At 41.5% G+C, this 144,179-nt stretch overlaps 4 protein-coding genes, 1 long non-coding RNA gene and 1 pseudogene across 6 annotated transcripts; 1 reads left to right on the top strand and 5 right to left on the bottom strand.

The window, feature by feature from the left end:
* Positions 1 to 3,491: 3,491 nt before the first annotated feature.
* Positions 3,492 to 20,990, bottom strand: LOC139377352 (WW domain binding protein VOPP1-like; annotated as a pseudogene).
* Positions 20,991 to 21,370: 380 nt separating this feature from the next.
* Positions 21,371 to 32,082, bottom strand: LOC139376111 (biliverdin reductase A-like). 2 transcript variants are annotated; one of them, XM_071118306.1, is made up of 7 exons: positions 31,938 to 32,082; positions 31,007 to 31,131; positions 30,586 to 30,705; positions 27,972 to 28,069; positions 26,834 to 26,941; positions 25,678 to 25,846; positions 21,371 to 25,483 (listed from the first exon to the last, which is right to left on the bottom strand). In XM_071118306.1, exons 2-7 carry the CDS (start codon positions 31,123 to 31,125, stop codon positions 25,210 to 25,212), a joined length of 888 nt encoding a protein of 295 aa, XP_070974407.1. In that variant the 5' UTR covers positions 31,126 to 31,131; positions 31,938 to 32,082; the 3' UTR covers positions 21,371 to 25,209. The 2 variants fall into 2 exon arrangements, with proteins under 2 accessions (XP_070974407.1, XP_070974408.1); XM_071118307.1 differs by having other exon boundaries at positions 31,934 to 32,023.
* Positions 32,083 to 49,288: 17,206 nt separating this feature from the next.
* On the bottom strand, positions 49,289 to 62,254 carry LOC139376110 (serine/threonine-protein kinase 17A-like). Its single transcript, XM_071118303.1, has 7 exons — positions 61,836 to 62,254; positions 53,167 to 53,379; positions 51,035 to 51,179; positions 50,713 to 50,839; positions 50,546 to 50,594; positions 50,265 to 50,438; positions 49,289 to 50,064 (listed from the first exon to the last, which is right to left on the bottom strand). The coding sequence occupies exons 1-7, from the start codon at positions 61,997 to 61,999 to the stop codon at positions 49,755 to 49,757; spliced, it is 1,182 nt and encodes a 393-aa protein (XP_070974404.1). The 5' UTR covers positions 62,000 to 62,254; the 3' UTR covers positions 49,289 to 49,754.
* A 736-nt stretch (positions 62,255 to 62,990) lies between these two features.
* Positions 62,991 to 91,943, top strand: LOC139377351 (uncharacterized). The gene is made up of 3 exons (XR_011627998.1): positions 62,991 to 63,126; positions 91,551 to 91,687; positions 91,841 to 91,943. It is a non-coding gene; the product is annotated as an uncharacterized lncRNA (long non-coding RNA).
* On the bottom strand, positions 64,980 to 110,348 carry LOC139377350 (E3 ubiquitin-protein ligase HECW1-like). The gene is made up of 28 exons (XM_071120376.1): positions 110,214 to 110,348; positions 106,501 to 106,834; positions 105,784 to 105,891; positions 104,109 to 104,203; positions 101,814 to 101,889; positions 100,956 to 101,125; positions 98,555 to 98,697; positions 98,151 to 98,251; positions 96,092 to 97,435; positions 95,897 to 95,998; positions 95,611 to 95,761; positions 92,908 to 93,032; positions 92,581 to 92,723; positions 92,185 to 92,370; positions 91,825 to 91,959; positions 91,558 to 91,663; positions 91,305 to 91,401; positions 82,969 to 83,052; positions 82,773 to 82,876; positions 82,499 to 82,613; positions 82,210 to 82,323; positions 81,877 to 82,029; positions 79,564 to 79,662; positions 78,227 to 78,356; positions 69,897 to 70,043; positions 69,522 to 69,636; positions 66,547 to 66,745; positions 64,980 to 66,372 (listed from the first exon to the last, which is right to left on the bottom strand). The coding sequence occupies exons 1-28, from the start codon at positions 110,241 to 110,243 to the stop codon at positions 66,261 to 66,263; spliced, it is 4,818 nt and encodes a 1,605-aa protein (XP_070976477.1). The 5' UTR covers positions 110,244 to 110,348; the 3' UTR covers positions 64,980 to 66,260.
* Positions 110,349 to 127,371: 17,023 nt separating this feature from the next.
* On the bottom strand, positions 127,372 to 129,323 carry LOC139377349 (C-C chemokine receptor type 3-like). Its single transcript, XM_071120374.1, has 2 exons — positions 129,231 to 129,323; positions 127,372 to 128,967 (listed from the first exon to the last, which is right to left on the bottom strand). The coding sequence occupies exon 2, from the start codon at positions 128,947 to 128,949 to the stop codon at positions 127,867 to 127,869; it is 1,083 nt and encodes a 360-aa protein (XP_070976475.1). The 5' UTR covers positions 128,950 to 128,967; positions 129,231 to 129,323; the 3' UTR covers positions 127,372 to 127,866.
* Between the last annotated feature and the right edge of the window lie 14,856 nt (positions 129,324 to 144,179).

Raw genomic sequence — 144,179 nt, 5'->3', positions numbered from 1 at the left:
GTTTTCATTCACACTTTTCAACCAACAACTGTCCCATTGTATAGAGGTTTGTGAGACTAGGCAATTCCAATCATACTGGAAAGCAAGCATACTGTTATCCCTTTCCCCAATACAGCAGGATTTGTAAAGTTCCATCCAAGCTATTTTCAGTTGTGATTTTGTGCCATTATTCAATTATCTTGCTCTTTCTCATTGAGTTCTGTTTTTTCACTAACCAATTCAGTAACCTGGGTAATATTATACGTACTAGATGATGCATGAATGAACACAGCTTTCACAGTGCACTGCCAGATATGTCCAAAGGCATGAGTAAATACTATTTTTATACTCTAAACGGTATTATAAACTGGGTGGTTAGAGCCCTGAATGCTGATTGGCTGACAGCCATGGTATATCAAACCATATACCACGGGTATGACAAAACATATATTTTTGTACTGCTTTATTTATGTTGATATCGCGTTTTATAATAGCGATAAGGCACATCTGGGGTTTGATACATGGCCAATATACCACGGCTAAGGTCTGTATCCAGGCACTCTGCGTTGCGTCGTGTTAAAGAACAGCCCTTAACCGTGGTATATTGGCCATATACCACACTCCCTCTGGCCTTTTCTTAATTATACAGTAGCAGTACTTTATAAAGAAAAATTATAGCTTACTCAGGAAACAGAACTAGATTGAACCAGTGGATCTAGATTCAAGGTTGACTCAGTCAGTCTCCTACAACAAAAATGTGTGCAGCTGACTGGGGAAACAGTTCTAGAGCTAATTTTGAAAGTGGATGAGTGAAAGCATGTAGAGCAGGTACACACGACTGCATACACGCACGCACGCACACACGCAAGCTGTATGGACTACTGAGCTTGATTGTGTTGTAGATGCAACAGTGTCTTATTCCTTTGATACAGATGGTTCCTACTGTGAACAAATATTTGGAATCAGAAGATTACATTCAGGGTGCTGGGTAAATGGCATGTAATCGCATCATTAAGCTATTGGTGGCATTATGCAAATAGCTGCAGGGGTTAGGGAGTAATCCTCGTGAGTCACTGACTGCTGCTGCTGCAAATGTAGAGCTGTTTACTAGGAAATCTATCTCTAGAAAGTCAGCCTGCCTGCAGTTGTAATGTCTGTACGGCTCACTAGTTCTGCATTCAGAGAACTGTTCTCTGTAATGAGTGTGGCTTACAGTTATTTCATGTTCTGTATTTACAGTGCATTCGGAAGGTATTCAAATCCCTTGACTTTTTCCACATATTACGTTACAGCCTTATTCTAAAATTGATTAAAATGCCTCCCTCAATCTACACACAATACCTTTACCCCATATTGACAAAGCAATACCAGGTTTTTAGAATTGTTCTGCAAATGTATTAAAAACCTGATATCACATTTACATTTAGTCAGACCCTTTATTCAGTACTTTGTTGATGCACTTTGGGCAGCGATTACAGCCTCGAGTCTTCTTGGGTATGATGCTACAAGTTTTGCACAACTGTATTTGGGGAGTTTCTTCCATTCTTCTCTGCAGATCCTCTCAAGCTCTGTCAGGTTGGATGGGGAGCCCCTCTGCACAGCTATTTTCAGGTCTCTCCAGAGATGTTAAATTGGGTTCAAGGCCGGGCTCTACAATAATGGCCTGATTGATGGAATACTGCAGAGATGGTTGTCCTTCTGGAAGGTTATCAAATCTCCACAGAGGGCCTCTGGAGCTCTGTCAGAGTGACCATCAGGTTCTTGGTCACCTCCCTGACCAAGGCCCTTCTCCCCCGATTACTCCGTTTGGCCGGGCAGCCAGCTCTAGGAAGAGTCTTGGTGGTTCCAAACTTCTTCCATTTAAGAATGATGGAGGCCTCTGTGTTCTTGGGGACATTCAATGCTGCAGAAATGTTTTGGTACCCTTCTCCAGATCTGAACCTTGACACAATCTTGTTTCAGAGCTCTACGGACAATTCCTTTGACCTCGTGGCTTGTTTTTTTTCTCTGACTTGCACTGTCAACTGTGGGAGCTTATATAGACATATAGATAATCATGTCCAATCAATTGAATTTACCACAGGTTGACTCCAAGTTGTAGAAACATCTCATTGCTCAATGGAAACAGGATGCACCTGAGCTCAATTTCGAGTCTCATAGCAAAGGGTCTGAATACGTATTTAAATAATATATACATTTGCTAACATTTGTAAAAACCTGTTTTCATTATGGGGTATTGTGTGTAGATTGATGAGGGGAAAACAGTTATTTCAGCCATTTTAGAATAAGGCTGTAACGTAACAAAATGGGGAAAAAGTCAAGGGGTCTGAATACCTTCCGAATGCACTGTACCTGTTGTGTGAAGGATATGTACAAAACACCCATTTGCAGGATTTAATGTGGCACACTCAGAAAATGGGTGAAGATCAAAACGGATCCAATCCATTGGAAATGAATGAGAACTAATATGATATAGAAAATCAATGGTTTGTGTTGTACAGCCCAGCAGCTTGCCTCCAGAGCACATACTGCAACACAGCTGGCTGCATGTTGAACATCATACTGACATCTAGTGGTTTAAAGTCTTCCATGATGTATCAGTATTCCTGTTGAATGGGAAAAGGGAGCACTGGAAGGTTGTGGTAAGAGATATTACATTGGGATTCTGGGCAAAGAGCATTGTAGCAACCTTAACTTGTAATATTTGGAAGGAACACAATTTACTTCCAGACTAATCACTTTATTAGGCAAGCTGGTGATATATTGAAACAATGACCACACTATACCTGAATTCATTAGCAAATTGCATAAAATATAGAGGAAAGTCATGCACCAAAATGAATTAAGAGACAAAGCTAAACTGATTTGCCATGACTATAGTATGTCCACAGCATTACAGGCTTCTGATCTACAGTAAACGTGTGCCTCAACTAGAGATACTAAATGCTCCAACCGCAGTGATATTAAACACATACCAGACAGTGGGCGATAATACAGTATCCTGAGTGGGTGATCTGAGTGAGTTGTGCTCAGATAGATGCTGCTCTTCCAGCTGACACAGTGTTGTTGACAGAGCACCTCTCTTTCTGAATCTATGTCTGTTTTTATCCTGTTGGGTCTCTTCGAGAGGTGACGTCAAAACAAACACTTTGACACCGATTCATTGTGATACAGACTGAAGCTGCTTTCAGGGCTGGTTTCTCAGACACAGATTAAGCCTAGTCCCGGACTAAAAAGCTATTTAAATGCATGCTTTTTGGTCCAGGGCCAGCGTTAATCTGTGTCCGGGAAAGCGTCCCTTAATGAGATGTTTTTAATGTAGAGATGCTATTCCATTTCTAGTAGTCCACAATATCAGACTCGCTTTTTACTCATGAGTCAAAACGTAGGATAGTGACCCTTCCTTATTGATGTGCAGAGAACTCTCGCTCGCTCTGCTGCCAGTTGTGGCGGCGTTGGGAACTCTGAAGGGTTTGAAATAATTTCATTAATTCCAATGTCTTTCCTCCAGGTTACCTCTTCTCTGATGCCTGCAGCACCTGTTCATAGGGTGGAGGAGGGAGGTTGCAGTAAGCAGGAGGGGTTGGGTGTGGGTAGGGTGCTGCCAAGTGGGAGGGGTAGGGATGGGGAAGGTAGGGGTGAGGATCATCCCTCCTGGGTCCCCATAGTTCTGCATGCTGGCCTGCTGCAGTCCTGGAGGACAAAGAGAGATAAATTAATGAAAACTCACGTAGTTCACCATCTACGCACAGTATTTTGTTTCGTAAGGTTGACGTAAATAATGTGGCCAGCAATACAGGGCATTTCACAAAAATACCACTGTTGTCCAGACTTGTCTGCTACACTGCCTGACTGCTACAGTGAAAGCTGAACTGAGTGACATTTGGTGTGAGAGAGGTCCGAATCTGAGCACGTGTTAAAGGCATAAATATGAATAAGCAGCATTTCTCAGCTCAGTTCCATTTGGTCCACTCAGTGACAGATTTTGGTGCAGCACTGAACTAGAATGTATCACATTTTAAAACTCAACACAGAAAACACATGGAATAATAGCACTATTATATTTTACTCTTCTTCCCTCCAGAGCCAAAACATGAAATATGAATACCCATATTTCCAGATCAATGAGTGGAGGGGCGTGTGTGTGTGTGTGTGTGTGTGTGTGTGTGTGTGTGTGTGTGTGTGTGTGTGTGTGTGTGTGTCAAAATAGCAAGAATGTGTTCAGAGTGACATCAGCCAGAATGGATCCAAGAAGCCGACCCAGTGTTAGTTCCACATTGCACCCTATTCCCTTCGTAGTGCACTACTTTTGGCCCAAACCCTATTTGTAGTGGACTATATAGGAACCAGTGTGCCATTTTGGATCCAGAATCAGAAAAAGAGAGTCAATCACTGTACTGAGATCCGAGACTGGTCCTTTCTGACCAGATTATTATAGTAAGTTGAGAAAAGTTCATTTGTACTCTGCTATGTATAAATGACTGCGCTGAGTCTGGAATAGTGGGAGATGAAAGGAGAAAAGGAAATAACTTGATGGGGGGTGGGATAAAATAGAGAAGATCTGGAGAGAGGCTGTGGTAGTGGGGTATTGAGTAAGAAAAGAAAAGTGAGAGGAGTGAGTGGGAGGAGAAAGAGTGGGAGAGGGAATAGAAGAGGAGGAAGTGCATATGGGACTCACCTGGAGCTGTCATTGGGTGTCTGGTGAATGCCACATTAAAGGTGTCTTCAGGAAGGGGGGAGGGGTACATGCATCTGCGGATGAAGAACCCCGCCCCACAGCAGAACAACACACCCATCATCATCAGCAGCAGCCTGCAAACAAAGACAGCAAAAACGTACATAATACACGCTACTTAACCATCAATTCATGGCTTTACATAGTCAGACTAAGAGATAAAAGAAAGATGGCATGAAAGGAATAAGGAGCTTCAAGATGTTCTGACTGAGGAAATTAAACTTGAGTCTTCTGTGATATCAGTGGTAGTTGTTGATAGAATTCATGGGCTCAATTTACTGGACTGAAAGAGTTCATCCTTGACAGAAATTTCTACTACACTAGTATAGGAATACCTTAATAGCCCAATATGGATATTAATTGGATTGTCTCTGAATGTTTGAAAAGGCTGAGGGACCTTGCTTTGTCTTTTCTGTCTGCAAAAATACCTTTCATAAGCTTTGTTTAAACCTGGTGCTAATGTAGCACATGGGGATGTGTGAAACTTATTGTGTCCCCACTTGCACCAGTGAATAGCTAGTTTTTCGTGTGGCACCAACTGGTAAGAAGATGCTTCAAGAGGGCGGTCACGTGCTAGCAAGGCAAAGGTCCTGAGTTCTTGTCAGGCATGGGCCGAATCGGAAGGAAGTGATACTCACTAAGCAAGCAGCGTGACGTCGTTTACAGTGGTGCCGTGACCCAGATTAACAGTTGCGCTCAGATCAATGATGGGATCGCTGTTGAGTAAGTTTAAGTGGTGAATGGAGCATATGGGGATGTGTGATGCCCCACCACCACATATGGGTGCCCCACCACCACAGAAAGCACTGAGCTAAGCTGAATCACCTGCAATTTGGAGCTACCTTACTCAAGAAAGCAAAAAAATAGAAAATTATTAAATCAATGTTTGTTTGTTTTTTACATTGTTTGCAAACTGATATGTGACACGTATTAATACCAAAATAACATGCAAAACAGGGGGGCCACTGCATAAGACAATGGTGCCACCTGTCAATGATTTTTTTAAATGGTCTCACTGTCAAGATCTGTCTACACTTGTGAGATATCCAGACCAAATGCGTGCCTAACTACCTCCGGAGGTGGTCAGGGAGATCAGATCACAATGCATATTTTTTTGTATTTTTTTGTCTACACCTGTCCAAATTTTTTTGGGCACAATCAGATTGTGGACAAGATCAGGACAAAGGACACATGTTAGCACCAGGTATAAATGGGGCCATTGTCTTATTGAATCTGATTTAAGATGGGGGCTAGGTGAAGGATTCATTCTAAATTATAAACTGGGTGGTTCGAGCCCTGAATGCTGATTGTCTGACAGCCGTGGTATATTTAAGGAATAAGGCATGAGGGGGTGTGGTATATGGCCAATATACCACGGCTAAGGGCTGTTCGTGTTGTGCATAAGGAGTGCCTGGCTACAGCCCAACCACAATTGTTATTATCAACTTGTTACCAACGTAATTAGAGCAGTTAAAATAAATATTTTGTCTTACCCCTGGTATAAGGCTGTCAGCCAATCAGCATTCAAGGCACGAATCACCAAGTTTATAACAGAAGTTATACCACAGGTATGACAAAAAATATATATTTTTACTGCTCTAATTACGTTGGTAACCAGTTCATAATAGCAATAAGGCACCTCGGGGGTTTATGGTATATGGCCAATATACCATGGCTAAGAGCTGTATCCAGTTGAGTCGTGCGTAAGAACAGCCCTTAGCCGTGGTATATTGGCTATATACCACCCCCACGCCTTATTGTTTAAATATAGTATAGGGACCTTTCTTTCAAACTGGTGTACTGAACTGATGAACAAACTAGTCAAGACCAATGTTCCCTCCTGAAGGACTGCTGCGCTGAAGAAATATCAAAATGGAGTATAATTGTATTGGCCGAGGTAGCCCACGAGCGGTCCTTCAATCACCCAGTTCAGATCAGTGCGTACAGCAGCGCGTGTGCGTGCACATGTTGATATTCTTTGCGAGTTATTAGATAAGTATAGGTAAGTATAGGTCAGCAACAGGGAGATACTTCTTCACACAAGAGCACAAAATCTGTAGGCTACATTTCAAGTTGTCTTTGAAAAGTCAGTCAGATAAAAAACGTATGTCTTAAAGGGGCAGTGTCGTATTTTGAGACAGGCTTGAATATGCAAATAGCCAGCCTACATTGTAATAATCATACATTTTGTTTTGTAAAGTGGTTTCTTGGTCATACAACACAATACAAAGCAATTTACAGTCACCTATTTGGCCCATGGTGTTAAAGACCAAGTAAAAAATCATTAATTGATGTCAAGCCCTTCATAATGTAAAAACGCTTTTAAAAGTCTCATGCAATGTAGGCCTGTACTGAACACCACATATAGGTTACTGTAGGCTATATCATAGAAATCAAAAGCTATTTCCATGTGAACATTTTATGAGATTTGCTCCATTGGTTTTGTTGGTAGGTCTACTTTATGCTCAAATAGCCACAATAGCCTATTGGCAACCATCTAAAACTGTAAGGGTACAGCCTTAGTGTTGACTGTAAACACGTGCCAGGAGTTGCACAAAAATCTCATAATGTTCAAGTTTCCGCTTACAAGACATAAAATATGCTCAGTTCCCCCCAAAATTTGAGGGAGCACTGGTCAAGAGGAACTTCTATGCTGAAGTATGACAAATAATTTTAGACCCAAGCCACCCCCTGTACCCGGACTTTGAACTACTCCCCTCTGGGCACAGGTATTGGGCACCCCTCAGCAGGAAAAACAGAACTAGACAATCATTTGTGCCAGGTGTGATATCCCTCCTAAATAGCTCGGGCTAATGTTCCTACCGACCCAGTAAGGCCAGCAGGCTACTCTCTTTTTATTGGTATGTAACTGTTATGAAAGTTGTATTGTCAATTTGATGTGTTATTTAAACGCCACTTTAAACGTGTACATGACACTGCAACAAAATATCCCCATGGGGACAATTAAGTCAGTAAAGTAAAGAAACCCACACACACCACAGGAGGCTAGTGGCAACTTAATTGGGGAGGATGGGCTCATAGTAATGGCTGGAACGGAGTGAATGGAATGTTATTGAACACATCAAACACATGGCTTCCATGTGTTTGAAACCATTCCATTTACTTCATTCCAGCCATTATGAGAAGTCCTCCCATCAGCAGCCTCCTGTGGTACACACACACACACACACAAGAGAGAGCAGTTTCTGACTGAATTGCATATTAGGATCATGTCATAACAATTAAGCATTTCACTGTGAGCCAGTGTAGCTATTTTAAGCTACAGCAAGAAGCCCTCGCATGAGGGGCATGTTCTAAGTAGAAACAAAAGAGTTCCCAAAGGACCACAAACTCTATGAACAAACTAATGTCTTATGCATAAATGCACACAAGTACATGCAGGGAGCAGGTTGATGCGAGAGAGAGTGAAAAATACAGAGCGAGACAGAAAGAAGATTGAGAAAAAGAGAGAGAGGAGGGAGGAGAGAAGTAAGACTGGCAGGCTATTATTGAGGGAACTCACCAAAAGTACCATAGTCTCTGGATGGAGAGGGCTCGGACACAGCACCGTGTCCCAGAACAGTCCTCATACGATCGGCATCTAAGTCCTCATACGATCGGCATCTACAATATATATATATACACACACACACACACACACACACACACACACACACACACACACACACACACACACACACACACACACACACACACACACACACACACACACACACACACACACACACACACACACACACAGAGGAAAAGGTTATTCCAATCACCAGCATCTAGAATACTGACTAAGAGAAGGCTTTTGTGCAAACAGTATAGTCTTCCAACATCCCTATCAAAACACATTAACAAATGGCAGTTCTCATAAGCACAGTACAATTTACAATACTGCCAGGAAAGTCTGAGAAAAATACCAAGTGGCCCAGTAAAATAGACACGTCAAGCAGATGAAAACTGCTCTGCGGTCTAAGATGAATATTGAGTAAACTATTGAGGGTACACTGAGTTTAGTTCCACGTCCATTCATTTCAGTTTGTCTCGAGTCCCTGAGCTGAAATTGGATCGCTATCTGAACCCCCTGCAGATCAATTGTCAGCATCTGTATAGAGGAAATCTAATGATGAATTGTTCTCTGTGACTTGACTACTGTGTGTGCGACACACACACACACACACACACACATACCCTCGCCCAGATACAAAAAGTTTTCTACGTCAAATATTGGAACTTTTAGGTAGCCATTTTTTTTATTTATTTTTTTAAAATTAACAATTAATCATACTTAGTCAAAATTATTATTATAGGATAATATGTTTGATACAGTGTGATGTTTTTTTGATGGGGTGGGGCTGATTGTGTCAGGCAGAGATGTGATTTGGCAGTTCCAGTCTTCAGATCTGCCCTGCACAGAGAGCAGCAGTGTCTGATGTTTTTCAAGGGCGTATAGCAGCTTCAGTTTTAAACATGGAGGAGAGATTATTTATGGAATCATTACAGATTTCAGAGAAATGTTCATCATCCACTGAGCTGCACAGAACGTTAAATCCTCTGGCTAAATAGACAGCAAACCACTTCCATGACAAATCCTCCTCAACATTTAAAATGCTCCCTCTCCTACTGTCAGTATTTTGTACTGTATTTCAACACCAGCCGTACTAGAAGGGTGAGAGCTAATTTACCAGCTTTCAGCATTAAAGTGATACTTCAGGATTTTGGCAATGAGACCTTTTATTTACTTCCCCAGATTCAGATTAATTTATAATTCACTGTATCACAATTCCAGTGTGTCTGAAGTTTACATATCATGGCTTCAGAAACTCTGGTAGACTAATTGAAATAATTTGAGTCAATTGGAGGTGAACCTGTGGATGTATTTGAAGGCCTAACTTCAAACTCAGTGCCTCAGTGCAATAGTACGCAAGTTTAAACACCATGGGACCAAGCAGCCGTCATAATGCTCAGGAAGGAGACGCGTTCTGTCTCCTAGAGATGAACGTACTTTGGTGCGAAAAATGCAAATCAATCCCAGAATAACAGCAAAGGACCTGGTGAATATGTTGCAGGAAACAGGTACAAAAGTATCTATATCCACAGTAAAACAGGTCTTATATCAACATAACCTGAAAGGCCGCTCAGCAAGGAAGAAGCCAATGCTCCAAAACCGCCATAAAAAATCCAGACTACGGTTTGCAACTGCACATGGGGACTAAGATCGTACTTTTTGGAGAAATGTCCTCTGGTCTGATGAAACAAAAATAGAACTGTTTGACCATAATGACCATCGTTATGTTTGGAGGAAAAAGGGGGAGGCTTGCAAGCCTAAGAACACCATCCCAACCGTGAAGCACGGGGGTGGCAGCATCATGTTGTGGGTGTGCTTTGCTGCAGGAGGGACTGGTGCACTTCACAAAATAGATGGCTTCATGAGGTAGGAAAATTATGTGGATATATTGAAGCAGCATCTCAAGACATCAGTCAGGAAGTTAAAGCTTGGTCGCAAATGGGTCTTCCAAATGGACAATGCCCCCAAGCACACTTCCAAAGTTGTGCCAAAATAGCTTAAGGACAACAACGTCAAGGTATTGGAGTGGCCATCACAATGCCCTGACCTCAATCCTATAGAAAATTTGTGGGCAGAACTGAAAAAGCGTGTGCGAGCAAGGAGGCCTACAAATCTGACTCAGTTACACCAGCTCTGTCAGGAGGAATGGGCCAAAATTTACCCAACTTATTGTGGGAGGCTTGTGGAAGGCTATCCGAAACGTTTGACGTTACACAATTTATAGGCAATGCTACCAAATACTAATTGAGTGTATGTAAACTTCTGACCCACTGGGAATGTGATGAAAGAAATAAAAGCTGAAATAAATCATTCTCTCTACTATTATTCTGACATTTCACATTCTTAAAATAAAGTGGTGATCCTAACTGACCTAAGACAGGGAATTATTACTCGGATTAAATGTCAGGAATTGTGAAAAACTGAGTTTAAATGTATTTGGCTAAGGTGTATGTAAACTTCCGACTTCAACTGTATCTAAGAAAGTAATAATAAGTGTATGTTGTGTAGTAAGCTGTTAGTAGCCCATGTGCCTCACCCTAATCATTTCGTCTATTTTCACCAATTCAGTATTGTAAACATATCGTTCGTGGCCACACGTGTCAAATTAAAAGCTTCTTTAACGCATCAAATAGTGTTATATGATGTGTATCTTTTTTGACACATAAAAGACCCAAACGGCGTTTCATGTGCCTCACCCTAATAATTATATTTTCACCTCTTAATTCTATTCTCACCCTAATAATTTTATTTTCACCTACTGTTTTAACTTGGTGGTGCACATGTAGCCTATAACCTGTTTTAGAGAAATGTAATCATTGAGCTTTCCTTGTCTGTTTATATGCCCCTTTTATTTATCCTACGGTTCTAGCTTGTTGTACAAGGAGTGTACTGTAAGAACTGCCCATGTTCTGAATTCTGTCACTGTACATTTCAAAAGTGCTGCTGTTGGGACAGCTTTATGTAGGCCCTCACAGTTTGTGGGCACCGTTCGTCACCGTAATAGTGCAATTAATGTATTGTTTAGTCTTGTGTAGTGACTTTGCTGGCATGCATCCCACATTTTGTTTTTTTCCCCCCACTAAGATTTACACGCTAAAATCACCACTGCACTAGTGCAATGACGAAGTTTATAGGTATCTGCTAGCATTCTAGCAGATACTCTTAACTTCCTTCATACTGGTATGGTAGAAAAATGACAAGATTATGTTATAATACTGTTTATGCATCAAATAAGGTTTGATGAGTACTCTCATCTGTGTCTGTGGGACTGGGGTTGGGCTTGGGCCTTGGCGACTGGGCCTTGGCGCTAGCAATTGATTTATGATGCCTTGGTGATAGAACCTACAGCCTGCATTCCATAGAATGAGTTGGTGTTTGTATACTGTGAGGTACCAGGGAGGAGATGTCTCTGGTGTGGGCGGCTGATAGGAGGAACCTTGTCTTAGGGGTCAAACCCTCGTTTCTATACAATTTGAACAGTCCTCACAGTAAATGTTATCTGGCTGGGGGATACTCTTTCTCACATACAAATCCTAACCTTTATGATTCATACAAACTTTTCCAGACATCTGTTGTTTGTCACGTATTCAGGAGTATGTGTCTTAACTATGAAATAGTGTGGCTCGGTTCTGCTCGTTGAGTTCTCGCATCACATTTCAGAGTGTGGAATCCACCCGCTTCATTGCAATAATGAATCGATATTAAATAAAGATGACAAGAAATTACAAAGTCTCGCTCCTTTGAATCAGAAATATTCCACGGCACTGGACACAGAGACATAAAAATTGTATCCACTAGTTCTTCTGACTCTGGGGAAGTAGATAAAGGACATCATTGTCAAAATCCCGAAGTATAACCAGAGACTCTGGGTTCACGACCAGGCTCTGTCGCAGCCGACCGCAACTGGGAGGTCCGTGGGGTGACGCACAATTGGCCTAGCGTCGTCCGGGTTAGGCCGGTAGGGATATCCTTGTCTCATCGCGCACCAGCAACTCCTGTGGCGGGCCGGGCGCAGTGCGCGCTAACCAAGGTTGCCAGGTGCATGGTGTTTCCTCCGACATATTGGTGCGGCTGGCTTCCTGGTTGGATGCGCGCTGTGTTAAGAAGCAGTGTGGCTTGGTTGGGTTGTGTTTCGGAGGACGCATGACTTTCGACCTTCGTCTCTCCCGAGCCCGTACGGGAGTTGTAGCGATGAGACAAGATAGTAACTACTAATAATTGGATACCACGAAATTGGGGAGAAAAAGAAAAATCCAGAAGTATCCTCTGAAGGCCATCCATTACACAAGTCATTAGCAGCACATCGCTAGGGGCCCGATTTCAATTGAGGAAAGTATGCATTTCTTATGCACTTTTCAGTAATCGGTATTCAGACTTACCTTATTAAGGTGTGTAACAGGCTTTGCAGGCGTGGTTCCCTTACGCGCTGAATAAATGTAATTTAACTGCTGAAAACTCTCCCACTTGCTGGCAACAGATTTTTTCACGCCGTTTTCATTCAACAGGGTTTTCAGTACATTTATGTTAAGCCATCCCTTTAAATACGGTGTACATTCATTTTGTTGACAGACTAGAATGCATTAAGATAATAGGTTCAGAAAATAGGGAACGATGAAAGAAAGCCATCTAAATAAATACATATTCGTCTCCGTATCGACACCAACTGGTAGATTTAAAAATATTCAGATCTTGTAGATTATTTATGCAAATTTTAGGGTTAGGAAAGTATGTATGAATCATAAAAAAATGCTGGTTTGGAGAGACTTTAGCAATGAAATATATTGATGAATAAAAAATACAGTGGTTTGAGTCATTCTGAAAATTGCCACATTGGTAATGTTGGAAGATTAGTGCATATAGAATTAAAATAGGGAGAATAGTGTACAATAGTAGGCTATACTCACCTCTATTGCCTATGCTAACCATGGAACTGTGTGATGACACAGCTAAGTATTGCGACATGCTTTGGGTTCAAACTGTACAGTTTGGTCTGCACTCTGCTCCATAACGATTGAATTAGCCTACATGCAGTGGCGATTTTAGCATGTTTTTATTTATTTAATTTTATTTAACCAGGTAGGCTAGTTGAGAACAAGTTCTCATTTGCAACTGCGAACTGGCCAAGATAAAGCAAAGCAGTTCGACACATACAACAACACAGAGTTACACATGGAATAAACAAACATACAATCAATAATACAGTACAATCATCTATATACAGCATGTGCAAATGAGGTAGGATAAGGGAGGTAAAGGCAATAAATAGGCCATGGTGGCAAAGTAATTACAATATAGCAATTAAACACTGGAATGGTAGAATGTGCAGAAGATGTACAGTGGGGCAAAAAAGTATTTAGTAAGCCACCAATTGTGCAAGTTCTCCCACTTAAAAATATGAGAGAGGCCTGTCATTTTCATCATAGGTACACTTCAACTATGACAGACAAAATTAGAAAAAAAATCCAGAAAATCACATTGTAGGATTTTTTATGAATTTATTTGCAAATTATGGTGGAAAATGAGTATTTGGTCACCTACAAACAAGCAAGATTTCTGGCTCTCACAGACCTGTAACAACTTCTTTAAGAGGCTCCTTTGTCCTCCACTCGTTACCTGTATTAATGGCACCTGTTTGAACTTGTTATCAGTACAAAAGACACCTGCCCACAACCTCAAACAGTCACACTCCAAACTCCACTATGGCCAAGACCAAAGAGCTGTCAAAGGACACCAGAAACAAAATTGTAGACCTGCACCAGGCTGGGAAGACTGAATCTGCAATAGGTAAGCAGCTTGGTTTGAAGAAATCAACTGTGGGAGCAATTATTAGGAAATGGAAGACATACAAGACCACTGATAATCTCCCTCGATCTGGGGCTCCACGCAAGATCTCACCCCGTGGGGTCAAAATGATCACAAGAACGGTGAGCAAAAATCCCAGAACCACACGGGGGGACCTAGTGAATGACCTGCAGAGAGCTGGGACCAAAGTAACAAAGCCTACCATCAGTAACACACTACGCCGCCAGGGACTCAAATCCTGCAGTGCCAGATGTGTCCCCCTGCTTAAGCCAGTACATGTCCAGGCCCGTCTGAAGTTTGCTAGAGAGCATTTGGATGATCCAGAAGAAGATTGGGAGAATGTCATATGGTCAGATGAAACCAAAATAGAACTTTTTGGTAAAAACTCAACTCGTCGTGTTTGGAGGACAAAGAATGCTGAGTTGCATCCAAAGAACACCATACCTACTGTGAAGCATGGGGGTGGAAACATCATGCTTTGGGGCTGTTTTTCTGCAAAGGGACCAGGACGACTGATCCGTGTAAAGGAAAGAATGAATGGGACCATGTATCGTGAGATTTTGAGTGAAAACCTCCTTCCATCAGCAAGGGCATTGAAGATGAAACGTGGCTGGGTCTTTTAACATGACAATGATCCCAAACACACCGCCCGTGCAACGAAGGAGTGGCTTCGTAAGAAGCATTTCAAGGTCCTGGAGTGGCCTAGCCAGTCTCCAGATCTCAACCCCATAGAAAATCTTTGGAGGGAGTTGAAAGTCCGTGTTGCCCAGCAAAAGCCCCAAAACATCACTGCTCTAGAGGAGATCTGCATGGAGGAATGGGCCAAAATACCAGCAACAGTGTGTGAAAACCTTGTGAAGACTTACAGAAAACGTTTGACCTCTGTCATTGCCAACAAAGGGTATAACAAAGTATTGAGATCAACTTTTGTTATTGACCAAATACTTATTTTCCACCATAATTTGCAAATAAATTCATTAAAAATCCTACAATGTGATTTTCTGGATTTTTTTTCTCATTTTGTCTGTCATAGTTGAAGTGTACCTATGATGAAAATTACATATTTTTAAGTGGGAGAACTTGCACAATTGGTGGCTGACTAAATACTTTTTTGCCCCACTGTATGTGCAAGTAGAGATACTGGGGTGCAAAGGAGCAAGATAAATAAATACAGTATGGGGATGAGGTAGATTGGATGGGCTAATTTACAGATGAGCTATGTGCAGGTGCAGAGATCTGTGAGCTGCTCTGACAGCTGGTGTTTAAAGCTAGTGAGGGAGGTAAGAGTCTCCAGCTTTAGTGATTTTTGCAGTTCGTTTCAGTCATTGGCAGCAGAGAACTGGAAGGTGAGGCAAAAGGAAGAATTGGCTTTGGGGGTGACCAGTGAGATATACCTGCTGGAGCACGTGGGGCAAAAAAAACTAAAATGTGGGATACATGCCAGCAAAGTCACTACACAACGTGGGGCAAAAAAAAAGTAAAATGTGGGATACATGCCAGCAAAGCCACTACACAACACAACACTAAACTATACATTAATTGCACTACAATGGTGACAAATGGTACCCACAAACTGTTAGGGCCTACATAAAGCTGTCCCAACAGCAGAGTCCCAACACCTTACTACTGCTACACCTGGCTATTAGCGGAGCCTTATCTGGCAGGGCTACAGTTCATTCAGCCTCATTTACTGCCTTTTAAAAAAACATAGCTGACATTGCTGACTTGCTTAAACAAATGTGGTTTCTACTGACAAATGAGATGTACAAACTATTGCATAAGGGGACGACAAGCAGATAAGGGGCCATCCGTAATTTCGATGAAGACATTAATGAGCGAGTTAGGACGGACGTAGTCTATTTAACTATTTGTTCAGCACTTTTGAAATGTACAGCAACATAATTCAGAACATGGGCTGTTCTTACAGTGTTCTCCCTGTATACCAAGTCAGAACCATAGGATAAATTAAAGGGGCATATACTGTAAGACAATGAAAGCTCTTACAATATTCGATGATTACATTTCTCAAAAACAGGTTATAGGCTACATGTGCACCACCAAGTCATAACAGTAGGAGAAATTAAGAGGTGAAAATATACCAAATTATTAGGGTGAGGCACATTGGCTAATTACAGCTTACTACACAACATACACTTAGTATTACTTTCTTTGCTACAGTGTGCATATCTCCCTGGCATATTACATAATTTATGCATCAGCATACAAGACATTTTTGGACTCACCTTGTTGTGCTGTGCTCACTTGAACAGGAAGGTGTCGCGGCGGTCCTTCGTGGGCAAATTTTGTCATCAAACTTTGTCATCAAAGTCTGGCATTCTCTGGATTTATGGTGCTTTCAAGACAACTGGGAACTCGAGAAAAAAAAAGTTGAATCATGATGATGTCAGTGATCTTCAGGTTGTAGCTCTAAAAAGAAGCCTCAGTTCCAAATTTACAATTCCGAGTTGGATGAAAGTTCAAAAAGTATTTTCCCAGTCGTAGCTAATTTCCCGAGTTCTCAGTTGTCTTGAACTCACTAAAGTCCGATTTTGGAGTTCCGAGTTAACAGTTGTTTTGAGCACGGCACAAATGATGATTCATTGACAGCATGGCCAATGCTGAATGTTTATAATTTTAAACTAGGAAAAGAGACCCTTAATCTTAGACTTGGGACTACACAGCCACTCCACTGAATAGCAGGTTAATGGTTGTTTTGCAATGCTTGCAGTTAGCCACTGATTCCTTCCAAACCACTCATTGTTGAATTTGCAATTTCCAACTTGTGTAATATTTATGTCCAATATCCGATGAGCACCGATTTTATCTATAATTTCTCTTCATTATTTCTCTTCATATGATTAGGATTAAAAAGGATTTGCCAGTAGATTGTTGACTTGATTCATGATGGTGACTGTTAGCTAAGATTTTGAAAGTATGATGTTGACATGATCAGACCAAGCAAAAAAAGAAATGTCCCTTTTTCAGGACCCTGTCTTTCAAAGATAATTCGTAAAAATCCAAATAACTAAACCCCCCCCACAAAATGAAATTCTACAAATGTAGGGCTCTAAATAGGCTCTGGATCACCACTGCATACGTCTTTTTTTCTAAAACAGATCTAAAACAAGTGTAATTTATATTTACAATTCCCTTATCCAAACTAATTACTCATTTATCTAGCTCCTTTCAATAGTTCTTATCAAGTTGTGAATTACAGTGCATGGAGAATACTGTTATTTCTATCAAAAGAAATTAAGGAGATGTTTTTTCCACTTGGAACCAGTAGGTTCTTTCGACCTTATTCATGGTTTACTCTCGGGTAAAAGTGGTGGAATTATGAGGGAATTAAGTCAAGGTCAGATTACAGCGTAATTATAAACACACCACCACACCTTAATTTCTTAGATCTCCACCAGAACTAATAGCAGAGCTATTAGAGCATGCTATTCCCATGATTAAGTTCAGAATACGCAAAGAGAGAAAAGTGCATAAAAATGGAATGACGTTCCATTTACACTCGTGTCGGATGGGCATAGAGCTGAGCCAGCAGTCTCTTAATAGTGCACTATAATTCCACACAGTCTGCCTGCACTATACTCTATTTCAGTAGATCTGTGTGTGCACTTTTTTTTTTACAGAGGCAATGCAATCCAAATCTCCCAGTCAATGCAGTAAAGATCTCCTTTCTCTACCACCATAACTTCAACTCCTACTGATGTATCACCACTGTAATGCGTTTCCAAAAGCATAGTGGCCAGCTTAGTGGCCAACATGTCTTTATAATTTCAAAGACTTGGTCTGAAGACTAATGCTTAGCCCGTTAGTTCAATGATTTAGATCGAAATCAAAGATCTTCAATGAGGTGATTTCTCAACCCAGTGGATGCTGTGTGGGATTTGATGATTGGATTGGGAAAAGTTACAGCTTATTCTTTCTTTCCCCTCGCCGCTTCGACGGCATCCTATATGAATGACAGCCAAAATCAATCAGTCATAGGCCGGTATTAACTCATTAGAACTTTTCCAATCTGGCGATCTCGCTGTATTCATCCACATCCAGGGACCACTTTCTTTAATCAAACACAACCCGGTCTTTAAACAAGCCAGAGGGAATCAATAGACTGCACTCTTTAAGTTCACAAACAGTTCAATCAGCAGCATACCACCCTGCATCCCACTGCTGGCTTGCTTCTGAAGCTAAGCAGCCTTGGTCCTGGTCAGTCTCTGGATGGGAGACCAGATACTGCTGGAGGTGCTGTTGGAGGGCCAGTAGGAGACACACTTTCCTCTGGTCTAAAAAAAAATATCCCAATTCTCAAGGCAGTGATTGGGGACATTCCCCTGTGTAGGGTGCTGTCTTTCAGATGGGATGTTAAATGGGTGTCCTGATTCTCTGTGGTCACTGAAGATCCCATGACACTTATAGTAAGAGTAGGGGTGTTAACCCTGGTCTCCTGGCTAAATTCCCAGTCTGGCCTTCATACCATCATAGTCACCTAATCATCCCCAGCTTACAATTGGCTCATTCATCTCCTCTCCCCTGTAACTATTCCCCAGGTCGTTGCTGTAAATGAGAATGTGTTCTCAGTCAACTTACCTGGTTAAATGAAGATGTGTTGTAAAATATGAATGTCTTAACAATAAATATAATGTATGCTACAATTAAATGTTGTCTGTGTCCAGGTAATTTAGTTACCCATGTGTGTGTACAGTATACTTACATTAAATGGACGGGGTAGCCTCCTTCAAAATACCAGCAGTAGTTCTTGGAAGCTGTGCACTGTCAATGACAAGAAGAAAACTAGTCATTGATTTATATTTGCTGGTATGAGATCAGAGGGCAAGTCAGAGGGAAAATTAAGTGTTCGGCATTTAAGTAGGAAACTTGTAAACCATGTGAATACCTTGTAGTTTTATTTCTCTGTGATGTGCCAGATGTGACCAAACAGAACTTGGTTGGCTTTTCATTGACAAGTAAGTGATACAAAAATCACTTACTGTAAGCAAAGTTTATATTTGATGAACCAAACTTCTATTTCATGCAATGCTCTATGTTCAGACGCCAACTCAAGATGATTGTGAACCGGTGACTGCAAAGTCCAGACCAGACCAGAACCCACTATGCACACATACAGTTCAATGCCACCTCTGTCAGACTAGGCCCAGCACCTAATGTATAACAAGCCTCTAAAATGAGATACTAGAGAAAAATAGTCTGTGGGCTCTCACTATTATCTGCCCTCACTAGACATAATCACACTATTCCCCAGTGTTATTTTCTATGGCTCTGGCTTCTATGATGATGAGACATCCATTTTTGTTTGATGTCCATCCATCACCATGTAAGGTATGTGTGAGCTGTGAGGTGAGCCGGCTAGCCTTGGCCTTTATTGGATGGGAGTAATTGTGAGAAACACTCCAGCCTAGATCTGCCAGGTGGATGTTTGTGTCCACGGTCAATTGCAGCATGTCCCTTCCATTTACACTCATGGCAAGGGGACAAAGCAGCCCCTGAGCAGGACTGGAGTCTGCTTTTGGTCATCAGCAGAGGAGCTGGGCTCACGAACAATACCACAAAGAGCTGTTTGTCACTGCTTCAGTTCTGTCACAATTAACAACGATTAGAAGAGGACGAGATGCCTGTGTGTATGTGTGCGTGCAAATGAGTGAACTGCAGGTGTGTGTGAGTGCATGTGTCTGTTTGTATGTGCAGTCAGCTTTGTAAAATGGTATTGTGTGATCTATTTATTTGATGTTATTGGATGGACCCAAATGGTCTAGAGGCAAGACAAGGCCAAACTAATTGTGGTACATATGATATGATCCAGGCTGATGTAAATATGAGTCCAGTAAGACTTCAATGAATGGTGAGTTTTTCTAAATATTGTTTCATTTCAAGAATATAGATTTTAATACATTATGTACAGAATATAATTCAATATACCACGGATTTATGTGACCGTACATAATTGCCTAGCGTTCATAGGCCTAAATAGTTCTCAATAGCCCACAACTTCTGCAGCAGCAGGGCGCATTGTTTTGTTGACTTTCAATAAACCCCAAGGCTATAATATTTCAGAGAACAACGAGACAGTTCTGAAGATCGTCATACCCAGGCCGAAACCTTTTAACGGAAACAAAAAGAGGACAACAATGATTCACTTTAACATTGAATTGAATTTCTGACTAAAAATATCAGACTCACCTCATCCACTAACCAAAACAGAAGTATGATTCCACACAGAACTGGCATCATTCACGAAATGTCAACTCCGCTCACGGACAGTAGCCTCCACCTAAATACCGTGATAGTCCAAAATGAATCAGACATGTTTAGAAATCATTTGTCGCCACATAGTGCGTTTGGTGAGCCACCGGCCATGACTCCGATGTTTGGTCGACTGTCGGTGACATTGGTCAATACGGTTTCAGTCCATCAAGCAATCGGAGTTGGTCTCTTCTTCACAGTTGAGTTTGTCATTATCTTTTGCATTAAATTGTATCGAACGTAGCCTATTATTTTCACACACATAAAGATGATAAGGCGACACACCCCCACAGTAACTCTAAGAACACTGCAATCAAAGACGCAGAAGCACTGCTTGAAAGCAATCGCAAACCATTGAACATGTTGAGCTTTTTTTTTAACCCAGGACAGGCTATGAGTCCACACTGTCACAACTTCAGTGTCACAACATTTAGATCACACAAATCATATGCAGTACAGGCAATGCAATACAGGTTTTGTCATTTGTAAAAATAATGAGTATTTCATAAATGTATTTATTTTTCGCTTAATGATCTTATTGGTGTGGATTTACCCTGTTTCAGGAGTAACCCAGTGTTCTCTCTGATCAGCATCAGCTCTACTCTGTGAGGCTATCAACAGAAGCAGATGGTACAGGCAGGAGCAACACTCATGTCCATCGACTGGTAACCATAGCCTGCAGATCAGACCAGTATTATGATCCTGGGCCAGGATGCAACAGCTAGCTAGCTACCTGTTTGCTTGTGAAATTTTTATATAATATATAATATATATATATATATATTATATATAATATATATTATATATAATATATATTTTATATATAAATTATATATATAAATTATATATATAATATATATATTATATATATTATATATATATATATATATATATTTCTCATGCAGGATTCTGCAACGCTTATTATTGATGGTTGCCTGCTTCTTTCATCGAGAATATAACGGCAGAATCAAACAGGAAGATGATCAATCAAGCACACATTATATGGCCTATTAATATGGGAATCTGCAAATTATCAATTTTATTGAAAATTATACACAGTTACAATACACACATTATTAAAACATTCAGGCATTATAATTCAATATAATAGTACAATTCTCCCTCAAACTGTTAAATGTAATTCTCTACATATAAATTGCTAATAACACTAGTGACACCCAGTTAAAGTGGCCAAACTGCACTCACTGGGTAGTGAATACTTGTGTAACATGGTAGACATATACAGTGGGCTCCAAAATTACTGGCACCCCTGACTGGCAATGCACAAACAATACTTAAACAAATATAAACGATATAATTATAGAAAAACTCAAAATACCAACATGTGAGAAATACTGTACTTTTATTAATGTTTCAATGGAACCAACCAAAATAATTTATCAATGTCCTCCAAATCAAGGTTTCACAATTAATGGCACCCTTAAAGATTATTGTAAATAACATCTACCAAAATTTAACCACAAATTAAATTCCACTTATTTAAGTTTATCTAAGCCCTAAGGAACGATATTGAGCCAAAACATCACTTCCTGTTTCACTAGGGTATACAAATTAGGTAACACACATGCAATATCCCACTGTCATCCAACACCATGAAGAAAACAAAAGAACAAGCAGTTCAAAAGAGACAGATGGTCGTAGACCTTCATAAATCTGGTAATGGCTACAAGAAGATCCACAAGCGATTGAATATACCACTGAGCACTGTCAGGGCAATTATTAGAACATTCAAAAGATATGGAACAGTTGAAAACCTCACGGGTAGAGGACGCAAATGCATTTTGCCCCTCAGGATGGTGAGAGAAGCAACAAAATCCCCAAGAATCACTGTGAAAGAATTGCAGGCCTTGGTGGAGTCTTGGGGTCACCAGGTTTCAAAGAGCACCATCAGACGCCACCTCCACATCCACAGGCTCTTTGGAAGGGTTGCCAGGAGAAAGCCCATTCTGATCCCAAGACACAGACGCAAGTGCTTGGGGTTTGCCAAACGTCATTTAAATTATGACTGGAATAAGGTCTGCTCTGGTCAGATGAGACCAAAATTGAAAGTTTTGGTCAGATACAGCATTGGCATGTTTGGCGTCAAAACAGAGATGCATACAAGGAGAGGCACCTCATACCCATGGTAAAATATGTAGGTGGGTCAGTGATGTTTTGGGGCTGTTTTAATTCCAGAGGTCCAGGGGCACTGGTTAAGATCGATGGCATAATGAATTCTACCAAGTATCAGGCAATTTTGGCTGACAATCTGGTTGCCTCTGCCAGAAGGCTGGGACTTGGCCGTAGGTGGACTTTCCAACAAGACAATGACCGGAAACATACCTCAACATCCACACAGAAATGGTTCTGTGACAACAAAATCAATGTTCTGCCATGGCCATCTCAGTCGCCGGACATCAATCCAATCGGAAACCTGTGGGCTGAGTGGAAGAGGGCAGTTGATAAGCGCAAACCCAAGAATGTGAAGGATCTTGAAAGGATCTGCATAGAGGAATGGTCCAAAATCACTCCAAATGTGTTCCTTAACCTTGTCAAACATTACAGGAAAAGACTCCATGCTGTTATCCTTGCCAGAGGTGGTTGCACTAAGTACTAAATGAGGAGTGCCAATAATTATGAAACCTTGATTTTGGTTAAATGTATTTTGTATTAAACAATTGAATGATGTTGGTTAGTTCCATTGAAACAATAATGTACAGTATTTCTCACATGTTGGTATTTTGAGTTTATCTATATAATTATATTGTTTATATTTTTTTAAGTATTGTTTGTGCATTGCCAGTCAGGGGTGCCAGTAATTTGGAGACCACTGTACATCATTAGATGGGACTGGCATGAATGGATAACAATGGGAGAGGGAACTGAGCAGGCCAAGGCACAAATTCAGTCTGTCAGCATCCTAGAATTAAGTAGAATACTTATTATATTGTATGGTGAACAGCTAATTTTGAGATCCTTGAAATACTGGTTTGAAACAAAGAAAAAGGAAAGGAAGCGTATTGCACAAACTACAACTAAGGAAACAAGCTAGTGAATGATTTAGTGCTAAAACCAGGGAAGCGGTGTGAAGTCATGATGCGGTCCAAAAGTTCCATCCCACCTGAACAGGCTGAAATTCCAGACATTACAAAAACATCTAAATCAAGTTAACTGCAATGCCCCTTTAATCAAACACTGAAATATGTCCTCCGATTGATTTTTGAACTTGTACTGTTGAAAAGCAATATCCCATGTATAAATACAATAAAGTACACAAACTAAAGACTAGAAAGAGCAAAATAGTGTTTTTTAGACAACTGCAAACGTCAAGGAGTAGGGCAATCAAAGAGTCAGTCTGGTGGGAATCCGTGATTTCATCTGCCTCCCCCTTGCTTGAGGAACAATAGAGGAGAAAGAGAACAAAAGAGGAAAGGCCCACCCCCCCACTTGTGCTATGTCAGGACTTGCCAGGACCACCTATTGAGATATGCCTTTTGTTAAGTAAATCAGGTGTTAAATTAGGTAAAAAGGAGTCTGGATTGCTACTTTAAAACAACTAAACAGATGTGTCAATTGCAGTCCACTGACAATGTTGCAGTTGCAGTGTAAATAACACACTTTCACTTGCCAAAGCTATCCGAGATACCATTTAACTGAGGTATCATACAAACACCTATTGTACGGTGTTAATGATTTGAACATGTAGGCCGTCATTGTAAATAAGAATTTGTTCTTAACTGACATGCCTAGGTTAAAGGTTAAATAAAAAAAATACAAATAAATCCATCAATCAGTATGTCACTGTTTTGCCTTACACTTCTGTCTGCACAATAGCTATACAACATGTCAATATTAAAATGTCATATGAGATAAGTAAAGCACACCAGCCAATGATAAAGCACCATGAGCTGTGATCAACCACAGGAATGTTACAGTACATTCAACTGTAATGTAGATTAACTTCAATAAGTAACAATGCAAACATCAAACTATATATCAACTGACCTTCCATCAATGTTAAGATGTGGTCTGTAGTAACAGCCTAACCCTAAAATAATAAGCCGACATGTCTTAGGCTAAGTTTACACAGGCAGCCAATTTATCTCCCTCACCAACTTTAAGCGTCAGCTGTCAGAGCAGTTTACCGATCGCTGCAGATGAACTACTACCAATTGGAGAGAAATAAGGGGTGAAAAACACACAAAAAAAGTATAATTCTGAAAAAGATCTGATGTGAAAAGATCTGATGTGATTGGTCAAACATTTCCTGGCTACCCAAACTCCTTGCTCAGGTCAAATTCTACAGTACGCCACACACACGGACGTTAGCTTCTTTTCCGCAATGAGTCAGGATCGGAGTACCTCCCCAGCCAGAACACACGTGGGTAAAGTGGCATTTTGAAAATGTGTCATTGGCTAGAGATGATCCAATCGCTTATTACTTTGTTTTGTACAACACCCCTCATTTTGACGTCACTACAAACGACTTCAATGACGGCAGTCTCAGACTGAAGTATATAGAGCAGTGGACGAATTCAGTTTGAGTCGTCAGGCTAGATCAAAAGAAAAATTGGGCTGCTGTGTAAATGCAGCCTCTGAAACACATAAAATACCTTAACATTTCAAAGATGCGCTGAGCGTATGTCTACAGTACAGCATGTTACAGTAGCTTTACTGTAGAAGGCTTATGGATGGATCTTGTACGCTTGGAAATCCACCAGTAGGTTAAGCGTTGCAAAATTCTGGAAAACCTGGAAATTTTGGGAAAGTTACTGTAATTTCACAACCCTTGGTAGGCTGCTGGGGCCCCTCGGTAGACTGCTGGGGCCCCTCGGTAGGCTGCTAGTTTCTAGGTGTCCTGGGCTGACCCCTGCAGGCTCAGCTGCTGGATGCGGTCGGCCAGCTCTAGACAGTGGAGGACCCTGCGGCGCTCTGCATGGAGCTGGTCACGGGGAACCTGGCCCAGCAGCTTCTGACTGAAGAGCACCAAGTCCTGCATAAAGATACCCACCGGCTCCCTGGTGGCTGGGGGCAGCTGGGTGATGGTGCATGAGTCAAAGCGGAAGTTGATGTCTTTGGCCCTAGACAGGCCGGGAGCCCACTCCTCAATCCACGTGAGAGGCCTGTAATAAATCCATAATAGAATAGATAGAGGGGTATAGTTAACCCAACGTTTCAGCGTGGACTACCAGTATTTCTAGATGTAATAAAGGCAATTACGTTTTGTACTGGCAGAATAGCTAAGTTTGAGATGAAAGGTGAAAGGACTTATCTGATTTGTTTATTTGATTAATCCAATGGAGTACAGAGTACATACTTCTGCTCTTTGGTTATGAGTTGAGCGGTCATCTTCATGTACTTGTTCTGCTGGTCTTCCTCCATGCTGGCAGCGGTGACAGACAGCTCTCCAAACAGATCGACCAGCCAGGTGAGCCGGGCGATGCCACTGAAAGCTGGAAAACCAAAGCCCGGCTTCAGAGGACCTCCTATTGTGAGACACACAGGAAAACTACAGTCAGAAGTAGTTGTAATGGGACATGTAATCCAATGGCTCATGTTAATCATCCTCTGCTCACATTATGCCCTTTGTATTGATTTTGTATTTCATCACATTCCGACAGTACATAAACTGGTGTGGTGCTGTTTCAGTATATGTCACCATTATGCATAAAATGAATGAACCATTGAAGTGAATCTCCCAACAGATGTTACATTTAGTTTTGCACTTGCTGCCTCCTACAGTCGAACTACGAAAACTGCCCTGACTCAAATTTAAGAGAAACTACTCCCTCTTACTCCTCCATTCTCTCCACTAAGCTCCGACTTCCATTCTTGGTCAACAGGCAGCTGCTATAAAATACTGTCTGTCATCTGAGGTTATGTGAAGCGTGTGGAGTTGATAACTATGATTTATTATTCAATCATGGGTGCTTTAGGAGAAGTCCATTCATATGCATTCACTTGCCTCTTCCCCAGCTGCGAGGCTCTGATGAAATAGGACAGAGCTAGTCAACATCCCAAATAGCACCCTATTCCCTATGTAGCGCACTACTAATGACAAAAGTAGCGCACTATGTAGGAAATACAGTACCATTTGACACACCTCTGGATTTCATCAACAACACCCTTCTGTATTTCACACCAGAGACCAGCCTGCCTGCCTCACTCCACAGGCAGGCTCTCTTTCACATCAAACCCAACACGTGTACTGTGGAGAATGAAAACACAACATTTCACAAGTCGCTTTGATGGGAGCCTTCATTACATCAAAAGCTCTGGAATTAAATATTCATCCCAAAGCCTGTTACCTGGATGATGCACATCAATTTGATACATGCTATGCAGTTAAGTTTCTGTAGCAAATATTGTATTTGAGGTGATGTCTGTATCAGTAGTGCTGGGGCCTTCGTGTATCACGGTTGTGTTTTCACCTGGGATTTGTGCTATATTCTCAATTCCAGTCTCCGTCTCACCTGTGAAGTGAAGGAATCCCTCCTCCAGCCTTTTCCCTGCTACGTCCTTCTTCAGCTGCTTGAAGTCGGCTGTCAGGAGTTCTATGTGCTCCTCATGCAGCACCACTCCTAGGAACATAGAAGACATAGAACTTTAAATACGTAGGTGATCAGTAGTTATTAAGATACACAGATCAGGGTTTCCATTAGCCTGTAATAGCCTGGCTTTTGGCCACCCCAAAAAATATGAAAAGCCCAAAAATAAAAACTGGTACCGGCCAATTGTCAGGGAGAAAAGAAAAAAAAATTGAATTGTAAAATAATGCTTTTTATACTATGCATTGATAAAAAAAATACCAGTCGATGTAAATACATTTAACCAGTCATGCTTATTGGTAAATGGTTATCGCAGACAGCATACAGATACAGAGCCTAGTTTAAGCAGAAAATCTGTCAGACAGCACAAGAGCTGCTGCTACAGCTCCTGCTTCTGCTGGAGTGAAATGTGCTTTTATAAGCCCAATCATTGTGCAACAATAATACATTGAAATTGCATGTTAAAAACAGTTTTGATGGTTGTGATTAAAAAGAGCTACTATTTTTATTTCTCAACTGGTAATTGAAGCGCGCCTCACATTCGTCATTCATCTGCAACGGTAGGCAGGCTTCAGCACGTCACACTTTACAATGTGAGCTGGTGGTAGTATGCATTTTGAAAACTTAATTGTGTGAAACCTGAATGTTTTACTTCATATTATGAGGCATGTCTTACCTTTCTTCAAAGTAGCCTAGCCAAAATCAAATTTCAATGCCATTGAAACCATTATGTTCTATTGGCTTTTAAATCAACTTTCTTTCATTGTCCATTGAGTTGCATGTACAGTGTAAAAATGAATTACCATAATCTAAATGTGATTTCTGTCATTCTGAGCACCGTGTGTAGACGCCCTAATCTTGTTACACACCCAATGCATATGGGGCCGTTAAATTCCTCAAATGTCCTGTCAATTAAAATGCTGCCGGTCAAATGTCCGGCGTCACATTTTCCAAACGGAAACCCTGACACAGATACACGTCTACTACATCATCATGACCATGTCATCAAGACTTCACCATGTCTTCTCTATAAAATATCTTCCAATGATTCTGTCCAACTCACCTTTTTCCTGAGCCAGGTCCCAGAGTTCCACAGCAGTCTTGTGTGTCATGGCCATTGGATATTCCACACAGACATGCTTCCCAGCTTCCAGAAACATCCTATGGTCCGTTAAGACATGCAACATAGTATAGGAGAAATGTTTTTTACTGTATCCAAGAAGGGTGTCCAAGAGACAGCGCTTGAACAGAACATGAATTCCATTTCAAGGACTGTCCTGTACTAGGGAGTCGCACAACTCAAATGTAACTTTGTAAACCAAACTGACCAGCAAGGGCTCCCGAGTGGCGCAGCGGTCTAAGGCGCTGCATCTCAGTGCTAGATGCGTTACTACAGACCTGGTTCGATTCCAGGCTGTATCACAACCAGCCCGTGATTGGGAGTCCCATAGGGCGGCACACAATCGGCCCAGCATCGTCTGGGTTAAGCCGTCATTGTAAATAAGAATTTGTTCTTAACTGACTTGCCTAGTAAATAAAGTTGAAATAAAAAATATATATAAAAAATAAGAGCCCAATGTTTCAACAACCCATCGTGTTCAGAGTTGGGAAAACTTCACACTTGACCGCTCTTAAAACTTCTTGTAACTTTCTCAAAATGTTCCTTCAAATTAAATTGACAAAAAATAAGACAATGAAGTATCCTCTATGAAAAAGCTGTTCTCAATAACATTTCATTACTTTTTTCCCTTTACAGTATGAAGGGCAGTACCTGCTGTTCCATTTAGACAATTAGCCTGGAACTGTCTACCAGTGAAACATGATGGCCATGTTCTAAACACCCTCATTAACCAGCCTAAAATAACTCTCCATTCTTTAATAGCCCATCTCTGCCTCTCTGTACACTCTGTACATTTAGCAGTGAGAGGGAGAGTAAAAACCATAATTTCAGTGCGTTTTCGCTACAGTTCGCAGTCATAAAGAGAGCCATTAGAGAGCTGTAGCCTTGGTGGTCCTCTCCAGGGTTTGAGTGGTGTACATCAAAACAGCTACACTGAAATGTTTCTTACGGAAGAAATATGAAATGCATTTGCAGCATAAGCATGGTAGCAATTAAAAGGGTTTTTGAAAAATTAAAGGAGAGTCGCACACTCTAGGAGCTCAGATGCAATAATTTAATAACCAACGTTTCGACAGACAAGCTGTTTTCATTAGGGTATAATGAAAAACACTGCGGGGTGACTAGTTTATATAGTGTCAAAGGACACACACAGGTGTCTAATCATGGCCAGGCGTGGCCTGATATCATTGGTTAATTCTCATATATTAAAATAGCATTCAAAAAACATAAATTAATAGCATACGATCACAGATACAATAAGCCTACAAACATTTACAATAGCAAAATCACAAGAATGGCTTCAGATCAAAGTCTACGTTGAGACCGAAGGGAGCAAGGGTCTTTAAGTTAAAGATCCAGGCAGCCTCTCGTTTTAACAATAATTTGTCGAGGTCACCCCCTCTCCTATAGAGGGTGACATGTTTAATGCCAATATAACGTAGGGACAAAATCGAGTGGTTTGCTCCCCAAAAAGTTGGCTTCAATTGGGTAAGTCGAGTTTTTGCATGGTGCTATGATGCTCCGAGATTCGTACTTTTAATTCTCACTTTGTTTTACCCACATAATTTTTTACCACAAGGACAAGTTAGAAGATAAATAACTGCCTTAGTGGAGCACGTGATAACACCTTTGATTGGGATCTGTTTTTTCTGTTTGGGGGTGTTTGAAGGATCTATATTTATAAGTGCCATTGCATTGAGCACAGCACTGGTAGTTTCCATCCAGTAGGGGCGCAAATAGACGTTGTGAAGGGATATCTTGGGGTGGTAAATCAGAGTTTACCAGTTGATCTCTGAGATTTCTGCCCCGCAAGAATATGACCAGGGGAGGGTCCGAAAACACATTACCGATACTGTCATCGGATCTTAGAATGTGGCAATGTTTAATCTGACCATTTTTGTACCCCCTCTCCTTGAATTTTTGATTGATTGTTTTTTGCAAATTCTTTTGATTCGAAAGAATTGACTGTTTTTCAAGGGAAGTGGGTGACAAAAATGAAAAGGGAACAGTTTGAAAATGATGGTAAAATTATTAGACTAAAGGTCCTAATTGAATCCAAACATTACACTATTGATTTTATGTGGATTTTACATGTAATACAACATTGAATTTACTGTGTCAAAATATGTCTCAATGTTGTATAATATATAGCTTATATACTAGAGCTGTTAAATCTAATCTAATTTTATTGGTCACATACACATATTTAGCTGATGTTATTGCGGGTGTAGTGAAATGCTTGTGTTCCTAGCTCCAACAGTTTGTCTGAGGGTTTAGTAAATGGGCCAGGTTCAATTAATAGTTAATTAACGTACAGTTTTTACACCGAGATGGAGCCTCAGTGGACTAAGAAAGGAAACAGTGTAATGAGGATTGATACAGACAATATACGTGTTCGGGTGCTGACTCCTAGTGGTGATTTGCAACATGGTGAAAATATAGCTCTTGTGTAAGAGCATTTCAGATAGAAACAAAACGGACAAAGGGATAGCTAGACAACTACCACAGAGGACTATAATAGAGATATGGGGTGATTGAGAGAGAGAAAGCGTTTTACCTGATGTTTTCCTCATGGGCAGCGTTTTCGGTGCACACGAAAGCCACCTTTATGTCGTCCCGGCTTAGGGCATCTTCAACAGTGATTTGTTTCACTCCCTGCTGCTCCTCCAGAATCCTCCTATGGGAAGACAGCACCAGAGTCATATTCACTACGGGGAAAATGCTTTGAAATAGTCACAGGGTTTGCTACAGTATGCACGACCCAGCTGCTGACTGTGACGACAGTGACTATATATCTATTTCATATGTGATCTGCACATATAATAAATAAGCACTAAAATCAAGGTATTTTTTCAGTGTGTGAATTTTACCATTGTTTTTTAACACCCGTTGTTCCTGCCAAAACCAGCACATTGACCTAGACACACTGCTGTGCACAGTGTGTCCAAAAAACAATGAGATGAGTCTTGGTGCCTCACCTGGATATGAAACCTTTGACACTGAGCTTCTCAGCTGCGCTGGAGGGCAGAGGGGCTAGCATGTCCCTGACCCTCACAAAGCCTGCCGTCCCAATGCCAACCACCACTGAACCAAACATGTCTGACTGCAAAGAGACAGAGTCAGAGCTTATCAACTGTGCACTCTGCATAAAGACCCAAGACCAGTTTTGGACAGAGATTCTCAGGAACACAGCAATGTTTTTCTGTATAGTTTTGCTAGTTAAAAAATATGGCAACTAACATCAATGGAGAATTTGACAATTCAAAATATTTATATCAATTAACTAAATAAATCTGTATTAAAACTGTTGGATCTGTCTGAATTTACAGAAGTGAAACATGGTTGTTGGGAAGGAAATGGTTAGAAAGAAAACACCATGTTTCACTTCTGTAAATTCAGACAGATCCAACAGTTTTAATACAGATTTATTTAGTTAATTCATATAAATATTTTGAATCGTTAAATTCTCCATTGATGTTAGTTGCCATATTTTTTAACTAGCAAAACTATACAGAAAAACATTGCTGTGTTCCTGAGAATCTCTGTCCAGAACTTGTCTTGGGTCTTTACGCAGAGTGCACAGTTGATAAGCTCTTCACTTCCTATCAGTCAGAAAATGGTGCAGTGTCAGAAGTGCACTAGCTATTATGGCTGGGATGCACTGTGGGTGCTGATCATTACAAATACACATAAAATGAACCCTCAGGTCTCCAATGCCTTACACAAAGTAACTTGAAACTAGACCAATGACCAGGAAATTCATAATTGACATAATAATGATAAGTATATGATCTAACATGACATCAACAATATTGCATTGCAGGTAACAATGCTGTCCTCGTTGAATGAGTAGCTAGTTCCGTACTGAATTGAAACTGGTTTACATTCAAGCTTGATTTCCTTACCTACCCTTTTCTGAATTGCCTTTGAAGACCCTTGTCTCGTTGAAGTGAATAAAATGCTTATGTTAAACAAAGTAATCGACTCTCTTGCCCGTGTGATATAACTTTCATAACCGGCTCACGTGTTTTTCTTTTGACTGCTTGCGTGTGACGTCCATAGAACGCGGTGATTGGTGAATCAACTCTACTCACGTGATGGACATCTCGTCGGAAGTTATGTGGTTAGATATTTGTTGTTGTTATAAAACAAATACAGAACTGCTATGACACTAGGTAATGATGATATTTTCGTTTCTTTACATATATTTTTCACGAATGTTTATATGTATGTGTTTCTGTTCAAGCTAAATTTGTGATGGCTTATGCAACAATATATGGCGACTCCCATGGCACACGAATGTTCTCAGTCTAAGGGTGTTATCACATGGTCCCTTACAGACAATTTTTGTGAACTCGGTGCGGTTGGTTTATTTTTTTTTCAGTGTGAACACTAAAGGAACTCAGACCCCGAAACGAGCCTAAATTGAGAACATCACGAGAGGTTGTCTGAGTTCGGTTGGCATGAATTCCGCGGTCCGGTTCCCTTTTTTAGGACACTGTGAACACAAAACTCCCCAGGTTCTTTTGTCATTATTCTCGCACTACACTGCTGCAACAACATTAACCCCTGCCATAGCCCCTCACATTAGTGCCACAAAATTCAGATTTTAGTCCAGATTATTTGTTTGCAATATTTGATCTATAGGCTAAGAGAGCTTCATTAACTGTTAATTCGATTGTGGGGTTTGAATAGTGTGAGAAGACGACAACATGTTTGGTAAGAATCATAACATATGGTACAAAATATATACTAGCTCTTAAAGGGGCAGTAGCCTAAATTGGGTGTACAATTGTCAATTACAGCATGATTTAATCTGCAGTTATTCTGTTACCAATAATATTTACATGTTAATAGTATCTTCTGATTACAATTATGTCTCACTTTTTAAATAAATGCAATATATTAGCTTCCAAAATGTAGTAGGTATAAGGTATATCTAGCTGTCCGATAACACAGTCTGATGGAATGGCTTGTCCTGCACTTTGTAAAAACCCACAGTACATTGATTGAATGTTGGGAAAAGATCTTGGTTCCTTTCTAAACATATCAATGTAAAATGCAAGGAGGACTCGGACCACAGAATAGGTGAAGTGCATAGGCAAAAGAGTTTCAGTCCTTGTTCAAAGGTAAGGGCGGTGTGAATACAAAGAGAACTGAGAACTTTTCCTTTTTTTTTCTACCCCAGAGTTCACTTGAAATGGGACTGTGTGAAAACACCCTAAATGTCTATGGTTTATATACGGTCTATGGTTAAGACTCCTTTAGTCCTGACCTAGATGAAGGTCTGAACTCTATTTTAAAAGTACTGAATTTCTTATTCATTTAAGTTAGTTGTAATAGTCTTCGAACAAAATGCTTACACCGGACTACAAGAAAGCTTTGCTTGAACGAATCTCCTAAACTGTCTGCTACGGTACTGTCCTTGGTTGCGCTTATCCTCGACGATTGTAATTGCACTTTAAATACACCAGATGGCGATGTTGCCACAAGAATCCCAAGGTTTTGACCCTGAAATTAATATGGAGATCATTTTTATAAATACATTTTAAATCTGTACATGTGAGTTCTTCAATGGGGTTTCAGTGTTATATTGTGTTTGAAGTGGTATGTCTTGGTCTTTGCTGGTGTTCTCTGGGTCTGATACAGTCAACACGGTGGATTCGGGCCTATTCTGACTCAAGGGACTCGGCATCGACTCCGACTCGGGGGACTTCATACAGGCCGAGCTCTTCCTGAGTCCAGCGGAATCATATTAAGCTACTCGGGTTCTGGCTAATGGTACTCGAGCCGAGTACACTTCAGCATACCTGGCCCAATTTAACTTTTTCAGAAGTAGGCCATATGAGGTATTTATTCGTCAGATGATGGAGAATAAAGAAAAAAATGAATTAATGTAATAATTTCACCTAAAATTTGCTGGGTCATTTGCAAGCTAAAATTTGGCCCATTAGGCTATTAGATGGAGAAGGACTGTAGAGAATCTATGCTATAAATTCATTAGATTTTACTACATATTATTTGGGGAACTCCACTCACACTAATTCTATTAATTTCAGTTCTTCGGACAATCCTGGCTTAATATCATGGCATTAAGAATTTTTAGGCATATACAGTGCCTTGCGAAAGTATTCGGCCCCCTTGAACTTTGCGACCTTTTGCCACATTTCAGGCTTGTAGGATCATTTGAATTACCGCTCAAACGTCCTTTTGTGTTTTATGCCTAAATAAAGCCCTGATTATAATACAACCATTTGGATCAGTTATGGGTTTATTCTCAACAGTTTACAAAGTCCAGAAAATTACATTAGGCCACTTATATGGTGTATTTTGTCAGGATGTTTCAGCGTTTACCGATAGGCCTACTATAGAAAAATAGGCTATAGCCTATGACACTGAGATGTGCTGTCTGTCGTGGATCATGTATTCCAAGTCGTCCTAATATTCACATGGCCACCAGTACAGTGCCTTGCGAAAGTATTCGGCCCCCTTGAACTTTGCGACCTTTTGCCACATTTCAGGCTTCAAACATAAAGATATAAAACTGTATTTTTTTGTGAAGAATCAACAACAAGTTGGACACAATCATGAAGTGGAACGACATTTATTGGATATTTCAAACTTTTTTAACAAATCAAAAACTGAAAAATTGGGCGTGCAAAATGATTCAGCCCCCTTAAGTTAATACTTTGTAGCGCCACCTTTTGCTGCGATTATAGCTGTAAGTCGCTTGGGGTATGTTTGGCGTGAAAGCAACACAGCTCATCCCTCTGAACACACCATCCCCACTGTCAAACATGGTGGTGGCAGCATCATGGTTTGGGCCTGCTTTTCTTCAGCAGGGACAGGGAAGATGGTTAAAATTGATGGGAAGATGGATGGAGCCAAATACAGGACCATTCTGGAAGAAAACCTGATGGAGTCTGCAAAAGACCTGAGACTGGGACGGAGATTTGTCTTCCAACAAGACAATGATCTAAAACATAAAGCAAAATCTACAATGGAATGGTTCAAAAATAAACATATCCAGGTGTTAGAATGGCCAAGTCAAAGTCCAGACCTGAATCCAATCGAGAATCTGTGGAAAGAACTGAAAACTGCTGTTCACAAATGCTCTCCATCCAACCTCACTGAGCTCGAGCTGTTTTGCAAGGAGGAATGGGAAAAAATGTCAGTCTCTCGATGTGCAAAACTGATAGAGACATACCCCAAGCGACTTACAGCTGTAATCGCAGCAAAAGGTGGCGCTACAAAGTATTACCTTAAGGGGGCTGAATAATTTTGCACGCCCAATTTTTCAGTTTTTGATTTGTTAAAAAAGTTTGAAATATCCAATAAATGTCGTTCTACTTCATGATTGTGTCCCACTTGTTGTTGATTCTTCACAAAACAACACAGTTTTATATCTTTATGTTTGAAGCCTGAAATGTGGCAAAAGGTCGCAAAGTTCAAGGGGGCCGAATACTTTCGCAAGGCACTGTACTGGTGGCCATGTGAATATTAGGACGACTTGGAATACATGATCCACGACAGACAGCACATCTCAGTGTCATAGGCTATAGCCTATTTTTCTATAGTAGGCCTATCGGTAAACGCTGAAACATCCTGACAAAATACACCATATAAGTGGCCTAATGTAATTTTCTGGACTTTGTAAACTGTTGAGAATAAACCCATAACTGATCCAAATGGTTGTATTATAATCAGGGCTTTATTTAGGCATAAAACACAAAAGGACGTTCGAGCGGTAATTCAAATGATCCTACATCACTGCAGTTTACAGCCCAGACAATATTTGTGTAGTAATAATAATAAATTACTCATTGCACTGTGTTGTTGTAGCCTAGGAGGTTGTAGCCTAGGAGGTATAATATATATTTTCTAAAAACGTAGGCCTATCAATAGTGGCGCGTGCACAGCGCAGCCTGGAGGAACGCAAAGACCTAGCCTATATCTTCCATTTGATAATCTGCTATTTAGGCTGAAGGAGTGATGCAGCCTACAACCATGCATGTTGAATTATTGCAGTAGACTATTAAACTGTTACAAATGTAGTCTATAGCCTGTTAAAATAGCTAGATAAATAACGACCATAACAGTCAATAGAAAAAATCATGGCGCTCGTCATGATTTTGGGTTTGATTCTCGGAGCCACAAACTGAAAATGAACCCATGCATACTGCCGCTTTAGATAAAAACGTCTGCTTAATGTCACATTAATTATTTTTGCACACCTCATATTTGTGAGACATCGAACATTTTCCTGTAGCTATGGACTGCCTTCCCATTCTGAGGAGACGGAAGAAAATAAAACGGCGTATCTAAACCCGGTAAATTATACATTTTATCACCAACTGTGTAACTTTGTCATAGTGTTTATTTGTCATGACCCAAAACAAAGTTTAATTCAAGATTGAGACCTAACATCACCAAGATGCTACTATTTCCTATCTGTTTTACAAATCTGTGATTGTAATTTTCAACATACCAAATAGCAGCTTGCTGAAGTATCCTTAATAGGAAGCTAGCATTCCCTCTAAAGCAGGTATTCCCAAACTGGCAATGCCGCCAGGGGTAAGCCAAATACAAACGTGATTCACATAAAAAAAATATTAAAAATTATTCACATTTTCAAACAGTACAATTACATTTTCCAACGGGGCTATACATTTGGGTGAGTTTTTCTCGCCTGAGTAGCCTTGTTTCACTGCCAAAAATAAAATTAAACCATCCAGTGTTCATCGAAATAACAACACAATGTCAAATACAGGTAGCCTAGTCAAATAATTTACCTCCAATCACATTAATCGTTACTCTTGCGCAGACATTTAGAAACGAAACATGACATTTTGAAAAATAAGCCACAGGTTTTTTTGAGTGAGAATAAATACGTCTTTCGAGTAGTAAGACATGTATAAAAGCAACAGGTACCATTAATAAGAAGGGGCTAGAAGCGTCTTATATGGTGAGCTACAGAGTAGCTAGGACAGGCAAGCCCCATACTATTGTGGAGCACTTAATTCTTCCTGCTGCCACGGATATGGCTCGGACAATGCTGGGGGAAAAGGCCCAAAAAACTATACAGACAACGTCTCCATCAAACAACACTGTTTCCCGAAGCATCAGTGACATGGCAGGAGATGTTTTGAAACAATTACTGCTTTGCATACAAGCCAGTGAATTATATACGTTACAGTTGGATGAATCAACAGATGTGGAGGGCCTGGCAAGGCTCATGGTATATGTCTGTTACGTTTATGGTGGGTCAATTAAAGAAGACATCCTCTTCTGGAAACCAGGACAACATGAGAGATTATGTTTTAAGTACTGAACAGCTTTGTGACATCAAATGGACTGGTTGTAAAAATGTGTTGGTATCTGTACTGATGGCGCAAAAGCTATGACAAGGAGACATAGTGGAGTGGTAATTTGTGAGCAAGCAGTTGCTCCCGACGCCACTTGGGTACACTGCAGCATCCACTGAGAGGCTCTTGCTGCCAAGGGAATGCCTGACAGCTTGAAAGACGTTTGCAGTGAAAATAGTTAACTTTGTTAAAGCAAGGCCCCTGAACTCTCTTGTATTTCCTGCATTATGCAATGATATGGGCAGCGACCATATAACGCTTTTACAACACACAGAAGTATGCTGGTTATCAAGGGGCAAAGTATTGACACATTATTTTAAATTGAGAGATGACCTTAAAGTTTCTTTACTGACCATTATTTTCACTTGTCTGACCGTTTGCACGATGACGAGTTTCTCACACGACTGGCCTATCTGAGTGATGTTTTTTCTCACCTGAATGATCTGAATCTAGGATTACAGGGACTCCGCAACTATATTCAATGTGCGGGACAAAATTGAGGCTATGATCAAGAAGTTGGAGCTCTTTTCTGTCTGCATTAACAAGGACAACACACAGGTCTTTCCATCATTGTATGATTTTTTGTGTGCAATGAACTCAGGCTTACGAACAATGTCAAATGTGATATGGCGAAGCACCTGAGTGAGCTGGGGGCGCAATTACGCAGGTACTTTCCCGAAACGGACGACACAAGCAACTGGATTCGTTATCCTTTCATGCCCTGCCTCCAGTCCACTTACCGATATCTGAACAAGAGAGTCTAATTGAAATTGCAACAAGCATTTCTGTGAAAATGTAATTTAATCAGAAGCCACTACCAGATTTCTGGATAGGGCTGCGCTCAGTTTCTTGCCTTGGCAAATCGCACTGTTAAGACTAGAGATGCACGATATATCGGCGAACATATCGGAATCGGCCGATATTAGCTAAAAATGCCAACATTGGTATCGGCCCGATGTCTAGTTTAATGCCGATGTGAAAAACCGATGTCAAAGCTGACATGCATACCTATATAACGTAGGTGCGTGACGTAATTACGTAATGTTACGAATTGCGCTATTGTTCAGATGTTGCCCTACCGGAGTTACACAGTAGTGGCGTCACTGCTATTAGCTTCATGACATACTATGGAATGCCGTTTGGGTCTTTGCGTGTCAAATAATGTTATTTGACGTGCATCTTTTTTGACAGTAACACTGTGATGCGTTAAATAAGCTTTTAATTGGACACATCAAATAACACAGTTCTATTATAGAATGCTGTGTGTTTTGAATTTGCATGTGCAAGCCAAGCGCCATCACTACTATCAGTAGCCCTGTCAAAGCTGTACAAAAAAGTCTGCAAACACCAGCCACGAACCATGTGTTTACAATACCACGTTGGTAATAAAGCATTATTTGATCGACCGCAACTTCTGGGGTACCCAGCTAGAACCATTACAACCAGCCTAAAAACAATGACCAGTAGAAACTGCAGTCATTTTCACTACTCTTAGCAATGATTTAGGAATCCTTGTAAGTATTAGCTAGTTAGGAACTTGTTCGCCTATTGAAATTGAACTTCAGTTTATGAAAATAGATAGCTAGCCAGCTACTTAACCCTGTGCCCAAAGCTAAAGTTATAAGCAACCACCTAGCTTCATCTGGCTAGTGAGACTTGACCTGACTGGGTTAGGTGCTGTGAAGCTAGCCACTAGAAGGATTAGGCACAATAGTGGAATTTGCGGTTTGCCTTCAAAATAAAAGTAGATCTTTGAAAGTGATGCAGAAGGTTACAATTGGTGGAATCATGCCATATTTAGACTAGATAATGTTTAACAAGGTTGGAATGTGAAGCAATTAAATGGAGTATGTCTACTCAGTGACACCCACAGAACACAACTGTGAAGAGTTTACACAAATATTAGCGTTGTAGCTCTTATCGCAGGACTGTGACTGTGTGAAATCACCTCCCCAGTCAGCCTATTGTGTGTATTGACATTCATATTGCACAGTACAGCTTTACCTAAGGATTGGGGATTAATGAAATGGGGTAACAGTCTACTCAATATCCAATATGTTTTTTCCCAACGTCCTCCTCAGAGTTATCAGACTCCAAAACATCCACACAGTATTGTTTTTCCTCTGGAATGGTGTTCAATACACATAGGTTGACAATAAATGTGGCTCAATTCAGTTGTTTCAAAGTCCCGCAATAAGAGCTACGATGCTAATGTTTTCTGGGTGTCACTGAGTAGACTCATACCCCATGTCATTGATCCACAATCTATAGGTAAGGCTGTACAGTGACATAAGTATGCCCCCAATGCAATTCTAAAGTATAATACATCCAGTGTGATTTCAACAGAATTTTGTCAAATTAACAAATTATTGTCTTTTGTTGAATTTACATAACATTCCAACCTCGTTTAGCATGATCTATTCAATTATGGCATAATTCTACTATTTGTATTAATTTGCATCACTGTCAATGACATACCTCTATTTTGAAGGCTAACCGCAAAGTCTACTTGTGGCTAATCCTTATTGTGGCTAGCTTCACATAGATGGGTCCGGCCACACTTAAAAGAACTGTCTTATAAATTAGGGTTATTTTAGATGATGACACCTAGCTATATAGTTAGCTAGCTAACGATAGCTACTGAAACAGATTATGTCATTGTGCTATGTTTTTGGGGAAGAACATTATTTGCATCCATGAGCTAGCTAGCTTTTTTTATGACCAGCACTGTGTGCGTGAGACAACTTTACCAGCATCATAGCATACATATCGACGAATCGTTGTGACATATGAAATACGAGTGATAGTGTAATCAATGTCTAATAACTACGTAAAAAATGTATTAAGGCGTTGAATTATTATGCGACGTGCAGTCATATTCAGGTCCTGATTGGTCAACAAGCTTATTTGACACGTCAAATAGTGTTATTTGACGTATATCTTTTTGACATACAAAGACCCAAACGGCGTTCCATAGAATTCCTGATTGAGAATGAAATGAACAACAAAACAGCACAGCAAGTAAGTGAAAGAAATATGTTTTCATTATATTTTACTGGTAATGGGGACATATGTAAATAACAACAAAATAACTTTTTGGTCAGTGTGTGTGTGTTTCCAACCTTTATTTAACTAGGCAAGTCAGTTAAGAACAAATTCTTATTTACAATGTCGGCCAAACCTGGACGGCGTCCTATGGGACTCCAATCATGTCCGGATGTGACACTGGATTCGAACCAGGGACTGTAGTGATGCCTCTTGTACTGAGATGCAGTGCCTTTAGACCACTGTGTCCATGTGTGTTAACTATTTAACTAGAATGCTTAAAAGGATGCAAACATTTTAAATATTGGTTATCGGTATCGGGTTTTTTGGCAAGGAAAATATCGGATATCGGTATTTGCCAAAAATGTTATATCGGTACATCACTAGTTAAGACACTGATGCCCTTTGCAACCATGTACCTATGTGAGAGTGGATTCTCGACCCTCACTAGCATGAAACCTAAATACCGGCACAGACTGTGTGTGAAAAATGATTTAAGACCGACTCTCTCCAATAAAACCCAACATTGCAGACTTATGTGCATCCTTTCAAGCACACCCTTCTCATTAACCTGTGGTGAGTTATTCACCATTTTTGATGAAAAAATACGGTTTTATATGTATGATGGCTGAACAAAGAGCAAAATTATCGGTTAGTATTATCTTATTATTTGTGCCCTGGTCCTATAAGAGCTCTTTGTCACTTCCCACGAGCCGGGTTGTGACAAAAACTGACACTCATTCTTATGATTAATACATTTATCGTATAGTGTGTGTGTGGCAGGCTTACAATGATTGAAAGTGCACTGACCCTGTTGCTAGAGCGGGTACGCAGCTGGAGGTTGAATGTTTGAAGGGGTACGGGACTATAAAAAGTTTAGGAACCACTGCTCTAAAGGAACAAGAAATACACAATCCAGCAGTGGTGGCTGCTGCTCGAGCCGAACTCGCTGCCTGTCTTTCCAGCGGTCGTTGTGAAAATCAGTCAGGTGGTTAACAGTCGAGGCCAGCTGGAGAAAATACCAAAAAGTTGTAGCTATTGTAGTTCATCGCAGTCGCTAATTACTTTGACATTGCAGCTAGCTTCATTTTGTCCATTATTAACGTCAGCTAACGTTAATGTTAGCTATCTATCTTAGCTAACTGTTAGAGCACAGGTGGCTAGCTAAGTCAATACGGTTAGGTTCTAGCCTATGTGATATTAGTTAACGAATTGAGCTAGCTAGTGTTTTTGTTTGTAAAACATCGGTAGTCTAGCTATGAATAGGCAAGAAAGCACCCGGTTAACATAGCTAGCTAACATTATCTAGCTAGCTAGGTCCAGTGTCACTGGCAGTGAGACACAAAGGACTCACGTGAGCCTAATGCCCCGTGTACACTAGCACACGGTGCCGCACGGTGAAACACCGCTTCCTATTCATTTTCAATGGAAGGAAAGTGACGAGAAGCTTAGAGGGTGGGGACCTTTGGGCGGCGCGAACGTGGCGTGGGAGGCGGTGAAAAAGTACGACATATCCCAACTTTATGCAAATCACCAGTGGCGACTGCTGGGCGATGACCAATCATATCGAGTGGTTCCCATGATGAATTTGATGCTATGTGACCCAAGGCTGGAGACTTTCTTCAGCAAAGATGGCTGACAAAAATACTAGGATGGTAGCAAATGTACACTACTGTTCAAAAGTTTGGGGCACTTAGAAATGTCCCTGTTTTTGAAAGAAAAGCACATTCTTTGTCCATTAAAATAACATGAAATGTATCAAAAATACAGTGTAGACATTGATAATGTATTAAATGACTACTGTAGTTGGAAACTACTGATTTTTAATGGATAATCTACATAGGTGTACAGAGGCACATTATCATCAACCATCACTCCTGTGTTCCAATGGCATGTTGTGTTAGCTAATCAAAGTTTATCATTTTAAAAGGATAATTGATCATTAGAAAACCCTTATGTTAGCACAGCTGAAAACTGTATTTCTGATTAAAGAAGCAATAAAACTGGCCTTCTTTAGACTAGTTGAGTATCTGGAGCATCAGCATTTTCGATTACAGGCTCATAATGGCTAGAAACAAAGAACTTTCTTCTGAAACTCATCAGTCTATTCTTGTTCTGAGAAGTGAAGGCTATTCCATGCGAGAAATTGCCAAGAAACTGAAGATATCGTACAGCGCTGTGTACTACTCCCTTCACAGAACAGCGCAAACTGGCTCTAACCAGATAAGAAAGAGGAGTGGGAGTCTCGGGTGCACAACTGAGCAAGAGGGCAAGTACTTTAGAGTGTCTAGTTTGAGAAACAGACGGCTCACAAATCCTCAACTGGCAGCTTCATTAAATAGCACCTGCAAAACACCAGTCTCAACGTCAACAGTGAAGAGGCGACTCCGGGATGCTGGCCTTCTAGGCAGAGTTCCTCTGTCCAGTGTCTGTGTTCTTTTTTCATCTTAGTCTTTTCTTTTTATTGGCCAGTCTCTCTTCACTGTTGACGTTAAGACTGATAAAAAACTGATTAAGAAAACACCAGTCAATCAATCAATTTATAAAGACCTTCTTACATCAGCTGATGTCACAAAGTGCTGTACAGAAACCCAGGCTAAAACCCCAAACAGCAAGCAATGCAGGTATAGAAGCACGGTGGCTAGGAATAACTCCTGAGAAAGGCAAGAACCTAGGAAGAAACCTAGAGAGGAACCAGGCTATGAGTGGTTGCCAGTCCTCTTCTGGCTGTGCAGGGTGGAGATTATAACAGAACATGGCCAAGATGTTCAAATATTCATAGATGACCAGCAGGGTCAGATAATAATAATCACAGTGATTATAGAGGGTGCAACAGGAGTGAACAGGTCTGCACCTCAGGAGTAAATGTCAGCTGGCTTTTCATAGCCGATCAATCAGAGTATCTCTTCTGCACCTGCTGTCTCCAGAGAGTTGAAAACAGCAGATCTGGGACAAAGTAGCACATCCAGTGAACAGGTCCGGGTTCCATAGCCGCAGTGAGAACAGTTGAAACTGGAGCAGCAGCACGACCAGGTGGACTGGGGACAGAAAGGATTCATCAGGCCAGGTAGTCCTGAGGCATGGTCCTAGTGCTCAGGTCCTCTGAAAGAGAGAGAGTTAGAGAGAGCATACTTAAATTCACACAGGACAGCCGACAGGAGAAATACTCCAGATTGAACAGACTGACCCTAGCCCCCCGTCACAAACTATTGCAGCATAAATACTGGAGGCTGAGACAGGAGGGGTCAGGAGATACTGTGGCCCTGTCTGATGATTCCCTCGGATAGGGCCAAACAGGCAGGATATAAACCCACCCACTTTGCCAAAGCACAGCCCCCACACCACAAGAGGGATATCTTCAACCACCAACCTACTATCCTGAGACAAGCCCGAGTATAGCCCATGAAGATCTCCCCCACGGCACAAACCCGAGGGAGGGGCGCTAACTGAAGTTTATTTAGTGCTTTATCCGGGTAGCCGGAAAGTAGAGCATTACAGTAGTCTAATCTAGAAGTGACAAAAGCATGGATACATGTTTCTGCACCATTTTTTGGACAGAAAGTTTCTGATTTTTGCAATGTTACATAGATGGAAAAAAGCTGTCCTTAAAAGTCTTGATATGTTCTTCAAAAGAGAGATCAGGGTCCAGAGTAACGCCAAGGTCCTTCACAGTTTTATTTGAGACTACTGTACAACCAAGATTAATTGTCAGATTCAATAGAAGATCTCTTTGTTTCTTGGGACCAAGAACTAGCATCTCTGTTTTGTCTGAGTTTAAAAGTAGAACATCTACTTCCTTCTGTCTGAAACACAGGCTTCCAGGGAGGGCTATTTTGGGACTTCACCATGTTTCATTGAAATGTACAACTGTGTCGTCCGCATAGCAGTGAAAGTGAACATTATGTTTCCGAATGACATCACCGAGAGGTAAAAATTATAGGGAAAACAATAGCCATCCTAAAACGAAGCCTTGAGGATCACCAACATTTATCAGACAAACTGATATCTTTCCGACAGATAAGATCTAAACCAGGCCAGATCTTGTCCGTGTAGACCAATTTGGGTTTCCAATCTCTCCAAAAGAATGTGGTGATCGATGGTATCAAAAGCAGTACTAAGGTCTAGGAGCACGAGGACAGATGCAGAGCCTTGGTCTGACGCCATTAAAAGGTCATTTACCACCTTCACAAGTGCAGTCTCAGTGCTATGATGGGGTCTAAAACCAGACTGAAGCGTTTCGTATACATTGTTTGTCTCCAGGAAGGCAGTGAGGTGCTGCACAACAGCTTTTTCATTTTTTTTTGAGAGGAATGGGAGATTCATTATAGGCTGATAGTTTTTAAATTATTTTCTGGGTCAAGGTTTGGCTTTTTCAAGAGAGGCTTTATTACTGCCACTTTTAGTGAGTTTGGTACACATTCGGTGGAAATGGAGCCGTTTATTATGTTCAACATAGGAGGTCCAATCATAGGAAGCAGCTCTTTCAGTAGTTTAGTTGGAATAGGTTCCAGTATGCAGCTTGAAGGTTTAGAGGCCATGACTATTTTCATCAATGTGTCAAGAGATATAGTATTAAAAAACTTGAGTGTCTCCCTTGATCCTAGGCCCTGGCAGTGTTGTGCAGACTCGGGACAACTGAGCTTTGGAGAAATACGCAGATTTAAAAAGGAGTCCGTAATTTGCTTTCTAATGATCATGATCTTTTCCTCAAAGAAGTTCATGAGTTTATCACTGCTGAAGTGAAAGCCATCCTCTCTTGGGGAATGCTGCTTTTTAGTTAGCTTTGCGACCGTATCAAAAATACATTTAGGATTGTTCGTATTTTCCTCAATTAAGTTGGAAAAATAGGATGGCCGAGCAGCAGTGAGGGCTCATCGATACACCTGTATTTGTATCGAAGAACTATTTGGCCTGCCGGCCAAACCCTCCCCTAACCCGGACGACGCTGGGCCAATTGTGCGCCGCCCCATGTGTCTCCCGGTCACGGCCGGCTGCGACAGAGCCTGGAAGGCATGCATCAAGGACCCCACACACCCCAGCCACCGGCTGTTCTCTCCCTAACCTTCGGGCAGATCAGAGCATGAGGTCCAACAGGCTCAGAGACCATTTCTATCTACAGCAGGGATGGGCAACTTTGATGGAGGCGGGGCCAAAAAATCTCAACTCATGAGGGGCCGCAGTTGCTTGCGAGTCTTGGTACCCACACACCCCCAATTTCCAACAATTCTACACACAAGGAAAAGTATGTGAACCCTTTGGAAATATCTGAATTTCTGCATAAATTTGATCTGATATTCATCTAGGTCACAATAGACAAACAGTCTGCTTAAACTAATAACACAAATTATGCATTTTCATGTATTTATTGAACACACTGTGTAAACATTCACAGTGCAGGGTGGAAACAGTATGTGAACCCTTGGATTTAATAACTGGTTGACCCTCCTTTGGCAGCAATAACCTCAACCAAATGTTTTCTGACAGTCAGGAGGAATTTTGGACCATTCCTCTTTACAAAGCTGTTTCATTTCAGCTATATTCTTGGGATGACTGGTGTGAATTGCTCTATTGAGGTCATGCCACAGCATCTCAATCGAGTTGAGATCAGGACTATCTGGGCCATTCCAGAAGGTGTATTTTCTTCTGCTGAAGCCATTCTGTTGTTGATTTACTTCTGTGTTTTGGGTTGTTGTCCTGTTGCATCCCCCAACTTCTGTTGAGCTTCAATTGGCAGGCAGCCTTACATTCTCCTGCAAAATGTTTTGATAACCATGGGAATTAATTTTTCTGTCGATGATACAGTAGCAAGCTGTCCAGGCCCTGAGGCAGCAAAGCATCCCCAAACCATGTTGCTCCCTCCACCATACTTTACAGTAGGGATGAGGTTTTGATGTTGGTGTGCTATGCCTTTTTTTTCTCCACACATGATGTGTGTTCCTTCCAAACAACTAAACTGTAGTTTCATCTGTCCACAGAATTTTTAGCCAGTATCGCTGTGGAACATCCAGGTGCACTTTTGCAAACTTCAGACTGTTTTTTTTGGACAGCAGTGGCTTCTTCTTTCTTGGTATCCTCCCATGAACACCATTCTTGTTTAGTGTTTTACGTATTGTAGGCTCGTCAACAGAGATGTTAGCATGTTCCAGAGATTTCTGTAAGTCTTTAGCTGACACTCTAGGATTCTTCTTAACCTCTTTGAGTATTCTGCGCTGTACTCTTGCAGTCATCTTTGCAGGACGGCCACTCCTAGGGAGAGTAGCAAGAGTACTGAACTTTTCCTTCATTTATAGACAATTTGTCTACCATGGACTGATGAACAACAAGGCTTTTAGAGAAACTTTTGTAATCGTTTTCAGTCAACAATTCTTAATCTTAGGTCTCCTGACATCTCTTTTGTTCGAGGCATGGTTCATCTCAGGCAATGCTTCTTGTGAATAGCAAATTTAAATTTTGTGAGGCAAGGCAGCTCTAACCAACATCTCCAATTTAATCTCATTGATTGAACTCTAGGTAAGCTGACTCCAATTAGCTTTTGGAGAAGTCATTAGCTAGGGGTTCACATACTTTCTCCAACCTACTCTGTGAATGTTTAAATGATGTATTCAATATAGACAATTTGTGTGTTATTAGTTTAAGCACACTGTCTATTGTTGTGACTTAGATGAAGATCAGATCACATTTGAGGACTAATTTATGAAGAAATCCAGGTAATTCCAAAGGGTTCACATACTTTTTCTTGCCACTGTACATAAGAGAAAAACTGCTGATGCACAACCAAATTTCACCTGGTGTATTCTAACTCGCAACAGTAAATTGAGACCCCATCCCTGATCTACAGCCATCCAACTGCTGAACACTTGAACTGAACTGACCACCTCCTCTGCACACAACTGCTGCTACCAGACTCTTATTATACTGCTCAATTTATACTTGCCCCCCATCCCCAATACACATGTAAATATTGTACTATAAATTGTGCCTTCCTGTATTATACTTATGCGAAAGAAATACTGTATTATTCTATTTCCATTGACTTCACGTTCGTATTCTTATTTTTGTACTATTTCTTATTGTTGAAAAGGAACCTGCAAGTAAGCCTTTAGTTGGACGATGTATACCATGTGTATCCTGTACATATAATTAATAAAACTAGAAAGTGAAACTAGTTCATCCAAAGTAAAATGACATGTTGGTTTTCTAAGTAGTCTATGGACAACGTATGACAGCAATCCATGCTTTGGATTCCATCTGGGATTCATGTCCAAATCATGAATAAAGTATCTAAAAAATGATTTTGAAACTATAAATGATTTGGACATGAAATGGTAATAGGCACCATTGACTTGCATTGGATTTGTGCCAAACAAAAAAGTTAATGTTTTAAAACAGTGTATAGGTAAACAAAACCAAAGCATGGATTGCTGTCCATAAACATCTTACAGGAAACCAACATGTAATTTGTGTGAACTATCCCTTTAACAAAGTATATGATGAAGATGACAAACGTTAACAGAAGCTAAATAAATATTATTTCATGACTTGATTCAAATTCTGAATGTGGTCTCCTTTTGATGCACAGATCCTGATAAAATGTGGGATGATTCAGTTCAAAGAATTGGGGTCTGGCCTTTTGGCAAAAATAAAGTTTATGGAAAGCAACTAATCCATTGTATATCTGTCATTGAACAGTCTACTCCCCAGGGTCTTCTTGTCACTGGTACAGAGTGTGTGCTACTCAGAGCAACAATCATTAGGGTCTCACCAAGCAAACTCCAGCAGATGGCCATCTACACCACCTTGTTGACTGGTGCTGGATGATACATTACCTTCTGCAAATTAAGTATCACTTAGGTCTTGTCATGTTTATCTTCATATCATGACCTTAGAAAGAGGCAACATAACATGGATCATAATACAAATGTGTTAAATCAAGACAAGATGTCCTCACCTTAGACTTCAAAAGGAATGACCTAATACTCATACATTGTATTTCTGCCTACACTCATTTTATTTTCTAGAGATCTTCTCCAGGTTGGACTACCACCGTCCTAGCCCTGGAGCAGCTGGAAGCCAACCAGACAGCCATGGACATTCTGGGAGCACCACCCCGAAGGTCCACAACATCCACCTGTCTGAACCGGCACAACTATGTGGAACGTTACTGCTCATTCCTCCTACATGGGAGCCAACTAGCAGCATAACTGTTTGCTATCAAAATTCTAGTGGCAATATTATTCTATCGAAAGACAGGAAATTGATTGATACATAGAATGTAAGTCCACACTGACCTTCAAAGTACATGAAGGTCGTTTGACCTAATGCATACAGTACCTTTGTCTTCTCCCTGGCAGCGCTAGGCAGAATTTAACAGGCAGTGCTGTAGAGGGTCAGCTTAGACCACACCACTGTCAGATAAGACAGGACTTGACACAGCCAAACTGGTCTTCCTGATCTGCTCACCAGAACTAGTGCAATGAAGGTATAACTGCTGCACTCGTCCGTCTCCTCATGTCAGTCGCAGACTTGTAGCCATAGCACTTTGACATGCATTCTTTCAGGACACCATTGGACCTCATTTTGACAACGGCATACACAAGATGCTTTCCGGTTTAAAATCACCACAGAAATAGCATTGCTTTGACCAATGTTTATTGATGCTTTGTACATCCTCAAGACATTTACATACATTGTACAAGGAAATAAGTGCCATTTATGCATTACATGTCATGCACATTCATTATAAACAGTGCTGTCCTGAGCAATATGTACATGCCTTAGGAGAATGAAGGTACTGTAAAGAGCAAATTAACAATGTAATTGCTTAGTACAAAGCCATCATATCTTTATAGCCGGCACTTGGAAAAAATAATTGAGTCATTGGTTCCAGTTGTACTATACACAATCTGTGCGACCAGAAAATGTCTCCCATAGTGTTCTATTGCACTGATGTATGATTGATTAATTAGGACATTACTATTTATTCACAGTGAAAATGAAATATAAGACATGGAAATAATCAGTGATATAGATTAATTGAAGTTATGAACAATTGTACTCATGAAAGCTGAACGTACTGCATGAATATTAGGAAAAGAATGGTAAACAAGCAGAACATGAACGACATTGACCGAATGTGAAAGAATGGCAAACAAAACGTCAGTAGTTCATTAAAATTGTTTTAAAATTAATAAAAATGTGATGCAGACAGAGACATAGTTTGGCTTGTGAGTGGAGACTGTGGTGTGTGGTAAACAATTTACAATCAATCAGTAAAGATCCCATCTACAGTTGGAGTGCTTATAGGCCTACCCTTCTATCAGAAGATGGTCTTCTGTAGGGAGCAGCGTGGCTCCTCGAACGTGAACCGCTTAGAGACAGCCTTCGCATCCGGAAACAGAGTCTCTGGGTTGGGCACCGTTGGCCGGCACGGACCTATGGTGTAGGCTGCTACTACCATCAGCTCCTCTACCACAGGACCTTCCTCCTCTGAGGATAATGAGGAAGGGGGGACAGGCTTGGCGTGTTCCCGTTGGCAGATCTCACTGGTGATATTCTCTTCAGTCTTCTTCTGGGCTTGCTCCTGGAGCCAATGATGCCTCAGGCACTCTTCAGCAGTGGCACGAGACCTTTAGACAGGATAGAGAGGGATGGCTCAGTATCCTACATTGTTTTCTGTTACATTTTCAATAAAATCAAGAGTATGAAATTCACTGTTATGCTTTTATCAAGGTCTTCAATTGAGGTGGAACATCTACCTAGGAACTACCAAAATCGCTAAAACAAATAATTTGTGAATAATAACAATATTGGTTTGGGATAATCTCACTTGGGCTCTTTGATGAGGAGTGACTGGATGAAGTGGATGGCTGAGAGGTCCTGGAGTTCATTCTCTGTGTAGTCAATGTTGATCTGGGAGATGTTGAGGAAAGTCTCCTGCTTGTCTTCTCCAAGAAATGGTGAAGTCCCCGTCAACATCATGTAGGCCAACACCCCTATGCTCCTTGGTTCGCAAGACATAGCATACCAAATTATGTTGCCATTGAAAGAAATGGAACCTCTGTCATCACTAAGTCACAAACATATAGGTTGAGATTTTACTAATCTTACCACATGTCAGTTGCTGTGCTGATTGGTTCATAATTTAGAATCTCTGGGGCTGCAAACAAGAGAAACAGTGAATATTTTTGCTAAAGTAAGACGTGATCATCCAAGTTGTTTTTGAGTCAATGTAAGTAAGTTCAATAAAAATACAATCAAAAGTGGTTATCACTCACCGACATACTCTGGTGTGCCCATGATCTCCCTGAGCTCCTGGTTCTGACACAGCCTTCTGGAAAGGCCAAAGTCCACTATCTTTATATCCCCCAGAGGACTGGCACTGGTCAGCAGGATATTCTGAGGCTGAGAGGGACAAGACCATTCAATGGGACAGTGGATGAGGATCATTGAATCGTTCAGCGTTTCCTCTGTTCATTCTGTCATGATGTTATGGAGAACCATTTAATCTGACCTTTCTTTCCAAAATGTTTAAACATAATGCTAAAATGGAGAACAAAAATCAGTCAGATGTCACAAATACAGCCTCATACTATGCACCTTGAGGTCCAGGTGGACAATGTTGTTCCTGTGTAGGAAGGCCACACCCTCCAGGATCTGTCTCATTAACCATTTGACCTCCTCCTGGGTGAAGGCCTCGTCTCTCTCGGCAACACACTGGTTAAAGATCTCCCCTCCCGCCGCACTTTGGACACAGACACACAGCCGAGTGAGAGTGGTTTATTGGAATGATGGAAAATGTCCCTGAGGACACTGTAGTGGAAAAGACGAACAGGATACTAACAGTCTCTCTATATAATCAACACCTATGCGGCGATCCATAATTCAAACTGAAGAATAGAGTTCATTCAACAATATGGTCTAAGTAAAATAAAACACTCAAAAGTGTTTCTGAAATTAATGAGGTACAAATTTCAAATTTAGACAAAACAGTGTCCTTAGCTGTCCTCTTTGCCCCTGTTTATAGACAATGTGAGAGGATGACCAGTATTTGGTCTCCAACTCCAGTGAGACAAACAGCTCAGCCAATGACCTGATTCTCACTCTGGTATCCCAGTTCAAAGCGGTTCAATTTCTCATTTGTTTACTAGTTTCAAGGACAGAAAAAGAGCCTAAACGGAATTCAAATTGAGGGTGGAGTATGAGCAGTGAGGTAGGTGTGTGTGCACACGAGCATGTGGGTGTATAGAGGTCAGTGCATGCACACAAGCGTGACTGTGTGTATTGCGGTTGATGCGTGTTCGCAGAGAGGCGTGTGTTTTTCCTCTGGTCCAGGCAGCCAAGGTGATGAACTCCCTATTGCACAGCAGCCACCCTCCAGCTCCTCATGTGTCATCTGACAGAACTAAAGAGATCCCACTCCGCTCTGGGTCACTCCCTCCCTCTGCCTGAACAGAGCTCTGCTATCCCCCTATCCCAACCTGCCCACTTCCTCATTTGTCTGACTGCTATGCCCCCAGAATATCTACAAAAACAACCAAGTGTCATTTGCAAATGACACCTCTAGCCCCATTCAGATCATAGGTAATTATCAATACCAAACAAAAACAGCAGTTCCGCTCCATTTCCTACCAAAGTGGAGAATGCTCCATTATTTATTGTAATGTAGAAGTCTCTGACCAAGCCAAATAGTATGAGATCTCAACTCACAATTACCCTTTCTCAGAGCATTTGTTTTGTTTTTCTCATGCGGACAGACCACTCAATAGGGCAGAGAGCCAAGCTTTCACTCACTGGGCACCTTCAAAAGGAGAAGATTAAAACATGAATACAACAAACAAAATGTAATCTGGTCAGAACTATAAATACCTCAGAGTGAGTACTGCCATTGACCTACTCAGTTGACAATCATCTGAAGCACAGAAAACACATACAGCAGCCCCAAAACAACTCACAGTACACTCATCCTGATATTTATCCTATTGAACCACAATTCCATGTCTCTGATGGCATTCAATTCTCATAGTATTTCAAATATCTCCTCTTAGATTTGTGCATTCATTGATTGGACTGGTCATGAATTAGTAATTGGAGTGCCACCATGGGCCAGTGAACAGATACGGCACCATTGAACGTGCACTTTCAATTCGATAGGGAAGTTTAAGGCAAGGTTCCCTGTTAATATGGAGAATAAAAATAAATAAAAGTTACAAAACAATAACCCTTCAAACTATTCAATGTCTGGAATGCCTTCAACACAATGTTGTCATAAGTCTTATAGAAACAACTAGTCACTCTAGTGCAAAGTTAGTAGATGAGCAGCTGGTCCCAATGGTAGTAAGAAGCAGCAGGGTTCTGACATCCCTCTAGCCTGCTCTACTCTAGTCAGCGAAGCATGACAGACGCTACAGCGGGGTTTAGTGTTAGCTGGATTACCCTCCTACTCAGGCAGAGGGAGACCGGTGGTCTTTCCAACTCACTGCACAGTTTTTCCAACTGACTCGCCGATTCCCTGCAGTGGGGATTGTGGTATTCATCGTTAGGAACGCGAGTGACGACTTTCTGCAAGCTGCTCTTCTTAGCAGAGCAAAGCTGGAGATCGGAACTAGAGCTTGACGTCGCTAGTGAGCTTGAAGATGTCATGCTGGCAGGTGCGCACACACACAGACTGTGTCTGTGAATAGGTGTTCATGTAGGTGTACACACAAACAGCTGTTTGTAGTAATACTTACTACTCGAGCACCAGGACCATCTCTGTCAGGGTCTCGTAGACTTGGTGCAGGTTGATAATTCTGTGGCTAGTGTTGGTGAGCTCCAGCACAGCGATCTCATGGAGCACCTCCACTCTGCAGTCCTGACCCTTCCTTCGCTTCTTCAGGAACTTGGCTGCATACTCTGTCCCTGTGCTCTTCTCCATGCACATTTTCACTATGGCAAACTTTCCCCTGGAGACAGATGGGGAACTTAACGTTAAAAATATTGAAGTACCGGCCTTAATGATGAGCAAACTTCCCCCTACGATATAAGGATAAAAAATAAAAAAAACAGGACTACAGTGTGACTAAATAGTAATGAATATGTTTGAGAAAGCCAACTACAGTGATACGATAGTGATTGCTGATGGTGATTACGCATCTTGGTGGATAATCAAGATAGTAATTTACATCACACTGCTTTGTCCTCCCTTTACTAGAATCCTTAAACCTGAATGCAGGTAGACGTAGAGGGAAAATAAATAATTGGGAAATGGGCAATAGGATGAAACGGCCATCAATTGTTGTCATGGTCACTGAATATGCCTTCTCCCTGCATTTTCATATTCATTAAAAATCATTAGTAAAAAAGACGACCTTCAAGCTCACCCAACCATTGATTTTAAAATGACCCACTTTTAAATGACCCAGTGTCCAGACAGAGAGCCATGCTGTGTTAATCAATGACCTCATACAGTATTATTGGCTGGCTAGCGGTCATGTTTTGGCTCTGGGCTTGATGTTCCATTGACTACCTCTACCCTCACATGCAGTGAGATTCAGCAAACTATGCCTTCATACATAGACCTACACATTAGGGCTCCCGAGTGATGCAGCGGTCTAGGGCACTGTTCTAAGTGCTAGAAGCATCACAACAGACCCTGGTTCGATTCAAGGCTGTATCACAACCGGCCATGATTGGAAGTCCAATATCGCAGCGCACAATTGGACCAGCGTTGTCCGGGTTTAGCTGGGGTAGGCAATCATTGTAAACAAGAATTTGTTCTTAACTGACTTGCCTCGTTACATATAACATGTCAAGGACTGTAACAGACAAGGAAGTCACCATCAACCATGCCCAATACTATAACCTCAAAACATAATAATATGGTAGCAGGTTCAGAGTAGTGCCATGCATGCCTCAATCCCTTAATCCAGTTATTCAAAGCGGAGTGTCTTTAGCCTTTAACCCAGGCCGACGTTGTTAACCCTTGCTGCTGTTGATAAACCCATTCATGTCTTTAGTAGGGAACAGGTGTCTCCATTAAATCTGGTTGTGCGTGTGTGTTTGGCGAGGGGGATTGCCTAAGTCAGGGGAGGCATAGCTTTGTGAATCTCAAAAGTTCCAGTGCAGTCAAAAACTTGATTTTCCTGTTAGGACACACAAACCCAGCGCTCAGTGCCGTTTAATACGAGCATGGCCTTATTTCTATGACAGCATATTGGATGCCTGTCATTCATATTACATTCACCCAGCTCAATGTAACATTGATAGGTTTAGGCTACTACGTGATACACACATTTTTCCTATACACATCACGAGGTTGGTACAACCTAGCCTATGAATGAATGTTTACAACGTAGGTGCACAGGTAGAGAGAACATTTGAGTAATCAAGTTGACAGACATTGACACATTCAATATCGTCTTGCACAGTCTTGCCTGCATCTAGATGATCTGGGGTGTAATCATTAGTCCAACAGTTGCAAAACAAGAGTTTCTATTGGTCAAATTCAGGTATGTTTGTTCATCTCAGTTTCAGAAATGTTTTAACAGAATCTGCGGAATGAATACACACATGATCACATTCAAACACAGTTCACTTTCATAGCAGCCTTTGATCGGTCTCCTCTTCACTTCAGCGGTCTAAAGCAAAACTTTCATATCATAACTGGTAACAGCTACACACAGCCTACATCAGTCAACATAGCTACTAGAACTAACGCATTAGGAAACCCAGTGGCAATAAATTAATAAAAGCTTACCTTGACTTGGCACACACACAGAGATCTCATCTCCATTTTTGAAGAAATTAATCTGATCAACTATTGTCTGAGTCAACTACTCACCACATTTTATGCACTTCATTGTTAGCTAGCTGTAGCTTATGCTTCAGTAATAGCTTCATTCTCTAATCATTTGATTGAGTGGACAACATCAGTTCATGCTGCAAGAGCTCTGATAGGTTGGAGGATGTCCTCCGGAAGTTGTCATAATTATTGTGTAAGTCTATGGAAGGGGGTGAGAATCACGAGCCTCCTAGGTTTTGTATTGAAGTCAATGTACCCAGAGGACAGAAACTAGTTTTCCTCCGGCTACACCGTGGTGTTATCCCAGAGAGTGCTGTTGAGGCTACTGTAGACCATTGCAAAAATGTGTTTTAATTTATTATTTGGTGAAGTGAATATATTTAGTATAAATGTATCTAAAAAGGATAACTAACATTTCACTATTAAAATATTTCTGAAAGTCACTGAGGGTCCTCCCCTGAGGAGCCTCCACTTACACAGCCCTTCAGAAAGGATTAAAACTTTTTCAAATGTGTTACAGCCGGAATTAAAAATGGATTTGATTGTTGGTCACTGGCCCCCCCACACACACACAAAATACCCCATAATGTCAAATTGTAATTAAGTTGACATTTTTACAAATTAATAAATGAAAAAGCTGAATGTCTTGAGTCAATATGTATTCAACCCCTTTGTTATGGCAAGCCTAAATAAGTTTAGTAAAAATATGCTTAACAAGTCACATAATATGTTTCATGACCTCACTTGGTGTGCAATAGTGTTTAACATAATTTATGAATGACCACCTCATCTCGGTACCCCACACATACAGATAATTGTAACATTGTATAACATGTAGTGTACAATAACATTGTACACTAGGGCCTAATGAACTGTAACTCAGTAAAATCTTTGAAATTGTTGGCATGTTATGTTTATTTTGGGATTTCAAATAGAATACAAATAGGCATGTTGGTCACAGATGCCTTAAAAAAGGTATGGTCATGGATCAGAAAACCAGTTAGTATTTGGTGTGACCACCATTTGCCTCATGTAGTGCGACATCTCCTTCACAGAGTTGACCAGGCTGTTGATTGAGGACTGTGGACCCACTCCTTTCAAGACACAACAATGGGCCTCAGGGTCTCGTCACAGTATCTGCATTCTCTGCATTCAAATTGCCATCGATAAAATGCAATTGTGTTCATTGTCTGTTGCTTAGGCCTGCCCATACCACACTGCCACCATGGGGCACTTTGTTCAGAAAACCACCCACACGTCTGCCATCTGCCCGGTACAGTTGAAACTGGGATTCATCCGTGAAGAGCACAATTCTCCAGCGTGCCAGTGGCCATTGAAGTTTGCCCACTTTAGTCGGTTACGACTGGTGAGGGCGATGAGCACGCAGATGAGATTCCCTGAGACGGTTTCTGACAGTTTGTGCAGAAATTCTTCGGTTGTGCAAATCCAGTCTCATCAGCTTTCCTAGCGGCTGGTCTCAGATGATCCCGCAGGTAAAGTCAGATGTGGAGATCCTGGCCTGGCGTGGTTACATGTGGTTGCGAGGCCGGTTGGACGTACTGCCAAATTCTCTAAAAACAATGTTGGAGGCGGCTTATGGTAGAGACATTAACATAAAATGATCTGGCAACAGCTCGTGGACATTCCTGCAGTCAGCATGCCAACTGCACACTCCCTCAAAACTGTTTGCTTGACTGTCACTGAATACGGGTTCGAGTCGCGGTCGGGGCTATCCCCCAAATTTGCTAGTAAAAGCAGTGCATCAGAGTGACCCCAAACTCCCGGCCCTAGTCATGTCTGTTTTATTTATAATTTATGAAAATTAAATTGCTGCTAGCTATTACCTAATAGACAACTTTGATCTAAATGATCACAGAAGAGCTCGAATTATAAAAGTCACCAGTGTGTCTGCCCAACATCTCCAGGTAAAAAAGGTATAACCATGCAGCCTCAGGAGGTCTGGCTCCAACTACATCTCAGACAGTTTAGCAGGGAAATGTGAGAGACTTGTTTTCAATGAGAGAGATTAGTCAAATTGGTGGTAGATCTATATTATATGTGTGCTATTTCTATGCTTCACATTTAAGTTTTGTTTGTCTTTTACTTTTGTACACCTTCAAATACACTACATGACCAAAAGTATGTGAACTGTTGCCACAAAGTTGGAAGCACAGAATCGTCTAGAATGTTATTGTATGCTGTAGCGTTTAGATTTCCCTTCACTGGAACTAAGGGGCCTAGCCCGAACCATGAAAAACTGCCCCAGACCATTATTCCCCCTCCACCAAAACTTTACAGTTGGCACTACGCATTTGGACAGGTCACGTTCTCCTGGCATCCGCCAAACCCAGATTCGTCTGCCAGAATTCCAGATGGTGAAAAGTTATTCAACACTCCAGAGAGCACTTTTCCACTGCTCCATAGTCCAATGGCAGCGAGCTTTACACCACTCCAGCCAATGCTTAGTATTGCGCATGGTGATCTTTGGCTTGTGTGTGGCTGCTTGGCCATGTAAACCCATTTCATGAAGCTCCCGGCAAACAGTTATTGTGCTGACACTGCTTCCAGAGGTAGTTTGGAACTCTGTAGTGAGTGTTGCAACCGAGGACAGAAGATTTTTTACGCGCTTCAGCACTCGGTGGTCCCATTCTGTGAGCTTGTGTGGCCTACCACTTCGCGGCTGAGCCGGTTGTTACTCCTAGACGTTTCCACTTCACAATAACATCACTAACAGTTGACCGGGGCAGCTTTAGCAGGGCAGACATTTGTTGAAAAGGTGACATCCTATGATGGTGCCACGTTAAAGTCACTCAGTAAGGCCATTCTACTGCCAATGTCTGTCTATGGAGATTGCATGGCTGTGTGCTCGATTGTATACACCTGTCAGCAACGGGTGTGGCTGAAATAGCCAAATCCACTAATTTGAAGGGGTGTCCACATACTTTGGCTTGTGTGTAGCTGAAAATACTATATTTTTGGTTATGGAAAAGATATGTCACAGCAGTTTAGATGATATAATAATTCTCCACACTATACTTACTTTTTTTGTCACAAACTGAAATTAGGCATACTATTAGAATTTTTGCAACCACGAAATGGCAGACCAATTTTCTGCATAGTGCACATAAGGAAATTCATTTACAGTAGTATTGGACTTGGCCAACTAGTTTACAACTGAACAAGTTACACATGGGTTGGGTTGCAAAGGGTCAGACATTTTCTGGACATTTTCCATGGGAAGTTAAGTCTGGGAATTTTGCTGAAATTCATCAAAAACGTTAGCTTATAATAGTGAACCATTTTTGTGGGATATGCAAGGCAAGTCTAGGTTTTGTGGCATATTTTGGTTAAACTATCCCCAATTCAATGGAATTGCAACACTGCATGCACAGTGCATTCTTCCACCACAGCTGATTCTCAAGATCTTGCACACTAATGAGATGCTATGGAGCCCACACTACTACACTGTCTGAGCCAAGAACAACATGCTTTCTGGTAAGTTTTAATTACAATACTGGGTGGGGTGAATATGACATGGAGGATTTTTTGTTAACTAGTAAATAGTACATATAGCTTACAGCAGTGTGTTTAAATAATTTAACTTGTTAACAATTTCTTCTAGTTAGTTTTTGCTACCATGTGGGGTTTAGCTTGCTTGAGCCTGCTAACTGAGGAGTGTTAATTCACCTGTTTCCATACATGTTTCATTTAAACAATGCATCTTACAAAGTAGTTGTTTAATCGAACTGCTTAACTATTTTTTCTGTACATGGAATTGTATTTTTTACATTTATTTTCATCTAATTGTTACAGGAAAATGCCACGGGCACTATCTGATCTATGGAGACATTTCACTGCAACTAATGTAGAAGGAAAAGCTGTGAACATGTGCAAAATCATGTGAAGAATGCAACAAAGATGCAGTCATCTGGCCAAGTGCATAAAGTTCCCTCAGCGCGCACAACCTCTGACATAAGTCCCTCTACTTCTATTCGAGGTGACAATTATGATGAAAAGACACCTTATCAATAGCAACAGCTCATGGTCCTCCTGGAATCAGAAGTTTTTTTGACTCAATGGAGGAACGTAGTCAGAGAAATGCTGATGAATGTCTTGCTCGAGCTGTGTATGCAACTGGTTCACCTCTGATGCCCACAGGCAATGTGTATTGGAAGAGATTACTGAATGTTCTTCGCCCAGCATATACCCCTCCAACCAGACATGCTTTATCTATTCATTTGCTGGATGCAGAGTTCAAGTGAAGCTCAAGCAAATCATTGAGAAAGCAGACTGTATTGCAATAATCTCTGATGGGTGGTCGAATGTTCGTGGGCAAGGAATAATTAACTACATCTTCACCCCTAAACCAGTATTCTACAAGAGCACAGACACAAGGGACAATAGACACTGGTCTCTACATTGCAAATGTGCTAAAGGCAGTCATCAATGACCTTGCACCACATTAGGTATTTGCCCTGGTGACAGACAATGCTGCAAACATGATGGCTGCTTGGTCTAAAGTGGAGAAGTCCTACCCTCACAACACACTCATTGTCTGTGCTGCTCATGCATTGAACCTGCTCCTCAAGGACATCATGGCACTGAAAACAATGGATACACTCTTCAAGAGAGCCAAGGAAATGGTTAGGTATGTGAAGGGTCATCAAGTTATAGCAGCAAGCTACCTCTCCAAGCAAAGTGAGAAGAATAAGAGCACCACATTGAAGCTGCCCAGCAACACCCATTGGGGTGGTGTTGTCATCATGTTTGACAGTCTCCTGGAAGGGAAGGAGTCTCTCCAAGAAATGGCCATATCACAGTCTGCCGATATGGAAAGCCCCATTAAGATGATCCTCCTGGGTGATGTATTTTGGGAGAGTGGTAAGCAGCCCATAACTCCTGAAACCTATAGCAGTAGCCATTGCACAGATTGAGGGTGACAATGCCATCCTGTCTGATGTTCAGACTCTTCTTGCAGATGTAAGAGAAGAAATCCGTACTGCTCTGCCCACTTCACTGTTGCTCCATGCAGAGGAAACTGCAGTTCTGAAATCAAAAAACGTGAAGACTTATGCCTGAAGCCCATACACACCGCAGCGTACATGTGGGACACCAACTATGCTGGCAAGAGCATCCTGTCTGGTGCAGAGATCAACAAGGCCTATGGTGTCATCACTACCATGTCTCACCACCTTGGCCTGGATGAGGGCAAGGTTCTTGGCAGTCTGGCGAAGTACACTTCCAAGCAAGTGCTTTGGGATGGAGATACAATATGGCAGTCGTGCCAACATATCTCATCAGCCACCTGGTGGAAGGGACTTTGTGGATCTGAGGCTCTTTCCAATGTTGCCTCCATCATCCTCCAAATCCCACCAACATCAGCCGCCTCAGAGCGCAACTGGTCCTTGTTTGGGAACACACACACCAAAGCACGCAACAGGCTGACCAATAGAAAGGTTGAAAAATTGGTGGCCATCCGGGCAAATTTGAGGCTTTTTGAGACTGACAACAAGCCATCCTCAACTAGGTTGGAAAGTGACAGCGAAGATGAGGCCTCAGAGTCTGATGTTCAAGATGTGGACATTGAGGAGGTCCAGGGACAAGACATGGAAGCCTGAGAGGAAGACAACCAAAGCTTTAGTTTCTAGACTATCATTTTACAGATGTATGTTGAAAACATTTTTGGGAGATGCGATGGATCATTCAATATTCCCTTTTGTTGTTCAGTGAAATCATCCCATGTGAAGAGTCAACTAATTTAATTAAAAGTTCAATTCGTAACTAGTTATTTTTTTCTATTGTAAGGATTTCATCATTTGCAATTATGTATACTTATAAGGTAAAATGTTTCTGTCTCCATATGATATGGTAAATATATCCAATGCAAAAAACATCTATATTTAAAATGGTATTAATATTAACTCCCATATATTCCCATTAATTCCCACGGAAACTCTCCACCTCTGAATATTCCCCAAAATGTGCAACCCTACACATGGGCAAATATTGTGCTACTATACCTTGTCTCAGACATCCAGATAAAACAATAAACAAATGATAAATACATAACAGTACACCTATCTATGAGTGCCCATGGTTTTGGTATAGGTTAGATGAAAGGCTTTTGTCCATACGTTTGCATAGACAAATCTCCTGTGCCACTACATACAGCTTGCTTCAGTTCTCTTAATGTTTTGTATGTGAAAGGCTAGACTCACTTGCCAGTCTTGCACTCACAGCTGGGGAAAGGGACTGGTCATTGGGTATCTACTGTATCTTTAATGCAAATATAATTTGCCATCCTGACGGTTTTCATTTGAAACCAGGGATTACAGATGAGAATTTGGTTTGCCATCTGGTGCAATGTCAAATGCATATTAAAAAACAAAATGCACATCCTTGATAAATAAATGAAAACATATTCATACATCCAATGGATGGGGCCTGAGGTTACCACACTGAACATTGATTGAAAATGACAACCAAGCACTATGATCTACAAAGTATCCCACGTTGGAACATGAGCATTTATACACCCAGGTAGATAATTGCTATTTTTTGTTGGACTACTGTATGTTTTTAAAGGTCCAACCGGTTAACCTACAATGTTCAACTCACCTGCCTAGCTCTTTGCCAGGTATAACGTTGTATAGTTCCTTAAATGACTCGGTCCTGATTGGGGTTTTGATGTTGTCCAGAAGAAGCGCAGTGGCTCCCCGGTTCGTCTCGGTCTGACTGCGGCATCTTGTGTCGGTGAGCCCTGGACTGGGTGGTGGAATCATTATTGGTTCACTTGTTGAATATTCTTTCAGGAAAACACGCGTTGTTGAGAATACCACAAAAGTACCTTTCTTTTGCGTATTGGAGAAGCTTCCAAGTAAGGGCACTAGAATGTTTTATTCTCGTCAACCACTATGTGTCTAATGAGATTCCTGAACGTTATCCGCAGTTGTGATGCAGTCAGGCATAGACAGTTGTTTGACCGGCTGCTCTGATAACGCTCCTCGCAAAAGTCAATTTAGCTCAGTGACAGATATATCGCACCCATCAACTTAGATAGACACCGCATCATTGTATCTGTCCTATTAAGACTTCAGTGAGAGCATGGGCAGCGCTCTCCATTTTAAAGTAGTCAATTTTCTTCTTCTTCCACTTATATGAGTTGGCAAACAAACTGAAAGGGTCCATACTGCCACCTACAGGGTGGTGTTTAAACAGGTATAAAGCCACGGATGGCAATTTACTGCCACCTGCAGTTGGAATGTTTACTCACAAGTATAATTAATTAGCTGATCCCTCCTGATGACCCGGATGGAATCATGTGATCCTTCCTCAAACTATAGGAAGTTCCACCCAAGTGACTACTTGAAAATTGTGAAAGTGCTCAATGCTGCTTCCCGTGGTAAATCAAGCTTCTGGGCACTAGAGTCCTCTATCTATCTCTATGATTTCACCAGACCGCACTTCGGTAATGTTGAAGAGTTAAAGGGGCAATCCTTTTAAAAGCTTAATACTGTTTTGGTAAAACAAAAAAAGCATATATATATATTCTTCAAGAATCAATAGGTGCATATTAATTTATAAGTCCAACAATGTATGTAGCAACAAAGTACCACAGTATACCCATAAAACCTAGCGGTCAAACAAGGAAATGGTTCCAATTGTTTTCCACCTTTCATTTTTTCCCATAGCGGATTTTAGAAACACTTAAAGGGCTGCGTTTCATGTAAACTTACCCTGGCGTGACGTTTTGATAACCATGTAAATCTCTCCAGGACAAGGTGACTTTTACCAATATATTTTCCTGCATTTACCCCCCAAAAATGAAATGCTAATTAGCTACTAATGAGTAGTTCATAAAGAACTACAAATGCCTTGATCTGGACGAGACTGCTGAATTGAAGCAAAGGTAAGAATCTCTGGATTAACTATCTAATGTTAGTTAAATCTAGTAATGAATAAATTTGCAATTCTGTTAACTGTCTTGTGCAAGTTTTAAATTGACACATTACCTGTTAGCAAAGGTGTCAGCTAGATATGAAGTGCAGGGATTTGTAGTCGTGCATGTCTACATTGATGCTAATTCGCATTTTTGAATCTGAGAGTGAATAGAGCTAAATATATTGATAAGTCACCTTGCCCGAGAGATACTTATATGGTTATCAAAACGTCAGGCCAGAGTAAACAGCATTTTCGGTTCTTAAATTCAACAACTAAATATTATAAATATTATATTATATTATAAAATCTATTACTGTTTTTTTCTTTAAGACTATCATTTGTTTGCGAACATGATAGCTGTACTTTTAGTTTATGGTTTATGAATCTTGTTTGCCATTAGCCAATCCAGTGTTTCTCAATGAGTTCAAAGCTTGTGAATGCATCCAACTCGTATTTACTACTTCACAACTGGAAATTACCACCTTCCCACTCATAAAACTAGTAGAAGAAAGGTGCTTTATGAAGTGATTGTTTATTGACATTCGTTAACAGTACTATGCTCGACTTGAAAGTGCAGCCTGAGAATTACTGCATGTGAGCTCATCAGACAGGAAATAGTGGGGATTGACAGTGAAACATGTAGACCTGTGAGAGGGTTTCTGAGAACTAAAGAATGGTCATAAAACGTTCACTAGCAGCAAGCAATCTCTTTAAGGAAAAATATAATGTAAGATTTTCAAAATAAGCAACAGATTGTTTGAAAATCAAATTGCTTGTTCTTCGCCACAGGAAATGTGCATGGCATTAGACACATTTTCAACAGTAATTTAAAACAATCAGATTTATATTGTACGTACTGAACAAAAACAGTGTAGACAATACATTTAAAAAATACATGAATGACACCAATCTTGTACTACATATGACATTTTATAATTTCAAAATGCTTTGACAATATTACATTTCCTTTATAAACTTGATCTTACAGCCTTCCAATTTCCTAATAGCAACTATAAATGCACTCACTGTACATTTCAAAATCTTAATTGTCCAAGGAAAGTGAAAAGATTTGAACAATAACATAGGTCATGTAAGTACAGTAGTAGTGTTCAATATCAGTTTCTGGTGTCTCTCTTCTAATATCAAACTACAATAACAATGAACATGAAGATAGCACATACACAATTATTCAATTGGTCTGCAATCAACTCAGTTATAGGCCTACTTATGCCTGACAGTGGCATTTTGTCATATACAGTGTTTATGTTAAGGCATGGCATTTGCAGACCACAACAGCTGTCCTATCCTATAATGATAAAGTCGCTATAGGTTATGTGCATTAAATGACAACATGAGTGTAAATTAATAAAACAACCATGTCTGTCCTAAATGGATGTGGCATGGTAACCTAGAACTGACAAAAGACACACCAACATGACTTTAGTTTTAAGTCCATTACATTTTCATGTCACAGCATGTATGACTGTGGCCAAGGTTTGACATACAGGCATAGACTGAAACAAAATCTAACTCTGCTATAACACAAGTGCGGTAACAAGTCAACAGCATTGTAATCTACTGTTGTTTTTTTTGTTCAGCCAGAACTATAGTGTATAATAATTGCAAGTAGTGTTACATTTAAAAACATTAAAAAATATAATAGATTTTTGTTCAAATAGTGGCATACATATATTTTAAGGTGAATTTACTGTGTCAACTCCTCAGTAGTGCAACAAATATTCAGGAAGAATAAGATCCAGTACAATCTAAACAAAATAACTGCAATTTTACTTTAATTGTTCTCTCTTGGTTTGCCTCAGTGTTTGAATATGCATTTACACAATGCAATATGTCCAGTTGTGTGTTCCATGCTTGAAAAAAATAAAATAAAAACCTGGCAAAATATTTAAACACTTCCTTCCAAAATAATCTGTCTACCATGTACAATGAAACGCAACAATCTTGTGACAATGAAACATTCATAATATCCTGACTCAAGTGTGTTAAAACAAGAGATGACACACCTCATGTAAACATCAAATGCTTCTCAAGGTCAAGAGGGGGAAAATAAGTGTTGTTTTCACATGGAGCACATCGGGAAAAAATTCTAATCAGATGTTGTTTAAGGGGGTTTCTTCACCTCGCTTCACTCTAATTACCTAATAGTAAAACTGGTTTGTGTTCGTTTCCCAATCAACTTCAAGGTTTACATCAATTACACACGTGTTTTTAGCGATAAAACCTGGTTTTGATTTCATTTAAAGTATAACAACTTCAATATCATTAGAATCCTCAAACAGTCGGTTTGCAATTGTGGTAGGATCTTGCAACACTATTGAATCTCTCCTGATACATCACAATGTTCACAAAATCTTGGTAAAAACTTAGGGCAATTAAGAACTTGAGAGATGTTGATGACCCAGTACTTTGCTGATGTCCTATCCTGGGATAATCCCAGTGGCAGCAGTATTTGAAGTGGAATTGCCAAAGTTAGAACACAACGTCATGAGATAATGTTGGTTGTAGTGGTTCACGTGACAGTATTTGAGGCATTTCCCTCCCTCTGATAATGCAAGTTGAGGCATTTCTTCTAGTGATAATGTTGGTTGTGGTTGGTGATGTGACGATGTTTGCTGAGGCTGTTGGTGCAAGGTGCACTGTGAGAGAGGGACTAGACTATTCATTGGCGTGTGTGATGTGTTGAGTCAAGGCCCTGAGTGCTGTTATAGGCTGAGCAAATAAGAGCTATTGCACACAGCTTGGTGCCTTTATGCAAACAAAGGTACATTGTAACATGTGAGTAATGCATGTGGTGGTGCTTGGCTTTTCCTTTTGCTTGTATACTGTACATAAGATTGTTAAAAAAGAGAAATGTACAGTCCTCTGGCTGTTGTATTGAAATGTACAGTATAAAGGGAGTGTTGTGTAGAGTTCACAGTCCTGAGGCACAGGATCCTATTTAAGTTCTTGATTGCTTCGCAAATGGCACCCTATTCCCTTCACAATGCAGTACTTTTGACCAGAGCTCTATGGTCCCGGGTCAAAGGTAATGCACTATATAGGGAATAAGGTGCAAATTGGGACGCACAACTTCTCTCTCCTTCACTCAAGGCCAAAAGTGCTGGTTTCCTCCACAGCAATCAGCAGTTTCTCATAGAGCATGGTGTAGGAGGGGTATGGTGGGAGATCCAGCCGGTTGAAGCATGTGTGTGCCCTGGAAGATATAGACCATGCATCAGAGCAGACAACCAATTTAACAGAATAGAGTTTTCTTACAAATACTATGCAGGGGTTTGGAGGATAACAGCATAAGACCTGTAATAGCAGGATGCAATGGTAGAAATGATTGTCTAGGTCCACTCTACTTTGGGTAGAGAGCTTATATTACCTTGGAAGAGCAGTAATCTTGCCCCACTTCTCGATACAGAAGCGTCGCAGGCCGTTACTGCCCCGTAGAGCAGTGAAGCCCTCGTAGGGAACACTGGAGGTGCCAGTCACAAACTGCAGCAGACGCAGCCTCTGCTCATTGTTGAAGCGCTCCACGGCCCCCCAGAACCACCGGATCACTATGTGGCTGTCATGGTAGCCTGCGATGCAGAAGGACAACAGGGCATGCCAAAGACTGGGTACAGGGGTTGGTAGCTTGGTCCCATATCAGATGTGATGTGCGGTAGCCAACTCCTTTATTGTTGACATGCCGTAGAGTTGGCTACAGCACATACAGTACAGAAACCAGGCAACAGGGATGATGGTTCAACAAGAGACTGTGGCGTCCCTTAGAAAGAAAAAAAAAAAAAACATGTCAAATATGGCTGGGAATTGCCAGGGACCTCACAATACAATCTAATCATGATACTTAGGTGCCGAAACAATATTTAAATAAAACATCTCCCTCTTTCCTTCAATTTTCCCTATCTTTGGTTATGTTACCCTGGCCATTGCTTTTGCAGCCTTTTTTCCAATTGCAAATTTTGGCACATTCATTCCAGCAACATAGCTACAACCAATGATTATTGGCTATTGAAAGGCTTTGAAGCCACCGGTTGATCATACTGGCTATTGCCACAGGAAGTAGGGGAGCTGAGGGTTAACAATAAAAATATAATATACAAATAAGTAAAAACAATTGTGCACTAGGCCTTTACTACTCCCCGTAGGAGCAGAGAGAAATACTTGTCAGCAGAGCGGGGAAAAAATACCTCCCCATCTAACAATTGAATGTGCCTTTTACATCACATGGGCAGTGGCGGATTGGCCGTCGGGAGCCCCGGGACATTTCCCAGTGGCCTGAGGGTCGTTTTGGCCTGCCGTGAATAGTCAACTTGACCAGCGACAATATAGCAAGCAGGAATGAGTTGACTGAGAATCCACGCATCAGGCGTGACTCTCACTCTCTCGCTGCAGTGTCCCTGCGCCAAAAATTACACCGGGTCTCTCTGCGACGCACATAGCAACCGTCTACATGCTTCTCTACGGATAGCATTTTAGACAAGTCGCACGGTGAAATGGACGGTCAGAAAAGGAAAGGTGGAGCAGAGAGGGAGAGAATAAAAAAGAGAAAGGCCCTTGCCACAGATGCTGCAAAATAAGCGACATGTTCACCAGTAAGCGACCAGACCAGGTCAGTCAAACACATTAGCTAAAACTGACACACACACACACTACACTCAGCATGGCTAACTAAATAGCCTAACTAATAACAGTGACACAACGGCCGGTAGGCTAAACAGTTTGCACGTCTTACATCTTCGTGGAGGAATTATATCATAGCAATGAGGGCAACATAGCGATCATAATGTCATTGAAGACGAGCCCATTGCTAATGCAGACATGGATTACAAAATCAAGATCCACAATGTGGTACTGGACACTGTTGAAGAAAGTGCAGATGTCTCCTGCATGAATCCTGAAGCATTTTCCTGAGATCAGAGAAAAGGGCCTTCCAAAGACAGCCATCAAGGACCTCAGCAAATTCTTATTGGAATTTGATGAACATGCCACTGTTGCGGCATTGCAGGCTGAACTGATCAGCCTTGCACAACAGTGGGGAAGACTGAAACAGTCAGCATTGGAGGAGTACAACACCAGGGCCACCTCCACCAGTGATGAATCAGGGGAAGGCTTTGAGGATCCTGATGAAAGTGTGGAGTTGGTGAGCAGAATTTGTTCCACATGTAAAAACTGCCCGATATGCTGCTATCTTCTCCTGTCTCAGTACAATCTGCTCATGGATGTGTATCACATAATCTGGTTTGGGCTACAAGTTCCGCCTCACCCTATCCATCACTCAGGTGGCTAGTGAGAGGACCTTCTCCACCCTGAAATTTGTGAAGAACTGCCTAAGAACCTCCCTCACCCAAGAAAACCTTGACGCGTTCCTTTTGATGGCAACAGAGAAGGGGATTCTTATGGGACTTGACAAAGATGTCCTCATTGACAAGATGGCAGTGAGTTATTGCGCCGCCTACTGGTTTACTAGTGATATTACTTACTGGTTACTCTGAAGTAGCTATGCTATGACTCTTCCTTATTAACAGGCTGACAAGGGTGAAAGAAAATTTGCTGTGAGTTAAAGCTTTTGTACAGAGGCATGTTTTTTTGGACTTTTGTATAATACTTGCAGTTATGTAACCAATGTTAAATTTCATTGACTCGGTGTATAGACGTTTATTTTTGTGCTGTTTGCTTTATGGACACCAGTGAGTGAACATTGTAATCTACATTTTCTTGTAGAGAAATGCTTTTTCGACTGTTGTATTATAATGACTTACATTGTTGTAGCTTATGTTCAAGTTCAGTGAAGGTGTGTGTGTAAAGTTTTGATATGCTTGAATATAAAGATAATCACTTGAGCTAACTCTGTGTATCTCATCCTCTTTTTAAAAAGTGTAGGCTCATTGTTTTGTGTGTCTAGCCTTGTACATTTGAATGTGAATGTATGATTGGTGTATTTTTGAGGGTGCTCCAATAGCCATAGCATACCTTGAAAACTCAGTGTTCAGATAGGCTACATGTTGGTCAGTCCCAAATGTTTGTATTTTCTAATGTGGATAACTTCTTTCCAGATGAACATAGTGGCCAAATGTATAACTAGTTTGGTACCCGTTACATCAACAAATAGGGTTAGCCTACAAAATGAGCGGTCTGGTGGTTTGTGTGAACAGGGTTGCCTGGGATGGAGTCAAATTCCCGGCCTGAATTATTGTTTCAGTCCGCCCCTGCACATGGGTGCCATGGTAGTGGATACATTGCCTTTAAAAACATGTTCGTACACACGTTAACCGTAGTCCTAGACTAAAACACATGTTTGTAGATTCTCCATTAGGTAATGTTCAGTAATGTGCTCCGTTGAAGTCTGCTCACCTCCTCTATACTCTGTGTTGTTCCTCCAGTCATTGAGGTCTATCTCAGCTGTCCCAGCGATGACCAGCTCCAACTCTCTGGCATCAAACACTGACACCAGCCGGGAATCCACCACCTTGAGAAATATATCCGAAACATAGAACATTAAAAACGATGTAGGAGTGTACATATTTAGACACATTGCTCCTGTCATTCACTTGGTGACTTCATTTGATAGTCATGTTCTATTGCATTCTAAGAAACTTGAAGAAATCATATTTGAAGTGCAAAGTGAAAGCCCTCTGAAAGCATAGGCAGGCTGGAAAAAAACAAATTAGACATTGGGGAAAATCATGCCATGGCCATTGACTGTTGCCCTGAGAGTGTTTACTGTACCTCATAGAAGCCTCTGACCAGTGCCTCTGTCTGCTTGACCACTCCTCTCTCCACCCTCCATTTCACCATGCGGTCAATGTACTCCTTCTTATTCTTCTCTGTCACATTAATGTTGGCCCCTCCAGACTTCAGCTCTCTCTCTGTTACCTACCCGCAAATAGAGCAATATCCATGTTACAATACAGACATACCTTACAATGTGAAAGTACACTACATGACCAAATGTATGTGGACACCTGCTTGTCGAACATCTCATTCCAAAATCATAGACATTACTATGGAGTTGGTCCCCCCTTTGCTGCTATAACAGCCTCCACTCTTCTGGGAAGGCTTTCCACCAGACTTTGATAAACTTGGATTTTTCAGTTGAAATACAGTTGAAGTCGGAAGTTTACATACACTTCGGTTGGAGTCATTAAATCTCGTTTTTCAACCACTCCACAAATTTCTTGTGAACAAACTATAGTTGTGGCAAGTCGGTTAGGACATCTACTTGGTGCATGACACAAGTAATTTTTCCGACAATTGTTTACAGACAGATTATTTCACTCTATCACAATTCCAGTGGGTCAGAAGTTGACATACTAAGTTGACTGTGCCTTTAAACAGCTTGGAAAATTCCAGAAAATTATGTCATGGCTTTAGAAGCTTCTGATAAGCTAAATGACGTCATTTGAGTCAATTGGAGGTGTACCTGTGTATGTATTTCAAGGCCTACCTTCAAACTCAGTGCCTCTTTGCTTGACGTAAAAAGAAATCAGAAAATAAAAAGAAATCAGCCAAGGCCTCAGAAGAAAAAGATTGTAGACCTCCACAATTCTGGTTCATACTTGGAAGCAATTTCCAAATGCCTGAAGGTACCATGTACTATTGTACAAACAATAGTACGCAACTATAAACACCATGGGACCACGCAGCCGTCATGCCGCTCAGGAAGGAGACGCGTTCTGTCTCCTAGAGATGAATGTACTTTGGTGCGAAAAGTGCAAATCAATCCCAGAACAACAGCAAAGGACCTTGTGAAGATTCTGCCGGAAACTGGTACAAAAGTATCTATATCCACAGTAAAACGAGTCCTATATTGACATAACCTGAAAGGCCGCTCAGCAAGGAAGAAGCCACTGCTCCAAACCGCCATAAAAAACCCAGACTACAGTTTGCAACTGCACATGGGGACAAAGATTGTACTTTTTTAAGAAATGTCCTCTGGTCCGATGACACAAAAATAGAACTGTTTGGCCATAATGACCATCGTTATGTTTGGAGGAAAAAGGGGGAGGCTTGCAAGCCTAAGAACACCATCCCAACTGTGAAGCACGGGGGTGGCAGCATCATGTTGTGGGGGTGCTTTGCTGCAGGAGGGTGCAGGAGTGGTGCACTCCACAAAATATATGGCATCATGAGGCAGGAAAATTATGGATATATTGAAGCAACATCTCAAGACATCAGTCAGGAAGTTAAAGCTTGGTCGCAAATGGGTCTTCCAAATGGACAATGACCCCAAGTATACTTCCAAAGTTGTAGCAAAATGCCTTAAAGAGAACAACGTCAAGGTATTGGAGTGGCCATCACAAAGCCCTGACCTCAACCCTATAGAAAATGTGTGGGCAGAACTGAAAAAGCGTGTGTGAGCAAGGAGACCTACAAACCGGACTCCGTTACACCAGCTTTGTCAGGAGGAATGGGCCCAACTTATTCACCCAACTTCACCCAACTTATTGTGGGAAGCTTGTAGAAGGCTAACCAAAACGTTTTCCCCAAGTTAAACAATTTAAAGGCAATGCTACCAAATACTAATTGAATGTACGTAAACTTCTGACACACTGGGAATGTGATGAAAGAAATAAAAGCTGAAATAAATCACTCTCTCTAATATTATGCTGACATTTCACATTCTTAAAATAAAGTGGTGATCTGAACTGACCTAAAACAGGGAATATTTACTGGGATTAAATGTCAGGAATTGTGAAACTGAGTTTAAATGTATTTGGCTAAGGTATATGTAAACTTCCGACTTCAACTGTATACAGGATGCAACCTTCCACAGCATAACCTTCACTCCAGATCAAAACTCCAAACGTACAGCCTAATTTTGGACAGACCAGATACAACTTCAGTTAGCACTGAGGCGTGAAGTGAAATGTGTCGAATCCTTTGAGCCCAACACATGGCAGGAGTCTCACAGACTATCCTTCCTAAATCCAGAGGTCTTGAAGCACCCTCCTGCTTTTCAGGACCATCCACCGGCATTTTCTACAAGAAATCTGCCTCCAGAAATAAAGCTTCTCCTAAGTGAGTGTGACTCCTACTCCCACTGCCTGCTGCACTGCTGCTTGGATTCCACCTGGCGATCTGTTCACTTTCTGCCCTGGCTTGTCTCCCCCTGTCTTGTACAGGTACACCCACCACACTCCCCCCTCTCTCCCTGGCCTGTCTCCCCCTGTCTGGTACAGGTACCCCCACCACACTCCCCCTCTCTCCCGAGCTTTCGCTCGCCTCAGCACACAGGCACTGTTTGGGCGAGTAACTCTGAACTTACAATGACTAGCCCCGAGTAATTTTGCATTTTGCTATGTGCCTCATGACTCCTGCATGCTTTGTTGACTATGAACTTTCTTGTTTACCCTACCATGGGACAGAGTGTTTGTTCCAACACTCGGGACTCTGACTCTCTATTGGTTACATAGACTTTTGGCCCCCCATCCTATTCTAACCACCTCTCTCCGGCTATTTGTTACCAGATTAAATTGCTGTATAATATGATCCTGTTGCCATCTAATGCTCATTCAAATGTCATAAATCAACACTGCAGAGCTCTCCCTGTCTTATGCTGTGCCTTGATTGTATTACTGTTGATGATATATGGAAAAGTGCATGTACAGCCAGGCCCATCTACTGTTGCTAGCCCCAATTCTGACTTGTGCTTTGATATCTGTTTCACTGATATCTGCTTTCGTAAAAGCCTGGATTTTCTGCACGTTAACACTAGAAGCTTATTACCTAAAATGGATCAATTGAAAGTAGAGGTCGACAGATTAATCGGAATGGCCGATTTTAATTAGGGCCGATTTTCAAGTTTTCATAACAATCGGAAATCGGTATTTTTGGGCGCTGATTTTAAAAAAAATCTTTAAAAATAATCTATTCCTTTATTTAACTAGGCAAATCAGTTAAGAACACATTCTTATTTTCAATGACGGCCTAGGAACGGTGGGTTAACTGCCTCGTTCAGGGGCAGAACGACAGATTTTCACCTTGTCAGCTCGGGGGATTCAATCTTGCAACCTTACAGTTAACTAGTCCAACGCAATAACGACCTGCCTCTCTTTCGTTGCACTCCACAAGGAGACTGACTACCTGTTACGCAAATGCAGTAAGCCAAGGTAAGTTGATAGTTAGCATTAAACTTATCTTATAAAAAACAATAAAACATAATCACTAGTTAACTACATATGGTTGATGATATTACTAGATATTATCTAGCGTGTCCTGCGTTGCATATAATGTGACTGAGCATACAAGTATCTGACTGAGTGGTGGTAGGCAGAAGCAGGCGCGTAAACATTCATTCAAACAGCACTTTCGTGAGTTTTGCCAGCAGCTCTTCATTGTGCATTGCGCTGTTTATGACTTCAAGCCTATCGACTCCCGAGATGAGGCTGGTGTAACCGAAATAAAATGGCTAGCTAGTTAGCGTGCGCTAATAGCGTTTCAAACGTCACTCGCTCTGAGCCTTCTAGTAGTTGTTCCCCTTGATCTGCATGGGTAACGCTGCTTCGATGGTGGCTGTTGTCGTTGTGTTGCTGGTTCGAGCCCAGGGAGGAGCGAGGAGAGGGACGGAAACTACACTGTTACACTGGCAATACTAAAGTGCCTATAAGAACATCCAATAGTCAAAGGTTAATGAAATACAAATGGTATAGAGGAAAATATTCCTATAATAACTACAACCTAAAACTTCTTACCTGGGAATATTGAAGACTCATGTTAAAAGGAACCACCAGCTTTCATATGTTCTCATGTTCTGAGCAACGAACTGAAAAGTTAGCTTTCTTACATATCACATATTGCACTTTTACTTTCTTTTCCAACAGTTTGTTTTTTTGCATTATTTAAACCAAATTGAACATGTTTCATTATTTACTTGAGGCTAAATTGATTTTATTGATGTATTATATTAAGTTAAAATAAGTGTTTATTCAGTATTGTTGTAATTGTCATTATTACAAATAAATAAATAAAAATCGGCCGATTTAATCGGTATCGGCTTTGTTGGTCCTCCAATAATCGGTATCGGCATTGAAAAATCACAATCGGTCGACCTCTAATTGAAAGTGTGGTTTCACAGCTCCAATCCAGATGTGTTGGTCATTATTTGAGAGGTGGTGTTTTGAATACTGATGTCAACCTTTCTGGCTATAACCTTTTTTCGGGAAGACAGATCTTCCTAGGGTGGGGGAGTGGCAATCTTTACCAAGGATCACCTTCAGTGCTCGGTTGTCTCCACTTAGTCTGTCCCCAAACAATTTGATTTGCTGGTTTTAAGCATTAAACTTTCAAATAGCTCTTCGTTGACTGTTGAAGGGTTTTCTTCGTCCTCCATCAGCACCGGCCTGTACCCTACCTGCCCTAAACTCTCTTCTGGCCCCTAAATTCTTTCTGAATTTGTCCTGCTACAGTAGGTGACCTAAACTGGGACATGCTTAAACTACCTGACCAAGTCCTAAAGCAATGGGACTCCCTAAATCTTTCTCAGATTATTACCAATCCCACAAGGTATGACTCCAAACACCCAGAAAAGGCTACTCTCCTCAATGTTCTCCTCACAAATAATCCTGATAGGTATCAGTCTGGTGTTTTCTGTAATTACCTTTGTGAAAACTGTTTAACAGCCTGTGTTCGTAATGGCTGCTCAGTGAAATGTCCTGTCCTGATTTGTCATAGACACTTGCTAAAAAACTTTGACCTGGCCTCTGTAAATTGGTAAAGAATCAGCTTTATCCCCTCTGTCAAAGAAGCTTGGACATTCTTTTTTGATATCTTCAGTGATATTGTTAACAAACACGCCCCCATAAAGAAAATTTGAAATAGGTTCAGCCCCTGGTTCGACCGTGATCTTGCAGAGTTACTCCACCTCAAGAATTCCATTTGGCGAAAGGCTCGGCACACGCATACTCAGGCTTGACTGGCTCTCGTTCAGGCAAATGAGAAATAAGTGAACTCAGACTATCCGGAAGGCCAAAGTTATTTACTTTAAGGAGCAGTTCTCTCTCTGTCAGTGTAACCCTAAGAAGTTCTGGAAAACGGTTAATGACCTGGAGAATAAACCGTCCTCCTCACAGCTGCCCATGTCCCTTAAAGTTGATGATGTGGTTGTTACTGACAAGAAGCACATGGCTGAGCTCTTTAATCACGACTTCATTAAGTCAGGATTCCTATTTGACACAGCCATGCCTCCTTGCCTGTCCAACATTTCCTCATCCCTCACCCCTTCTAATGCGACTATCCCCGATGCTCCTCCCTCTTTTCCCCCTGCCCGCAACAAATGTTCTCCCTGCAGGCAGTCACTGAGTCCGAGGTGCTAAAGGAGATCCTTAACTTCTTCGGGATAGGGGGCAGCATTTTCACTTTTGGATAAATAGCGTGCCCAAATTCAACTTCCTGCTACTCCTCACCAGAATAAAAGATATGCATATTATTAGTAGATTTGGATAGACAACACTCTAAAACTGTTTTAAATCATGTCTGTGAGTATAACATAACTTATGTAGCTGGTAAAACCCAGAGGACAAACCTTTCAGATTTTTTTTTTCTTTAGGTCACTGTCTATTCAATGAGTTTTCATTGGGAAACCAGAATTCGAAGTGACTTGTTTGCAGTTCCTACCGCTTCCACTGGATGTCACCAGTCTTTAGAAATTGGTTGAGGTTATTCCTTTGTGTAATGAAGTGCGGCCATCTTGAAGAAGTGTCACGTTATGTGTACTGTTTGATAGTTGAATCAAACGCGCCAAATAAATGGACACTTTGCATATATATTGACGGAATTAATCGAAGAAAAGGACAATTTGTGATGTTTATGGGTCTTCGGCCTGGTTTGCTAACGACCTCTCTCAAAGAGTGCAGTGTATAACGTTAGAACATCTGCTCTCCCAGCCACTGCCTGTCACCAAGGGAGTACCCCAAGGCTAGATCCTAGGCCCCATGCTGTTCTCAATTTACATCAACAACATAGCTCAGGCAGTAGGAAGCTCTCTCACCATTAATATGCAGATGATACAGTCTTATACTCAACTGGCGCCTCCCCAGATTTTATGTTAAACTCTATACAACAAAGCTTTCTTTGTGTCCAGCAAGCTTTCTCTACCCTTACATTTCCTCTGAACAGCTACAAAACAAAGGTCATGTGGTTTGGTAAGAAGAATGCCCCTCTCCCCACAGGTGTGATTACTACTTCTGAGGGTTAGGGTTAGCATTCGGCCATAAGATTTGCCACCAATGCTCCTTTATAGGAGACATCACTGCACTCTATACTCGTCTGTAAACTGGTCATCTCTGTATATCTGTCGCAAGACCCACTCTTTGTTGCTTATTTATAAAACCCTCTTAGGCCTCACTCCCCCCTATCTGAGATATCTACTGAAGCCCTCATCCTCCACATACAACACCCGTTCTGCCAGTCACATTCTGTTAAATGTCCCCGTAGCACACGTCCCTGGGTCGCTCGTCTTTTCTGTGACGCTGCAGCTAGTGACTGGAATGAGCTGCAACAAACACTCAAACTGGACAGTTATCTCAATCTCTTCATTCAAAGACTCAATCATGGACACTCTTACCAACAGTTGTGGCTGTGTTGCGTGATGTATTGTTGCCTGTACCTTCTACCCCTTTGTGCTGTTGTCTGTGCCAAACAATGTTTTTACCCTGTTTTGTGCTGCTGCCATGTTATGCTGCTGCCATGTTGTGCTGCTGCCATGCTGTGTTGTCTTCGTAGGTCTCTCTTTATGTAGTGTTGTTGTCTCTCTTGTCGTGATGTGTGTTTTGTCCTATATTTTTTTTATTTGTAATCTCAGCCTCCATCCCCGCAGGAGGCCTTTTGGTAGGCCATCATTGTAAATAAGAATTATTTCTTGATTGACTTGCTTAGTTAAATAAAGGTTAATGTTGAGCAATTAGGTCTGGCTCGCAGTCTGTGTTCCAATTCATCCCAAAGGTGTAAGATGGAGTTAAGTCATGTCAGTATGCTGTAGCATTAAGATTTCCTTTCACTGGAACTAAGGGCCCTAGCCCAAACAGCCCCAGACAATTATTCGTCATCCACCAAACTTTACAGTGGGCACTATGCATTATGGCAGGTATCGTTCTCCTGGCATCCGCCGAACCCAGAATAGTCTGTCAGCCTGCCAGCTGGTGAAGAGTGATTCATCACTCCAGAGAACACATTTCCATTGCTCCAGAGTCCAATGGCAGTGAGCTTTACACAACTCCAGACAATGCTTATCATTGCGCATGGTGATCTTAGGCTTGTGTGCGGCTCCTCGGCCATGGAAACCCATTTCATGAAGCTCCCGACGAACAGTTATTTTAATGACATTGCTTCCAGAGGTAGTTTGGAACACGGTAGTAAGTGTTGCAACTGTGGCCAGACCCTTTTTAAGAGCTACGCGCTTCAGCACTCGGCAGTCCCGTTCTGTGAGCTTGTGTGGCCTACCACTTAGTGGCTGATCTGTTGTTGCTCCTAGACCTTTCCACTTCACAATAACAGCCCTTACAGTTGACCGGGGCAGCTCTAGCAGGGCAGAAATTTGACGAACCGACTTGTTGAAAAGGTGTCATCCTATGAAGATGCCATGTTGAAAGTCACTGAGCTCTTCAGGAAGGCCATTCTACTGCCAATGTTTGTCTATGGAGATTGCATGGTGCTCGATTTTTATACATCTGTCAGCAACGGGTGTGGCGGAAATAGCTGAATCAACTAATTTGAAGTAGTGTCCACATACTTATACATATCTATATTAGTGTATATACTGAATGATATACACTGATCATGAGGATAATTTTGTAGTAAAATAACATTTTATACTTTAGCTTGCTTTGGGTTTATGTTTAGAGACTACGCATTTCTTATCATTGAGGACACCACCGGAGGTTGCTGAGGGGAGGACGGCTCATAATCATAGCTTGAACGGAGCGAATTGAATGTCATCAAACACATGGAAACCATGTTTGATGTATTTAATATCATTCCACTCATTCCGCTTCATCCATTACGACAAGCCCGTCCTCCCCAATTAAGGTGCCACCAACCTCCTGTGGAGGACACACACATACCTGTCCGAAGACTTCCTCATTCACAGTGAAGGTAAGGTCCAGCATGTCTGTGATGTCATTGTCTTTCATCCACTGTAGACTCTGATGGAACTCCTCGTCTAGGTATTCCAGATCACTCAGGTCAGTGGCTCTGCACAGGTAAACATATTTATCTCACACATGAACTGCTTTGGGATTCGCTATGTATTACTGCACAAAGCAACCCACTGCCTTAAAGTCAATCAAGGGGAGTAACTCCCTCACTAGCCCGAGGTGCATTTTATTTGCCCATTATCATCCTATCTGGGGAGACTTGTCATTAGTATTCACGCTAGTAAGTCACTCAATCTGGGTTAGACTGTGTTAAACCTCAAACTTCTTTGGACATTTATGCCAGACTGCACACTAATCCAATAGGGATCATTTTTCTTTGTTGTTAACTTCACTAGAGTAGGGGGCAGCATTTGGAATTTTGGATGAAAAAGTGTGCACAAATTAACAAAAAGGAGGTATTTGGTCATAAAGAGGGACATTTATTGAACAAAACAAACATTTATTGTCTAACATGAAGACCTGGGAGTGCCACCAGATGAAGGTAATCAAAGGTAAGTGATTACTTTTAATGCTATTTCTGACTTTTGTGACACTCTCCTTGGCTGGAAAATGGCTGTATGAGTTTCTGTGGCTAAGTGCAGACCTAACATAATCGCAAAGTGTGCTTTTGCCGTAAAGCGTTTTTGAAATCTGACACAGCGGTTGTATTAAGGAGAAGTTTATCTATATTACCTTGAATAACACTTGTATAGTTTAGCAATGTTTATTATGAGTATTTCTGTAATTTGATGTGGCTCTCTGCACTTTCACCAGATGTTTCTTTGAGACTACGCATTTCTGACCATAACGCGCCAATGTAAACTGAGATTTTTGTATATAAATATGTAACATGAGGTCCTATGAGTGTCATCTGATGAAGATCATCAAAGGTTAGTGATTAATTTGACCTCTATTTCTGCTTTTTGTGACTCCTCTCTTTGGCTGGAAAAATGGCTGTGTTTTTCTGACTAGGTACTGACCTAACATAATCGTTTGGTGTGCTTTCGTCGTAAAACCTTTTTGAAATCGGACACTGTGGTGGGATTAACAAGAAGTTTTTATATTTAAAATGGTGTAAAATACTTGAATGTTTGAGGAATTTTAATTATGGGATTTCTGTTGATTTGAATTTGGCGCCCTCCAATTTCACTGGCTGTTGTCGAGGTGGGACGCTAGCGTCCTACTTGTACCAGAGAGGTTAACGTGGCAGAGATTTTTTTTTCTGTACAGAAGAATTGTAAATGCCAACGTCGAGAGACACTCACAGTCTGAGGAGAGCCTTGTAGAAGGGCCGCGTGAAGAAGGCATCCAGGAGATACTGGTGGATCAACACCAGTCCCAAAATACGCCCACTAAACCGGAACCTGCACACAAACACACACAGACAGGTCTCACACACAACTTCAAAATCTTCAATATAGAAATGACACCAAAAAGAATTTACAGAAACTCATTACAAATAAAGTCAATGATTCACCAAATTACATTTTTGAAAGAAGCAATGTTTTTTTAAGCATATGTTTTCTTTTCATTCTCCTCCATTTACACTGTGATGTCAACGGTCAGGATTGATTTCCTAATAGTAATGTAAAATTAACACATTTACAGAAAGACCTGTGTGAAGGACAACTTACAGAAGAATAACTTTATTCTATTAAAAAAATTCAGTCTGAAAAAACACCAAGGCTTGATGGTATACCAGCAGAGGTATATCAGAATGTTAGCAAAAATAGATTAAGATTCTGTAACCATGGAGAGGTAAATACTTGTCTATTTAAAAATCACATTGATTAACTATTTGGTCCTATCACAGCCTACTCCAGACGACTCGTTTTTTAAATCATATGAGCAAAGAATATTTAATTCTCTTTGGAATCCTAAGCCTGACAAACTGGCATATTTAACTTGTTTGCCTGCCATATATTAAAGATACAAATTATCAGAAAGGAATTGGCATAAATAACAAAATATATACCAGTTTCATTTGAGGAGCAAAAAGTTGACAGCTGCGCCATACATGTTGCATAATAAATGGGAAGAGATTTTCGATGTACATAAACCATGTGCCATGGAATTGGAACTGGTACAAAAAAACAACACTTGATTCAACATTAAAGTTTTTCAATGTAAATTATTATACAAAAGTCTTGCCAAAAACACAATGCTATATATATATATGGGGCATACAACTAACTATCTCAACTCTGTAGATTTTGCTGTGAAGAGACCAAATCACTAGATCATTTATTCTGTAGCATGTTTCTGGTCACAGATTAAGGAATGGTTAAAAAAATCACAACATTCACTTAAAATGAACCGTACAAATAGCAGTGTTGGGTGATTTGAAAAGCCAAATAATAATAGTGCTTCTACACCTGCATTGCTTGCTGTTTGGGGTTTTAGGCTGGGTTTCTGTACAGCACTTTGAGATATCAGCTGATGTACGAAGGGCTATATAAATACATTTGATTTGATTAATACTCGTAGGAAAGGTTTTCATTTTTAGCTCACAATCTGTGGATACTATATTATTTTAGAAAGGTTCAAAATGTATGTAAAACATCATAGCACAATTGAAAAATATATGGCACATGGAAACCAAACGAGGGTGGTCTATGGGGATAGATGGGATGGGCTGAGAGTAGCTGAGGGGTGGGATTAAAGAGCTTATGTTTAGAAAATGTATTGTTATGTGACTGCTTATTATAAAAGCACAATGTATAATGTATGTATGTATGTACAGTGGGGAGAACAAGTATATGATACACTGCGGATTTTGCAGGTTTTCCCACTTACAAAGCATGTCTGTACTTTTTATCATAGGTACACTTCAACTGTGAGAGACGGAATCGAAAACAAAAATACAGAAAATCACATGGTATGATTTTAAAGTAATTAATTAGCATTTTCTTGCATGACATAAGTATTTGATCACCTACCAACCAGTAAGAATTCCGGCTCTCACAGACCTGTTAGTTTTTCTTTAAGGAGCCCTCCTGTTCTCCACTCATTACCTGTATTAACTGCACCTGTTTGAACTCGTTACCTGTATAAAAGACACCTGTCCACACACTCAATCAAACAGACTCCAACCTCTCCACAATGGCCAAGACCAGACAGCTGTGTAAGGACATCAGGGATAAAATTGTAGACCTGCACAAGGCTGGGATGGGCTACAGGACACTACTTGTTCTCCCCACTGTATGTATGTAAGTATGGCAGAAAAGCTGTAAAAAACACAAGATATGTGTCTGAAGAGGAGTTGGTGGATGGGTTAATATAAAATAAACAACAAATCCAATTAAAGTGTTTAGGTCTCTTGACATGAGATTTCTATTAAACCCATTTATTTTTTCCTCCAAACAAGAACAAGCCCAGGGTCATGATCATTAGGACATGGAAAACATTTGAAAATGCTCTGCAACAGAAAACAATTAAGAGTGTTTCTTATTATAGACAAGTCAAGGTAGTCCCTCCTGGTTTGTCAGTTTTCTTCCCTTTTGGGCCTAATGAACACACCCCAGGTTTTATGAGTTTGAAGGAAGCTTAAACACAGGACAAGCAGATGCCCTCCTCACCATTCCAGATGGTTCTCTACGAAGGCGGACATGGGGCTGATCTGGACGGTGTATGTGTCGTTGGCTGAGTACTCAAACAGGCCATAGTAGGGGTTGAACAGCTCTTGAGACAGCAGGAAGAAGAACTCTCTGGATGGCCCACTGTAGTCCAGCCTGATGGTGTGGGAAAAGAAGAGACCTGAGTTATGTCAGTAGCAGACCAATAAAACAAACATTCGTTAACCTCTATCGCCCAAAAATGAGCAGTTTGTTCTTTAAAAGACGAGAGGTGGTTCCTTCTTGACACGTTCATTACTTTTTCATGTGTTCAGGTAAATAGAAGCTTTGGTGTACCCCTCCTCTCCTATGAAGGTGATGTAGAGCTTATTCCTCTGTAATTCCTTGCGTGAGTAGGCCATGACCTGGTTAAAGGTACCCTCCAACAGGTGGTCTCTCCGGACCATAAGCCTGGAACACAACAACATCATAGGATGCTCAGCAACACAGACATGGATATACAGTATAGTGCTCATTTGCATACACAACTACTGTTTCTTAGAAACAGTAGGGTTCTATTCTGTAAGTGTATTTGAAAAAGGTGTGCGTAATCATGTTAATGGACATTTTAGACTGCTTTCCTTACTTGATCTTTCCTGGGCCCTGGCCATAGCCTTTAGCCTCCAGTTTCCTGTAGAAGTTGCGTAGTTTGGCTTCAAAGTCTCTCCGGTACGGGGCAGGCGCTCTCGCTCTCGACATTCCTGTTGACAAGCACATTCAACTCTGTGACATGCAGTCCTCCAATGACATGAGACATGGATATAACACAAGTATAACCATATGTGACATGGTTTTTGACCAATTCTTGTGAATACATTTTCAACCCACTATGGCTCCGTTTGCCATTAGTGCCAAACCACCTGGAGAGTTCTGTGGTGAAGACCCTGGTGAACAACGCGGAGAGAAGCTGAAGCCGGGATGGAAGGAGGGCTGGACATAGGACATGATCTCCTCTTCAAACAAGCTGTAGGGACATCCAACAAGTGACAAACATGGAAATAATGACAATACTACAATGGAAACATTCAGGGGGTAATATTAACAGTTGCCACCAACCTCAACAGTATCACCAGGTCTGCATCACATGCTAGTTTCTCCAGTCTTTGGGTGCCCTCTGTTCTGATGTAGTGGATCTTTTCCCTGCAAGCACACATGACACAGACATTATAAACATACACTATAATCTGGACTAGACTGGGTGTGTTCTATCAAACCTGACAGAATATAATAACTTTATTTGGTTACACTTTACATTAGTTAATTACAGTGTAACAAATGACTCCCTATTACACTATTTACACTGTACTTAGGGTTACTTCAGGGTGTGGTTAGGGTTTTGGTGGAAGCTAGGGTTAGTGTTAGGGTTTTGGTTGAAGCAAGGGTTAGTGTTTAGGGTTTCGGTTGAAGCTAGGGTTAGTGTTTTGGTTGAAGCTAGAGTTAGGGTTTTGTTTAATGGGGGGTATTTTACCATAGGAAAATATATATTCAAAATACACTGCTCAAACAAATAAAGTGAACACTAAAATAACACATCCTAGATCTGAATGAATTAAATATTCTTATTAAATACTTTTTTCTTTACTTAGTTGAATGTGCTGACAACAAAATCACACTTTTTATCAATGGAAATCAAATGTATCAACCCATGGAGGTCTGGATTTGGAGTCACACTCAAAATTAGTGGAAAAAAGTGGAAAACCACACTACAGGCTGATCCAACTTTGATGTAATGTCCTCAAAACAAGTCAAAATGAGGCTCAGTAGTGTGTGTGGCCTCCACGTGCCTGTATGACCTCCCTACAACGCCTGGGCATGCTCCTGATGAGGTGGCGGATGGTCTCCTGAGGGATCTCCTCCCAGACCTGGACTAAAGCATCCGCCAACTCCTGGACAGTCTGTGGTGCAACGTGGCGTTGGTGGATGGAGCGAGACACAATGTCCCAGATGTGCTCAATTGGATTCAGGTCTGGGGAACGGGCGGGCCAGTCCATAGTATCAATGCCTTCCTCTTGCAGGAACTGCTGACACACTCCAGCCACATGAGGTCTAGCATTGTCTGGCATTAGGAGGAACCCAGGGCCAACCGCACCAGCATATGGTCTCACAAGGTACCTAATGGCAGTCAGGCTACCTCTGGCGAGCACATGGAGGGCTGTGCGGCCCACCAAAGAAATGCCACCCCACACCATGACTGACCCACTACCAAACCGGTCATGCTGGAGGATGTTGCAGGCAGCAGAACGTTCTCCACGGTGTCTCCAGACTCTGTCACGTCTGTCACATGTGCTCAGTGTGAACCTGCTTTCATCTGTGAAGAGCACAGGGCACCAGTGGCGAATTTGCCAATCTTGGTATTCTCTGGCAAATGCCAAACGTCCTGCACGGTGTTGGGCTGTAAGCACAACCCCCACCTGTGGACGTCGGGCCCTCATACCACCCTCATGGAGTCTGTTTCTGACCGTTTGAGCAGACACATGCAAATTTGTGGCCTGCTGGAGATCCTTTTGCAGGGCTCTGGCAGCGCTCCTCCTGCTCCTCCTTGCACAAAGGCGGAGGTAGCGGTCCTGCTGCTGGGTTGTTGCCCTCCTACGGCCTCCTCCACGTCTCCTGATGTACTGGCCTGTCTCCTGGTAGCGCCTCCATGCTCTGGACACTACGCTGACAGACATAGCAAACCTTCTTGCCACAGCTCGCATTGATGTTACATCCTGGATGAGCTGCACTACCTGAGCCACTTGTGTGGGTTGTAGACTCCGTCTCATGCTACCACTAGAGTGAAAGCACCGCCAGCATTCAAAAGTGACCAAAACATCAGCCAGGAAGCATAGGAACTGAGAAGTGGTCTGTGGTCACCACCTGCAGAACCACTCCTTTATTGGGGTTGTCTTGCTAATTGCCTATAATTTCCACCTGAAACGCCGCTCAGCAAGGAAAAAGCCATTGCTCCAAAACAGCCATAAAGAAGCCAGACTACGGTTTGCAACTGCACATGGGGACAAAGATCATACTTTTTGGAGAAATGTCCTCTGGTCTGATGACACAAAAATACAACTGTTTGGCCATAATGACCATCGTTACGTTTGGAGGAAAAAAGGGGAGGCTTGTAAGCTGAAGAACACCATCCCAACTGTGAAACACGGGGCTGGCAGCATCATGTTGTGGGGGTGCTTTGCTGCAGGAGGGAGTGGTGCACTTCACAAAATAGATGGCATCATGAGGAAGGAAAATTATGTGGATATATTGAAACAACATCAGTCAGGAAGTTAAAGCTTGGTCGCAAATGGGTCTTCCAAATGGACAATGACCCCAAGCATAAGGACAACAAAGTCAAGGTGTTGGAGTGGCCATCACAAAGCCCTGACCTCAATCCTATAGAAAATGTGTGGCAGAACTGAAAAAGTGTGTGCGAGCAAGGAGGCCTACAAACCTGACTCAGTTACACCAAATTATTGTGGGAAGCTTGTGGAAGGCTACCCAAAATGTTTGACCCAAGTTAAACAATTTAAAAGCAATGCTGCCAAATACTAATTGGGTGTATGGAAACTTCTGACCCACTGGAAATGTGATGACAGAAATAAAAGCTGAAATAAATCACTCTAATATTATTCTGACGTTTCACATTCTTAAAATAAAGTGGTGATCCTAACTGACCTAAAAACAGGGCATTTTTACTACGATTAAATGTCAGGAATTGTGAAAAACTGAGTTAAAATGTATTTGGCTAAGGTGTATGTAAACTTCCGACTTCAACGGTATATTCAGTAACACACCAAAATATAATAAATAAGAATAATGAATCTGAAGAGCTTTCAAATTGAGAGAATATGTGGGATGGGGAATAAGTGCAAGTCATTAATGCAAATCATAAGTCAAATCTCCAAAATAGGGAGAGAAAAAAATAAATTCCTATAAATATTCACTCAAATTGAAACTAAAGTAAGCCTATGAGGAATTATTTCCATTACACAATTTCTACCAAATCCACACAAAGTAATCAAAGGTGAAGGGAATTCTACAGGAATCCAGACAATAAATCTGTAGCTTTATCCTAAACCAATTCAGAAATCCCATTGGAGAATTCAAGTCTAAAGCAGCCACAAGATGGCGACAACTTACTGTGTGGATTTTAATTTCTCATTGAGGCCTAGAGCCGGGCTGCCCAACCCTCTTCCTGAAGATCTACTGTCCAGTAGGTTCAGTCCAGCCCTAATTTAGCATATCTGATTCAGCTAGTTAAGGTCTTGTTGAGCAGCTAATTAGTAGAATCAGGTGTGTTAAATTAGGGTTGGACTGAAAACCCACAGGACTGTAGGGTTGGGCAGCCCTGGCCTTGACAATCAATGGTTCTTACTGGTCTAAGCCATTGTCACTCAGCTCTCTGTCTTTGAGTTTTTGACCACCCCATATTGGTCACCAGGCCAAAGATTCTAAGGTTCTCCACTGTATGAGCCCTTAAGTGGGCATACAACCCTTCTGAATGTGGACTAGATGTCCTTCAAGTTCTTATTCCTCCTATAGGCTGAGATTACCCTGAAATATTTCAAGGCCTCACAATCATTCCGGGCCTGTTGAAAATTTGATTTAAGTTCAGAATGGAACCCCTCCAGAGCCTGAGAATAAGTCCCCACAAATGGAACCACAGGGCGGTTATCCTTCTCTACCTTATATGCTCCATGGGTCTGGATGGTCTGATTTACCTCAGCCTTAACCTCTTTTAGGAACTGCCTAGAGTAGCCCATGGGCCTTAAGGCAGAGAAGAGTATTCTTGTGGCCCCCTCTATTTCCCCAGGGAAACTACACATTTTGTCAAAGTATAAATTGTGATTTGATCAACCCCCTTTATGTGTGTTTTGCATGGAAACTACATTTGTAAAGTAGGCCATGTCTATCTGTTTCCTTAAATAAAACTTCAGTTGCCAATTGTTTGGTTTCTCCCCCCTTTTGAATGAAAAATACCTGTGTATCTAGAAATTCAAATGTTTTGTATTGCAAATTGTGTGTAATGGTGATTGCTAAGTGATGTGAATTCGAAAGGTTTAAGAATTCCCTGAATTTAGAGATTGAGCCTCCTCACAGTCCAAAAATACCATCCAGATACCTAAGGTGCAGCAATGGTAAGGTCTTACATTTAAGGAAAGCAGTTTCTTCCCAAAAACTAATGTACAAATTTGCAAAACTTGGGGAGAATGTCTTTCCCATGTCTGTACCATGTATCTGGAGGTAGTACTTCCCATTGAACTCAGTCATTTCTGGTGAGACTCAACTCCAACAAATCCAAGATAACCCTATCCAGTCGACTGGGGTCAGGATACCTATGAAAGGCATTTGCAACTGCCTGTAGATCTAATTTGGTATCAATATTTGTGTACAGAGAATTAATATCAATGGAGAATTTAAAAAAATGTATTGGTATCTTTAAACCCTTCAGCCTGTTGACAAATTCGCAAGTATCCTTAACATAGCTGAGATAGAGGATTTATATAAAAATCGGTATATTCAGCTATTTTTATTTATTTAACTAGGCAAGTCAGTTAAGAACAAATTCTTATTTCCAATGACGGCCTAGGAACAGGGGGTTAACTGCCTTGTTAAGGGGCAGAACCTTGTCGGCTCGGGGATTCGATCTCGCAACCTTTCAGTTATTAGTCCAGGTGTTCTAACCACTAGGCTACCTGCCGACCAAGGCAATACAGTGCCTTGCAAAAGTATTCGCCCCCCCTGGCATTTTTCCTTTACATTTATTTTTATTTGGATTTCATGTAATGGACATACACAAAATAGTCCAAATTGGTGAAGTGAAATGAAAAAAATTACTTGTTTCAAAAGATTCTAAAAAAAATAAAAAACTGAAAGTGGTAGGTGCATATGTATTCACCCCCTTTGCTATGAAGCCCCTAAATAAGATCTGGTGCAACCAATTACATTCAGAAGTCACATAATTAGTTAGATTAGACACAGCTGGACTTTAAGTGTCACATGATCTCAGTATAGGGGCAAGGAACCACCAGTTCTGAAAGGCCCCAGAGTCTGCAACACCACTAAGCAAGGGGCACCACCAAGTAAGCGGCACTATGAAGACCAAGGTGCTCTCCAAACAGGTCAGGGACAAAGTTGTGGAGAAGTACAGATCAGGGTTGGGTTAGATAAAATATCAGAAACTTTGAACATCCCACAGAGCACCATTAAATCCATTATTAAAAAATGGAAAGAAGATGGCAGCACAACAAACCTGCCAAGAGAGGGCCGCCCACCAAAACTCAGGGACCAGGCAAGGAGGGCATTAATCAGAGAGGCAACAAAGAGACCAAAGATAACCCCGAAGGAGCTGCAAAGCTCCACAGCAGAGATTGGAGTATCTGTCCATAGGACCACTTTAAGCCGTACACGCCACAGGGCTGGGCTTTAAGGAAGAGTGGTCAGAAAAAAATAAGCAAACATATTTGGTGTTTGCCAAAAGGCATGTGGGAGACTCCCCAAACATATGGAAGAAGGAACTCTGGTCAGATGAGACTAAAATTGAGCTTTTTGGCCATCAAGGAAAACGCTATGTCTGGTCGCAAACCCAACACCTCTCATCACCCAGAGAACCCCATCCCCACAGTGAAGCATGGTGGTGGCAGCATCATGCTGTGGGGATGTTTTTCATTGGGAGGGACTGAGAAACTGGTCAGAATTGAAGGAATGATGGATGGCGCTAAATACAGGGAAATTCTTGAGGGAAACCTATTTCAGTCTTCCAGAGATTTGAGACTGGGACGGAGGTTCACCTTCCAGCAGGACAATGACCCTAAGCATACTGCTAAAGCAACACTCGAGTGGTTTAAGGGGAAACATTTACATGTCTTGGAATGGCCTAGTCAAAGCCCAGACCGCAATCCAATTGAGAATCTGTGGTATGACTTAAAGATTGCTGTACACCAGCGGAACCCATCCAACATGAAGGAGCTGGAGCAGTTTTACCTTGAAGAATGGGCAAAAATCTCAGTGGCTAGATGTGCCAAGCTTATAGAGACATACCTCAAGAAACTTGCAGCTGAAATTGCTGCAAAAGGTGGCTCTACAAAGTATTGACTATGGGGGGGTGAATAGTTATGCATGCTCAAGTTCTGTTTTTTGTCTTATTTCTTGTTTTTTTCACAATAAAAAAAATATTTTTAATCTTAAAAGTGGTAGGCATGTTGTATATATCAAATGATACAAACCCCCCAAAATCCATTTGAATTCCAGTTTGTAAGGCAACAAAATAGGAAAAATGCCAAGGGGGGTGAATACTTTCGCAATCCACTGTACAATAAGATTCTGAGCCACAATCACTTGCTATTGGTCTACCGCAGGGAACTCGTGGGAGAACTGTCCATGTCTCATGAGATCTATATATTTTAGGTAGTAAGTAAAACTGCCTAGGTTTTGGAGAATCTGGCCCAAAAAGGTAGACCATCTGTTTATCTGTAATATACTTATCCTCACTCACTATCTCCCTGATTAGTCTTTGTGTTTCCCGTTGTTGAGTGGAGCAATGGGACATAGTTTTTGACATGATCTAACTGTCTATTAGCTTCAATAAGATATTGCATTTTATCCATTATACAGTGCCTTGCGAAAGTATTCGGCCCCCTTGAACTTTGCGACCTTTTGCCACATTTCAGGCTTCAAACATAAAGATATAAAACTGTATTTTTTTGTGAAGAATCAACAACAAGTGGGACACAATCATGAAGTGGAACGACATTTATTGGATATTTCAAACTTTTTTAACAAATCAAAAACTGAAAAATTGGGCGTGCAAAATTATTCAGCCCCCTTAAGTTAATACTTTGTAGCGCCACCTTTTGCTGCGATTACAGCTGTAAGTCGCTTGGGGTATGTCTCTATCAGTTTTGCACATCGAGAGACTGACATTTTTTCCCATTCCTCCTTGCAAAACAGCTCGAGCTCAGTGAGGTTGGATGGAGAGCATTTGTGAACAGCAGTTTTCAGTTCTTTCCACAGATTCTCGATTGGATTCAGGTCTGGACTTTGACTTGGCCATTCTAACACCTGGATATGTTTATTTTTGAACCATTCCATTGTAGATTTTGCTTTATGTTTTGGATCATTGTCTTGTTGGAAGACAAATCTCCGTCCCAGTCTCAGGTCTTTTGCAGACTCCATCAGGTTTTCTTCCAGAATGGTCCTGTATTTGGCTCCATCCATCTTCCCATCAATTTTAACCATCTTCCCTGTCCCTGCTGAAGAAAAGCAGGCCCAAACCATGATGCTGCCACCACCATGTTTGACAGTGGGGATGGTGTGTTCAGCTGTGTTGCTTTTACGCCAAACATAACGTTTTGCATTGTTGCCAAAAAGTTCAATTTTGGTTTCATCTGACCAGAGCACCTTCTTCCACATGTTTGGTGTGTCTCCCAGGTGGCTTGTGGCAAACTTTAAACAATACTTTTTATGGATATCTTTAAGAAATGGCTTTCTTCTTGCCACTCTTCCATAAAGGCCAGATTTGTGCAATATACGACTGATTGTTGTCCTATGGACAGAGTTTGCTGCACTGAAAGTAAAGGGGCTGAATAATTTTGCACGCCCAATTTTTCAGTTTTTGATTTGTTAAAAAAGTTTTAAATATCCAATAAATGTCGCACAACATGATTGTGTCCCACTTGTTGTTGATTCTTCACAAAAAAATACAGTTTTATATCTTTATGTTTGAAGCCTGAAATGTGGCAAAAGGTCGCAAAGTTCAAGGGGGCCGAATACTTTCGCAAGGCACTGTAACAATCTGAGACCCGTTATTTGCTGGTTTACTCACAATATTCTGATTGCTGCTCAATGTTTTTAGAGCTTGAGTTTGTTGCTTTGTAAGGTTAAACTTATGTACAGGTCTGGGTTTGAATTGTGAAAAGGAATCCACATCCCTTCATATAAGTATAGATTCTGACACTGACTCCAATTTAGGTTCCCAATGTGAGGGGTTCAAGTTGAGGCTTAAGGTTTAACTGGGATTTGGACATGGGTTGTGGTTGAGGTTAGGGTTGAACCAGGATGTGGACATGAAGCTAGGGTTAGGGTTGTGGTTGAGGCTAGGGTGAGGTAAGGGTTGAACCAGTATGTGGACATGAAGCTATGGTTAGAGTTGAGGCTAGGGTTAGGGCTAAGGTTATGGTTACTGCTAAGTACAGTGTAATAATGCATAATTACAATACTTGTTACACTAATTACATGTAGTTACACATTAAGGGCACTGTAATGTAAAGTGTTAGCCTTTATTTTTCAGAGTGGGAACTTCAGTTATGGAAGTATGGTACCAGTACAGCAGTGATTGAGATATTCACATTCCCTGAATCTACAAAGTCCTCATATAAAAAATTATATCAAATTCATCCCCCAGTGTGTATATCTACCTCAGGGAATGGTTCCTGGACAGGGCTGGCTGGCGCTCCGTAAGAACTTCTAGTATTCCAGGCTGACGGAGGAAGGCCACGATCTTCTCATTATAAGCTGTGAATGGAACAAAGACATTGAATTCAGAAGACAGTTAGACTGACTCACACAGCAGAAATTGACTCACACAGACTAACTGCAGAAACTGTATCACACAGCAGAAACTATAACACATGGTTTGTGTGCTTTGTGTATTGTATGTACAGGACGCACCTTGTGGCACTGGATCAGGATGATGCTGGCTCCGCATCGCGGCCACCACACTGTTCCCAGGCCGTGACAACAAGGCCGCACCTCGACTACGGGACACCTCCGAGGCCTGACAGAATACATATGACAAAAGGTACAGCTATAAACAAGCAAATACATAAATTAAATTCCATATTTCCATAATTCGATTACATTATGGTCATCAATCACACAGTTACAACACTTAAAAACAAGGACATGTATTCTCTATAGTACTGGTTGACTTCTGACCTCTCCAGCACTGTAGCTGCGTAATCTCTGTAGGTGCTGCCTGTGGGTCAGGTGGTTGGGCAGACAACCGTTCTGAAGAGGGATTCTCGGGTCGATGAACGTGGTCGCTCGGCTGTTGTGGTCCACAAAGAAGTTCTGGACCACAGAGAAGATGTTACAGGAAAAAACATACCAAAGTTAAAAACACAAATCTAAACACTGCTAGATCTGAAGACAAAGGCCAAATCAATAGAATCATTGGTAAACTTATTCATTTTTTAAAAACATATTTTCCATCTTGTCAACCAAGGTACAATAAACTATTATGTGAATAAGTGGGGGAGTTAGCTGTGGATGAACTAAGGGTTGATGTCTCTGCACCTTGCCCTGAGGGTCAGTCTTGATCTCCCAGCCCCGGGGCAGTTCAAACTGGGCGTCAGAGAAGCGGTTGAGGAAGGTGACCAGGTCTCTGTTGTGCTGGTACCTCTCAAGGTTACGAGCGTCTCTACGAATCTTCAGGATCATGTGCTTCAGGCACGTGCTGCTGGTGAACATGCGGTAGGCTCCCTGAGAAGAGAAAAACATAACAGCATGACCCTGGAAACTAGAAACACCATACGCAACCAATCTGAACCACAATGGAGGAATATTCAGCATCTGTTACTGAAGACTAGAATATGTTACTGAGCATTGGTATTGGTGTTCAAAAGGGAATTGTTTGTTCTAATTGTCCACTGTGTATAGTTATAATTGTCCACTAGGGAGATAGGTACTCACATAGTTGGCATGGAGGACAGTGAAAAACTCTGGGTGTGTGATGAACTTCACCGCTGGGCTCTGTAACAGAGCTGTGATCTTCTGACTGTTGACTGGAGATGATGACGAGGAGGAGGAGGAAGATGAGCTGTCTCTTCTCAGCTCTACACACAGACACCAGGAGAGAACAAAGAAACCATTAACTGAATGGTGACAGTCGAGTACTAGATTGTGTGGAAAACTTTGAAAACCCCTTTGTATACCCATGACATTACTTTTTACAATGGAAGATTACACTTCAGTTTATTGCATTCTGTAATTGTGACATTGTGGTGTGGTCCCACTTACCATTAGCCATCGAAGGAGAGTCTGTCTCACTGCTGTTGTTGTTGAGGCTTGTTCTCTCACTCCTGCTTCTGCTTCCTTCATTCTCACTCCTGTTTGTGGCCATGGTCCTCTGGATGCTCTGGTACCTGACAAACACATCAGCACACATTTACTAAACATCCTTAAGTCAGAGCAACAGTGCCTCAATCTAGACCATTCCTTTAAATGTGTAAGAAACGGCTTGTTAATAAGATGATTAAGGTAAAATATCTTTAAAAATATATTGAACTAAGATACATTACTTTTTTACATTTATTTTTTAAGAGGTGAATCAGCTTAATATTGCGGAAAGATTGTTGCTTCCATCAATGTAATTGTCTGCATCATTTCTAATCCCCCATATATTTTTTGGGGTAAATATATATATCCATATACGTATGCATACATATACACATACTGTACACATACCTATATAGATATACATACTTTTTAAAGAATATACCTTTATTATTCCCCGCAAACCCTACCATCTTTCCCCCAATTGGAGTAAACTATTAAACACTTAGGCTTCTACCTTCAGTTTACACATCTTATACACATTTTACAGACACAATCTATTTTACAATAGTTATATTTAGTTGGTTTTTAGTCTTTCATCTATTTCTGATGCCCATCCAGTTTGATTTCTATTTGTAACTGTGCTATTTCACAACAATTTCTGAACCTATATACATTTTACCGACCCTGTATGTTTTACATTGTTTATCTTTTGTTAGTCCCACCCTTCAGCTCCATTCAACCCCTCCCATCTATCTCTCAACATCATCCATTTTGGATTTCTATATTTTTTTCCATATATTTTTCAACTGTGCTGTGATGCTTCACAAAAGTACTGAACCTTTCTATTCTCATAGCTTCTACAGATTGTAAATTAAATATATAATTATTTTAGCAAAACATTGTATTATTGATTGACTATGGCTTTTTAAAATCACCCAGTATTGCTATCTGTAGCGTTAGTTCTAGGCAAATGTTGCAATTCTTCAGCTATTCCTGGACCTGTGACCAAAAACAAGCTACATATGGACAATACCAAAATAAATGATCTAATGACTCTGCCTCCTCACAGCAAAATCTGCAGAGCTGGGAAGATTGTATCCTCCATATATATAACATTCTATTGGTTTAAAGAATTTTGTGACGTATTTAAATAAAAAAATGCGAAGTTTTGAATCTGGCGTTGTTTTGCGTATCAATTCATAAACCACGTGCATTGGAATGGGTACATCAAATCTCTTCCCAACATATTTTTATTGAATTATCACTCAATACTGTACAAGAAATGTAGGCTTGCTTAGAGTTAATCCCCAGAGAGAAAGAAGTTGAATTTGCGACCATTGATCAATGGATTCCACTACTGTAATAGTCTTCAATACATGCGAGGTCTGTGCAGGGGTTATCCTGACAGAGAGAAGGATCTATGACACAGCCCTGACACAGCCCACTGCTCATGTCTCCAGTTGGACACACTTCTCATTCCAGACACACAAAGGGAATTCCACCAGCCCAGCGAGGACAAGCCCTGTCCTCGCCTTCAATAAGCATTTCAATTCATTTCTCCTCCCTCGCTCTCTAGGTCTCCAATCTCATTAAGAGATTTCATGCACTGCAGTTGTATAATAACACTTATGCAATTCTTCACAGCCTGTTGTGCACATTTCTCATCTGATTATTACTGTCAAGACTAAGTGACTTTTCCTCCATTCAGAATATCTCAGGCATTTCATGGCAAGTTCTTCTAGTAGTGGCTCATCAAGACACGGTACAAGCGTAAAAAACTATTTGAAAAAGACAGCCACAGCCCTAACCAAATGTTCAACACACGGCAGCAAATGCTATTGAAAAAAAATCCAAGCAATAGGTATCAATGGGGGGGCGGGGTTCTGAAGTGTCTGCCCTATATGTGAGAGATAATGTACAAGAATGATCAGGATTTTTTTTAACATGTATTTAACTCCTTATTTTTGGCACTTAACAGTCTCCATATACACTGTACTTCCATTATTTTTTTCCAACTGGTACTGGAAGACCTTCAGATGAGTCTTGTGAGGTCTGTGGGCGTCCTAGAGCAAATTAACCGACATGACGTGTTTGTGAGAGTCACCTTTCCACGGTGTCATATTAGTGTGTAGCCCAAACTGTTCGGGCAGATCAGCTGTACCGCATTCAAACAAGTACCAAGATGCTTGTGGGGGTCGTAGACGTGTTAGTTAGAGACTCATCTTTCCACAGAGGCTTATTAGTTTGTAGGCCAAACCGTTCCAAACGGTTGTCTCATGATCTGACAAACACCACTCTAGCTCTGCTACCTTTCACCGCAGATGAGGAAGTGCTACATAAATTAGGCAGATGTGGTAGATTGCGATGCATCGAATGCAAAAAAATCTCTATCTTAAAGTGACAGATTTTGATGGGGATTTTTGTATTATGCAAATTAATTTCCGCGGAGCACCGACATCAACTTTAGGGGGTTTAATACAAAACTCCCCCATTCTCGGAATGAACTGAACCAATTCTAAGAAAATCATCCAAGAAACAAATAAGCTTTAGGTTCTTCTTACAACCACCAGATGGTCCTGTATAGTGTACGTTTTCACTTGTTTTCTTTTACGAAAGTATGATCTACCTCTCTCCTCTTTCTTCCCGTCTCCCCCATTCACTCACCTTCTATTGAGCTGTTCCATCTGCTGAACGGATCCTGACCTCCTCATGCCGTCAGGCGTGGCTGCTGAGGTGGGTCTCTGCCACGTGGTGGTCCTGTTGATGTGATCCACGTAGAACACACGACCGTGGCTGTCCACACGCGCTTCCCAGTCTATATACAAACACACAGTGGAGACAATTATTTCTTAGTTACTACCATTAGTTTTGTCCTGGTATGTATTGTTCATCAACAAGGAATATGAATGATATGACTCAGAGTCTCGACAAAGTTATATACAAAGCTCACTTGGTGGTAGTGGTTCATCTATAGTGGGGTAATGATGAGGATCATGACGCAGAGCAGGAAGCTGGCTGACTGGAGGATGACTGGACGGTAGGGGACAATCTCCTATGGGACGACAAAAACAGGTCAGTATATCCTAACTTACCAAACTCGCATCTCTATTTTGCTAGTTAGTATTCAGTGAGGAACCCAACTCACGTCCTATCTTCCCACTGGGCCCGGCCACGGGAGACTCTCCGTTTTCTATGAAGCTCTGGAGGCTCTGGACCTGTGTGGATAGGGCCACCTGCCACTGGGGCATCCCATTTCCTGGCTCCCTGCTCTCCGCTCCGTTCACCTCCATGTCCTCATCCTCCTGGGAGGGGAAATCACTGCTCTCCGCTCCGTTCCCCTCCATGTCCTCATCCTCCTGGGAGGGGAAATCCCTGCTCTCCACAGACATCCTGGCTACAGCCACTAGAGGTGCCTGGTTGTGACTGCCTCCTCGGCCTTCATAGGAGGAATCACTGCAGCAGGGCTCCATGTTGTCTTCGTCGGACACTCTCTGGTCACCCCTGACCTGGCCCTGGGGGTGGCGGCCCTCGCTGTCCAGTAGCAGGGCCAGGTCGGACAGACGCTCGATGGACAGGCTGCGAGGCAGGGTCCTCCTGGGCCCGGGGGTCAGTGGTTCTGCCGTTTCATCCTCTTCTGAGCCATCCTGGACCCTGGGGCTGAGCTGATCAGGGCCAGGGTCTGGATCGGGCTCTGTTTCAGCTTCAGCCCCCTCTCCCTCCCTGTCCTCCTGGGTGCCTGGCTGGGCAGAGGGCAGACTGTGGAGGAGGTGGTGGATGCGGATGTAGTGGGAGCGAGGGGTCTCAGGCTCCCCACAGGCCGAGGCGATGACTGTCTCCAGCTCCGACACGGGCAGGGAGCAGGGCCGGTTCTTACGCCTAGGGGTGGTCCTGATGCGCAGGGAGCAGCATTCCTCGTCCCCTTCCTCCTGACCCACCACCTGTTCTGCTGGCTCCCCAGGCGCTCCACTCTCCATGTCTTCCAATACAGCAGGGATGACCTGACCCTCTGCTGGTGTACTGTCCACCCCCTGCTCTGGGTCAGCAAGCTGAGGACTGGAGGGGGTTTGCTGCCCCCCTTCCTCCCTGTTATCCTCTACCGAGGGCAGCTTCTCTGCAGCCACAGCTACAGCCACAGCCACCTCTTCCTGAGCCCCATTGACCTCTGGTTGACTTGGTTCTGTTTTTAGGGCCTTGGTTCTGTAACAGCTAGGCCCTGAGTCTCCATCTCCATCCATGGGCTCCTCTGAACCCAAAGGCCCTGCTGGATGCCCCTCCATGGGCGTGTCTGTAACTGTATCTCCTCCAATTGGAAGTTCTGGAGCTCCAGCGTCTTCCTCCTCATCCATGGGGAGTTCGGGAGCCCCTGGACCCAGGCTCATGGTGTCCTCGGCCTGGCCCTGGGCCTGGGAGGACTGGCCCTCCCCCTGGTTACTGGTCTCCTGCACAGCGGCACGCTCAGGCTCTGTGCTGAGAGACATATCTTCATCATCTGCAGGAGGAGAACAGAGCTCATTACCTCCCAGTCAGAGGCCTGTGATGGCCTGCCAGGCTGCCTGACACAAAGAGGGTAATATCAACATGAACTCACACTATTCATTAGTTAATAGACCACTCTGTTTCTGCTTTGGTATGTCAATGAATGGAAAATCCTGTATACATCGAGTATGACAATATGGCAATTTATAATAAGAGAACCTATTGTTTAAAAAAAGTGTCAACTCAACAGCTAAACCAATGTTTAATATCTGCCAGTCTAAACCTAGATTTGAAAGTTGATATTTACAGAAAGACTTACAGTACATATTATATATTATCTTCCCACCTCTGTATTGAAAAACACTGAGTGAACCTACATGAGAGGAAGCCAACAAACAGGATGTACAACTCTCTGATTCAAAGTGTTGGGCTAAATGCGGAAGACACATTTCAGTTGAAGGCATTCAGTTGTACAACTGACTAGGTATCCCCCTTTCCTATACAAACCTGGGTTCAATTAGCATGAGTTTTTGTTCAAATACTTTGAGCGTTTGATTGAGCCTGTTAAGAGACCCAGATGGGTGGGGTTTGTATTTTGGAACTATTTCATTAGTTCCATTACATCTAGACAGTTTGATCAAGCTCAGCAAAACTATTTGAAGGCAAACGAGTACTATTTGAACCCAGGTCTGGATGTATGTGAGAGGATGTGTGAGAGGAAGAGGAACCTGGATGAATAGAGGAGGTGATCTCAAATCTGAACTGCAGCTGTCCACTGACATGTTCTGTCGGCACCCTTCGGCCCAGCGTGTAGCTGACCAAACGGTCACTGTGTAGAGGGGAGGGAGGGAGAGGGAGAGGGAGGGAGAGGGAGAGAGAGATGGTGGGAGAGGGAAAAAAGTGCAGGAGAGAGGAACACATTGAAAGAAAGATGGGGAGGTGACCGGAGGGAGAGAGAGAAGATGGGGGGGGAAAGGGTGGAAGGAGAGGGAGTGGGAGTTGGAGTTCAAAAGAGAGAGACATGTTACTTTATGATTTTAAACATTCTTTCAAGAGCTCCCCAAATATCTATTAATAATCATTTGATTATCCTGATAAATAAATGAGCATGCTGTGTGTTCCTGAGCCGTACCCAATAGCATGCTTCTCCAGTAGCCTCTGCACCGGCATGGACTGCTTGCCCAGGAAACGTTTGATGATAGGACGACTCTTGGCAAACTTGTCTTTTACCTCGATCTCCAGAACGTCCGTGGGCAGAGACACAAAGTTGAAGCGCTGAGGAGGGAGAGAAAGACATAGTATCTATTTAAAATGCCTGTAAAGGTGTCGTGTGTACGTGTGTGCGTGTAGCCTTATACAGCTGCATATCCCTGTGTGTAGCTGTTAATGGTGCTGAAAATACTTGCAGCTGTAGGAAACAAAGAGGGAGCCGTCAATGGTGCTGAACTCTTTGCACTCAAAGTAAGACTTTGGAATGGAGGGAACAATACATATGAAACAATGCATTACCTAACCTTGCGTGATCTTCAATGACAGTGATGCCAAATGTAGAGGTATGCGATCTCTATGACAGATGAGTTAAGCATTGGCATTCCTCCAGGTGTAGCTTTATCTCTACATAAACTGACCTCAATGGCTGTGGCCTACTGTATAACCAGGGAGTCAGGAGGGAGTGAAGGAATGCTGCACCTGATCTGAATATCAAAACAGGGGACCGGGAGGGAGTAGGGTGCACTTTTCTTCTGCCTGTACATAGCCTCTCTCACAGAAGCCCTCAATCAATTCAAGGTACAAGAGGGAGACACAAAGTTGGAGGGAGGCACCTAGCTTATTAGCTATCATCAGACTGTACCTCCAGCGCTAAGCTCTTGACTATACAGTCAGATCCAGCATGAAGCATGCATGAATCATCTCCGCAGGTCTCATACCTCCTCCTCTATACCGATCATTTCCATGAATACATAGTGGTGCTGCTATATCCTTCCCCTCAATATACCTAAAGGGGTGTTGCCACTGTGCTAAATCAGAGCTGGGCCTGTGATACATCTTCTGCCCTTTCACAGTGACACCACATAATTGAACCATTAGCCAAATGAGTAAACCCGCAATAGCCTATTATATGCAGAGAGAGCAAATTTTGACAGGCATTATTATAAAAGAGGATTACCACATGAGAACTCATGGTGTAAATGTATAATTCATACATTATAAATGATAATACATTTGGCAGGGGTGGAGCACTGCTGTGTTCAGGAGGAGGAGATACAGGCAGGGTGGGAGTACTGCTGTGTTCAGGAGGAGATACAGGCAGGGCGGGAGTACTGCTGTGTTCAGGAGGAGGAGATACAGGCAGGACGGAAGTACTGATGTGTTCAGGAGGAGGAGATACAGGCAGGAGGGGAGTACTGCTGTGTTCAGGAGTAGGAGATACAGGCAGGGCGGGAGTACTGCTGTGTTCCGGGGGAGATACAGGCCGGGCGGGAGTACTGCTGTGTTCAGGAGGAGATACAGGCAGGGTGGGAGTACTGCTGTGTTCCGGGGGAGATACAGGCCGGGCGGGAGTACTGCTGTGTTCAGGAGGAGATACAGGCAGGGTGGGAGTACTGCTGTGTTCAGGAAGAGGAGATACAGGCAGGGCGGGGGTACTGCTGTGTTCAGGGGGAGATACAGGCAGGGCGGGAGTACTGCTGTGTTCAGGATGAGATACAGGCAGGGTGGAGGTACTGCTGTGTTCAGGAGGAGGAGATACAGGCAGGAGGGGAGTACTGCTGTGTTCAGGAGTAGGAGATACAGGCAGGGCGGGAGTACTGCTGTGTTCAGGGGGAGATACAGGCAGGGCGGGAGTACTGCTGTGTTCAGGAGGAGATACAGGCAGGGTGGAGGTACTGCTGTGTTCAGGAGGAGGAGATACAGGCAGGAGGGGAGTACTGCTGTGTTCAGGAGTAGGAGATCCAGGCAGGGTGGGAGTACTGCTGTGTTCAGGAGGAGGAGATGCAGGCAGGGTGGGAGTACTGCTGTGTTCAGGAGGAGAAGATACAGGCAGGAGGGGAGTACTGCTGTGTTCAGGAGTAGGAGATACAGGCAGCAGGGGAGTACTGCTGTGTTCAGGAAGAGGAGATACAGGCAGGGCGGGGGTACTGCTGTGTTCAGGAAGAGGAGATACAGGCAGGGCGGGGGTACTGCTGTGTTCAGGAGGAGGAGATACAGGCAGGAGGGGAATATCCCTCCCTAACCAAGTCAAATGTCAATAAGCTCTGCTTGCCTCCCTGCCAGTATTATGCAGAGATCAATATCTGTAGTAGATGTTGTGGGAGATGATATTGTGCTACCAAATCATTACATCCAAATACAAGTTTTTGCAACACATGTTCATCATTTTTTCTCTTGAGTAAATATAACCCATTGTAATGTTGGGTAAGTGTACATGTATAGGGCCTACCTGTATAAAACCAGTCCGAACATTGAAATAATCTTTACCAGTATTGCACAGAACGGTTACACGATATGAATCACTAACACAGCTCTCTACTCACCTCTCTCTGCCAGTGGGGGTTGATGGTGTTACAGACGATGCCTGAGCGTTTCTCCTGGCCGTGGTGTGGCAGTGCCGGGAAGATGCTGTTCCTGCCGGGGTGGATGGCGATCTTAAGGTAGGGGTCAGGGTTGAAGAACATCCCCTTCTTCAGCCCTGTGGCATGGAAATCTGCCAGAGATGATAAGAGTATAGAGAGAAGGAAAGGCTTTGAATGTTAAGGACATCACATTCTTCTGAAAAATTGGAGTAGAGTGCAGGCAAGAATATGCTTGAGAAACTCTGCAAAATAATTCAGTTCAATATCTCGCCAAATACAACAGTATATTGTACTTCTACAATAATAGTAGTAATAGATTCATCTACAGGAGAGCAGAGAGAAAATAACTCATCCTGAAAAATACATCTAGACAGAATTATTATTTTGAATAGTGTGGCATTTAACTTCTCTCCAACTCTGCTCTCTAACAATTGTGACAGCCATGTCATACAGTAGTATAACCTTCCAGTGATCTGGGACTAGACAGGGACTGCTACAGTCCGCCTGCTTGTTCAGTATTTGTAAGCCTGTGTTGATCAATGCTAAAGATGAAGGGGGAAGAGCTGCCTAAAAATCACATTTGCCTCCTCCTGTCATCTCCCATGCAGTGGTGGGGGGAGAGTAATATTTAGATACACAACTTCCCGAGCTGTCTCACCCACCTTTTATCTAACATCACATCAGTGTGTGTTACCTCACTGTGAATCAGATGGAACTGGATCATACCACCTCTAATGCTGTTGCTGCTACATCCCTCACTGTTAGGAATCTAACTCAATTTAGGCCTGTCAGAAACACTTGGCACAATAGACTGTTCACCTGAGAGGGAGAAGCTGATGAGTCTTCTACTGCCTGTGCTCTGGGGGACTTCTTCATTGGTGACGGGCTTAAATAGCTGCAGGAGGGAGAAATAGGGAAGGAGGGAAGGAAAGAGAGATTGATTGAATGAAAGAGAGAAAGGGTTAGAGGGAGTGATAAAGACAAAGAAAAAAGAGAATGAGAGCGAGACATCAGCGCCAGCCTTTACAGCATCTCTCCTCCTTGCTCCACCTCCACAGGTGTAAGCCTGTCTAGTGGTCCTTATAGCAGCTAGGCGGGTTATCTTTCTCTACCCATTACTACCCAGGGAAATATTCAGTAAAGGGAAAACAGCCACAGAGATGATCGAGGCCACTGAGAGATGGGGGATGAGGGATAAGGGTCAGATGCAAGACACACACGCGCGTGCACATTCCGGTAGGAGTATTGTGTGAGCCTCTCTAGGTGGACCAGTGATCATAGCAGTGTGGTGGTGTGTAGGCTGTGGGGGTCTGCAGCAGACATCTGGAACTTAAAGGCATCTACAGAGAATACGTAGAGGGGGCTGACGGAGTGTAGCGTAGTGATGCAATTACATTTTCGTCACAAAAGAGGCGGCTCCTTGTAACACCATACACTCCGACATTCGATGCAGTTTTCTTCTACCTGGAGATTGAGACTCAACGTATCATTGTTTCCACTACCGTGGGGGCAGTGATGTTGCTGTCCATTAGGCTATATAGACTTTTCATTAAAGTAGCCTATTTTGCATTGATAACCAAATATAATCTCAGTGTCTGTTCAAGCAATAAACCAGACAACATTGTAGCCTTATAGAATCCCCCCAAATGTATTTTGTTTAATGTTATTCTGGGAGCGAATACATTGAAGCAGCATGTCAAATTAGGATAATGTTGTAGGTTACACTGGCAAGTAAAATAATATTTACCAGGGCATTTTATTTAATTATAAATCAGATCATTTCAGATGGAGATGAGGGAAGCTAAAAGGCTAGCCAACTTGTTAGCAAGGTACGACAAGACAAGATATTCTTATTTTGTTTTCACCACAAATGAGAAGACAACAAGAAATCTCAAGAATCCATCAAAAAGGTATTTTGTTTAGAAGTAATAACTAGTGATTTAAAGGCTATTGTGAAATGCTAGAACCTGCTGAAGCCAACTAGCTAGCCATGTGACTTTTTCTCCACACCAAAACATAATGTTCTATTTTTAGCTGATATGGGAATGAATACACAAGCAGCATATCAAACTGGTATAATGTTTTAGGTTAAAAGGGAAGTATAAGAATATTTGCCAGGGCATATTATTTAATTATAAATCTGATTGTTTCACATTGAGATGTGGGAAGCTAAAATGGCTAGCTTTATTTTTAGCCAGGCTAAAGCCAGCTAGCTACTACTAGCAATGAAAACACAAAAATAAAAAACTTTGCCATCGCCCCCTTGTGAATGGGACCTGCGAGGATATCATGTTATCCAAAGGTGTCCGCTACTCCAAAGATCCCACTCCACCCACATGCACACATGGAGCTTGTAGTAACCTTAAGTGCCCACAAGACCTGTACTACAGCTTACTCCACAACAGGGCCAGCACAAGGACAACAGAAGAAAATTATGTAATTCCCTTCCACTCTCTGTTCACCTCTGGCTGTGGCTTATCGGTTTGTTTATGTCTGTCTGTCTGTCTGTCTGTCTGTCGTCGCTCTCTCAGCACTTGCAGTCTCTGTTTCTATCATTCTCTCCCTCTGTCGCTCTCTCTCCATTCCCCCCCCCCCCCCCCTCTCTCTGTCTGTCCCTCCTGGGGGTCTTAAATCAAATCAACATGTATTGGTTGTGCATACACAGATTTGCAGATGTTATCTTTTCCTCTGACAGACAAATGTTATCCTGCTAATAAGCTTGTCATAAATGCCTTTGTTTTCTTCTCCAGTCAATGAGAAAGGAAGGGTAACCAATCTAATATATGGATTTCTAAACCTAACATATCGGCACTTTAAATAGCGTCTGATAACCCCAAGTAATCCAGGCAGTTATAATGGACGGAGCTGGACAATAGATGAGACACCGGGGGGGATTGCTGATCTCTTTCTGGAACTGTCAGGAGTTTTTTGGGCTCTACTAATAAGCTCAAACCCAGACAATGCAAAGATAAATCCTTCAGATTGAAAGACATACAGTAGATCCATAATTAACACGCTACCTCTTATCATCAGTGTCCCTAGAGGAGCACTAATGAACACAGAGCCCATGTAGCACTACCAGGTTTGGACAAAGTAGTCGTCCCACACACTCACCGGAACTGAGGGGTTCTTCACAGTCAAACTGGGGGTAGTGGCTCGCAGGGCCCCGCTCACACCATGGTAGTATTTAAAACAGATCTTGGTCTCCGCTGAGAAGAAAGAAGAGTCAGATGAAAGAGGACAGGGAACAGAAAAGAGTTTAAGAACAGGTTGTCCTATCTTTTTAGCATGACCTACTGTTTGTTTTATACATGATTTCTCAGTTTATTGGCACCTTGATCACATTTCACAGTTGGACAGCTTTCAAAAACAGGCCAGAGCCACACCAGTATGGCCTGAAGGCGTCCCCATGCTTCCCAGCCGAAACAGTTCGGAAGAGTTTGTGCATATATTATGAAGACATTTTGTGACGTTTTTGTTTGTTTTGGACTTCGGCTGATCGGGCACACAACATTTTTTCTGGAGGCAAGCCGAAGTCGGTAGCCGAAATCTATGCCCCTTCATCGGTGATTGGTCAGAAGTAGGGATCCTTCAATAAAGAGACAACTTGTTTTCGTGCACATTTTTTCATTGAGAAATACTGCCTCAATCATCTTAGTTAGATATAAATATGCGCAACTAAGATCTCCTCTGCAAAAATGTCTAAATGAATGACAGAGTTATCATAGGTTAATTCTGACTATTTTGAGGAAGTTTATACTGGCTATGATGTCTCAAAATGGACAAACTATTATTGTCGCGTTTTCCAAGGGAAGGTCTTTTAAGGGAGTATGCCAGCACACTTGTTCGGTTCGCCTAGTCGACTTTGGCTAGCCTCCAGCCGAACTGAAGCATGCTGACGCCTTTAGAAAGCTGTTCTGAGCAGCATGCCAATAAACTGGGGGAGAGAGAGAGCAGGCTGTCCTCAGCTACAGGGTTATTAGGACCTGAGAGTCAGACAGACAGATAATACTATCACTTTCATTACACAGAGTCTCAGTCTCAATCTCAGTGGCTTCTATCCAACCTGCTAATCTACTGTGGTAGCTAAAAAGAGATGCTTTGGAGTAAACACCACGGACTGGCCTATAGAGAGGCACAGAGGCACCAGCGAACTGTATTGGGGAAAAGATTGATTGATATATGATTTTAGCGAATGTCCTGTCCGTACTAATGAGGTGGGAGGAGCTCTTTGAGGGATGAGTCTTACTGTAGGTAAATAAAAAATAAGCAGTGATAGCTAAATAACAAAATCACTCACAGCTGACAAATCATTACATTAGCAGGATCAAATGAGTGGAAGATGGCACAATGGTAGTTGGTTATTCATAGTTCCACTTCCCTTGTGTGTAAGCAGAGCTGTCCACACCGGGGCCTACTGTACTGTACAGTCAGTGTGGATTCTCTAGTCTAGTGGAGCTAATGGGATCCTTTGGCTGTGTAAATTATTTTATTTCTGTGAATCTCTTGCCTAAAAGACTTGCTTTAATCAGTGCAGGGTAAGAAGGATTGTACTGGGAAATCCTGATAGTTACAGACACAAATGTATGGGCACAACTGTTATGAGAAACTAAATGGATATGAGATTGTTTCATTGTTACCTAAGGATCTACAATATGCACTGACGAAGCAGTGTCCTGTTCTGAGAGCTCGATGCTACATCCGTTATAAAACAGCTCTCTCAGTGTGTGGGAGAAGTAGCATATTATAATGTAGGTGGTTTTGAATTTATTTCCAGAAATGCACTTACGCTCCACAAAATAGGAGTTGCCCTCAATCTTCCACACTATCTGGCCCTTGTGGGAACCATTCACTCCACGGCTCTTGTAGTCTAGAAAGTTCTCAGACGACACCTCTTCTGAGAGAGAGGTAAGACAGAGAGGAAAGGTGTGAGACTTAAGGCTGGATTCAATCCGTATCGCGGAAGTTCAGCACTACAGCGCAATTTAAGTTTAAAGGCAATGTTCCCGCATTCGCAGAGACTGCATTCATAGTAAATGCTGCATATGTCGGCTCAATCGGAAATCACCTTTACATTTCAAGCGCACTAGAGTGCTGAACTTTGGCGATACGGATTGAATCCAACCCAAAGTTACACAACATTATCACACAAGCATTGTCAGTTACAGTACCTGTGGATATGATTCTGATCACCTTATCAGAAAAACAGAACACCTTAAGATTACCTTCAAATATATGTGAAAGCAGACCTGAACTGAGTCATCACATAGTTCTCCATGTACCTTACATACAGTACCTTTCAAATAGACTTGAAATAACACATTCTTGTTCCTGTCCTTGATCTACCGGATGTGTAACAGCTTCACAAGATTGGAAATAAACTGTTCTTCATCTCACCATCTCTATCTGTCTCTATCATCTACTAATTATTCATTTGGTCTCTTCTATGAAAATCAATGGTAAATTTAAATAATAAAAATATCCTAAAAGTTATGGTAGTGCTCACCAATGAGGTACATGCCGATCCAGTCCCCAGCGTCCACCTCCTCCTTGATGTCCCAGCAGATGAGGATGTCCTGGGTCTGTCCGATGGCGTAGTGCGAGGTGCTGACGGTAAGCGTGGAGCGGCTGTGTGATGTCACCAGGTCCGTGTCGCTGGTGGAGCGGTACATGGCCGCCACGTCCTCCGGCACCCCATTCTGGAAATTAACGTTGCGGAATTGTTCGGGGTTGTAGCTGTGGCGGATGTGGTCCTTACAGCGCCAACGGTTCTGAGACGAACGACACGGGGAGGCCATGGCTGCAAGTCTGAGTCCGAGAAACCTGTTCTGGTACAAGTTCTGGAGGAGAGGGAAGAAAAGCAGAGAAGAGAATCTGAATGGGGAGGATGAAGAGCTTTTACTGGAGAGAGGTTAAGGAGGCTCCACATTTAGCATTCCTATCCCTGTTTTTGAGATACAGTCAATTTAAGTCCAATCAAAACCTTTATCTCCATCTTTAAGAACACTACAGATGTGTTATTCTGTTGGTTATCTCTGAGCAGACTTTAGAGGTAGTGATTTCTACAGTCCTGCAGAGAAAGTGGAGCTACAGTGGGAAGATTACCAACAGGAAATCCCATGAGCTTTGGGAGGTTTCTCCACTATCTTGTAGTAGCTTCTCAGTGGGAGGAGAGACAACAATACAGCACAGTGCTAACAGTAAGGAACACTCCAGGGCCCTGTCCTGCTCAGGGTGTGAAATGGACTGTTCAAAAATGATCGAGTGTGCTGCCTCTCTCTCTCTCTCTCTCTCTCTCTCTCTCTCTCTCTCTCTCTCTCTCTCTCTCTCTCTCTCTCTCTCTCTCTCTCTCTCTCTCTCTCTCTCAGTTCAATTAAATCTCTCTCTCGCTGTCTCTCTTAAACACACACACGCATACAAACACTGCTGGCTCAGTGATAGAAGATAAATGTATTTATCTCTGTCAGTCAGTCTGCCTGGGCAGCAGACCAACACAATAGACAAGACCCCTACTCCCCTCTGAGAACAATCCACCGGCACAGACCCCTCAGTGACGTGTCTTATTAGAGCCACTCTCTGGCCCTCCAGCGTGGAAGTGCTTCCAGATGCCAAGCATCCTCTTCAACAACTCTACCACTGTTCTTCAGCAACAAGGTCACTTGTCTTCTGCCTGCCTACATACAACCTATGTACAGTATGGATGGAATTCCACCATATACAACACACACTGTATAAGACATTGGTAAGAAGAGAATGAGAAGAGCAGGGAAGAATGTGAGCATTTCACTTGGCATTCTCTGCTGTGTGTGCAGGCTAAGTATAATAATTGAGTAGATAAAATACTGAAATGGTCACTAAGCTAAATCAAAAGAGGAGTTAGAGAAAAAGTTACTGCTACTGTAAGTGAGTTCAAATGCTTCACATTAAAACGCCAGTAGACAGTGCAGTCGTTTATGTTTCTCTCTGAATGGGACTATTACTTAACTCCTTTTAGGAGCCATATGAGATAACTTGGCTCATTGCTAATCAGCATCCCAGTACTATATTGACTGTGCAGCTACTGAGGATATCTTAGTGCACTTACATAACACAGTAGGTCTGCATATTTCTTCCCTCACAGGAGCTCCCAACTGAGTAATAAATGCAGGGATGCAGACACTATAATTGAGTAGGCCAAAAGTGTTAAATAATACAATCCTTATCATATTTTAAAAGCTGCCAATTCATTACAAAAATATCAGTACACTAGTGAAATGAAGGACAGTTGTAAATCCCTTGTGATTAAGGTACAGTAAGGTATAGTGAAATATGAAATGTTTTGTAGAGAAAATATGCAAAAAGAAAAGATGCCTCTTTTCTTATAAGGTTGGATGGTTGCCAGCATGATGCATGAATATGCCACACTGTAGTTAATCCCATACTGTAGGCTACCTACCTCCACATAAAGCTCATGATTTTAATCTCATTGGATTTACTCACTGAGACTAATCTGAAGAAGAGGATCTGGTGCATTATCATCACGGCATCACAAAAGACACTACAGCGAATCAACAGCGTGACGCTAAACAAACCACGTAGCTGATCATAGCATGCAGTGTTCAACCATGGGAAAGCAGCTAGGACAATAGATCGCATTCTGTTGCATCCAGATACTGAGTTTCTTCTTCGCTGCACTGGATTAGCAGCAACATCATAGATATCCTTCCAGTCAAAGGAGCAGTGTTCAGTCCTCCTCACGCACCTCTGCACTGGGGCTCTTGGCTGATGACTCACTCAATGCATTTTTTTACTATCTACTGAGTGGTGGCTCAACATTCTCCTTCCTTCTGCTCATTTAGCTCCCAACAGGCTAAACCAATTACGGCTGCAGCAGAGAGGGAAATTTTGAAGGATTTTATAAAAGTGCTCTCCTCTGTATCTCATCAACTGATGAGCTCTTGTTACATAACTATGGCACACTTAGCATGCCCAATGATTTTTAGGAAGAACATATATACATTTAGATGTGCTCAGTAAGGTGTGTCAAATATATAAATTCTGGCTCAGGTCTAATATATGCCAACCACTAAGAAGTGTCAGGGATGATCTATCAGGCCATCAAATCCATTCCATTTTTTTTACGAGAATAATGGCTGCAGACAGTTGGCAGGCAGGTAAATAGAATCCTTCTCCAACTTTTATGAGGCAGGGAGATTTCTTGTATTCAGATAGCTTTCAGTTTGAACAAGCTATCTCCTCCACAGTGGTGATTTTAGCATGGATCAATAGACAGCATGTTCTACTTCAACATGGTAGTTTGAGTCGTTGAGGGTCACTGGTGAATCAATAGTAATCTGACCAATCTCTCTGCAAATGGTCATAATTATGGCTGCTTGTGAGCACTGACTGCATCTTTTGATGGAAAGAGTGTCTATCTCCCTGTGCAGTGTTGAATTGTCTGGAACAGCTTGTGTATTCTAGGTGGCCTTCTATGGTATAGTAAGTAGTACAAGGGTAAAGGAGAAGGGGATACCTAGTCAGTTGTACAACTGAATGCATTCAACTGAAATGTGTCTTCTGCAATTAACCCAACCTGCAGTATTAATATAGTATAGTAGTACTATGTTAGTACTAGCAAATTACAAATATTGCCTTCCTCCTATTCTCACCTCTCTCTGCTCTGTCCTATGTAGTGTTGCATTTTACATTCACACACACACACACTCTGTTCATCCCTCCTGCTCCCTCTCTCTAACAACTAAAAAGAGTAGGCCAATTTGCATGCTTTGATGACAAGATAGGCAGAGGTCCCTTCCCCTACTATGGTGGAGCATCCCAAAAGGATTTACCTACTCTCACTAGGATATACGGACTCGATCAAAACACTCTCCAAATTGCGAAATCGATACTCACTTCCCAATAATAATAATATCAAACACTACGAGACATTACATAGCCAACCTGGCTACAGGGGCGAATTTCTTTGGCCTGGTCATCAATATAGAGGCCGTACTCTACTGCATCCAATGACATAGCATGCAGCATCAGTGGAACAATCACAACACACGAAAAAATGCTAGAAATGTCTTTGTTTGAGAACACATATGAGGCGTAAACTATATTATTTTCTAGTGCATAGATTACATCAATCTAAACTAGAGATCGATTCGGACACTGGCACGTATCAATTTAGCCATGCCTGACAGCTGGACAAATATGCCTACATTTATTCAAACGTACCTGGGTCAGTGTCACCTGCCTTTGAATCATAGCCTATTATAGATGAACCGTCAAAATGCTTATGGCGTTTGTCATGTTTTGATGTTCTAAGAATATGATATTCTATATCCTCCGCTGGGCCATGTTCCAGGTTTGTCAGACGGTTTTCGGACCATTCTTACAATGATGCTGCTGTGCGATACGGTCTTTCTCCTGGGTACCACAAAGCTTCGACCAATTGCAGACCATTTTGCATCAATTCAGTCTCCGTTTTGCTGCCCCCGCCCATGCACGCACCACGCACCACGCACAAATTATAGGTTTATACTCTACGTAAAGCACGCAATCTCTCTCTTGCGGCTTTCAGAAAAACTGAACTCGGACATCTCCGACGTCCGACTTAAATGCGTTCAACTAGGAATTCGGAAAAAAAATAGCTCTATATACTTTGTCTGATCTAAGTCCTTATCATGAAACAAAAGTAAAACATATTTACCATCAAGACGAAATCTCTTTCTAGAGCTCAGACTCAGACCTAAAGACCACTGGCGTGCCTTTGTTGATGCTCCATAGTGTCAGTGTCCTACACATAGGTATTTAAAAAAATAAGGATGCAGAAATGGTCTAAATGAGAAAAGTTACACTACCTGAGGACATGCTCATAAAGGCATATCTAAATTATTAGTATTTCACAAATGTATGTCCCTTCAGTATCAATTATAGACCATGGTCTACAAGAGATTGTGAAGTCTATGATACTTAAAAAATCGAATAATTCTTAAGTAGGCCTAGGCTATGTGTAATGTTTTTAATGGAGCTGCTTAATTATTAGGGACAGTTTACTGTGGGGGGGCCTCGCTCTCATTGCACTAAGATCAGAGCTGGCTGCAGACAGTGATCAGCTAGGGGATCCGATTTTCAACATTTGAATGCCATATTTAATGGTTTGTGTTTACAATAAATAGACAATAAATAGACATCAATCTCGACAAACAGAAAATATATCCCTGCCTACCTTGTAGTCCTATCCACCAAGGCTTGGCAATCTCTGCATGTAATTAAACTTTTTGGTGTTTTGCAACAGATGTCTCTTTCCATTCATCAAATTCAGGTGTAAAGCACTTCATTAGTACTTTAAAGTAATTTACTTTTTGGGGGTATCTGTACTTTACTTTACTATTTATATTTTGAACATGTTTACTTTTATTCCACGACATTTCCTAAAGTACATTCCTAAAGAATGTACTTTTTACTTCATACAATTTCCCTGACACCCAAAAGTACAACATTTCAAATGCTTAGCAGGACAGGAAAACGTTCATATTCCCGCACTTATCAAGAGAACATCCCTGGTCATCCCTACTGCCTCTGATCTTGCGGACTCAATAAACACAAATGTTTTGTTTGTAAATTGTCTGAGTGTTGGAGTGTGCCCCTGGCTATCCGTAAATTAAAATGGCAAGAAAACTGTGTTCTTTTTTGCCTAATATAATGAATGTAAAATTATTTATACTTTAACTTTTGATACTTAAGTATATTTAAAACAAAATGCGTTTAAACTTTTACTCAAGTAGTATTTTACTGTGTGACTTTTACTAATACTTGAGTCATTTTTTATTAAGGTATCTTTACTTTGACTCAAGTATGACAATTGGGTACTTATTCCATCACTGATCAAATGGCAGCTGCACAGCTTGGATTGATTGAAATTATATCATTTTTCCAGCCCCGAAACATTTGATGGTCAATAAATAAATATTAATAATAATAATAATATCTATATTTGGTACATTTCAGTCTGATATAAGTTTCCATGACTTGCGCTATGCAGAACAAAAAAAAAAGTTTTACTGACCAATCTGAATGACAAAAATAAACAATGTAATATACTGCGCTGTTCAGTAGGCAATGCAAGAAGCCCCTGGAGTGAAGCGGTGTCTGCTGTGATTGGTAGAGATTTCACAACACAGTGGACCGCTCATGTCCCTTGACCTCTTCCCATCCGTACAGCACCAGTTAGATGTCAATGTCATTGCTTAGCAAAACTCGTGTCACTCACTCAGAGTCTGGGACAGTCTGGATAATTGGTACTTCTTCCGAAAGAGTGGCAACATTTTTTAGCAGGTTCAGGCAGTGTTGAATAAGGCAGAGAGGGTAGATCAGGCTGAAAGTCAAAGAGCAGCAGTGGCAGAGTTAGCCCCACAGGTTTGTGCAGGGTTGGTTGTAGCTATTTAGCTAGTCTCCTTCAGCATGAGGGTTTGCTAATGCTAATAAGCTTGGATTAGCGCCCAGCATCCTTAAACTATTGGGTGTCAATCAGAGTTAATTAACAGTATATTCAATGAATGGGCAAGCTAAGGATGTTGATATGAGTCATGATATTAGGGAAAGTGTTTATTTCCAGCTAGTGTATTTCATGGCTTTTGTTTCTTTAGCTAGCTTGGCTGGTTAGCCACTTTGGTAGCTACTGGCTGGCTAGCTAGCTGAGACCAAAGGGATGATATACATTTTTTCTGACTGAAGCACTTATCTTTTGACAGTGACACTCTGCCCCCCTGTGGACTGAAGCGGAACTTTTCGAAAACATTATATTTAACCCGGTTTAAAATTAGCAAAGTTGAGGTGGTAGAACTGACAAAATGAAATGAATCAAGAAGGCCTTATAACCTATTCCATTCTACAGGTAAACATTATTGGATCATATTTGTTATTTCCATATAGGCTATGTAACTACACTGAGTGTACAAAACACTGGGAACACCTCCCTAATATTGAGTTGCACCCACTTTTGCCCTCAGGAAAGCCTCAATTTGTCGGGGCATGGACTCTACAAGGTGTCAAGTTTTCCAAAGGGATGCTGGCCCATGTTAACTCCAGTGCTTCCCACAGTTGTGTCTATTTGTCTGAATGTCCTTTGGGTGGTGGACCATTCTTGATACACATGGGAAACTGTTGAGCGTGAAAACCCAGCAACATTGAAGTTCTTGACACTCAAACCAGTGCGCCTGGCACCTACTACCATACCCTGTTAAAAGGCACTTTTTTCTTGCCTATTCACCCTCTGAATGGCACACACACAATCCATGTCTTAATTGTCTCAAGGCTTAAAGGTCCTTTTTTTTAACCTGTCTCTTCCCATTAATCTATACTGATTGAGGTGGATTTAACAAGTGACATCAATAAGGAATCATAGCTTCTACATGAATTCACCTGGTCAGTCTCTATGTCATGGAAAGGTGTTCCTATTGTTTTGTATAGTCACTGTATTTGTGAAAAACTGCATTATTATTAAATTGGTGAAATTATTTAATTGAGCTTTTATTTTGTTACTCTTTTTATTCACTTAGCTACTTACTTTTTCTGTTGTTGCATTGTCGAGAGACTAACCTGCAAGCATTTCATTGCACTGTGTACTCCATTTACAGTGCCATCCGCAATTATTGGGACAGTGAAGCATTTTTTCTTCTTTTGGCTTTATACTCTATACTGAAAAGTAAAGTGCAGACGGTCAGCTTTAAGTTGAGGGTATTTTCATCCATATCGGGTGAACTGTTTAGAAATTACAGTGCTTTTTGTGTCACGCCTGCTCCCGCTCCCACTCAATCACCTGCTTTCATTACCTCCCCTATATCGGTCTGTTCCCGAGGTTGTTCCCCGCTTCAGCATTATTGTCGTCATGTCGTTTTGTTCTCCCTGCTCTGACGCTGTTCTGTCACTTGTCCGTTCATTAAATGTGTACTCCCTGTACCTGCTTCTCATCTCCAGCGTCTTCAGTGATATTGTTAACAAACACGCCCCCATAAAGAAAATGAGAATTAAAAACAGGTTAAGGCCCTGGTTTGACTTTGATCTTGCAGAGTTACTCCACCTCAAGAATTGCATTTGGCGAAAGGCTCGGCCCACGCATACTCAGGCTGACTGGCTCTCGTTCAGGCAAATGAGAAATAAGTGCACTCAGGCTATCCGGAAGGCCAAAGTTAGTTACTTTAAGGAGCAGTTCTCTCTCTGTCGGTGTAACCCCAAGAAGTTATGGAAAACGGTTAATGACCCGGAGAATAAACCGTCCTCCTCACAGCTGCCCATGTCCCTTAAAGTTGATGATGTGGTTGTTACTGACAAGAAGCACATGGCTGAGCTTTTTAATCACCACTTCATTAAGTCAGGATTCCTATTTGACTCAGCCATGCCTCCTTACCCGTCCAACATTTCCTCATCCCCCACCCCTTCTAATGCGACTATCCCCGATGCTTCTCCCTCTTTTTCCTCTGACCGCAACAACGTTTATCCCTGCAGGCAGTCACTGAGTCCGAGGTGCTAAAGGAGCTCCTTAAACTTGACCCCCAAAAAACATTTGGGTCAGATGGTTTAGACCCTTTCTTCTTTAAGGTTGCTGCACCTATCATTGCCAAGCCTATCTCCGACCTTTTTAACCTGTCTCTCCTTTCTGGGGAGGTTCCCATTGCTTGGAAGGCAGCTACGGTTTGTCCTTTATTTAAAGGGGGAGATCAAGCTGATTCTAACTGTTATAGGCCTATTTCTATTTTCCCTGTTTATCAAAAGTGTTGGAAAAACTTGTCAATAATCAACTGACTGACTTTATTGATGTCTATAGTGTTCTCTCTGGTATGCAATCTGGTTTCTGCTCAGGTAATGGATATGTCACTCCAACCTTGAAGGTCCTCAAAGTCAGAACATCTGCTGTCTCAGCTACTGCCTGTCACCAACGGAGTACCCCAAGGCTCAATCATAGGCTCCACATTCTTCTCAATTTACATCAACAACATAGCTCAGGCAGTAGGAAGCTCTCTCATCCATGTATATGCAGATGATACAGTCTTATACTCAGCTGCCCCTCCCCGGATTTTGTGTTAATTGCTTTACAACAAACAAGCTTTCTCTACCCTTAACCTTGTTCTGAACACCTCCAAAACAAATGTCATGTGGTTTGGTAAGAAGAATGCCCCTCTCCCAACTGCTGTGATTACGACCTCTAGCCTGAGGTAGTCACCTCATACAAGTACTTGGGAGTATGGATAAATGGTACACTGTCCTTCTATCAGCACCTATCAAAGCTGCATGCTAAAGTTAAATCTAGACTTGGTTTCCTCTATCGTAATTGCTCCTCTTTCACCCCAGCTGCCAAACTAACGCTGATTCAGATGACCATCCTACCCATGCTAGATTACGGAGGCATTATTAATAGTTTGGCAGGTAAGGGTGCTCTCGAGCGGCTAGATATTCTTTATCATTCGGCCATAAGATTTGCCAGCAATGCTCCTTATAGGACACATCACTGCACTCTATACTGGTCATCTCTGTATACCCGTCGAAAGACCCACTAATTTATGCTTATTTATAAAACCCTCTTAGGCCTCACTCCCCCCTATCTGAGATATATAGTGCAGCCCTCATCCTCCACATACAACACCCGTTCTCCCAGTCACATTCTGTTAAAGGTCCCCAAAGCGCACACATCCCTGGGTCGCTTGTCTTTTCAGTTTGTTGCAGCTAGCGACTGGAACGAGCTTCAACAAACACTCGGTGAACAGTTTTATCTCAATCTCTTCATTCGGAGACTCCATCATAGACCCTCTTGCTGACATTTGTGGCTGCTTTGCGTGATGTATTGTTGTCTCTACCTTCTTGACCTTTGTGCTGTTGTCTGCCCAATAATGTTTGTACCATGTTCTGTGCTGCTACCAATTTGTGTTGTTGTCATGTTGTGTAGCTACCATGCTGTGTTGTCGTGTGTTGTTGCCCTGCTATGTTGTTGTCTTAGGTCTCTCTTTATGTGGTGTTGTGTTGTCTCTGTCATGATGTGTGTTTTGTCCTATATTTATATATTTTTTATTTTTAATCCCAGCCCCCATCCCCATAGGAGGCCTTTTGGTAGGCTGTCATTGTAAATAAGAATTTGTTCTAAAAACTGACTTGCCTAGTTAAATAATGGTTAAATAATATAAAAAAATAAAATCTTTATATTCATATAGCCTAGGGGCTTTGTATCTTCTTATCTGTCATGTTTGGGATTGTGTTGCTCTATTATGTGGACACTTTAATTTTTATTTTATGTTGAGTTGCCCTGGTTGTGTCAGTCAGTATACAGTAACTTTTAACAGCAACTACCCCTAAAAACAACTTCTCATTTTTAAAACGGCCTATGTGGCATCGATATGAGTCAGAAACACTTATTCTACTATCAAAATTGACTACAAAGTGTAAGTAGGATCATTTTGGTCATGGAAGTCAGTTTTGTCCAAAACTGAGTTTTGTGTGATTTGTGGCTGTGACCATCACAATGTAAATTAAGGATGGGTTTGTTTTAATCCTGCCCACAACTGGCAGCACACAAATAATCAGACATTCTGGGGTGCAGCTGCACGTGACTCGATCTTCTGTGGTAAATTTAGGTTGACTTTGGATATAGCCTTTCTTAAAATATGGTGGGTCGCGACATGTCATAGTAATTGTATAATTATTTAGGGAATTGATTTGGCCAAGTGCAACTGCGGTCTCTGTTCAGTGCGCTCTCTGCTTTGCGGCGGTCTCTGCTCAGTTTGGCAGCTGCGCGAAAGTTATGGTGGTTAACCAGAATTTTTTCTGGAGTTATCTTGAAGATCACTCCGCGACACGCTGCAGCGCTGTCTTTCGACAGCAGATGATGCACTGTCAGCCACTGATTTGTCATTCCCACTCGCCTAATGGACTCATGCTAGCAACAAGTTCTGACTGAGCTCAATAGTCATGAAAAGCCACGACACCGATGAGTGTCTCTTTCATATAAACTTTGAGAACGAGGAGCTCCCTCAATGTGTTTTGTGCGGGGAAGTGCTTAGTAATGAGTCAATCAAAACGAACAAGTTCATATAACGCCACGTCCTGACCAAACATCCAGGCACAACATAACGGTACACTCAGGGAGTTATTTCAGAACAGGGCAGAATGCTTCAGGAAACAGTGCTTCGACTAGCAGGGCATTGTTGTCATTTTATAAAAGGTGATAAGCAGAAATAAGGGAGTACTTTCTCATAGTAGAATATGTGCGTTTCTCTTTCAAACAATCCCCTGGCCTTGTACAAAGCTAACAGGTAATGTTAGCCAAGCAAGTTAGCTAGCTACTGATAGTGCAATCCTAAATAACAGTACAGATGATGACAAATGATCAGGCCTACTGTACATCTTACTGTAGAAATTATTGTTGAAAACAAGTCTAGGTTGGAACCATTTTTTATTCTGAACTGGAATAAACTGATTGAAGGAAGATACTTTTGGGGGCAAACACACACTGTTCTGGATTCCTTATATACAGCAGGAAGCAGTCTCCTGCCTGACTGAGAAAGCAGTAGATGTTCGGGTCCAGTTTGGCACCACATACCTATGTCAGTCAGGGTTCTCAACTCTGGATTACTTAAAAAAACAAGTACAGAAACAGTCTCAATGCAGAGCATGACCTCAGTGTTGCACTGTCAAAAACAGAGCCCAGAATAGACATGCTTGTTGAAAATTTCCACCAGCCACACACCTCTCATTAGGAATGTGTGTGTGTGTTTTCTGGAATACATCCGTGTGATTTAAAATTTTAAAAACTATGTTTTTTATTTAAATTGAAAATGTATTTCACTCGGCAAGTCAGTTAAGAACAAATCATTATTTACAATGACGGCCAAACCTGGACGACACTGGGATAATTGTGCTCCGCTCTATGGGACTCCCAATCATGCCCGGATGTGATACAGATTAATCAGTTTATTCCAGTTCAGAAAAAAACATGACTTCTATTTTAACAGCAACCGCTCCAACCTAGACTTTCTTTCGACAATAATTTCTACAGTGAGATGTACTGTAGGACTGATAATTTTTCATCTTCATCTGTACTGTTATTTAGGGTTGCACTATCAAAAAGCCAGCGTGTCTGTTCTGTTATGCATCTGTGTCATGTGATCAATCAGTTTGTTCCAGTTCAGAATGAAAATTATTTATTGAATTTTAACAGCAAAAGTTCCAACCTAGACAGATATGTAAGAGTGTTTTTAATGGGGGAAAATAAACATAAATAGCTATTTATATGGCTAATTAATGTCATTGTTATTTGTTTTTGTCTATATTGCATTTGTTTTAGGCATAAGGGCAATGAAATGTACCAATATTTAGTTGCATAGGCTCCTAAGCTTGGGTCACAGGAAAACACATAATTTCTCATTTGGGTCCCAGGTTGAAAATGTAGTTTGTACCATTTTTTTTTCTTATACGAAAATGTTAGTAGTTAGGAACCATCTGTAAATTACATTATGTACATGTTTCAATATGTAAAAAATCCCAAAACTCCAAATTTCAATGGCTTAAAAACCTAAAACAAAATAAAAATTGTAGAAATTCCTATACAAATATTGAAGCATTTAATGAGAACTGAAAGGTGTGCAACATCAAAATATTGTCTCATGTACATTGTGCATGAGTCAGTTGGACATAAGCCGTCTGGCGCTAATTGTCAAAATAATTTGTCTAACTCTTCCCACCTGCGAACACACACGCGAGACACTCAAATCAAACCACACCCCGAAACCAACTCACATTTGAATTCAGTCAGGGCTGCTAGCATTTCTTATTAAACTAAATCTAAAACGAGGCCAAATCAGGGAATGCAGTCGCCTTTTAAAACCAACTAATAACATGTTGCACCTCTACCTTGCTACCTTTCAGATGAGCCAAGGAGGAGGACAGAGCACTTGAAACAGCAGCAGCCAGGGACAGATGGTAGGGAAGAAGAGGATTTTGGTAAACCATACACAGGCCCAAAACAAGTTAATCTAACCCAGTATCCCCTTGACGTTTTGGATTGCAAAACTAAAGAAATACGTCAAAAAAGACAGAGACAGCAACAGAAGAATAGGTGATGGAGAGAGACGCCATACAAGACCCAGAGACAGCAACAGAAGAATAGGTGATGGAGAGAGACACCATACAAGACCCAGAGACAGCAACAGAAGAATAGGTGATGGAGAGAGACGCCATACAAGACCCAGAGACAGCAACAGAAGAATAGGTGATGGAGAGAGACGCCATACAAGACCCAGAGACAGCAACATAAGAATAGGTGATGGAGAGAGACACCATACAAGACCCAGAGACAGCAACAGAATAATATTTGGGTGATGTTTTTCTTTCTTTCCTGAGTAGCCTCGTTTCACAGCCAAAAATTAACGTAAACCATCTAGTGTTCAGCGAAATAACAACACAATGTCAAATGCAGGTAGCCTAGTCAAATAATGAACATCACATTAACCGTTACTCTCTCGCGGGAAACCTTCATTCACTCTTACGCAGACATTTAGAAATAAAAGATGACAATTTGAAAAATAAGCCACCAGAGTTTTTTGAGCGAGAATAAAGATGACTTTCGAGTAGTAAGACATGTATAAACGCAACAGATACCATTAATAAGAAGGGGCTAGAAGCATCTTATATGGTTAGCTACCGAGTGGCTAGGACAGGCAAGCCCCATACTATTGTGGAGGACTTAATTATTCCTGCTGCTGGCAATATGGCTGGGACAATGCTGGGGGAAAAGGCCAAAAAACTATACAGACACTCACTCCCTTCATCAAAATACACTGTTTCACGACGCATCAGTGACATTGCTGGAGATGTTTTGAAACAATTACGGCTTCACATACAAGCCAGTGAATTATATGCATTACAGCTGGATGAGTCAACAGACGTGGTGGGCCTGGCATGGCTCCTGGTATATGTCCGTTACGTTTATGGGGGGTCAATTAAGGAAGACATTCTCTTCTGCAAACCACTGGAAACCAGGACAACATGAAATCATATGTATATATATATATTTTTTGAATATTTTATTTTTGCATTTTCCAATTAAGAACATTCAAAACAAAAGTGAAAAGATATTAGACAACGATAGGACAAAGTGACAGTAACAGACGAGCGTAACAAAAATAAATAAATAATTATAATTATATAAACAAACATACAATAAGAAAAAAAATAATAACGAGACATTGGATCACCTGCCGTAGGCTACATATTATACATTACGTGTGAAACATTATGTGAGGATTATATATAGATTCAAACAATGAGATGTGGGGGAGATTCTCCATATAGTCAATAAAAGGTTGCCAAATTCTGTAAAATGTCTTTAACTTATTCCTCAAGCAGTAAGTGATTTTCTCCAAAGGGATACAACTATTAACTTCCGATAGCCACATTGCAACTGGCAGGGAGGAATCCAATTTCCATTTCAAGGCAATACATTTCTTGGCAATCGCTAGCAATATTTCTGTTAGCTTTATAGTATGGCTTTGCCTAAGATTGGTGTTAGTAAAGTTAACCAGTAGACAAACCTCCGGGTCTAAAGGGAATGCAACCCCATGAATTGAGGATATGGTATCGTATACCCCCTGCCAGAAACCGTGTAGTTTTGAACACTGCCAAGTGGAATGGAGGAATGTTCCTTCATCTGAGCCACATCTAAAACATAGGGAAGAGATATCTGGGTTGAACTTGTGCAGTCTAGATGGGGTGATATAGAGCTGATGGAGGAAATTAAACTGGACCAGTCTGTATCTGGAGTTCAATGTGGATGTAACACCATCCCTGCATAGGTCACTCCATAGATCCTCATCAAGATCAATACCCAGATCTTTTTCCCATCTAAGTCGGGGTTTATCTAGCCCAGGCAGTGTTAGTCCTGACATAAGAGCATCGTATACACGGGAAATGGTCTTGAACAGTGGTTGGTCTGCGTGGCAGAGTTGTTCAATAGGTGACATCTTAGGTAGGTTCCATTGTCCCTTGAGAGTCACCCTAATAAAGTTTCGTAGTTGTAGGTAGCTAAAGAAGTCCCTGTTAGGCAAGTGGTATTTCTGTTTCAGCTGATCAAAAGACATAAGAACTCCCTCTTCGTAACAATGTTCCAGAAGAGTGATCCCCTTATCAGACCATGGTCTAAAGTTACTATTCTGGAAAAACATAGGGATCAATCTATTGTTCCATAAAGGGGTTTTAGGGGAAAGGAATCCCCCTCGTCCGAACAGCTCATGCAGTTTGCACCATGCCAGGACAGAATGTATGATTAAAGGGTTGTCTGTGATGGTTTTTATAGATTTTCTGTCCCATTTGTAAAACAATTCTGCGCCAGTGTCATCATTTACCTCAAGCTTTTCAATGTTCAACCATGAGGGAGAGGGACCAATGTCAAACCTCTGAGCCAGAAACCTAGACTGTGCAGCCCAGTAGTACATTCTAAAATTGGGGAGGTTTAAGCCCCCTTGACTGTAATCAAGGGTCAGTTTATCCAGGCCAACCCTAGGGGTTTTGCCGTGCCAGATAAACCGTCTGGTCAGCTTGTCGAGAGAGGAAAAAAATGCTGCGGGAACAGGGATAGGGAGAGATTGAAACCGATATAGAAATCTGGGCATGACATTTATTTGAATTACATTGATTCTACCCAGTTGAGTGAGAGGTAAGTCCATCCATTTACAAAGGTCAACCTCCACCTTTTGCAACAAACTGGCCAGATTGAGTTTGTTGTTCAGATTACCATTCACCATTATGCCTAAATATGTGAAGCCCATAGGCAACCATCTAAAAGGAAACTTGTGCTTGATGGTATGATGGTCAAAGACAGACAACGGTAAGATTTCGCTTTTATCAAAATTTACCTTATATCCAGGGAAAGAACTATAACACTGTAGTAGGATCTGCAAGTGAGAGAGGGAGTGTTCTGGGTTTGTTAGAAATAAGATAAGGTCGTCCGCAAAGAGTGATAATTTATGGGTATGGGGTCCCACCTCAAAGCCATGTATGTCAGGGCACGTTCTAATAGCCTCTAATAACTTTTCCAAGACGCGAAAGAGGTATGGCCATTCAACCCTATCAAAGGCCTTTTCAGCGTTGAGGGAGACTGCGACACTAGGTATTTTGTTTTTGTTAGCAAGGTGAATTATATCAAAGAACCTTCTGAGATTATTGGAGGACAATCTATTAAGTATGAAGCCAGTCTGATCTGGGTTGACCAACAGGGGAAGACATGACTCCAGTCTCTTAGATAGCATCTTGGTGACCAGTTTACAATCTGTGGAGAGAGATTGGTCTATAGGAGGCGCACTTTAGCGGGTTTTTCCCTTTCTTGTGGATTACAGTAATCACTGCTTGAGAGAAGGACTCTGGAAAGCAGTTGTCTTCTCTGGCTTTTTTAAGTACCTCCATAAGGTAGGGGACCAACAGCTCCCTAAATTCTTTATAGAACTCTGGAGGGAAGCCATCCTCCCCAGGAGATTTATTAGAAGGTAAGGATTTAATGGCCTCCAACAATTCAGGAACTGAGAAGTGTTCACTCAGGCGCTCGCTGTCTTCCCCTGACAGGCATGGGAGGTTGAGAGAGGAGAGAAAGGAGTCGATCTCTGATAGATCATCGCTTGATTGGGAAGTGTAGAGGTCTTCATAGTATTTCTTAAAATTATTATTCATTTCAGTAGGGTCGAAAGATATCTCATTGGTAAGAGTTTGGCATTAATTGTCCTCTTACTTTCCTCTGCTTTCAGTTGCCATGCCAATACTTTGTGAGCTTTCTCTCCAAGCTCGTAATAACACTGTTTTGATTTAGTGATGACCCTCTCAGCTTGATATGTGTTCAGAATATTATATTTAAGTTTTTTATTTACCAAAAGCCTGTATAGATCTTTAGTCGGGCCTCTTTGGTAGGTTTTCTCTAGCTCAGAGATTTCAGATTCAAGGGTACTCAGTTCCGCACCGTGTTTTCTCTTCAGCCCTTTAGTTTAGGAAATAATCTGTCCCCTCAGATAGGCCTTCAATGTGTCCCAAAGAATGAAGCTGTCAGGAGCAGAGGGTTTGTTTGTCAAAGTAAAAATATTGATCTGCTCTTTGATGAATGCACAAATTTCAGGTTGCTTTAGGAGTGTAGAATTTAGTCTCCATCTATATGCTCCATTTACCTTGGTAGGAATGGAGATTGATAATACCAGAGGAGAATGGTCACTAAGCAATCTGGGGAGATACTCGACATCTAACACTCTATGAAACAGTTGTGTCGAAAGTAAAAAGTTATCTATGCGTGTGTGTGTCTTGTGTGGGTTTGAATAAAAAGAGTAGTCCCTATCCTGTGGGTGCAACTGTCTCCAGATGTCTAGTAAATTGAGATCTTTCATGAATGACATGGTGAGCTTGCCGGCTTTGGTAAGAGAGGAGGGTTTATCAGAAGACTTATCAAGAACTGTATCTAAGCAAAAATTAAAATCTCCTCCAACCAGTAGCCATCCTGGTGGTGCTTGAGCAACCTGAAGGAAGACATTCTGAATAAACATATGGTCATCGAAGTTAGGAGCATAAATATTCAATAGGGTCCAAGACTCTGAAAACATATGCCCCTGCACCAAAACAAACCTGCCAGAGGGATCAGAGATGGTGTTGTTGATGCAGAAGGGGATGTGTCTACTTTTGCAGTTCCTCTTGCTTTGGAGTTAAAAGAGGCTGCAAAAACTTGTCCTACCCATTCCCTCTTCAATTTCTTGTGTTCACTGGCTGTAAGATGTGTTTCTTGTAAAAACACAATGTCAGCCTTTAATTTATTAAGGTATGTATAGACTCTTTTCCTTTTAATCGGGCTGTTAAGACCTTTTACGTTGAATGTGACATATTTTAGTGGATTAAACAGGTTGGGTTTCAAATATGTAACTGAATAGAAATCTATCATATGCAGATAATTAGGAAATGTTTCAACTTTGGTTTGAGCACAAAAGTGACCTGTGTGTCTCTTTAGGAAGGAAACAATAAACATAGAAAAAAAGGAAGAAATAAATAAATAAAAATCCCATCCACCCCGATTGTCAGACTAAAACAACAATCCCAACAATCTAACATGAATACACTTGTAGAGATACGTTGCTGCTCGCTTTCCATCTTGCTCTTACTAGCTAAACCTTGGCGTAAACTAAAACCTGCGAGCTCTCTAAATTGAAAACAAACGTTGTGAATAGATATTTATGGCTGAATATTTACTGCCCACGGTAAGGGATGCTTGAGTCTCTTTTCGAAAGATTAACATAAATGAGGGGGAAAGCAGTGGGCCTAAGCCCACTTATTGCTTCGCCCAGTAGATATGGACTAAACCAAAATATACTCTCCTGTAAATGTAATAGAACTCACCCCGGGAAGATACGGTTAGTTGAAAATGTACAAATCAATTATAGTGACCGGGAGATACCAGCAGTTCAATCCGGATAAGAGAAAACAAACAAACTGCATTTTATCCCCCAGAGAGACCGTCCTGGCTCAGACGTTGCTCAGTTCTTTGAGAAAAGTGTGCACTTCTCCCGGGGTGTTAAAGGCTTTGGCCGATACAGTTTTATATCTTTATGTTTGAAGCCTGAAATGTGGCAAAAGGTCGCAAAGTTCAAGGGGGTCAAATACTTTCGCAAGGCACTGTATGTCTTGTACTGTTTTCCCTAACATTGTCTTCCTCTATGGTAACTAGGATTGGCTACCTGACTCCTATCAAGGCATATAATTGACTTCTTTGTCGAAAAAGGACTTACTCTGTACTTTTGAATATGGTACTTTGCATCTTACTTGTGGTGTGACTCGTACATTCACACAAAAACAAAGGAAGTCCTTCTTGTAAAGCTTGTATGTGGTTTTCTCACCTCTGTAAATTGAAACACTTATTGTAAGTCAGCATAACCATCTGGTAAACAACTGATGTACAATTCCACTGAAGAATGATGTTTGTAAGATTTTTCGGGCTGGCTTCTCGGACACATATTAAGCCGAGGAGAACCTCCAATGAGCATGCTTTTTATTCCAGGGCTAGGCGTAATCCCTTACCAGGGAACCATGTCATACCAAAGATCATTTAGCTATTTGATTTGGCATTTTAAGACCCCTTGAAGTATAAAAAATATATAGAGTATATACAGTACCAGTCAAAAGTTTGGACACACTTACATATTCAAGAGATTTCCTTTAAATTGTACTATTTTCTTCACTGTAGAATAATATTGAAGACGTCAATGCTTTGAAATAAAACATATAGAATCATGTAGAAACCAAAAAAAGTGTTAAACAAATCTAAATCTATTTTAGATCCTTTAAAATAGCCACCCTTGATGACCGCTTTGCACACTCTTGGCATTATCTCAGCCAGCTTCATGAGGTAGTCACCTGGAATGCATTTCAATTAACAGGTGTTAATTTGTAGAATTTCTTTCCTTCTTAATGCGTGTGATCCAATCAGTTGTGTTATGACAAGATAGGGGTAGTATACAGAATATAGGCCTATTTGGTAAAATACCAAGTCCATATTATGGCAAGAACAGCTCAAATAAGCAAAGAGAAACAACTGTCCATCATTACTTTAAGACACGAAGGTCAGTCAATCCAGAAAATTTCAAGAACTTTTCAGCTCTCATGAGGACTGTCACAGGAAAAGAAGACCCAGAGTTACTTCTGCTGGAGAGGATAAGTTCATTAGAGTTAACTACACTTCAGAATGCGGCCCAAATAAATGCTTCACAGAGTTCAAGTAACCGAGACATCTCAACATCAACTGTTCTGAGGAAACTGCGTGAATCAGGCCTTCATGGTCGAATTGCTGCAAAGAAACCACTACTAAAGGACACCAATAAGAAGAAGAAGAGACTTGCTTGGGCCAAGAAACATGAGCAATGGACATTTAGACCGGTGGAAGTCTGTCCTTAGGTCTGATGAGTCCAAATTTGAGATTTTTGTTTCCAACCGGCGTGTCTTTGTGAGACGCAGAGTAGGTGAATGGATGATCTCTGCATGTGTGGTTCCCACTGTGAAGCATGGAGGAGGAGGTGTGATGGTGTGGGGGTGCTTTGCTGGTGACAGTGTGATTTTATTTAGAATTCAAGGCACACTTAACTAGCATTGCTACCATAGCATTCTGCAGTGATACGCCATCCCATCCGGTTTGCGCTTAGTGGGACTATCATTTGTTTTTCAACAGGCCAATGACCCAACACACCAGGCTATGTACAGAGTATTTGACCAATAATGAGAGTTGTGGAGTGCTGCATCAGATGACCTGTTCTCCACAATCTCCGGACCTCAACCCAAATAAGATGTTTTGGGATGAGTCGGACCACAGAGTGAAGGAAAAGCAGCCAATAAGTGTTCAGTATATGTGGGAACTCCTTCAAGACTGTTGGAAAAGCATTCCAGGTTGAGAGAATGCCAAGAGTGTGCAAAGCTGTCATCAAGGCAAAGGGTGGCTACATTGAAGAATCTCAAATATAAAATGTTTTTGATTTGTTGGTCACTACATGATCCCAAATGTGTTATTTCATAGTTTTGATGTCTTCACTATTATTCTACAATGTAGAAATTTGTAAAAAAAATTAAGAAAAACCCTTGAATGAGTAGGTGTGTCCAAACTTTTGACTGGTACTGTAATATTTGCTGGAAACTTTTATTTAGCCTTACTGCTATTTGCCCGAGTGGCGCAGTGGTCTAAGACACTGCATCTCAGTGCTTGAGGCGTCACTACACACACCCTGGTTCAATCCAGGCTGTATCACAACCGGCCGTGATTGGGATTCCCAAAGGGCGGCTCACAATTGGCCCAGCATCATCCGGGTTTGGCCGGTGTAGGCCGTCATTGTAATAAGAATTTGTTCTTAACTGACTTGCCTAGTTAAATAAAAAAAAAGAATAAAAAAAAAATACAAATGCATTGACTAACAGATTCACTACATGAAACATTTTTTTTTTTTTTTTGTCTGTCCTATATCTGAGAGACATCGGCTGTACAGATCGGCTGTACCGACTTCAGACAAGTCCTAAGACGCTTGTGGAGAACACCATCGTAATCTCTTACCAGGCAACCAGCTCAAAATGTTAAGCAAAGTGAGATTTGAAAAAAAGGTTGACTAACAGGATGTTCTCCAAGGTGTTTCTGTTAAGGGAAGTGTGAGAAGGGGAGTTCTGAGTAATGTCAAGAACAGCCTGCTCTGAAAAAAGCTAGAGTGGAGAAATAGTTTTCTTTCACGATAGTTATGCCAACTAGAAAATGGTAGAGGCCTTGATAGTATGATGGAGCATAGAATATGCATCTCTCAAAACAGGTAGACCTAAATTCAGTTAGTCAACATTCAGAACCACATGCTATGAGTAAATACATTATTTCACAACTCTTTATTAATGTATTTTATCAACAATTTAATGCAAAGATAGTAGAGGGAGTTGTTCAAAAAGGGGACTTTTTTATTCTTATTTATCGATTGTGTTGCTCTGATGTGATCCAATAAAAATGATTGTTTAAAAAAACAAGGAAAGAAACAGCTCAAGCTCCTGAAGCAAATAAAATGTACACCTTCTTGTAAAAACAATTATAATATAAGCCATTTAGCAGACGCTTTTATCCAAAGCGAGTCCTGCGTGCAGACATTGATTCAAATATTTCAAACATCATTTGTATCTTTTGGTAATTTACAGTTTAGCAAAAAATGTTGAGTAAATAAAGTCAGAAGCAAAATTACACAGAATAGAAATTACATGTTCAAATTGTATTGCTATGATTGAGAAATTCTTTGAGATAGTAAACATAAAACCCTCAAAAGTATATACCTTATTCACAATTTACATCAGTAATGGTTTAAAGACCAGTTCCTCTCTAGTATTCATACATGGTATGTGGGCTTTTCTGAGAAGTTGTTCTACTTTGGCTACTATGGCTAGTGTGGTTATGACTCTTCAGACATGGGAAATGCTTTGCAAGTAGTTTCCTAAAGTGGCTTTGAAACTTTTTCCCAACAAACGTGTAGAAAACAGGGCTTACACAACAGTAGAGGTATGCTATATTCCTAGTCACATACAGAGCGTAGTCAAGCACATCAGAGCATTCCTCAGAACTATGACTGTTGGAGATCTGGAGGGCTCTCAGCAGTATCACAATATTGTATGGGGTCCAGCACACGAAAAATGCAAATACAATCACAAAAATCAGCTTGACTGCCCTACACTTCTCTCTCATCCGGGTTGACATTATTCGGACTGTGATTCTAACATAGCAGTACATGACCATGGCCAAAGGAAGTAGAAAGAAGATAACAAACTGCTGATAGTAACCCACCAGCTTCCATTTGTTCATGATCTCCTTGGAGAAGCCTGTCTCCTCACAAAAGTGTTCGGATTGAGAATCCTTCCAGACGTTGTACAGAACTAACTCCTTGACGCTGGCCAGAAGGCTGATACACCACACAACTGCCGAGGAGACGCAGGCGTAGATCTTCCTCCTCCGTTTGGCAGCGTTAATGGCATGGACCACAGCCAGGTATCGGTCAAAGGTCATGAGAGTGAGGAAGAGGATGGAGCTGTAGAATCCGATGAAGTACACGCTGCCCACCAGCTTGCACATGTACGGGCCAAAGATCCACTCAGAGGAGTGGTAAGTGGCCCAGAAGGGCAAACTGGACGCAAACAGCAGGTCAGAGATGACCAGGTTAAGGAGGAAGATGTTGGTGACGGAAGTGAGCTTCTCGTATTTGTAGATAATGCATAGAACCAGCCCATTCCCAACCACACTCAGCAGGAAATTGATGGTGTAGAATGTTGGGATGAACTTGGCTCCAAATCTGTTTACCTCAGTTTTACCACACAGTTTCACAATATCATTCATGACATAGCTGGGGTCTACAGAGTCGTTATAATCTGTATAATTGTCCTCATTAAAAAAAGCCAAGATGTCTTCATCCATGGTTGTCAGTCTCTTAACCTGTTAAGAGGGTGTAAATATAGTGTTTTCATTTGATTTTATGGTCTGCTATTACCTCCTATATATTTACAAATTGCAAGTTAAAATGTTAAGTATATACAGTATATATGTAGTAAATGCCTAGGTATTATGCTTTAATTTCTTTAATTGCTTAAAATGATTTTAAGTAAATACTAGAAAGTACTCATTGTTACTACATAACTTATTGGTAAACAAGCTGCAAGTGGACTGGAAAATGAAGTGATACTTTATTAACAACTTACCAATGTGACCTTTCTGGGTGCTGATGTGATTGTCAGAAAGAAAGTTGTTTTTCTGTTCGTGTGTCAGCGCTAGTAGGTTGAATCTTTGTGTGTGAGAGTTGTTGCTACTGCTGAGATATGTGATATGTGATTATCTCCTCCCTAATAGCCTCCCTTACAAGGGGCTGTCTTAACACTGTTCAATACAGGAAGTTCTGGAACCTTATTCATCATTATAACCATAAAGGGTTGTAACATGGGATTCAATTTATAACAGAAGGTTTATTTAAAAAATACTTTACAGTCAACAGTGCTCTTTCTCTGACAAGGAAATACATGGAGAAATGTATACAATTGTTTTGAAATGCAGAAAACAAAAAAGAGAAAGACAATTGTATGAACTCGTCCAAAATATATAAAAAGTATTCAACAAACTGTATCCAAATAGCTCATCTGATAGAATGTTTTTCAAAATAAGATGGATGAAAGTTAACCAGGTCACACTATTTATGGGTACAACAGACAGAGGATGCATACTGAGAGAAAACATGTTCATTTCCTTCCAGCATGAAAACGGCTGTCTAGCAATGATCAACAATCAACTTGACAGAGCTTGAAGAATTTAAAAAAATAATATTGGGCAAATATTGTGCAATCCATGTGTGCAAAGCTCTTAGACTTACCAAAAAATACTCACAGCTGTAATCATCACCAAAGGTGCTTCTACAAAATAAAATACCTATATAAATGAGATATTTATGTATTTAATTTTTTGTAAATTTGCAAACATTTCTAAAAACATGTTTTCCCTTTGTCCTTATGGGGTATTGTGTCTAGATTGGTGAGATTTAAAAAAAATTCAAGTAATTTAGAATTCAGGCTATATCACAACAAAATGTGGAATAAGTCAAGGGGTATGAATACTTTCTGAAGGCATTGTACATTAAACAAATTGTTTCCTTGGGTTTTATGCCAGTCCATTCGCTCCGTTCCAGACATTATTTTGAGCCATTCTCCCCTTCAACGGCTGTTGAACAGGACAATGACCCAAAGCGCAGCCCCACTGTTGACGTTGAGACTGGTGTTTTGCGGGTACTATTTAATGAAGCTGCCAGTTGAGGACTTGTGAGGCATCTGTTTCTCAAACTAGACACTCTAATGTAATGTACTTGTTCTCTTGCTCAATTGTGCACCGGGGCCTCCCACTCCTCTTTCTATTCTGGTTAGAGCCAGTTTGCACAGTTCTGTGAAGGGAGTAGTACACAGCGTTGTGCGAGATTTTCAGTTTCTTGGCAATTCCTCGCAATTCCTCGAATAGCCTTCATTTCTCAGAACAAGAATAGACTGACGAGTTTCAGAAGAGTTCTTTGTTTCTGGCCATTTTGAGCCTGTAATCGAACCCACAAAATGCTGATGCTCCAGATACTCAACTAGTCTAAAGAAGGCCACTTGTATTGTTTCTTTAATCAGAACAACATTTTTCAGCTGTGCTAACATAATTGCTAAAAGGTTTTCTAATGATCAATTAACCTTTTAAAATTGTAAACTTGGATTAGCTAACACAACATGCCATTGGAACACAGGAGTGATGGTTGCTGATAATAGGCCTCTGTACGCCTATGTAGATATTCCATTAAAAATCAGCCGTTTCCAGCTACAATAGTCATTTACAACATTAACAATGTCTACACTGTATTTCTGATCAATTTGCTGTTATTTTAATGGTCAAAATATGTGCTTTTCTTTCAAAAACAAGGACATTTCTAAGTGACCCCAAACTTTTGAATTGTAGTGTAAATATTTGCATTTAAAAGCACTGGCTGCTTTTTGATTGCAGAGAGCTCATAGTGAGGAGGAATACTCTGGACTGATTTACATCAGTATTCAGACCCTTTGCTATGAGACTCGAAATTGAGCTCAGGTGCATCCTGCTTCCATTGATCATCCTTCATTTTACATTTACATTTACAACTGCGTCCTGGCCAAGATAAAGCAAAGCAGTGCGACAAAAACAACAACACATAGTTGCACATAAACAGACGTACAGTCAATACCACAATAGAACAATCTATGTACAGTGTGTAAAAATGTAGAAGTGTAAGGAGGTAAGGCAATAAATAGGGCATGGAGACGAAATAATTACAATTTAGCATTAACACTGGAGTGAGTGATAGATGTGCAGATGATGATGTGCAAGTAGAGATACTGGGGTGCAAGAGGATAATTAACATTATGGGGATGAGGTAATTGGTTGTGCAGGTACAGTGATCGGTAAGCTGCTCTGACAGCTGGTGCTTACTTACACGCCCTTAACCAACAATGCAGTTTTAAGAACAATATGTGTCAAGAAAGTATTTACCAAAATAAACTAAAATAAAAAATACAAAGAAAAAAAAAAGAATTAAGGAGCGACAATAAAATAACAGTAGCATGGCTATATACAGGGGGTACCGGTACAGAGTCAATGTGCGGGGGCGCAGGTTAGTCGAGGTAATTGAGGTAATATATACATGTAGGTAGAGGTAAAGTGACTATGCATGGATAATAAACAGAATAGCAGCAGTGTAAAAATGGGGGTGGGGGGAGAATGCAAATAGTCTGGGTGGCCATTTTAATTAACTGTTCGGGAGTCTTATGACTTGGGGGTAGAAGCTGTTAAGAAGCCTTTTGGACCTAGACTTGGCGCTCCGGTACCGCTTGCCGTGCGGTAGCAGAGAGCATAGTCTATGACTAGTGTGGCTGGAGTCTTTGCCAATTTTTAGGGCCTTCCTCTGACACTCCCTGTTTTAGAGGTCCTGGATGGCAGGAAGCTTGGCCCCAGGGATGTACCGGGCCATACACACTCTGTAGCAGTTGCCATACCAGGCAGTGATGCTCTCGATGGTGCAGCTGTAGAACTTTTTGAGGATCTGAGGACCCATGCCAAATCTTTTCAGTCTCCTGAGGGGGAATAGGCGTTGTCATTCCCTCTTCACGACTGTCTTGGTGTGTTTGGACAAGGAATGAAACGGTTACTGGTTTCACGTTAAACCATGGTAAAATTTCACATGGTTAGTATTACCGTTTCATTAAAATCGTATTTGATTACCACGGTTTGAAAAACTCACGGAAAATACTGTCCAGCATCAACCAAAGTATGCAACAGTCTGACGCAGGCGCAGAATGCAATGTGGGTTGTTTTGTTTTGTGTGAAAACCTGGAAGAAAGGCAGTGACTACTTGCAAGGTAAGTTAACTTTTAGCTCAATGCATGATGTGGGGACTTTGGAATGGGGAAAAATGTCATGGTTTGTCTGTCTAACTTGCTATTTAAAAAATATATATATATTATTCTTTTTTCACCTTTATTTAACCAGGTAGACAAGTTGAGAACAAGTTCTCATTTACAACTGCGACCTGGCCAAGATAAAGCAAAGCAGTTCGACACATATAACAACAGAGTTACACATGGAGCAAAACAAACATACAGTCAATAATACAGTAGAAAATAAGTCTATATACAATGTGAGCAAATGAGGTGAGATAAGGGAGGTAAAGGCAATAAATAGGCCATGGTGGCTAAGTAAATACAGTATAGCAATTAAACACTGGAATGGTAGATTTGACAGTAGATGAGTGTGCAAAGTCGAAATACTGGGGTGCAAAGGAGCTAAATAAATAAATACAGTAGGGGAAGAGGTAGTTGTTTGGGCTATTTATAGATGGGCTATGTACAGTTGCAGTGATCTGTGAGCTGCTCTGACAGCAAATAGCTTGTCATTAATGTAAACTGAAGCTTTCGGTGTTACCTACTCTTGTAAAATCACTACACGTTGTTCTGCTGCTGTATGCGCCGTGTGTCTGCTCTCCCATTGCACACGATAACACGTTATGTAGTTTAGTCACCCAACCAACATATTTTGTTCATTTAAAATCCATCAGTCATCGACTAGGTTGTAAAAATGTTCCAACAGGAGAAACACTACACTCCTATACAAGACTCCTGTATTTATGTCAATTGTTGGGCTCATTGCAATTACTATCACTGTCTTCTTAAGACGCATTTGTAAGTATGTCAATTGTGCATGGGTTCATTGCATATACTCAAATGCAAACAGAAGATACTGTGTGTGAGAGAGTGAGTAACGATGTGCGCTTAGAGTCGGGAAGCAAGTTCAGAGAGTGAGTGTTTTAATAAAATAAAACAGAACATAATACAAAACAAGAACCTCGAACAACACACACACATGAAACAGAAACAATGATGACTGGGGAAGGAACCAAAGGGAGGGACATATATAGGGCAGGTAATCAACGACGTGATGGAGTCCAGGTGAGTCTGACGATGCGCGTAACGAGGTCGGAGAGGGAGCACACATGACAGTATCCCCTTCCCGACGCGCGGCTCCAGCTGCAGAACGCCACCCAAAGTGACGATCCCGGAGAACAGGAGCGGACCGGACACCTCTGCAGAGGCACAGGAAACTCTATCCGGCTGAGACGCAGGAGCATGGCGACCTAGAGTGCCGGAGAGAGAGCATAACTGACGGTACCCCCTCCCGGGCGTGTTTGGCACCAGCCGCAGGATGCCAACCCAAGGGACGATCCTGGGGATCAGGGGCGGACCGGTCACCCCCGCTGATGCGCAGGAACCTGTCGCCGGCTGGGACGAGGGAACCTGCCAGACCGGCTGAGGCAGGGGAGCCTGGCGATCCGGTTGAGGTATGAGAGCCTGACGAGCCAGTGGACGCAGGGGATCTGGCAAAGGCATGAAAGCCCGACGAGCCGGCTGAGGCAGGGGAGCCTGTCGAGCCGGCTGAGGCAGGGGAGCCTGTCGAGCCGGCTGAGGCAGGGGAGCCTGTCGATCCGGCTGAGGCATGAGAGCCTGACAAAAAAAAAAAAAAAACTGTTTTAAGAAAATAAACAGAACATAATACAAAACAAGAACCTCGAACAACACACACACATGAAACAGAAACAATGAAACCTGGGGAAGGAACCAAAGGGAGGGACATATACAGGGCAGGTAATCAACGAAGTGATGGAGTCCAGGTGAGTCTGACGACGTGCAGGTGCGCGTAACGATGGTGACAGGTGTGCCGCCATAACGAGCAGCCTGTAGACCTAGAGGTCAGAGAGGGAGCACACGTGACAGAGTCAGTGAATAATAATAATGTAACACATAATAATAATAATACATTTGCTATTACCTTGTTTACATAGTGGGCCCCCTCCTCATCTACAGTTGTGACACAGACACTCGAGCAAGCATTTAAAAGGCAGGCAGCTTATGCAACCATATCAAAACATGCTCAAGACCTCACTGCAGCCCTTTTTTATTACATTGCAAAGGACATGATGCCATTTCAAATTGTTGAGAGGCCTGGCTTTCTGAGGATAATGAAGGTTCCCGTGCCTCACTACAAAGTGTCATCACAAACATTATTTTCCAAGACTGAAACCTGTACAACCAGGTTAAAGCTGATGTTCGAAAAAGTTTGGCTCAAGCCACATGGTTTCTTGCAACTACTGATCTCTAGACCAGTAAAAGCGGGGGTGGTCAACCCTACATTAGCCTTACTATCGATTACCTCACCCCAGACTCACCTCAAACAACAACATTGACGAATACGCTGATTCGGTGAGCGAGTTCATTAGAAAGTATATTGACGATGTCGTACCCATAGCAACGATTAAAACATTCCCAAACCAGAAACAGTGGATTGATGGCAGCATTCACATGAAACTGAAAGCGCGAACCACAGTTTTTAACCAGGGCAAGGTGACCGGAAACATGACCGAATACAAAGTGTAGCTATTCCCTCCGCAAGGCAATCAAACAAGCTAAGCGCCAGAATAGAGACAAAGTAGAGTCGCAATTCAACGCCTCAGACACAAGCCACCAATTGTGCAAGTTCTCCCACTTAAAAAGATGAGAGGCCTGTAATTTTCATCATAGGTACACTTCAACTATGACAGACAAAATGAGAAAAAAAATCCAGAAAATCACATTGTAGGATTTTTAATTAATTAATTTGCAAATTATGGTGGAAAATAAGTATTTTGTCACCTACAAACAAGCAAGATTTCTGGCTCTCACAGACCTGTAACTTCTTCTTTAAGAGGCTCCTCTGTCCTCCACTCGTTACCTGTATTAATGGCACCTGTTTGAACTTGTTATCAGTATAAAAGACACCTGTCCACAACCTCAAACAGTCACACTCCAAACTCCACTATGGCCAAGACCAAAGAGCTGTCAAAGGACACCAGAAACAAAATTGTAGACCTGCACCAGGCTGGGAAGACTGAATCTGCAATAGGTAAGCAGCTTGGTTTGAAGAAATCAACTGTGGGAGCAATTATTAGGAAATGGAAGACATACAAGACCACTGATAATCTCCCTCAATCTGGGGCTCCACACAAGATCTCACCCCGTGGGGTCAAAATGATCACAAAAACGGTGACCAAAAATCCCAGAAGTGAGGAGACAACAATGCAACAATGCAAAACGTTATGTTTGGCGTAAAAGCAACACAGCTGAACACACCATCCCCACTGTCAAACATGGTGGTGGCAGCATCATGGTTTGGGCCTGCTTTTCTTCAGCAGGGACAGGGAAGATGGTTAAAATTGATGGGAAGATGGATGGAGCCAAATAGAGGACCATTCTGGAAAAAAACCTGATGGAGTCTACAAAAGACCTGAGACTGGGACGGAGATTTGTCTTCCAACAAGACAATGATCCAAAACATAAAGCAAAATCTACAATGGAATGGTTCAAAAATAAACATATCCAGGTGTTAGAATGGCCAAGTCAAAGTCCAGACCTGAATCCAATCGAGAATCTGTGGAAAGAACTGAAAACTGCTGTTCACAAATGCTCTCCATCCAACCTCACTGAGCTCGAGCTGTTTTGCAAGGAGGAATGGGAAAAAATGTCAGTCTCTCGATGTGCAAAACTGATAGAGACATACCGCAAGCGACTTACAGCTGTAATCGCAGCAAAAGGTGGCGCTACAAAGTATTAACTTAAGGGGGCTGAATAATTTTGCACGCCCAATTTTTCAGTTTTTGATTTGTTAAAAAAGTTTGAAATATCCAATAAATGTCGTTCCACTTCATGATTGTGTCCCACTTGTTGTTGATTCTTCACAAAAAAAATACAGTTTTATATCTTTATGTTTGAAGCCTGAAATGTGGCAAAAGGTCGCAAAGTTCAAGGGGGCCGAATACTTTCGCAAGGCACTGTATCTGTCATCATGATCAGCACTATTAGAATAATATTTTGAATATTTCAATGATGGCAATCTCAGATTGAAGTATGAGGTGAACATAGAGCAGCGAAATAAGTCAGTTTTAGTTGTCAGACAGAATTGTGTGCCATTTATAGAAAACGGACAATAAGGATAGGATTATTTGTGGCCGACAAAACAAACCATCGGTTTATGGGACCAATCAGAACGGTTAGAATGTGTTTCCCTTCTAGAAATTGTCAGGAAGGTACTCAGATCTAGACTCATTGCGGAGAAGAAGCTAATGTTCGTAGGCGTGTTGTAGCGTTTGGCTGGAGCACAGAGTTTGGATTGCCAGGCAACACCATACAAGCTGTATTGTTGCTATTTTGTCATATACATTGTTCCAATGAATAGTAGGTCTATGCATTTGTTTAGTTCAGAGCCAGATTCAGATTTTCTTCACTACTGTCAGCATGTTATTATGTATCTCCAAGTGTTGTGGTCTAAAATAGAAATGTGTACTGAGTCCTACCCAGACACAGAGATTAAGCAGCAATGTGTGTTGCAGAGGATGTGTTTTTTTCTCCAAAATGCAGAAATGAAAGCTGCACTAGTGCTCCAGATGTTCCCAGGGGGTAGTTCAGTTAACATGCTGTTATGATGTGTAGACCAACAGGATGCTGCTGTATGCTGTCTCAGATCTTCAATTACGAACATCCTCACTATTTCGAAATGCCCTGGATACGTGCACTTGGTGAAAAAATAAAAACATTCAGTGATTGCCTAATGCCCTCATTCCTAGCAAGCATTCTGGAGTCTATCATTTGAAACAGTCTAAATCTTCAATAATCCATACAACAGATAATGGTCATACATTAAAACAAATAGCAGGGAACATACTCAGAAGTACATTGGCACAAAGCTTCATCAAGTGTGGTCATCAGTTGGTGGCTTCCCCTGAAAGACAATATATTCACATCAGATAATGAGCTGGTAATGACTATTGACATTTTGGGGCAAATCGCTTCTACTCGAGGTCCACGTACAGGTTTCCCTGGGTATCCAGGCTCTCCTGGTTGCCCTGGTAACCCATCTTGTCCAGGAGAGGCACAAGAACCAGCAGCGACCAAGACCCATTTGCGACCAAGCTTTAACTTCCTGACTGAAGTCTTGAGATGTTGCTTCAATATATCCACATAATTTTCCTCCCTCATGAGCCATCTATTTTGTGAAGTGCACCAGTCTGTCCTGCAGCAAAGCACCCCCACAACATGATGCTGCCACCCCCATGCTTCATGGTTGGGATGGTGTTCTTCGGCTTGCAAGCCTCCCCCTTTTCCCTCCAAACATAACGATGGTCATTATGGCCAAACAGTTCTATTTTTGTTTCATTAGATCAGAGGATATTTCTCCAAAAAGTACGATCTTTGTCCCCATGCGCAGTTTCAAACCGTAGTCTGGCTTTTTAATGACGGTTTTGGAGCAGTGGCTTCTTCCTTGCTGAGCGGCCTTTCAGGTTATGTCGATTTAGGACTCGTTATACTGTGGATGTAGATACTTTTGTACCTGTTTCCTCCAGCATCTTCACAAGGTTCTTTGCTGTTGTTCTAGGATTGATTTGCACTTATCGCACCAAAGTACTTTCATCTCTAGAAGACAGAACACGTCTTCTTCCTGAGCGGTATGACGGCTGCGTGTTCCCATGGTGTTTATACTTGCGTACTATTGTTTGTACAGATGAACGTGGTACCATCAGGCGTTTGGAAATCGCTCCCAAGGACGAACCAGACTTGTGGAGGTCTACAATTGATTTTCTGAGGTCTTGGCTGATTCCTTTAGATTTCCCTATGATGTCAAGCAAAGAGGCACTGAGTTTGAAGGTAGGCCTTGAAATACATCCATAGGTACACCTCCAATTGACGCAAATTATGTCAATTAGCCTATCAGAAGCTTCTAAAGCCATGCTTCATTTTCGGGAATTGTCCAAGATGTTTAAAGGCACAGTTAACTTAGAGCACATATGTCAGAGTCAAGGCCCGCGGGCCACATCCGGCCCGCAAGAAGGTTTTTTACGGCCCCTGGGATGATCTTGATTTATTATTAGAACCGGCCCGCAGCAAGCCGGCAGCCCGCAGATCTTTTACACGCACCAATACTACATTTCCCACAATGCAAAGGTGACGCACCGAGCAGTAGGCTGCTTCATTTCAATATTTATTGGCACAGCAGTCGTCAGCATCACAGTAAAATTAACTTTCAGATACCCATCAAAAATGGCAAAACGGAAGGTGGATACTGAGAACCGGGGGTTTCAAACAAGGTGGGAGTCGGAGTATATGTTCACGAAGGTAGCTGGAAAACCTGTGTGTCTTCTGTGTGGAGAAAGTGTGGCGGTACTGAAAGAGTATAATCTGAGACGACATTATGAAACGAAACGCGGACAAAAACAAGAATATGGACATGGAACAAAGGCTACAAAAGGCAGAGGAATTAAAACGAGGCCTCAAATCTCGACAGGCTCTGTTCAAAAAAGCCAAATCACAAGGCCAGGCTGCTGTCAAGGCCAGTTTTATTTTGGCAGAAGAGATCGCTAAATCAGCCCGGCCATTTACGGAGGGGGATTTCATCAAAAACTGCATGATTAAAGTTTGTGACGAAGTTTGCCCAGAAAAAAGGCAACTCTTTTTAAATGTGAGTCTGAGCAGAAACACCATTGCCGAGAGAGTAGACCAGTTGTCCATCAATCTAAAAGAGCAGCTTGTGAAAAAGGGAAAAGATTTTATTGCATATTCCTTGGCTGTGGATGAGAGCACCGACATTTCTGACATTGCCCAGTTGTCAATTTTCATTCGCGGAGTGGACTCCAACCTAAGCGTGACAGAGGAGTTTTTGGCTTTACGTCCTATGCATGGCACAACTACGGGGCATGATTTGTATGAAGAGGTGTCAAGATGTGTAAATGAGATGGAGCTGCCTTGGGAAAAACTCGTGGGTTTGACAACCGACGGAGCACCTGCGATGTGTGGACACAGGAGCGGACTGGTGGCGAAGATACGGGAAAAGATGCAAGAGGAAAACGCGACAGGTGAGCTGACAGCTTATCATTGTATCATACACCAGGAAGCGTTGTGCGGTAAAGCCTTGAAAATGGAGCATGTAATGAGCATCATCACGCGCACAGTTAACTTTATCAGAGCCAAAGGTTTGAATCACCGCCAGTTCAAGGCATTTCTGACGGAGTTAGAAACGGAGCATGGTGATTTGCCTTATCACACAGAGGTGCGATGGCTAAGCCAGGGAAAGGTGCTTCAAAGATGTTTCGAGCTTCGTGAGGAGATTTGTCTGTTCTTGGACAGCAAAGGGAAAGACACAACACAACTCCGAGACGAAATGTTTCTGTGTGAAATGGCTTTTCTGTGTGACATTACGAGTCATCTGAATGCAATAAACTTGCAGCTGCAGGGTCGGGATCGTGTCATCTCTGATATGTACAGTACAGTGAAGGCATTTAAAACCAAACTGACTCTGTGGGAGACGCAGATGCGGAAAGAAAATTTGAGCCACTTTCCCAGCTGCCAGACCATGAAAGAGAAGCTCTCTACCAGTGCGTTCCCGAGCACACAGTTGGCTGATAAAATAGGTATGCTTGCCGCTGACTTTCGACGCCGATTTGCTGACTTTGAAGCACAAAAAAGCAGGTTGGAACTGCTCGGTAACCCATTTGCTGTTGACGTGGAAAGCTCACCACCAAACCTCCAAATGGAGTTGATTGACCTCCAATGCAATGATGCACTGAGGGCAAAATATGCGGCAGTGGGTGCTGCGGAGTTCGCCCGTTTCCTCCCCGGCACAATGCCCCAGCTGCGCATCCAGGCTGCTCAAACGGTGTCTATGTTTGGCAGCACATACCTGTGTGAACAACTGTTTTCTTTGATGAACCTGAACAAAACATCACACAGAAGTCGACTTACTGCTGAACACCTCCACTCAATTCTGAGGATTTCTTCAGCTCAGAGCCTTACCCCGAACATTGATGAACTTGTGGAAAAGATGGGACACCACCAAGTATCACCCTCAACCTCAAACAAGTGAACATTACTGTGCAATCACATATTTAGAGTTTTTACTCAGTTCAAGTTTAAAAGTTAAAATTTAATATTTGTTTTCACTGCATGTTACTTCTCCTTAAACAAAGTGTTGTTTTTGATTAATAGATTTTTGCACTTTATTTTTTTGTATTTCAATCCAATTATATTTTAAAAATATTTCAGTTGAGTGGATGATAGAAAATTGCTATTATTGTTTTTTCTTTGAAGTAAATTTAGCCCACTTTTGCTAAAATAGAAAATATAGTCTACTGATGGTGCCTTGAATACCGGTTTCTTTCATTTAATGTTCATGTTATGGGGATATTTATATAAAGGAAATTTGTCTTTTGTGTCTGTTGAAAATTAAAGATTACTGACAGAGCCATAAGAAAATATTGCTTTATTTATCTGATCATATTGTAATATATTTGTTAGGTTTTCAGTAGGTTCAATTAGGTTCACTAGACTATATGCGTCATTTAAAAATTTTTCAATGAACATTCGAACAGTCCGGCCCTCGTCTTGTAGCTGATTTTTTTATTTGGCCCTCCGTCCATTTGACTTTGACACCCCTGACTTAGAGTATGTAAACTTCTGACCCACTGGAATTGTGATACAGTGAATAATAAGTGAAATAATCTGTCTGTAAACAATTGTTGGAAAAATGACTTGTGTCCTGCACAAAGTAGATGTCCTAACCGACTTGCCCAAACTATAGTTTGTTAACAAGACATTTGTGGAGTGGTTGAAAAACGAGTTTTAATGACTCCAACCTAAAGTGTATGTAAACTTCCGACTTCATCTGTACCTGTTGTAAATTTGCAGTCTGTAGAATTCACTTTACTTTTTAAAACCAACGTCTGCATAGAATTTTTCTGTTTGTTTATGTTTTTGATTCCATTGAATATGTGCAGTGTGACGCATAAGTGGTAATGTCCAAACCACATTACATGTATGGACTACTTGTCACAGACCAAGAAGTTTGCATGAGACAGTGGAGGCGGTTATGTGGAGCTGAACTAACCACTATATACTGAAATAGATTCCCTTCTCTTCATCATAATTGTTTTCTGTTTGTTTGTGTCAGTGTTGGTGAAAGAATGTGGTTTGTGTAGCTAAGCAGGTTTCCATCCAATTGTCGACACATTTTCATGCGAATATTCCAAAATCTGCATGAAGAAAATATATGCTTTCCCCACCAGTAGTGTTTCCACCAAACGGACTTGCAGATATAAATCAGTGGGAGAGGACGTAGTGCACACAAACTTGACTTTTTTGCTTAAATCTAATGTTCAATGTGTTTCCATTGCATGTTCAACTCTATGGATAGTTTCGGCACAAAAACTGTTGCGTTAAATAGTAAATGTACTTACTCTGATCTTGGCACGTGCACTCTAGCCAACAGATCGCAGATACAGTACAGATAGGCTCTGTCGGTAGGCTAGTCTACATGATGAGATTATGGATAAGAGCGAAAATGTTTTAATTTGTCAAATCAGCATCGATCATCATGTCACCAGAATAAGACCCTTGCACTTTCACCACGCTGTGAAGTTAATCAACATTTTACTGTAGCCAAATTTAAACTGCGTGGTTTCCCGAGTGTTAGTGGGACATACAATTTCATTGTGTGACTCCGAATTTACTTCGATATGATGGTTATTTCTCACATAATACATTTTACTGACACAAAAAGATACCACGATGTCGAAAGAACGAATTAGCTTATCGTGATATTTGTTTTATATGGTATGACTTTACTCGCATGAAAACTGTAGATGAAAATGGGTTACAGTCTTCAAAATAGACCTGTAGGTCTGTATAGGTAGATTTCTGAAGAAGAAAATAAGTTACATTTGAGAAGTGAGATATTTACAAACTAATGAAACGTACCTCTCCTTTGCTGCCTCTGAGCCCAGTTTCACCCTACAGAGCGGCAATGACATGGAAAAACATGAAGAGTCTAAAAAGGCAGTGTGAACATCTATATCAGTTACGAGTAATGCATGCCCCTCAAGTAGAGTCGAGAGTGGGGAAAAGTTACATACGCTTGTCCCAGGGGTCTCAGGCACACCATTAGTCCCCCTCTCACCCTAGAGAAAGAGAAAGGGAGGGTGACGATGAAAAATGAAAACACCATTAACTGCTGTTTCTTAAAATATAAGTCATGAACACATCTAAAAAGCAAAAGGACTATGTGTTGTTTTATACTTGGCTTCCTTTGGGACTGGGCTCTCCAGTTTCCCCCTGAAAACAATGGAAGACATGTTACCTACAGTCAGTCATAATATGACTATTAATATGACATATTATGATTGTTACGAACCTCTTTTGGCCCGACAGTCTAGGGGGGATGGTAGTGAGACCCGTAACATAACTCATGTAAATTATTATAGTGACAAAGTAAAAGTGAACGAAATAACCACGACAACCGAAATAATACCGTCAAACTCAGGGTTTATTATAAACACACGGTAATGGGGGGGGGGGAGCAGGAAAAGGGGCTGAGCTGGACCCAAGGAAAGAAACAAATATGCAAAAACACCCCTAAGCTAGGCTAGCCTATTTCAACAACAGCTAACTAACTAACCAAAAATACAGTGGGTGGTCCGCCCAGTTCTAACTAGTGTGTTTTAACAAAGTTTACCTACGGGTAGTGTATGCCCATGGGCGACTTGTCTTGGTTTCCCCTTTTTCCCACCAGCAAACACCATAAACAAAAACAATACTCACAGGAGATGAAAGTGATTTGGAGGTGCTCAAACAAAAGAAGAGGTTAATTATTACACAAAGAGCGAGATCTACATACATGGCATTTACAAAGAGATTGTGCTACTGAAATCTATCAAGAGCAGAGATCTACCAACATGTCATTACAAAGATTGAGCTCTCCTGAAATCTACAAAGAACAGCTATCTTCCAACATGGCATTACAAAGATTGAGCTCTCCTGAAATCTACAAAGAACAGCTATCTTCCAACATGGCATTACAAAGATTGAGCTCTCCTGAAATCTACAAAGAACAGCTATCTTCCAACATGGCATTACAAAGATTGAGCTCCTGAACAAACAAATGATGGGGTTTTTAAACCATGGGGAAGGAACTGTGATAGGGTAGGAAACAGGAGGAGGTGTGTCTTCTGATTGATGGGTTGATTGTTGACTGATTGGGGAGTAATGATTTTCACCTGTGAGGGGAGAAGGAGAGAAAAGAAACACACACAGGATACACAGACACAGGATACCTGTATCTGTAACAATGATACTAACAATGAATCAACCAAAAAAAGCCATGCTCTACAGAGTTAAGTTACTTTTGTAATATAGTTGATAAGTGAGCATCATTTTGCAATTCATTACCTTTGAACCCCCGGCAGTCCTTGGTCACAAGGTAACCCTTGAATCCCCGTTTCTCCCTCTGCTCCCTAGAGAAACAACAGGAAACACTTGAACAATTACAGTACTGTAAACTGTATAACAATAATACATGTACATGCAAGTTGACTCTGCCTTCTCTGTGACATTAAAATGAAGCCACACTAATTTATTTCCTTTCCATGTACTGCAATTTGTATTTAATTCTCAGGGGACTTCTACCGTTAGTATTGAATGGCACAAGGCCAAAAGCACAGGAATCATATGCCTACAGCCAGCAGTATAATGATATGT

Source organism: Oncorhynchus clarkii, chromosome 20 (assembly GCF_045791955.1).
Source record: "Oncorhynchus clarkii lewisi isolate Uvic-CL-2024 chromosome 20, UVic_Ocla_1.0, whole genome shotgun sequence".
Classification (NCBI taxonomy): domain Eukaryota; kingdom Metazoa; phylum Chordata; class Actinopteri; order Salmoniformes; family Salmonidae; genus Oncorhynchus; species Oncorhynchus clarkii.
The sequence above is the reverse complement of the archived record's forward strand: the minus strand, read 5'-3'. Positions and strand labels throughout refer to the sequence as shown.

Coding starts and splice junctions, on each gene's coding strand:
- LOC139376111 (XM_071118306.1), bottom strand. CDS start 31,125: ATGTTTGGTTCAGTGGTGGTTGGCATTGGGACGGCAGGCTTTGTGAGG. Junction 28,070..30,585: donor GCCCATGAGGAAAACATCAG/GTAAAACGCTTT, acceptor AACGGACCATAG/GATGTTTCTGGAAGCTGGGA. Junction 25,484..25,677: donor CTCATAACCAAAGAGCAGAA/GTATGTACTCTG, acceptor GATTTATTACAG/GCCTCTCACGTGGATTGAGG.
- LOC139376110 (XM_071118303.1), bottom strand. CDS start 61,999: ATGATTCCACCACCCAGTCCAGGGCTCACCGACACAAGATGCCGCAGT. Junction 50,595..50,712: donor GGGCACACCAGAGTATGTCG/GTGAGTGATAAC, acceptor TCTTGTTTGCAG/CCCCAGAGATTCTAAATTAT. Junction 50,065..50,264: donor CTCCTCATCAAAGAGCCCAA/GTGAGATTATCC, acceptor TCCTGTCTAAAG/GTCTCGTGCCACTGCTGAAG.
- LOC139377350 (XM_071120376.1), bottom strand. CDS start 110,243: ATGATTCAAAGGCAGGTGACACTGACCCAG. Junction 92,724..92,907: donor CTCTCCTTCGATGGCTAATG/GTAAGTGGGACC, acceptor GTCTGTGTGTAG/AGCTGAGAAGAGACAGCTCA. Junction 83,053..91,304: donor TCCAGGAACCATTCCCTGAG/GTAGATATACAC, acceptor GTGTGCTTGCAG/GGAAAAGATCCACTACATCA.
- LOC139377349 (XM_071120374.1), bottom strand. CDS start 128,949: ATGGATGAAGACATCTTGGCTTTTTTTAATGAGGACAATTATACAGAT.